This window comes from Calonectris borealis, chromosome 3 (genome assembly GCF_964195595.1).
Source record: "Calonectris borealis chromosome 3, bCalBor7.hap1.2, whole genome shotgun sequence".
NCBI classification, from domain to species: Eukaryota; Metazoa; Chordata; class Aves; order Procellariiformes; family Procellariidae; genus Calonectris; species Calonectris borealis.
The window spans coordinates 106,996,288-107,138,277 of NC_134314.1; the positions used below are offsets into that span (position 1 = coordinate 106,996,288).

At 43.9% G+C, this 141,990-nt stretch overlaps 5 protein-coding genes across 16 annotated transcripts; 4 read left to right on the forward strand and 1 right to left on the reverse strand.

The window, feature by feature from the left end:
• Positions 1–1,250: 1,250 nt before the first annotated feature.
• On the forward strand, positions 1,251–64,908 carry MARK1 (microtubule affinity regulating kinase 1). Of its 12 annotated transcripts, none has more exons than XM_075147146.1 (18): positions 1,251–1,417; positions 26,470–26,673; positions 27,373–27,426; positions 35,568–35,616; positions 36,757–36,822; positions 37,845–37,915; positions 38,921–38,977; positions 42,748–42,984; positions 43,074–43,193; positions 47,384–47,483; positions 48,093–48,205; positions 49,493–49,667; positions 50,808–51,001; positions 53,601–53,701; positions 56,661–56,822; positions 57,618–57,872; positions 60,656–60,700; positions 62,829–64,908. In XM_075147146.1, the coding sequence occupies exons 1-18, from the start codon at positions 1,367–1,369 to the stop codon at positions 63,181–63,183; spliced, it is 2,409 nt and encodes an 802-aa protein (XP_075003247.1). In that variant the 5' UTR covers positions 1,251–1,366; the 3' UTR covers positions 63,184–64,908. The 12 variants fall into 12 exon arrangements, 11 of the variants coding, with proteins under 11 accessions (XP_075003247.1, XP_075003248.1, XP_075003244.1 ...); XM_075147147.1 differs by having other exon boundaries at positions 1,253–1,417; positions 49,493–49,646; XR_012673159.1 differs by lacking the exon at positions 1,251–1,417 and adding an exon at positions 13,344–15,267 and having other exon boundaries at positions 58,420–60,700; positions 62,829–63,083.
• Positions 64,909–68,412: 3,504 nt separating this feature from the next.
• C3H1orf115 (chromosome 3 C1orf115 homolog) lies at positions 68,413–72,698 on the forward strand. The gene is made up of 2 exons (XM_075147134.1): positions 68,413–68,754; positions 71,174–72,698. Exons 1-2 carry the CDS (start codon positions 68,476–68,478, stop codon positions 71,291–71,293), a joined length of 399 nt encoding a protein of 132 aa, XP_075003235.1. The 5' UTR covers positions 68,413–68,475; the 3' UTR covers positions 71,294–72,698.
• Positions 72,699–80,803: 8,105 nt separating this feature from the next.
• On the reverse strand, positions 80,804–81,271 carry PFN3 (profilin 3). Its single transcript, XM_075148162.1, has one exon. The coding sequence runs from the start codon at positions 81,269–81,271 to the stop codon at positions 80,867–80,869; it is 405 nt and encodes a 134-aa protein (XP_075004263.1). The 3' UTR covers positions 80,804–80,866.
• An 831-nt stretch (positions 81,272–82,102) lies between these two features.
• LOC142080907 (mitochondrial amidoxime reducing component 2-like) lies at positions 82,103–92,670 on the forward strand. Its single transcript, XM_075147137.1, has 7 exons — positions 82,103–82,377; positions 82,631–82,804; positions 86,321–86,483; positions 88,162–88,302; positions 89,305–89,366; positions 89,455–89,526; positions 90,071–92,670. The coding sequence occupies exons 1-7, from the start codon at positions 82,103–82,105 to the stop codon at positions 90,195–90,197; spliced, it is 1,014 nt and encodes a 337-aa protein (XP_075003238.1). The 3' UTR covers positions 90,198–92,670.
• Positions 92,671–133,063: 40,393 nt separating this feature from the next.
• Positions 133,064–137,608, forward strand: HLX (H2.0 like homeobox). The gene is made up of 4 exons (XM_075147135.1): positions 133,064–134,080; positions 134,697–134,876; positions 135,384–135,568; positions 136,413–137,608. The coding sequence occupies exons 1-4, from the start codon at positions 133,501–133,503 to the stop codon at positions 136,761–136,763; spliced, it is 1,296 nt and encodes a 431-aa protein (XP_075003236.1). The 5' UTR covers positions 133,064–133,500; the 3' UTR covers positions 136,764–137,608.
• Positions 137,609–141,990: the final 4,382 nt, after the last annotated feature.

The following is a 141,990-nucleotide window of genomic DNA, read 5'->3' on the forward strand; positions in this document are numbered from 1 at the left end:
ACAGCCTCAGCTACAAAAATCTGTCAAAATATTGCAATGGAAATTCAGGCACACTGTTTTTTTATTTTTCGTGCAGGGGAGGTTATTTTTTAGTTTTTACAGATTATTTTTAGAATTTGGTGAAGGGTTTGGCTGGTCTTATAGCAAAAGCTGCTGTCATGTAAACACTAGTAACTTCTCAAAGACAAAAATGTGTGTATGGTTCTAATTTTAAGTACATGAGGTCATCGGTTAAGTGTTCGAGGACTGTGTGCCGGTCCGACGCGAGCAGATAGATGCGTCGCAGAGCCTTGTTGATCCGCTTTCAGCTTCAAGTGGGTAAAGGAGGCTGGCTGGCTCAGGCGCACAAATAAACGGCTTGATTTACACCGATGCTGACACAGGGTTTTACGAGCCTCCAGAAAGTCTGTGACTTGTGGACTCGCAGCTGTGCGAGCGGCGGGCAGGGCTGCCCCACCGCCCTCTCCAAGGCCGATTCCTGGGAATGGGCGAGTCCCTGTGGCAACCCACTCGCCAAGCCGCAGCGGGCCCGGCACCCCCGTGGGCTCCGTCCCGCGTCTCTCACGCAGGGGGCTGAGGGCTCCCCAGGCGGCTGACTCCCCGCTCCCCGGCAGGCTGAAGGAAGCGCCCGGTCCCGCCGGCGGGCTCTGACCTAGGGACACCGCGACGCCCCCTCCCCTCGGCCTCCCTCACGAAGCAGAGCACCCCGGCCCGCTTCACCTCGGGCCCGGGCCCAGCGCGCCCTCCCGGCGGACCCCACCTCGGCTGGGCCCGGCGCGGCGCCACCCGTGACGGCTACCGCGGCGGGAGGGACGGTGGCGCCGGCGGAGGCGGGCCAGCCGCCCGTCCGCCCGTCCGCGTTTGCCGCGCCCGCCCGCACCGCCCGGCGCTTCCTGCGGCGCGGGGCGGCGCAGCCTGGCCGGCGGGGCCGGGCCCAGCGCAGCGGGGCGGGGGCGGGGAGGAGGAGAGGAGGAGGGGAGGGGAGAGAGGAGAAGGGAGCGCGAGGCAGCGGCGGCAGGAGGAGGAGTCGGTGCCGCGGCCGGATGCTGCGAGGAGGCGCCGCGGCCGCCCTGCGCTGCCGGCCGCTCACCTGAGCGGGCAGGAGGGAGGAGGAGGAGCCGGCGGCCGAGCTGCGCGGAGCCCGGCGGCGGCGAGGCGGGCGGGAGCGCGGCGGGCGGAGGGTCGGCCGGGCGGGCGAGGCCATGGCGCCGGGCGCCTAGCGGGGCCGGCAGCGCGGCAGGAGGCCCGCGTCCCGCCGTGTGCGCCCGGCTGCCGGCGGGGGCAGCCGGCGGCCTCCGCCGCGGCCTAGGAGAGCGGGCGGCCTTCCCCTCAGCGCGCCGGGCGCGGCGCCGCCGCGGCCCACAAGATGTCCACTCGGACGCCGCTGCCCACCGTCAACGAGCGGGACACGGAGAACGTGAGTGCCGCGCCGGGCCTCCCTCCGCCGCTCCCCTTCCCCCGCCCCCTCCGCAGCCGCCTCTCCCCGCACCTGGCGGCGGCCCGGCCTGTCCTGCCGCCCAGGCCAGGTGCCCGAGGGGTGGGCGGGCCGCGGCCGTCCCTTCGCCCCGCGGGCCGGGCGCTCCCTCCCCAGCGCCGGGCCGGCACCGCCGCCTGCCCGCGCCTCAGGCTCCTCCATGCGGCGCTGCCGGGGCGGGTCCGGCGCGCTGGGCTCCACGTCGCCCCAGCCCGCCCGCGGCCCCGGGCCTCCCGCAGGGTCGGCGGGCGGCTGCCGCTTCGCACGGCGGCAGCCCCTTCCACGCGTTGCTGGGCCGGGCCGGGCCGGGCCGGGCTGCCCTTATATGTACTTGGCTGGAGCCGGCGGCTGTAGGCGCACACAGGCAGTTGGCTTCCGTCCTCCGCCGGGGAGAGGCCTCTAGCCCCCGCGGGCTGCAGGCCGGGCTGCCCTGCCTTCACGCGTCCCTCACACCGGGCATCCCTGTGCCCGGGTCGGGGCACCCACTCGTGGGCTTTCCAACTGCCTGGCACTCAGCCCCGTCTCGCCTTCTGGGATTCAGCCGTTCTTGCTCTTTGTTTGGTTTGCACCTCGAAGATGGTCCCTGGCATTGCTGTTGCTGTATTCCTTCCTCAGTTTTTGCTTTGTGTTGCGTCTGAGAGAGGCTGTCGTCGCGTCCGTGGTACCTCCCGAGTTGATTGTTTGTATCTTCCTTTGTGCTCTGTTTAAACATCTTTGCGCTCTTCTTCTGCTCCGCCCAGACTTGATGGAGTAGAAGCATCGGGTTGTTCTCCATTGTGGTGGTCTTCCTGCAGAAAATAACCGGTCTCGGTTACAGTAGAAGTGTACCTGAGAGATCTTAGAATCCTGGACCATGTCTGGTCCTGTCCGTCAGTGGTGATTATTTAAATAGGAGATAGTATGGGAGGTGTGAAATTTTCGTCTTAGGTGAGGGGACCGATATTAAAAGAGGTATGTTTGGAATGTGTGATAGATATTGTTAGTTGCCTTTGGCAAGGTGGCAGAAGGCGCAAGAGGGGAAAAGGAGTCATATGAAATTTAACACATGCAATTGCACCCAACTTCTAGTTGGGTGGAAAGTAGTCAGTAAGAAACGAACGAAGATGGCCTGGTGGGTTGAAATGGGTTGAAGAAGATGCTTGTTTGTATTGCATCAATCCATAGAGGTTCTGGCCAACAGTAGGAGCTCATAATATTTGTTCCTGTATGAGCCAAAGCAGCAGTGTCTGCTGAATAGGTTACTGAATTACATGAAATGAAAAGTGAATATGAGAAGAGGATTTGGAAGACAAAGGTAACAGAAATGAGATAATATAGTTAAAGAAGTGAAACCCTAGCTTGGCGTCTTATTATAATGAGCTTTTAGTATCAGTCGCTCAGTGGAAGTTTAATTGACATAGCAATATCAGTGTGGTTACTAGTTAAAGCTTAAAGCAAGTAGATGCATTTGGTCTGTCCTTCCTCTTCACGGACTGAAGAGTCTTGTATTAGTGTCAGAAAGCAAATCCTTGAAATGAAAATGAAAGCTTAGATTTAATTAAATGACAAAGTCAAGGTTTGAGTGATACATGTTACTTATGAGTCTCCATTTCAAATGTATATGGGAATGTAGATGAGAGACAGATGACAGGAAGAGATAAGAAATATTTATGCATGTATCCAGTAATATAGTACATAAGACTTGCAAAGTAATTTACACAAGCCAAATGGAAATATTCTCAAACGTCATCAACTTCTATAGAATGAAAACTTCAATTAAAGTGTTAGTAGTTCATTTAGAAGAGATTATGCTATTTTGAATGCTCTATTTTGACACCTAGAGATAGGTAAGGATTATTTTTTTATCATTATTATTTCAGAGAGTGCACTGGGTATCTAAAAAAAAAAAAAACAGATTTGTACAGGACATCAAAATACTCAAAATTGCACATTTGCTTCTGAAAATCTTGGTATAAGACTGTAACCTAATACTAATGAATATAATCCTCCAGTCAGATAAACAGTAAACAGCCGTGCAGTAGTAAGTTCCGAAATCTGCACAAAGTAATTCTAGTGCGGCCATTAGTATGGTATCTTCTGGGTTTTGGAGCAGAGATCTCAAGGGGGTAGTGGCTTCTGCCCATCAGGGATCCTCGGGAAGCTCTCTCTGGTACCCGTAGTCTCCCTTACATAGGACCTTTTGCTAAAGTGGCAAATGTGGGATGGAGGAGGAGGTGGTCCATTGCTGACTTCCCGAACAGCAGCATTCCTTGATTTAAAATGGGCTCTGTCAGGATGAGGTGAGAGTCTTAATTTACTTTTGATGTGCTTCCTCCTGCTAATAAACACTAATGGACTGGGCAAGTGTTTATGCTGATGGGTCTTGATGCACAAAGTTTAGTTAGTAAGCTCTGGGTAACTGAGGTGTAAGAAGTTGCAACTGAAGGGAGAAGTTGTTGGAAAAAGTGAGGAGTTAAAGAGCAGCATAAATATGACTGGTTTTGGTCTGGTAAATAAATCCACTTTGTAATGCATATTTCCAATTCCCAAGTACATATATTAGTGAAGCTCTCCCAAGTTCTGCAGCTAATGGTGATCTGCAGGAGAGCGCTCTTTTCTTCCGTCTCGTATGCGTGGCCATCTCAGTAATGTTGCTCCATTGTGTGACTCTCAAGGGACAGACTGTAGCTCTCTATCCCGGAGAGAGATGATTGATGGTTCTGAGTACAAACCTACGTACGCGTCCAGCTGTGCTTTGCACATGGCGTGAGGTCGTTGCATGAAATCATGGGGAGCTACCCTATCACTGCCACCTCCTATCTCTTGGCAGCTGCTTTCAGTGCTCTTTAAAGTAGAAAATAAATAAAATTTCAACGTATGCTTTTCTCAGAGAGTATGCAAGCATGTGTCATTTGAAAACAAATATAATAATAATTGGATATAGGACCTGTCATAAGAATATACGTTCCGTGAGGAATTATGGGAGTTCCTGGTGGGATGGGTGAAAAACGTGCATATTTCTATAATTCTTTGTGCCTTTTATCCCACAGCACCCTTTTGAAAATAGTCTAGAAGGGATAAGAACCTGCAGCAGATTACTTGATAAAGTCTTATCAGAAAGCTTGAGTGAAAGGCACAGGGACCGCCGACAACGGACAAACAACAGGTGGAGGGAAACAGAGGTTGTGAAACAGTCAGTATGTGTATAACTGATAGGTCTGCGTTATAGAAATTTACACCCTCTTTTTTTTTTTTTTTTTTTTCCTTTTTGCTATTCTTTAAGTCTCACAGTGCTATGTTTAACTTTTCTAGTATATGTCCATAAATATTTCTCATTGGAAATCTTACTTCTCTTTCATGAAAGCTGTTTAAGGAAACAAAATAGAAATATGGTTGTCAAACACTTATTCCTATTAAAGGGTTTATTGGGAAACTAATAGGTGAAGGCAGTACAGTAAAGATTATTTTCATGCCTATTACCGAATTTATTTTTTTCAAGTGAGGGGTAAGAGTAGTATTCAAAATAATAATTTTCCTGTGTTTTGATTTTGTGCATGTAGCTATTTGCAGCTTCCTCTTGATACATTTTAGGTAGGCTGTGGTAGGTAATGTTTCAGTGCATTCAAACACTTGCAGTTGGGGTTAGTTTGGGTGAACTGAGTTTCCCATCTTTGCTGAGGCTGGAAGAGGAGAGGGACAGGAATCAAAAGCTTTGAGCTAGAGTAGCTCTTTTGTTTTCATTGAGTTGGTATTAATTGAGGAAAGAGGGGCTTTTATGTTTTTCCCTTCACATTGTATTGCATTGTATCATGTCATTAAATTGGGGAATCGTTTCCCTGAATTCAGGCAAAAGAAAAGAAATACGTTGGTAATACATTCTGTTAAATGTTTTTGGGGAGCTCTGTATAAGAAAAGACTCACAGAGATTCAACAGTTGGCTGTATACTACTTGCTTTAGTAAAATTAATAAAAATGAGAATGCTGTAGTTTGCTTTTTCTGACATAAGGACCTCTTAGTCTGACATAAGAATACATGTATTTTTTTTCTATAGTAAGTGTAATTTAATCTTTTGAAGATATTACTATTATTTGTGAAGGTATTACTATTTATTTGTGTTGTGGTGTCACCAATCTAGCTCAGTTTTAAGGTATTATTTTGCTATGTACTTTTCAGACACATAAAAGTTAGTTAATTCTACTGCAGAGATCTTGCATGTTTATGGCGGAAGAAGGAACAAACAAGGCAGGAGTGCTGGATGATAACACTGGCCAGAGTCGAGGAGGAATGTGGGAATTGTGGTTTGTCTTACCTAGCCAGTGCCATATGAGAATGATTAAGAGATGTCACGGCAGAGGGAGTTTTAAGGAAGGATAATACAGTGACCTATGATCATGTGATTTGCTTCATTATCATACAAATAATTATAATTTTGACACCCGCACACTCATTTGCAGGCTAGCGAGGGAAGGGTGAAGTCTCGGATGGCAGCTAAAGTGGGTGTGGTTAAGGATGACTCTCTGATAGTAGAGGCAAGTAGGCAGCTGCATTTTAAAGAGGAAAAAAATGAACAGGGCAAGAGATAAGAGGATGGAATGGAGTGGTCAGGTTGGGGTAATAATAATTATACCATGTTTAATTTCTTTCTTTTTTTTTTTCTTCTGGATTTGCTTTTGCACAATAAGAACACATGGTTTTGATTTGGACAGAGGGGGCGTGGGAGAAAGTATCTGACAAGAATTCTTTCGTTCAGTGCCTTAAGCAGAAGAATGGCCTAGTTTCCAAGCCTTATGGGTTCAAGAGTACAGCTGTATCTTTCTTATCCACAGGAGATGGGCTTTAGCGAAGTGGAGAATGCCTGTGTTTTTTCCTTGTAAGATTATTTTCCTTGATCATAAACACACCATTAGGTCGTATGTTTGTTTGAATGGTAGGAACAGGGTATGTTCTCCTAATCTTATTTTGAAGGTTTGTGCTTTCTCTATGCAGACTTTTTGTTTGTTTGTTTTGGTTCAGGTCTTGAGCAAGCTCCTATGTTGTGGGGTGAAACACATGTTTGGCTAGAGCATTATGCACAGAGAGAGCAAGGTTCATTTTGTTATGAAGTATGTTACCCATTTTGAAGTTAACCTTCCATGTTAATCATAGAGAGTCATGGGACAGGTGATATAAATGTTTAGTTTCCTTTTCCTTCTGTAAAGAGAAGTATTTTGGAACAAACGAGTGAAAATGTAGCTTCACGCTTCAGTGTTTTTTGTAGGCATCGTAAAAGAGTACATGAAGTTCATGAAGAGTTAATGCAGTTTGATTGTACTACTTGTTTCATTTCATACTTCATAGGTAAATGTAAAGTTAGATTGTTTGTGGTTGGCGTTCTGAAAACTGTACTTACATGGTCAGTGGAGTTAAACGCTGAACTAGAACAAGGAGATTATGTTCCATGGAGCCTTGTTATAGCTGGAGTCTCTACCATCATATTTTTCTGATCACAAGGACTTGCTGTTTATATTAATACATCTTTTTTAATTTTGCACTTAAAATGTTTTAATCATCGGTAAAGGCAGGATTTTTTTTCCCCATGGCACCCAATTATATTTGGAAATTAATGTTTCTACTATACATGTGGTAAGTTTCTACCATCACAATTGCTGTTGTTTAGCAGAGGGAGCTCCTACTAACTTCTACTTGATATTAATAGTTTAAACACAGAAAAAGTAATAATTTCATTTTTCTTTTAAGTGCAGATACAGTGATTTCTGTAAAATTATGTTCTCGATTAGTGATTTGTATTTGCACTCACAGAGTTTTTTTTTCTTGTTCTCACAATTTAGCCTTAATATCTTACTGATGTTTGAGAGAGAACTTTAAACACTGTTTGCCAATAGTGCAGATTCATTGAGAAACTATCCTGTAAAAAGGAGAGATGGTTTACTAGTGGAGCTAGAAATCTATGGTGCAACTAATTGGCCTACTAACTACTTGAGAGTTTGAGCAAACTTTTCAAATGTTGTGATATCAGAGAGAAAGCATTTTATCGCTTCTGTTTAGATATTATCTTTTAGTAGCTTCAACCTTTTTTTTTTTTTTTTAAATTTACATTTGTGCTCTGTACTGCCCTCCAGGTTAAATATACTACTTGTAAGTTGCTGCAGACAGTGACATGTTTCAAACTTAGCTTATTTATGTTGTGGTCATGACATGATCTATTTTTGTTGTTGTTGGAAACACAATGCTTGCTTTTTATGGGTGTTGTTTTTTTTTTTAATCTTTCTGGAATTTCAGAATCACCAAAAAAATTTTTTTTATGACTTCACAGTTTTTTATGGGTTTTCATTCTCAAATGTTTACTCCCCTCTAGGTAGTGGTAAATTAAGAAGAAATGTTCTTCACAGTTGAATGTTTCCGAGAACAACTATGAAAGCAGGAAAGTTCCATTGAAACATTCACGTTGTTCAGTGTAATGAGTATAATGCAACTGAATCTGAGTTTTAATAATAAGCTCTTTCTCCACATCAACTACGAAGCCTGTTTAATTGTTAACATTTTTCTACTTTTTTCACATTCTAAATCAACATTTTTTGTATGTTCTCTCTGCTCAGTGCTAAACTGAGCTTTAAATTGGGCCAGTTGTATTTCATCTAAGAAAGAAAATTTCTCCTTTTTTTGTTTTTCTGTGAATAACTTAGTAAAGTATTAATATCAAAGGATTTCTGAGATCTTGAGGTCAGTTTAAGACTTCATAGCTGTGTGTGATGATGCAGCTTAGACAGTTTTGGTGAGCATCCTAGTGAATCTAAGGTTAAAAATTCCAAGAGGGTAAGATGGTCCTTGTTCTTAAGGCAGGTTTCCCTGTGCTTGTTTCATCTTATTTTTTCTAAGTAGTGACCGAACACGCTACAGCCATCATGGTAAAATAGTTTAAGACAGAAGCATTGGAAAGTACTCTCTGTGCTTATCATAATCCTGCTTCTTTTTGAACTGAGATGGCAGTTGAAAAAAAAGTTTCGTTGTTTGGTTTTTGGGTTTTGTTTTTTTCTTTCAGATGAGCATTTTGTCAGGGATTTCTTTATGTATGCTTTCAAAGAAAACACCAACTTATGCTGAAAGACATACGTTCACAGTTGTAGTAAGGCGGTTAAATTCAGCTGGGCTACAATTAACCTTTAAAGCAATGAACCGGACATGCTCATGGAGCAGTGCCACGGCTTAGGCTGTAATGATTGATCCATACAGTGGATTTATGTGAAACCCAAAAGTGCAGGTTTTCTGTGCATCTCTGTAGGATGGAGGATTGTTATGTTATTCTAAAATTCTCCATCTGACCAGGACAGCTGATCGACAGTCACATTACATCACTTAAATCATCGTGGAAAGCAGGCTCTCTTCTGCTGGAATGAATGCATTGTCTGTGTGTTTTCAAGTTCTCGTATTCTGTTGTTTGTTGTATGTGGATCCAGGAAAAAATGTTTTTCCTTCTTTTGTCTTGCCATTCCTATGCTTGTGGGACACCTTAGGTGTAGACTCTGGGTGTCACAATGAGAAGTGGTCTGCACTCCACTTACTTGCTTAGCGTTAATGTGGCTTACGATCAAGATGACTTTTGTGAAGACTCCTGCCGAGCTGTCCAAGATTTAAGTGCTCAATACCAATGACTCCTGGCCCTTTGTGTGCAAAAGTTTGCAACATTTTATAAAAATGTAAGACCTATTATAGAAACCTACATTCATAATAAATAATACAACATGTTTTGAAAAAAAAAAGATTATTTTTCTTCACACTTGCATTCTTCAAAAGACTGGTAATATATCAGAAAGAGGACTTTTGGTTACAATAAGCTTTAGCCAGTTTCATTGTTTCAATTTCTAAGCTGTGTACAAAATCTAAAGAAGCACTTGCAAAAAAAAAAAAAAAGAGCAGTAAAACATTCTTTAAATTGTTCAGTAATTTTGAATGCCCAGTAAGTATAATAATGTGATACGTGTGTTCATAGTCCTGGTGATTTCTTAGGTAAGGACTAATAAACACAGTTGAGTTACACTGAGGAGAGAATGAAACACGTTCATGACTTCAGATCAGTGTCTGCCTTGTTCACCATGACCCTAATGTTGTATTGGCAGCAAGTAGAATAATAATCCTGTTTTACGTTTAAACACGTGGCCTGTAGAATTCACAAAAGTAGCAAAATAAGAGATGTTAATCAGAGTAGAGATGATATCCAAACTTATGATATATTTTAATTGATTTGACATGAGGTGCTTTGTCCAGTTGTGTTGCACAGTTGTATTTTAAACATACACAGTTGTGATATGGATACCTTGAATAATAAGATAGAACTTTATTTCACCTCTGATGAAAGCACTTGTGTAGTACATTGACGTTCGCTTAGCTGAACATACAGAGTTACTGGATAGCCCATGGCAGTCTTTTGCAAGAGCAGATAATGATAATATTACTGGTGACAAAGTCTAATTGTTTTTGTATTATAAAGTAATAGTAGTACATGATAACTTTTAAAATCTCAAGCAGAGACAAAATTAGGCAAGGTTGTTAGGGAGAAATGATATCTTTCATTAGGCAGATGTGGTTGGAGAAAATAGATTAGATTTGGATAGATTAGGCTCTCGCAGGGCTTGCTGTAAGGGCTCCTGCCCAAGGCTAACCTCATGGTAAAACCTGTAGTGCCTCTGCTCTGCCGTGGTTCCGTAGGAGGACCCACGCCTTACTCATGATGCAGTAAAACACGCACCGTCTTGTAAGCGGAGACACAGCCTTAGTCACTGCGATAGAGTGCTATTTTCAGCTCTCTTAGAAGCTTTCCTCCCGGCTTCCTCCTTTCCCCACTGTTGGTTCTTATCTTTTCCATCTTAACCCAATACTTAGGAAGAAAGTAAAAGAAAAATAAAGTAAAACATCTTTTATTTGTCTCCAAGCAGACCCCTTTTTCAGAGGAGGAAAAGGCCATTTATTTGTAATCTTAATGTTAAAGGTTATTACATATTACATTATGTAATATTACATATTACATAATTACATCCATTTTTCTTGTTTAATCCCTCAAATATTTGACCAATTTCGTTTTAAACCTGGTGATAGTCTATAACCTGCTGTCACAGCAGCTTTATCCTTACATACTTCCCAATATCTATCTTTCTGAGATTCCGTTTACCCATGTTCATTAAGTTGCTGGCCATTTCATACCTGTAATTTCCTATTTTATCACATTCTTGCCCCTCCACCTTGTTTTCCCCCACATTTTGCTTACTAAGTGCTTTTGTGCTTGAGCTTGCGTACTTCTTGCCAACTTCCTTATGCTTCTTTCTCTTTCTGGGATCTTTTCCAGTTTTGCTCATTTAATGACATATGCAAAACCAATACAAAGCTTTACTAAAGCTATGTAATTGTAGCTCCTGTTTATCCTTCAAGTAATATCCTTTTGTATGAATCCCAAGGAGCATTTTACTATGGGAATAATCTGAATCGTAAAGCTAAAGGGTGTGAAGAAATGCTTTGCTGTGGGTGGGTTGGGGGCAGTTGTTTCTGTTTTGGGGGTTCTTCTTGAAATTATTAGCAAAAAGGATTGTTACAACTTTAAATACTCATTGGTTAGACTATATTTTCCTCACTCTGCATTTCCTTCCCTCCCCCCTAGTAAAGTTACTGTGCTTTCTTCTTCCAGATAACAGCAGAGAGTAACCAAAGCTTTATAATCATGTTAGAAAGGACATACAATTTTATAATGTCATTTGTAGAGGGGGATTTTCTTCGTAAACTCAGCAGGTACGTGAGGAATTTAATGTGCAAGAATTGCAGAGTTAGGGAAGCGAAGTGTAGGGCGTACTGCAGTACGTGTAGCAGCAGTGTAAATTACTTACTTGTGCTTAAACAGTAAATATCTGAAATTCCTTTTGAGTGCATGCTTGGCTTCAGTTGTGTATAAGTATCTTTCTAATTCTTAGATGTTTCTGTCATTACTTAAAATAAGCAGAGGCATAGCTCAAAAATTCGGAGAATCTCGTGCATTAAGAAGAGTCTGATTTTTGCCATGGAAATTACCTTAGCCTGTTAAATGCTATGTTGAGCTCTTACAGAGGATATGGTTGTTTTCCACAAATGGATTACATGTGTAATGTATTTACTCATATCTCTATTCCAGATAATATTATTGATTGAAAGTAATAGAATTCTTTAAAGCATTTGTGTTTTTATTTAGTAATTTTTTTCCAACAATAATCGGATTTTCTTCCCCCTGCAATTATTACAGTAAGGACTGTCTACCAGTGGTCAAAAAAAATCAGGAAAATGTCATTGCTTGGTGAAGGACTAGAATAGTATTTTCTCCTTAAGATCAGACTCCAGAAGGAATAACAATTGTGATCATTCAATACAATGAGATTATTATTAATAATATTAATATTAATTATACTGTCTGAATAGTCTTTATGAGGCATACCTACATATAATAGCTTTTCAAATTTGCTTTTCTTAATTTGATATTAAATGAACAAGGCTGGCTGCCTTTTAGAGTTCTTTCTTCCTGTGATGGACATAAGATGCACACGAACAAAGAAAATTTATGAAAGCACTTCACAATGAAACTCTTGCTCCATCTACTGCATAGTCTAGAGAAATCTTAGTTACAAAAAGTTGGTATGAGCAATGAGGGTCGATCTAATACAGATGCTGGAATTAGTCAATGGAAGACATAATTATTATTAGACAATATGTGCCTACAGCAGTGTTCATAGACAGGCTAAGGGAAATCTAATCCCTTAACCTGCGCAAAGCAAAGTAGACTGATAAAATAAAAACTGCCTTTAAAGGTCCTTTTTAAGAAAGCTATTGTTGTTTATCCAGTGATTGCAGAAGTACAGTGCTCATCAAAATCAAATTTGATGTTATCTAAATACTACAAGATAAAATATTTATTATTATTATTGTTGTTGTTGTTATTATTATTTTGTTTGTGTGAACTTTTGTAAAACTTTGTATTTTGGTTTTGTGTACAAGCTTTTTCACAGTACTCATTAAATCTATTTCCTAGTGGTGTGTAATATTCTGTTCAAGTAGAATTATTTTCAAAGTGAGTGGTGTCAAGCCTTCTGCAGTAGCATAGAAGAGACAAACTGGACTCCTGTATCCATCTGTTTGTTTTCATTCCCTTCACATAATAATTACTAACCTGAAGAAGCTGAATTAAATATAGCACTTGACTATTAAATTAAATGTATTTTGATGAAGTGAAATATTAATGGTATGTAAGCCATTTTCCTAATATTGTCTTGATTTAATTGAAGATATTTCTAAGAGTAGCTCAGTGGGTGACAAACAGAAAAAAGAAGGAAGCAAACTTCTGTCAAGTATATTGGCAGGTAGTACAGTTATCATATATTGGTGTTAAGTTTACCTCCAGATAATTTTTGAGAAAGGGTAGAAAGCTGTGCCTGATTTCAGGTCAGTTATTGGGTGGTAGGAAGATGGTAGAAAATGAATAGATTCTTTGTTAGCTGCTTGGTGAAACGCGAAAGATACTTAACGCAATAGCTCTCATCCCCTGGGATTGGAAGGATTCTAGTTAGTTTGGTAAATTAAGGAAGAAAATTACAGACAGAGTTCCCAGTGAGCCCGTAATAATTTTGGGATTGCAACATTGCGTAAGGGGTTATGTGGTCATGTCTCATACAGTGCGGTGGCTTTCCTCATCTCTTAAGAGGCAAGGAGCATCTTAGGACTATGGATGGGAGAGGGACCCTTGGCAGCCTGATGGTGGAAGAGAGAACATGACATTGCTGTCTGACCCATCCTAAAACTTGGAATAATTCAGTGATGTCCATTTGAAATCTGCGTAAGGATGACTCTCCTTTAAGGTTTTGAGGATGGATTCCCAGTTGCTGGTAGGGACATTGATAGTTCCTGTCACCTGCTGACATTGTCCTCGGGTTCCCATGACTTCTCTGCTTTCCTGACTTTCCCTTTCTTAAGACAGAATCAAATAAATTCCTGTTTTAATATGAGACAGCATCTGATTGGGTAAGCCACCTCAATTGGGGATTTCCAGACTGTGAGACATACTGCTCTAATATTATCCAAACTGTTTCGATGTCCAGCTCAGGACAGAACCAAGAGTTGCCACTGCTAATGGTGAGCTGGAGGCCACCATTGCTGCTACTGGTTATTTGCTGTACCTCACCATCTACGTAAAGAAGTCTGGAAATGCCCAACTTTGACAGCTTGCAGGCTGGGGTAGTGTCTAAAGACCATAGCTGGGGATCCGAGATTCCTCACCCACTGATTGTCAAGGACTGGAGAGAGAAAGTCATACTTCTTTTTTTTGTACTTTTTTCTTATTGTTGGATTGGCTGCTTGTTTTAATGTCTGTATTCATTTTGAATACATATTAGGTTTTGTTCAACCCTTTAATCGTAGATTCTTTGGCTTGTATTCTTAAGCTTTACCCATATATATATGTGTGTGTACATTATTTCTTCCACATTTTCTTATCTTTTTATTTTAATGGGCTGGGTAAATTCAGCACCCATTGTTGTTAATATTTTCTTTGCATCCTGTGATGTGTTTTTCTTTCACTTCCTTTGCTGACTTATATAACACGGACTATTTAATTTGCTATGTTCATTCTTTTTCTTGTGCTTGCCTTCTGCATCTCGGCTATACCCACACAGAATTTCTGTTTATGGTTTGAATTCGGTACGTTGACAGATACTTGCAGTATATATGTGATTGTCAGTATTCATTATATAGCGTATTACTGTATCTGCCTGTTTAAAGCATATAAATAATTTTTTTTTCTAGCTGTATTACATACTTTGCAAAATATTTGAGAAATATTGCTGCTGTTCACTTTTTTCTCCCCCCTTTTTTCAATTTAGCTTCTTAGTTGCATATATTTCTAAAGTGCTAAATTGTGGTAGTTTGTGATCATAAATAATTGAAGCCCAAAGGTTAAAATAAGTGGTTGCATGAGTTTAAAAACAAGGGGCTCTGAGAAGATTGTAGTTTGAGCTCTGTGTAGTGCGCACTCTTTGATCCTAAGATATGAGTTAGTCAAGGGGCATACAGTGTTTGGACAGCTTAAAGCATAAATCTGTGCAAGGTTGGGAATATATTTGCGAAGTTGAAATGTGGTGTAGCATTATCCATGTAAAGGTAAATAGTTACTACAGCCCAACTGAGAACACTTTATTTGATCTGTTAATTAACACTTACATGAAAAACAGGGCAGAGAGCGTTCAGCAGAAGACCGTCTTCATTTTGCTTTGTTTTTTTTTCTTCAAGTTCACGATGTCCCACTACACCTGCTGACTTGGATACATCGTCATAATCTTGCTCTGCATGTAAAACATGGTTTACGCTTTCAGAAGACCAACTAAGTTTAGTTGCAATTAAAGGAGCTGCAACTCCTACCATCAGATCAGACTCTGCTAGACTGTTCTTGGTAGACAAAACCGTTGTAACTGAATGCTGCTTGAGTGCAGGCTCATTGATAGAAGTGTCCTATGCCATCTAAGATGATTCCTCCTCTTAGGAAGGCGGCTGGTTTTCCTGTGCCAAAATATGCATTACTCCTCAGAAAGTTAACCTTTGTATCAATACTTATGAAAAAAAAATGTCTGCAGAATGCTGAATCTGATGAAATCCTGGCTTAAATATTAAAACTGCATCTCCTTGGCAGATGGGGTCCAGTAGGCACTCTGCGCTTCAGTCCTCTGAGGCAAGACTTGTTAATGATATCAGAAGGCCCTGCTGCAGAGAGATGGACCAGGAAATATTATCAAGCCTTGAAGCTGAAGAAACTAAGCTGGTATGCGTTAGTGCAAGAGGCCATAAAAGTGCTCTCTAGGTCAGGAAGGATTCCCTGCCCTTCCCCTGAAGGCTGCAGCTGCTGTGGAAGGGCATGAAATAGGCCCTATTAATCTGCTGTAGGTTCATGATATTTTCCTCTTCTAATTCTTAACATGAACTGGTTGCCCAACTACTTTTAGATACATTTGTGTTGTGTACTGTATTGTTTGAAGGGAAACATTAAGATGAGTCTCTATACTCTTTAAATTAGACTTTCAAGATCTCTAAAAGGTATGTCTCAAAAGAATATTGGGTAACTTTTTTTGAAACATAGCTTGATGTGATCCTGAAACATCAGAGTCCTACGCTACCCTACAATTTCTTTTCTAGGACATGTGTGCATCAATTAGTATGTATTGCTATCAGGTTGGATATTTTAATTGGTCATCTCATCACTTTTTAGAAGCGGGCTTTACTTCAGAAAGTTAGTAAGACCTTGAGGTAAAATAGTCTTCAAAATAAGATGGTGATCTGTCTTGACGGATTCGTCATTGGATCCACTGGATGAATCCAGCAATGGGGATGTAAAGACTTCAGAAATGCTGTCCAGCTTGCTGAAGGAGTAACTTAATTTTCTCTTTTATGTAGCAGAAGTGCTAAGGGTGCTTTGTCCATGCATGTCACTCCTAAAGGGTAGCTTCTTAAGCCCGCATTGTGTGCTCTTCTGTCTCACACAGCCAGTGCAGGTAAACAACGCAAATAAGCAAGTCTACTTATTTGTTTGTGGGGTTTTTTTTTGGGGGGGGGGGGTGCTGTCCACCAGTTCTTCTGGTTTTCTACCTTGTTGTGGAATAGGAATAAGTATCTCCTAGCTAAAGTTTCATTACTGGTGTCGATTTGCCTCTGGATTATCAAGAAAAGTAGTCTGATCAATTTTCTTTTCCATGTCGTTCCTGTCCTGACAGTGTGGTTCCACAAGAGCTTAACATGGAACTGCTGTGGTCCCGTTCTCCTTGGGCCTGTGCTGATGCTTGAGAAACTGTCTGGGGGTACACGTGCTCAGGGAGAGAGTTGCTAGGTTTTGTCTGGCTTGGCTCTCTGTGTTGGTTCTCCATCCCGCTGCACCAGTGGTAGGGCAGTTGTAAGTGGGTGCAGGCATGTAAGCAGTGTTGGGTCAGCTTCAGCAGTCATCATGACGCATGTGGAGTCTTGTTGTTTTAGGTATGCAGTGGGCAAGGAAAAAATTTCCATTTCGTAACCTTTGAGAGAAAGAATGAGTTGGGATTCAGAGCCTGGTCCCAATTAGCTGTGTGTATGTTTTCCTTCTGTAGAAGAAACCTCAGCTGGCCCAGAAGACTGGTGTTTTGATCTTGAGTATCAGAGACACTTGGCTATATCATCTGGTCACTCTTCTGTGAGTAAACCTTGCCTCTTGCTGTGATTCTCCTTGTCTGGAGAAGAGCCTCAGGTTTCCAGACTGTAGAAACAGTCCTTTCCCCTCAGTTTTGAAGTTCGATGTTAAAGCATTTTCCATTTCTTGTAGTCTGCAAACATTTCAGGAGCTCTATGTGCTTGACATGATCCTGAATGGTAAGCTGTTTCATGTCTCTCTTCTCCTGCCTTTCATAGAATCGTAGAATCATTTAGGTAGGAAAAGACTTTTAAGAACATCAAGTCCAACCGGTAACCTAGCACTGCCAAGTCCACCGCTAAACCATGTCCCTAAGCACCACATCTACACGTCTTTTAAATACCTCCAAGGATGGTGACTCCACCACTTCCCTGGGCAGCCTGTTCCAATGCTTGACAACTCTTTCAGTAAAGAAATTTTTCCCAATATCCAATCTAAACCTCCCTTGGCGCAACTTGAGGCCAATTCCTCTTATCCTACCACTTGTTACTTGGGAGAAGAGACCGACACCCACCTTGCTAAAACTGAACACAGTATTCAAGGTGCAGCCTCACCAGTGCCGAGTACAGGGGCACGATCACCTCCCTGCTCCCGCTGGCACACACTATTTCTGATACAGGCCAGGATGCCGTTGGCCTTCTTGGCCACCTGGGCACACTGCCGGCTCATGTTCAGCTGGCTGTCCATCAGCACCCCCAGGACCTTTTCCTCTGGGCAGCTTTCCAGCCACTCTTCCCCAAGCCTGTAGCATTGCATGGGGTTGTTGTGACCCAAGTGCAGGACCTGGCACTTAGCCTTGTTGGATCTCATACAGTTGGCTTCAGCCCATCGATCCAGCCTGTCCAGGTCCCTCTGCAGAGCCTTCCTACCCTCCAGCAGATCAACACTCCCGCCCAACTTGGTGTCGTCTGCAAACTGACTGAGGGTGCACTTGATCCCCTCATCCAGATCATTGATAAAGATATTGAACAGGACTGGCCCCAGTACTGAGCCCTGGGGAACACCGCTTGTGACCAGCCACCAACTGGACTGAACTCCATTCACCACAACTCTCTGGGCTCGGCCGTCCAACCAGTTTTTTACTCAGCGAAGAGTATGCCCGTCCAAGCCATGAGCAGCCAGTTTCTCCAGGAGAATGCTGTGGGAAACAGTGTCAAAGGCTTTACTAAAGTCTAGGTAGACAACATCCACAGCCTTTCCCTCATGCACTAAGCAGGTCACCTTGTCATAGAAGAAGATCAGGTTAGTCAAGCAGGACCTGCCTTTCATAAACCCATACTGACTAGGCCTGATCACATGGGTGTCCTGTATGTGCCGCGTGATGGTACTCAAGATGATCTGCTCCATAACCTTTCTTGGCACTGAGGTCAGACTGACAGGCCTGTAGTTTCCCAGATCCTCCTTCCGGCCCTTCTTGTAGATGGGTGTCACATTTGCTAACCTCCAGTCAACTGGGACCTTCCAGTTAGCCAGGACAGCTGATAAATGATTGAGAATGGCTTGGTGAGCACTTCTGCCAGCTCCCTCAGTACTCTTGGGTGGATCCCATCCGGCCCTCCCTCGGCTACATCCACCTCTAAGTGGTGTAGCAGGTTGCTAACCATTTCCCCTTGGATTATGGGGGCTTCATTCTGCTCCCCGTCCCTGTCTTCCAGCTCAGGGGGCTGGGTACCCCAAGAACAACTGGTCTTACCATTAAAGTCTGAGGCAAAGAAGGCCTTAAGTACCTCAGCCTTTTCCCCATCCTTTGTCAGTATGTTTCCCCTTGCATCCAATATAGGGTGGAGATTCTCCTTAGCCTTCCTTTTGTTGCTAATATATTTATAGAAACATTTTTTTACTTGTCTTTTACAGCAGTAGCCAGATTAAGTTCTAGTTGGGCTTTGGCCCTTCTAATTTTCTTCCTGCATAACCTCACGTCCTTCTGAGTGGCTTGCCCCTTCTTCCGAAGGTCATAAACTCTCCTTTTTTTCCGGAGTTCCAGCCAAAGCTTTCTGTTCAGCCAGGCCGGTCTTCTTCCCTGCCGACTTGTCTTTCAGCACATGGGGACAGCCTGCTCCTGCGCCTTTATGATCTCCTTTTTGAAGAATGTCCAGCCTTCCTGGACTCCTTTGCCCTTCAGGACTGCCTCCCAAGAGACTCTATCAATCAGTCTCCTAAACAAGACAAAGTCTGCCCTCCAGAAGTCCAAGGTAGCAATTCTGCTGACCCCCCTCCTTACTTCTCCAAGAATGAAAAACTCTATCATTTTGTGATCGCTATACCCAAAACGGCCTCCAGCCGTCACATCACCTACAAGTGCTTCTCTGTTCACAAACAACAGGTCCAGTGGGGCGCCTTCTCTGGTTGGCTCCCTCACCAGCTGTGTCAGGAAGTTCTCTACCACACTCCAGAAACCTCCTAGACTGTTTCCTCTCTGCTGTAGTGTATTTCCAGCAGACATCTGGTAGGTTGAAGTCCCCTACGAGAACAAAGGCTAGCGATTGTGAGACTTCTCCCAGCTGCTTATAGAATATTTCATCTGCTTCTTCATCCTGGTTGGGTGGTCTATAACAGACTCCCACCATGGTATCTGCCTTGTTGGCCTTACTCCTGATTCTTACCCATAAACACTCAACCCTATTGTCACCAACATTAAGCTCTAGACAATCAAAACACTTTCATCAGGCTGGTTGAAAAATGACCTGGCTGCATCATTTATAAGTGCAATAAAAACTCTTGCCAGTTTCCTTTGCCAGAAGTTTTGCTTTCTGGGTGTGTTCCCTCATCTTGTTTGGTTGGTTCAATTAACAATCAAAATTAGCATTTCGGTTTTTTGTTTTACTGAGGATTTTTGAGCAAACTGTGAGTGCCGTGGCATTCAGCAGCAGTGCCCCGTAGCTGCCTGCATCTCTGGGCGCTGGCAAGATGTCCTGGGTGAAATGGGAACGCTCGCTGGGAGCTCTGTGCTGGCAGGTTTGAGGATCTCATGAAATAAGATAAAAAAGACTGGTGAGGTTAAACTGGTCACCTCCCGAGGAAAGAGCAATGGCTGGCAAGAAATGTTCAAAGAACTCTCTTTGTGTGAAGGGCAGTGTTTAAATGGGGGCTGCAACAGGAATAGCCTTTCTCCTTCCTTCCCCCCCAAGTGCTTTTCTTTAAAAACACGGGTTCCTGTTAGGTTTCGTGGATGAGGGACGTTAACCATTTTATTTTGACAAGATAGGAAATGTTTTACTCTTTTGCTTGGTAGGGCTAACTGTAGCTTCTAGTACTATACTAAATGACAAAAAAAAAGAGTAAATGTAAGAGGGTGGGTTGTTTTTTTTCCTTTCCCCCTCCCCTCAGTTTCACCTGTGGTTTACTGCAGCAGCTTTTAGCTGGCCTGTTTCAATTTTCACTGGGGCTACAGGGAGGGTTCAGTTTTGTCGTAGCAATTAATGGAGATGATATGGGCCGACTGTCCTGAATTAGCCCTGGAAAATCTTGTTTGTGTGTTTGGGATGAGTCAGGAAGGAAAGTGCCAGGTTGAAATAACTGTGCCAATTCTGAGTGAAATGGAACAAAGGCAGGAAGGTCCTGTTCTTCTGCACCTGCACTCCTGGCCGGGCTGAGGGCTTCAGGCCCAGGGAGAGGAGGAAGCGTGTTAGCTGAGTTCGGGTTACAAGACCTGGCTTAATGCTATGAAGGTATTTGTTTTTCTGAAATGTTTTGGCTGACTTCTCGGGGAGGACTGGTGCTTTTTTTTTTTTTTTAAAATCCTTTAAATAAAAAGTATCTGTGATGCCATGTGATAATGAACTCCACCCTTCCATGTGACATTACTGTTGTGTTTTAAAAAAAAATAACTGGGAGCAAGCTTACTGTGACACGGACAGATTTATGACAGATTATTGTCACCATATGAAAATTACAAGTATTCTGAAGAACCTCGCGTATGAACTTGTGAAACCCATCGGTTAGCTGCGTATGGCGCTGGACTGGTAGATGGTGCACTGTTTTCTATGCTAGATGTCTTCAAGAACGGAGTTGTAAACATTGCATCCTGTGTAGTTTGTGATTAGGAAAACAATTCTGTCTCGAAGTTGGGAAACTGATTTCTGATATGACTCATAGCTATGCTGAGCACTTAACAAACAAACAAACAAACAAAAACCCAAACAAACCAAAAAACCTCACCAAAACTTCTAACAGCCTTAGATACCATACTAACAAGCACAGGATAAGATTTACTCAATGCTCAGCATAGGTTTACTTATCACCAGCATATCTGTATGCTTTTAGAAAGGAATCTTCACTGTGTAATAACATTAAGGGATTGTACTTCACCTTGCAATAGAAATGTTTTACTATTAGCTTTGAAGTTGTTTTTTTGAAATACAGAATATTACAATTGGGAAGAAAAGGAAAGAGATACAAAAAAAGAGCAAGGGGAAGTTATTTTGTTTAGTATCTCACTTGATACTATATATTGAATTCCATGCTTATAGTTTGGATTTAAAAAAAAAAGTTTTATATAAAATGCTTTTCAGAGTTACAGCATCAGTTAATGAAATGCTTCCATATGCTTGACTGAGGCCAGCTTTATTCAAAATCATTGCTTCTTATTGCTGATAGCTTCAAGTTCTTCCAAAAGGTCATGGCTGGAATTCCTACATATCATGTAAATCTGATATAAACAGAAAGATGCACATGCATGTGTTTGATTATTTCCTTTATGCACTTCGGGAAAGCCTGTGTGAGCAGGGTCAAGGTATGGGTACAAGTTAAAGACAAACTTTTCACAATAACTAAGTTTCTATCATGCATTCCCAATCTAGTATGCATTTAATTGCTGGTAAGAAATTATGAAAAGAATCATGTGTGCACACACAGACATTCAGTCTTTTTAATTGTTCCCTCCAAAGCACTTTCTTACATGTCTGAGAGGTATGAAAAATTAGGGTAGATAGTGCTGTATTAATGTCTTGATTGAGATCAAAGCTGCTTTAGTAATTATAGTATGATGTGACGGGTGCATGTGGCAAGAGTAAGCTGGGGTTTTGTGCAGATGTGAGGTTTACCTGTAAGAGGAGTGAATCCCCTTCTTCTGGCACTAACTGATGGGTCAGGTACTATCATCTCATGCAGAGTTGCACCACGCTTCATACCTGTAAACCTGGACCTCTGGGTATTCTTGATATGTGATGTAGAAGAAGCTGCTCTGAACATCTCTGTTGGTTTCTACATTGATGGTTACAAGATCTTTCAAAAAATTGGACTCTTCTAGTTTGGTTTGTTTGTTACTTCAGCAAAAGTTGCTTGAGGTGCTTTGCTAGCAGCTCCTAGGTCCTAAAGGAATAGCTACAGACAGCAAGCAGTTAAAACATGAAAGCAGCTGGACATCCAGGACATTACTTTTAATCTTTCTCCCCTTTCCTTCCCCTGTATTGTGAACCAAAGCTGTTGCAGATCGGAGCCGTTTAGAAGACAGTCTTCTAAACCCTTCAGACTCCCTCTGTCTGGGCTAGCTGTTTTGATTACCTTGCAAAATATGACAGCTGTTAAAATGCTCATGTGTATGGCACATGTTTGAAAATGTTTGGAATTACGAATTTAAAAATTGGCTGCAAGAAACTTAAGTTCAGAACAGGAGATAATATTGAGAGAGGAAATGTGATGATGTGCCTTTTCTAGAACCACATGTGCATGCTTTGCTTCCATGGGCTGACTGTACCAAGGAATTTGCCTTGCAGTAATTCAAGAAGGTGAAAATGCAGGACTAACACGTTTGCTTAATCAAGTGAGGTGTATTTGTAGGCAGATCAATGTGTGGAAGTTACCCTGTTACTCAGGTCTATAGAGGCCTTCAGTGTTGTTTGCTTGAGAAAGGCTGTGTGGTTTGGTGGCCGGAATAGTTTTGGGGACTTTTTAAGACTAAGCTGTAAGAGCAGTTAATACATGTGATGATGTAAGTCTAATTACAGTGTAGAAGCCGTGAGAATACTACCCCAGTGGCTAGCTAAGTGCCTAAAGGATGCAGAATAAGTGAAGTAGAGGAGCACACACTTTGTATCTACTTGGTGGGGTTAGTTCTTCTGCACTTTGTGAAAGATAATGTGTCTGGGCATCTTGCTTTTGCAAAGCTGCCTTGGGTAAACAAGGAAGACAATAGCTTTGAGTCTTGGGGAAGCAATGGGTCAGGTTAACTCTCTGATTAGTGATTTTAGTGCCATTGACTTTCTGTAACAATTCTAATGCAATGTGTCAGAAACAAACCTAGTGAGGAGTAATAAGTGTTAATTGAGCTTTCTTCAGTTGCAATCTAAAATTGAATGCTAGAATTACTTTTTGGAGATTTCTGAAAAGGTGGTGGGTTTTGTTTTGTATGGGTTTTTTCTTGGGGTTTTTTTTGTGCTCTTTTTTTTAAAAAAAACTTAACTAGTGTGCAAAACACCTAAATAGCTGCTCTAATATACTGTTTCAGCTCTAAACTTTTGTTACTGCTGCACCTTTTTTTTTCCTTAAACTGCATTTTATTTTAAGAAACATTAATTTTATGTGTTGATTTCTAGACATTTTATTTAACACTGGCATAAACTGAACATACAGGGAGTCATGTTTATGATGTAAGGTAGTGTTTCCCACTACATTGTGTGTGTGTGTGTGTGTATATATATATGTACACACATATGTATGTTAAGATAGATTATTAAGGTATCTAGAGAAATATCAGAATCTCTAATTAAAATCCTGTGTAGGAAATGCAGGTTGTTAGCTGGAATACTTTTTAGATGGCAGTGAACTTCAAGGAGAGTGTTGGTTTTTACAGCCCCCTTGTTTCCAGCACCCTGAAAAATTTCTCAGAATTTAGAGATTATTCTTCTGAAATGGTATTTTTAAATAGCCACATAGTAGCTGATGCATAATGAATGAACATATTGTAATGGACCAGAAACATTTTAAAACTACGTAGCCTGTCTTTCTAGACAGTGTGGATATTGCATGCTTCTGTGGCACTCAGCTATTGCATTATTTGGAAATAATCTCTGAGATACCGTTATTTGACCTAACTTGATTTTTTGTTTTTCAACATCTTAACCTTGTTATGTTTCAATTTCGTTGAATGCTGATTGCTAGATGTTGATGAGTTTCTAGTTTAAATTCCTCTGTACTTTCCAACAATAGCAAGCTGTTTATGTGCAAAAGAGAGGCCTACTGCAAGACTTGAGAAGAATAACGTGAATTTCATTCAGTACTGTTCAAATTCAGAAATTATATATACATACATAGATATATACGTGGCTCACAAACTAAGAAACCTGACCTTGTTTATGCATGTTTTCTGTCATCCTTGGGATGGGGAGAAGGGTTGACTTAGAAGATAACCTGTCTAAGGGGGAATAATTAGGAAATTATCCAGAGGGGCTTAGTTTTTCTGTCACAAAAAGACTAAAATCCAGAATCATCATGACCATGAACCTTGTTACTTTTTTTTTCCTCTTCAGATTTGGTTCTGCGTTGTATTGTCATTATGATTAAATAACTGGTTTCCCTGTTAAATCTGCATTAAAATGATCTATCCTGTGAAGCCATCTTGCGCTTTGCCTATGGCACTGGTTTTGCTTGCCTATCCAATTGCTTATCTAAAGGATCCCTTCAAGTACCTACTGGAAGTAGGCTAATCCTATGAAGCATATAAAATTGGCAATTGATATTAGGCTTGCTAATGCTTCTGGTAGGCATTGTATTTCAAGTAGTGAAGATCTAATTGTGTGCATAAACAGGCTCAAAGACTTCTAAAACTTGCTTGTATAGCATAGTGCTGTAGCTCTGGACGGGGTTCTAGGTACAGCTGTAATATTCATTATTAGCACCATACAAATACTGATCTTGCGGGGTGTTTTCTTAGGCGAGACTCTTATTTGGGCTCTGGTTTATCGTAGGACTAGTGTCTGATGTTGAAGGAATGTTTCAAAGCCTCTTTGCCTGGAGCTGTCCTTCTGATCCTCTCTTTCCAAGTCCACAGAAAATATTTTAATTATGTGCTTCTAAAGGATAAATACTATTGCTAGCGTGTTATTTCATGGTTGAATAAATTTGTCTGATATACAGAATCTAAACATGCCTGGCTTGCTTGGTTCTGCAGTAATTTGGAAAACAGTTTAGCAGTGGGGGTATAGTAGTATTTTGCAGAGAGACTCAATTAATGAAAAGACAAACAGAAAATTATATTTAGGACCATTCTCCCAGCCATAGTGAATAATTAATAATGCTGGAGGTGATATAAGCAGAGTTGTGCTACATTTGGGAAGAACATTCTCGTTGTGGTATACTCCCTGTTTTTTCCGGTTGTGTTGCAGCTGTTTGCTAGTTTTCCCAATTCTGCTGGTGCTTATGTCCCAAAATAACCCCGTTTGGCTCAGTGGGACTATCTGTAAGCCTGGGTGTTTACAGGAGCGAATTGACTTCAGTCTGTAATAAATGCACACTGAAGTTGGAAGCACTACTTGAAATTCTGTTTTGTATAAGAAAATAATTACTTGCATAAGGAGTGACAGGTGAGATCAGCATGGACCAGCGTTAGGCTGGGTATTGGGAGAAACAGTGAAACCTCCCACTGCCTTCTAACTCTGCTTTCAGTTTAAGGTCAAAGACCTAGAAACCTTTGGTCTGTAAAGGCTCAGTTGGTGCTCTGTACAGAGATACTGAGATACCCATGTTTTGTTTGAAGCAGGGAATAATGGGAAAATATTAAGGTGTCCTGAGTTTTGTTGGTACTTTACGCTTAGCAGGAACTGAGTGAGCTGGGAGTAAGCATGCCTTTCTGTTACAAAATCTAAAAACTGGTCTGAGAAGACACTGTTTCTACCCACGGTATTTGCCTGCCTTAAAATCTGTAACTTAAAAGGTTAGAGGCTAAATTTTACCTGTTAAACATTTGTACCCATCTGCCACTAATGTTAGAAAGCATTTGAAATACTGAAACACTTAACACCCCTTTGATATCTTCTGTTATTTTGGTTTCTCCTTGGAACATTTCCAAGCCCCATCTGTATCTTGCCCCTTATATACTTGGAAGTTAGAGTATAGAAGCACTGCAGATTTCAGTGACTAACATTTAATGTGGGATGATGTGTTGGCATGCATTAAAAATAACATCCTTTTAGTTCTCCAGACTTTTTGAGATTTAAAATATATTTATGAGATATCATGGAGTTTTCTTTTTAAGAATAGATTATTATTTTTAAATAAAGACGTAGATTGTTCGTTACTTGATTGAGAACTTTTGTGACTTACAAAAAGATGCAAACAGATTTGGGGAACAAAGGTTACTTGATAAAATATTTTTTCAATGTTATTTGAGATGAAGAAAGTTAAGAAAAAAAATAGTGAAACCTTGTTTCCAAATATGCCAAAATACAAATATTTTTGTGGTACAAAAAAATTTGTATTTTTAAAAGACTAAATTTGGTTATGATTAGATAAGTTTATTTGCAACATAACAATATAGTGTGTAGTTTGGCATAGTTTTATATTAAAAATAAAAAAGTCTGTAATGAGTTGTTGATTACTGCCTAGGTATCTCTAGTTTTACTTTTGGAGCTGGTAAAATCTTTTAATCTGCAGCTGGTAATCTTTGAATCTGCAGACTTTTTTCTTCAGACATGCATCAAACTCTGCCCCAAGACAGCATGTTCTGCTTAAGCTACCATCCAAAGTTATCAGTTATACTTGTATATAAGTAAATAAATGACTCCCCTCTACACCTTTTTATGCTTTTAGTCTGTTCTGCTGCAGCTGTCTAAAATCCAAGTAGCTAAATTCCCAACTATTTTATCTGCCTTCCAGCATACCTCTGTGGATGGATACACTGAACCACATGTCCAGCCTATCAAGTCAAGTAGCAGACAAAACATCCCCCGATGTAGAAACTCCATTACGTCTACCAATGAAGAGCATCCTCACATTGGAAATTATCGCTTACTGAAAACAATAGGAAAAGGAAATTTTGCCAAAGTGAAACTGGCAAGGCATGTGCTTACTGGAAGAGAGGTAAGCCTTCTTGGAAGAAAAAAAAAAAAAAAAAAAAAAGGCTGACGGTGTTTTGTATTCTCTTTAGCTATCTTTATAATAAATATTTCTGCTATTCTTTTACCTTTCTCTTCTGAATAGAAAAAGCACATTTTTTGTCAGGATAAAGGAAGATGCAAAGAGGCTGTTTCAGGATATAAGAAGAGTTATTGGAGATGCCTGAGTTTTCTCCCTCTAACCACTCACCCCTTTTTTCAGAATGTGATGAAGAGATCAAAAAGTTGCACATCAAGGGGTATTTTGGGTCTGGGAGGAGGTCATTCATCCTCAAGCATTTACAAACTGAAGAAAAATCTATTGATAGATAGATTTCATTGATATTGATAATCTGTTGATAGATAATTGATATTAAAATCTACTGATAGCTAGGTCTTGTGTTTGGAGGGCCTGGTTTTGCAGCGGACAGGATAACATTGTTCTGTCCAAACACTGACAGAAGTATAAAACTGATTCCTTGGTAGTACCATCTGGTGGCAAAGTTCTGAGCTCCTGCTGGTAGATCTTAATAGGTGAGAAATTTTGCTTGATGAAATGCATAAAAGCAGACATATATGCATGTCTTACAGGCACAGCTATGCTTTTGTTCACAGAGGTGCGATATATTTTTGTTCAAACATTTTTCTGAGTTTAATAATCCATAATTGTTTGTTTTTTCCCAAGGTTGCTGTGAAAATAATAGATAAAACCCAGCTAAATCCTACTAGTCTGCAAAAGGTAAGAACATACCGTAACATCTGAAATTCTATAAACAGTTGAACTGTGATCTTTTATTTACTTGACAAAAATGTTTGGTCCCTTTATCTTGCTAAACAAACATCTTTGTGTATGCATGACCTTGGGAGACAGTGGTATCATACTGTCTTTGCCGTAATGTGCATGTGCCATTTGTCTGAGGGCAGTTACTCTATGTGGTTCCTATCTAAGCATTGCTTCCTTGCTCTTCCTTCCTCCTCCAGCTTTACCCCTTGCTGACAATAAAATTTCTGTCTAATTAGGTACAAGAGTAGTTTGTCTGCCTACTAAATCAAGATGTAATTCTGTAAAGGATAGTATTTTTCTTGGGTTTTTCTTTAATATAGTAACTGTTTTTTGTGGACTTGTAACGAGTGCCAATTTTTATGGCACTAATGTTTTTTTACCTTTGTTTTTATGTTCTTTCAACTTTAATAAAATATTTGTTAAACTAAAAGGACCTTTGGCAATTAACTTTTTTGTGTATAGAATTGTCAAAATGACTGAACGTAATCAGAACATTCTTGTTTGTTTGTGCCTGTAGATAGAAATTCAGAAGTGCTCTATAACCCTGGGGTTTTTTGTTTGGTTTGGGTTTTTTTACTATTTAACTATGCATATGTTTGGTTTTGGCTGAAGCACAGAAATGTTGTATTGTCCTACATTATAAAAATTGTTGCCCATTATAAAAATTTGGGATATTTTTTGTTTACAAATACTAGACTGCTGCTGTCTTTAGCTGTAGAAGGAGAGAAAGAGGCTAGGGCTTATTGCTGTTCTTTTATCTCCGGCTGCCGTTACATTTATTTTATTGTGTAACTGGTTATGGGGAGTTAAAAACAACTTTGCTCCAATTTCTTTTTTCTTTGATTTCTTTTAATTCTTTGATTTATTTCCTTTAATTTCTCTTCTGTAGTATTTTTGTTTGATTCTTGATCAAAAAAAAAAATCATCATTTTGTTTGATTTTTGTTTGGGTTCTTCAGGATTTTTTTTTTTAATTCAACCTGCTGTGCAGAGTCCATGCAAAAGCTTTGCTATCCTTAAGTCCTAGATCCTATATTAAGCAAATTTCTTTGCTAATATTTGAGCTAGTAATGAGGCACCCACGGAGGCAGTACGTGACAGAGCATATTGGGGAAATCCTGTGCTGCTCACGTAGCTTGTTTCCTACCTAGCTTGGTTTTTACACTTGGAGAGCTAGGTGAGTTTGTCTCATTGTTGAGCAATGAGAGGGTAAAAAACGTTAAAACTTTCTGGAAAACTAAGCATGAGACACTTACTTCTGGGATAACTGCTTTAATGATAAATAAGTTGTATTTCGCACAAAAAATATTCAATAATTGGTTAAAAAATCATTCCAAGTATAAATTAAATTTTTATAGCCTACACAAGATGCTGTCACACTGCACAAATAGTACACAAAATATTCATATAATAGGACATTGCTGATGTTACTTGTTTTTTGAGTGAGAAACTGATAACAAGAGAAATAATTTTTAGAAACAGTTAAAAGCAGAAGTAAAGACTGCAGTTAGATTTAGTGATTTAACCACAATTCCATTCTTCTTCAATAACTTCTAGAAATATTTATCCCATGCATCTTCTGTTTGTACTGGAAAGTGTTATAATTTGTTGGTATAAAGTTTTCCTTCTAATGTCTTGATTGTAATTTTCAGAGAAAAAAAAAATCCTTGTTTTGAAGCTCTAAAAGTCTTCAGCTTCCTACAATTTTCTGGGAATTTTGAGTGAAACTGACTATTGATTCCCTGAAAGCTTTTAAGTAAGCTTAAGCACAGGTTTTGTACAGTCACTCAAGCAACTGTAGTTTTTTCAGAGTAAATAGGGGTGGGAGGGTAGTTCATCAGCATGCTTAGAATTATTTCTGTTAGTATTTTGGTATGTCATTTGTGTATTGTAAATAAAATTTTTTTTTTTAAATCCTGTTCTAGGAAATCTCCATGTTCCACAGTCATCTTTATTTTTCTTTCTGCACTGAACTCTTTTATATAAGAAGTTTGTGATTCTTTATGTATATAGAGTGTGACTGTAATGTGAATGTTTATAATTTTATCATCAGGGTTGTACTGTATGGTTGTACAGTAGGACTGTTAAGTAGTCAATTTTTCTTCAAGAGTTAATGCTGGGAAAGGGAAACAGTGATAGTAGTACTGTTTTAATAGGAACAGACACTTTTCTAATGAATGTTTGTAGAGAAATACTGTAGTAAGTTTCTGCAACAAAAATACCACTCCTGAGTTTGAACCCATCTAAATTAGTGTAGTTGAGAGGACAGTCTCTAGAACTTCAAAGCTGGTAGATTGTATGCAGATCAGCAAAACTTTTAGGCCTTCGATCATTTTTTGACACACATTATTAATCAAATAAGACAAATATGTAGTGATCTTTGGTCTTGTGAATGACCCTGTGCCTTTCCTTTTTGAGTCAGTGTAATATAAAGGATACCAAGTGCAAGTAGGTTTTGCTTTAGTATTTGTTACTGACCTAATTTAAGTAAAATGAATTGAGGCATCATAGCTTCTCATGCACTGTTCTGTTTTGTAAACAGAAGTATTTGAGCACATACTTCAGTTGCTGGAAGTGCCATACAAGCTGGGTCTGTAGTTAGTCACGGGTATGAAAGCAGAGAAAGCTTTTAGTTTGTTGTCACTCTCCAATATTATTTATGCCATATAGTATGGACTCTGTAGACATAGTTATTTTATATAACTTAAACCAGGAGAGACGACAGAAGTAGGCTGACCTTGTGAATTTTTAATTTTGCATCCTTGTGCAGGCAATGTGATAGTCTTAAGTTATACTTTTTGCTTCAGGACCTCTACTTCTTTAAACAGATAAACAATGTTGAATTAAGGGTGCTGCCTTATATTTTGTTTTCAAAATATGTGGTATGTGGTTCCCATCTTACTCAGTGAGCATTTGTTTAGAAGACAGTGTTCCCTCATAGCAAGTTATGTATTTAACTTAAAATAAATACTAACTCCTCCTCCGGGGAGGAGATTTACCCCAAAGTAGTGCTCCACAGAATGCACAGTTACAATGTAAAATGATGTACCCTAATACTTGAATACTGTTAATGCTTTTTTTTTTGTGAACTTACTATCTTGATAGTAACATATTGTAATAACTTAGCTTTTTCCACTGTCGTGATTGTTATTTGTTCCCAAATGTAAGTATTCTAGTATTTCATCATAACTAGAATTTATATCAAAATAGCTGTTCTATTTTCTGCATGTCTGCTACATTGAAAGCATCGTCTTGTACTTGCTTCACTAGGGATGTTTCCGAAATAGCATTCTGTTGCTCTTATGCAAACTGCTAGTGGAGCAGAAGGTGCTTTTTTTTCTTAATAGGTTTGATTAGCAAGTGGCATTTCAGATTTTCCCTTTTTAGGGGTCAACGGGCTTCTTTTTATTCTTTGAACATATCTAAAGCCTCAAACTTAGGTTCTTTCTGTTGTTACGAAAAGCAGAAGTAAAGACGTAGTGAAGATTTGGAACAATTTCATTATGTTACCTATTGAAAGCTAAGCTTTTTTGCAACATCCCTTCTCAGTAATGATTTAGAAACTAGAGAAGCATTTCAAGAAAAGGTCTTGGTTAACTGAAGATTTTTAGTTTGTTTGTAGTGACTTAAAATAATAAATCTTAAACATAGATGCCAACCTGACAGCAAGTAGAAGTGTTAGCAATGGTGTAACAGGTGATCTTTGTACTTTCTGCAGTCTGTACCCTGAAAAATGAAACTGGAAAAGCAGGAATCAAATTTTCAAGCCTTGTGCCTTTTCCATAGGTACAAGTTCTATGAATTGAGTATGGTGCTGGCTGTCCTCTACTATAAGTGAAGCTATTGAGGCTACAACCTGTTTGCAACAAGCAGATGCTTGTTCAAGAGCTTTTTTGAATGGTAGCACTTTATTAAGAATGAAGAGCACTCCTATAAATGTGTGGTGGGGTGGGGGGAGAGAAATCAGGGAGCACTTACACCTTCTGAGAGAGCAGTACACTGCTGCTCAAGGAAGTAGAGGTGTGCGTGAATTCTGAAAGCACTATTTTTTTATCAGTAGAATAGATCAGTATATAATCCTGCAGCTCACCTTGTCGCGAAAGGCGAACTAGTCTCTCTGTTCTGTCTCTAGATTTCTATAAAAATAACAAACTTGGCTTTGTAGAAAATAACTGTGGTCTTGTTGCTGTAATACATCTCTTCCTTTGCATATAGAGGTATCCTGGGTGTTATTGAGGGGTGTAGTGGCTATTGTTTAGATATCTCTAGTTGTAAATACATAGGTATTGACATAAGTAGTGTTAATGACCAGCATACTTCTGCAAGGGGAAAGGCGGGGGAGGAGATTTATCCCAAAGTAGTGCTCCACAGAATGCAGAGTTACAATGTAAAATAATGTACCCTAATACTTGAATACTGTTAACGCTTTTTTTTATTCAAGTGTTACCCAGTGTTTAGAGATTTTTCTAGCTTGTTTCTCTCTTGTGAGAGAAAATTGGAGGAGTGAATGTTGGTATTTTCTTAATTTGTATAAACATGCATTTATACTGGACCAAATAAAATCCTGACTCTACACCAGGACTCCAGAGAACAGTTCATTTTGCCCAATTTCCATCCCACTCCCACTCTGCTGTTTTGAACGTCTATATTGAAATAAGTTTCCCTGCTTTTTCTCCCCACTCTGCATTTGAGAGACCTGTATAAATCCTCTTGGACCGTACGGGCCAGGAACTACGCAAGTTGTAGTGTGGCTGTGTTTGTGGCCTCTACACAGTGCTGTTACATTATTTCAGTTCTTTCAGCCTTTCAAACAATTTCTTTTTTCCCAGCCTTCCTGGGTTTGAAGGTAATCTGTCACGCCAAGCAGCTTTAGCAAAGCTGCTTGACTTAGTTACGTAGCAGTATTATGGAATACATAAGTTACATCTGCCTAATTTGCAAGATGCCCATACCTGAGTTACTTCAGAAAAAGGTCTGAAAATGTCGGTTTCCAGGTAAACAACTGCTGGAAACTTGTCAGAAGCTGATAACAACTGCAAAACACGAACTCTCAGAGGAACGTGTATCTCCCCATGAAGAAGGCAACCTTGTGTGCTGTAGTTTCAGTAGTGGGCAGGCAGCTGGGAGAGGAGTTTTGTAGGGAGTACAATCACTTAGGGTTTTTCAATCTATTCTCAGGGCAAGCCATTTAGTCAGCAGGTACCTGCAGGTAGATTCCAGGATTTCAACTATTCTTTCAGTTCTTACTCTGCTGATTTCTCTCTTTCCCTGCTCTCATGCATTTGTAGGGAGGCTGACACCATCCTGTCTGTAAAATAAAATAGCCAGTTTCCATTCAGCTTATGCTTGGCAGGATTTGTGTGGATGAGCATCACCTAAGATAACTTTGGCTGCTTCAGCCTTGTCCAGTTCTTGCTCTAAGCATGCAAACGCATTTCAACCAACATTAAAAGTGCCTTTGAGTCAAAATCCCCAAACAAACAAGAACACCACCTCAGAGCTACTAACCAGCAAGAAAATACCCAGATTCACCTTGTGACTTTGAGTTCATTTAGAATTTGCCTTAGAATAGCTGCTTTCTTTCAAAACGTTGAGACTAACTACTTCCTCCTGAGATACTCATGGTGACTACCAGGACTGTGTACCTGCTTTTGTATGAGAACATATGCTTCAGTTTTCAAAAAATGTCTATTCAACAGGATATATAATACAAGATGTTGTAAAAAAATTTACTGGCATTTGTATGGAATAAACCTAAGCCCATACTTTGGGTCTTGGTGATTTACTTTCTCAGAACCAGAGCAAGAAATTGTTTCTTACATATAACGAAGTACCTGCATCAGGCTAGAGGTCAGTAATGTTCTGTCTTGAGGAAATTAGACTTTTATGCCCATTTCTTGATAGGCTTTTTCCTTTATGGGAGAAAAAAATTACATATTATGTGGAACAAAATTTCATGTCACTGTGAAATCCATTTAAATCTTAAACCAATTAGTAAACTTCTAAATCCTGTGAGAATATTGAATAGAATAATGCGCTCTTTTTTTTTTTTGCAATTACTATGTGCTTCACATTACATGTAAAATTGTGTTTCTTAATGATCTTTTTTCTATATTTGAAATTATTTTATTTATAGAAGTCTAGTATTTTAATGCTGCTTATGAAGATATGCATTTATTGCTGTAACTTTTATACCAGTATTAATACTGTTAAGTTACGAAATATCTGTCCAATCTTCTGGCAGGAGTTGCCATTTTCCACATACCTGCTCAGAAGCTCTTTTGAAGCTGTACCATCTGTTGGCTTAGATTTGTTAGCTTCTGAGTAATTGATACTGATTTAGCTGAGAAACTTTTTCTTGTGCAACAAATTCAAATACTTAGAAAAACAAAAAATGCGCAAAGAACAGCCTGGTATGATGTTGTTTTCATGGGAATAACTGGATTTATGAGGAAAAAAGGATATTTGCTAAAGTTAATTCTAGTGCATAGTGTTACATACTCGTGTTATATTTTCAACACAAGCAAACTGCATCATACTGTTCATGTTTTCTCAGATAAATGCTTTTATAGTCTTTGCTTCCTTCTGAAATTGTTTTAATGGCAATTATAAGGCAAGTGGATAGTAACTAGCTTGAAATACGTAAATAGAACTGCGATAATATTACTTGATCAAAAGCTGAATTTCAAAAAGATGTTGCTTTATAGTCTTAACTTGTAGAATAAATGCAGAATTTTAGAAATGTTATTACTAAGTTGCACAAATGGAGTAAAAATAATCAGTGGTGTCTAAGCAAAAGAATTTTAATTTCTCTTAACTTACAGCCTCAGCCATCACAAAATAGAAATTAAAGTGGTACTCTTTGAGGAGGTGTTTGGTCTCTGGCTTGCATCGTTGTACCCTTTCGCAAATGTAGCCTCTGAATAAATGGGACTAATTTTGAAAATGGAGGGAGGGATGTCCTCTGAGACATCAAACAAGCAAAACAGCAACAACGCACTTCTGCATTGAGCCAAGTTTCTCTATGAGAAGGACTGTAGTGCTAAGATGTTTCCAAAATGGCTAAGCATTACGCTGAAGCCAGTGAGCTTTTCTTCCTTCATTTCAGCATCCTACTTCAGTCCCAATATGGGACTAAAGAGCATGCAGCACAGTAAATAGATTTGACAATGGGGGTATGCTGTCCACTTGAAGTAAAACAGTGCAAATGTATCAGTATTGACAGCTTCAAGTATAGAGTAGCAGAACTATGTAGTCATTTTGGATTCCTTTCGTTTGCCTTCTTCCCTTTGAGCCCCTAGGTTAGTCTTGCTTCGCCTCTTATTTAATCAATAAACCCATGAATGCTAGAAATTTAAGACTGAAGACCTCTTGTTTCTGGTTTTAAAAAAAATAAAAAAGTAAAACCATCATTGTCTTAAGTGTATATGCTTAGGGCTATAAGTTTGTCCAGTTGTTTTTAATTATGTGACTCAGGATCATAAACCAGATTTTCATCAATCATAAACCTTCAGGCCTTGCTGGGGGTAGAGGGGACATCGCTGTTTGTGACCTAGTGTAAGATTTGGTAGTTGTGAGAAAAGCGAACTCGCCCACTTCACCTCTGTGGAGCAGCAGGACTGGGGGACGTCAGGATTCCTGGTATCTAATTCCATTTTAACATTTGTGTGTTCAACTTTTTTGTAATACTACACCTTGTATTTGCACCCACAGTTATATATGTATTCAGGGTAGTTAGCTGAACTTGCCAGTCACCAAAGAAATCGGAGCAGAGATAAAAAAAACTTGTGTGAATAATCTGTTGGTTTTGGTCAATGTGAAACTCCAGAAAGGGCTATAAAACTTAACCCGTGTCTGTTTGTATAAAGCTTGAAAATTAGTCTGATTTTGATATGTAGTTAGTAATGGTTATTGTTATATAATGTATAGATGTAGATTACATTTTCTGGCATTCACTGCACTATATTTATCTGTATTTTATGCTAACGCTATTTTCTGTGGCTTATGCTGCTCCTTTTTGCCATCTAAGATTGCATATCTTGAATAACTTTACCCTAATAAGCACACTTTAAGAAAGTTGTCTTGCTTCCTTGACAGTTGTTTCGAGAAGTACGAATAATGAAGATATTGAATCATCCCAATATTGGTAGGAGCCCTGCATTTCTGCAAACTTTTTTTTTTATTATACTGTTTACATTTTACTCTCTTTGGCTTTATTTGAACGTACTTTACAGCTATGCTTTTGTTTGTTAAACTTTTTTAAAATAAGACAGTGAGCATTCAATAAATGCTTCATTGTCTCACCTCCTTTATTGACTCTGCATGAAACAAGAATTTTGCTCTGAGGAGATAAACTGCTCAGTCCAGGAAAGCCTTAACACAAAGTAGGAGATGCTGAGCGCTCCGGTCTGTTGAGGGCCCCAACTCCCCTCTGTCCATTGAAATTACTCTTGAGGCCAAAAAGCATGAGTTTCTTAGGTGAAGGTAGCAAAACTCTGTTAGTTCAGTCCAGGAAAGACTCCCGCCGACTGATATTTCCAGAAAATTAGAATTACAAAGTATGTAATTTTCCCTTTCTGCTTTAGTTCTTTCACCTACCCCACAGCTTCAGGGCCCTACTTTGTGATGACAATTCTTCTGGCTGAGGAGGGCTGGACAGTCTTGTTCCAGAGACAGTTAATGGTCCTGAATCGGCCAGAGGGCTTGTTGCATACAAGGTATGGACGAGGCGTACAAGTTATTACATGCTAGGCACTCCCTTCTCATCCCTTGAATTGTTTGTTGCTTTTCCAGCATTCTTAGCTTCTGCTGTTTTCTGTTTTCTTGGGGGTGGCGGTGGGGGTGTGTTTGCTTTAAATGAGTGGTTACTATTACAAGCTGAGGAAAGTCTTCCAGACTTAACGTTTCTGGTGTCCACTCGGTTTTTAGTTGGTCAGAATCTCAGATTTCTAACTGGGAGCAGTTTGCTAGCAAAACAGGGAAGGTTTGTATGATCTTAAAGATGTTGGTGTCAAATTAAACACTAATTTCAGCATGAACTCGTTTGTACAGTGTGCATAAACTTTGAGAAAATTGTGAATTAATATGCTTTATTATCAAACATGATTTAGAAATTAATTTTGCTTTTTTTGCCTTAAAAGAATGCTAACCTAAAGGATATAAAGCTTTCGTATGGTTTAGTGTTATCATTGGCCATAAATTATACTTACTTCATGAGTATAATTTTTTGTTTGTGCTGTGCTCTTGCTCCCTGCTACAATCTCTCTCTCATTCGTTTTTCTTGCAGTAAAATTATTTGAAGTTATTGAAACTGAAAAGACATTGTATTTGGTAATGGAATATGCCAGTGGGGGTAAGTGGATTCTTAATTCTGCTTTAAGGATAAACTGAAATACGGAAAGCCATGCCGGTTGCATGCCTAGGAACTATTTAAGGATTTTATGTTTAATGGGTTATTCCAGTCTGGCCTTCACAACAGTCCTAGCAGACCTCCCAGGGCAGACTTTATTGCTTGAATCACATTCTGTAAAGTAACCTTTGTTTTGTAACCTGGTTTGTGCTTAAGGGTAGTTACCGTTCTGAGGTTTCTGCTGGAAAATCGGGAGAGAATGTGGTGCTGATTCTGGCAAAAACTTGACTCGGTATTTATCTGCTATATTTAGGCAAGCACTGGTGCCTCATTTTATCTTGAAAATGTGTGCCAAAGCACTTGGAGAAGCAGGTCCAGGGGCTGGGAATAAGGATCACAGGAAAGGGACCAGCAGGATTATAAAGAGCGTGAGGGATAGTGCCTGCTCGAGAAGCTGTTTAGCATTTGAATGGGAAATGTTTGAATGTGAGAAGGGAATCCAGCACAGGGCTAGTGACCAGCTAAGAACGGCTGCTCATCAGACAGTGCAAAGTTGAGGATCTGAAAGGCATTTGAGCTGCTTCATTAGAAAGAGAACAAGAAGGAAAAAACAGAAGTAATACAGATACTGTTAAGTGAAGCTGCTATAGAGGTATGTGGAACAAATCTGGTACATAAGAAGTTGCTGTTTCCCAGTGCATCTCATATGCAATGTTGAATGTTTTTCATTATTAAAGTCAATTTTTTTTTGTTTCACAGTGTTTTTTAAGTAAATTTACTTTAAAAATTGAAGAAACTTTAGTATGAAGGGTTCCCTTTTTATATTTGTTTACTATTACATGTCTGAAAAATGAAGTCCAATGCAAACAGTAAAAAGGAAGTTTTCCTGGCTGCTTCTATTTTTTTCCCTTCAAGAAGCAGGACGGGGGGGAGGGGGTGTGTTTTCAAGCATGATTTGATTGTGCATGGCAGTCAAAAATAAAACCTGGGCAATACGACTGATGTTTTGTCCTTGTCATGGTCAGGAGAAGTGTTTGACTACCTAGTTGCACATGGAAGGATGAAAGAGAAAGAGGCTCGTGCAAAATTCAGGCAGGTATGAAATTAAGATTCACTCTTTCTTTTGTTTCTATTTATGGTGTTTTTAGAAAGACATGAGTGTGAGCGTACTTCTTTTACTTCAAAAAAAAATTCATTATTGTGATAATGTTTATTAAAGCTGGAGTGGAAAAAATCCCTAAAGAGAAAAATATCTGCTTCCTACGTACTATCTAAAAATAGTAAGACTGTTTTACATTCTTTTTTAGTGGATGTTCCTAAGAGCCACGTTTTTTTATTGTGACTCACTTGAGGTTTTAATCCTTTTCTGAATATTTTAGAATTGAACGGATGTTCTATCTGGAGATGTTGATATGATGACATGTATTGCTGTGTCATGTCACATTGTTTTGTATGAAGGGTATTCTGTAACAGGTTTTTATATTCTTATTAGAGACTTTCTCATCTTAATCTTTTTCTTACCCTGTTTTTAGTGATTATTTTGTGAAAAACTTTAACTGGATAAATAAACAAAATTTGGTATTTTTCAGAATTAAGGTATATAATTAACATGTAAAGCAACTGCTTTTAACTTGCTGTTTCAGACTTTTTTTTTGTTGTACCTATGTAAAAGATGTATATGAAAATGTTGAATTAACTGTTCTGTGAAGGATGAATTGCAGAGATACGCTGCAAATATTTCAGAAGATAAAATCTGAGATGGTACATCCAGCTATTGGGTTGGGGGGTGGAATAATTTCCTTTTATAGTTCTTGCTATTGGGTGATCTGCATTTAAAATAGATATTTCTCCTATTACCTTGAGGAGTATGTATTAAACTTTTTTTTTTTAAATAAGAAAATGAGCGGCTTTTAGGGACGTGGGACGTTTTAGTATTTGAGCTTTAATGAAACTTACATGAATATTTTCTAAAATGAAAGCTTTATTTATTAATTTCTTATGTTCTACTGAATCATATCAGGAGCCAAAATTACTAAATTACATACAAAAACTTATGCTGAGACTGAAATAAAATACTTCACTGATCATCTTGGTGTTTCAGATTGTATCTGCTGTGCAGTACTGTCATCAGAAATGCATAGTTCATCGTGATCTTAAGGTAGGCTGTTACTTATTTTTCATTTTGCTGGCTGACAGAATAGACTTAATTTCATTCTATATACTTGTCCTTGACACTGTCTCTGAATGCCTCAAACATGTGAATGAAGGAACTATCACTTGTATTTTATTCTGAATTTTCTGAAGCAGAAAAATATGTAGCTTGCCTGTTGGAACAGGGGAGAGACAAGAATAGAACATGTGTTACTTTCATTCCAGTTTTGGCTTTAAGAAAAAGACATGCTCTCCAAAGAATTATACCTGCTGGCATGCAGATACCTACACACTGAAGCTGCAGAAGTTCAATGATACCAGTCAGCACTACTTAATTAAAATATTTTCAGTTAAAATATATTGCAAGGTATATAAAACGGTCTTTTCTTAGTGATTCCTAAGAAATATGTTAGTTTTTAATCCATTTGAACTTCTGGTTTATGCTCTAGTGTTTGATTCAGGCAGAAAAATAAATCAAAAGTGAACAGAAATTAGTTGAACTTCCTTTTTTTGATACTTTCTAGTAATCTATCTGTATAAACATACCAGACCATGTTGAAGAGTTCAGCAATTGCAGGTACAACCTAAGCCTTCAGTCTGAAGTTGTCTTTGTACCAATTTAGATATCATAGGACTTGGACACAAGATCTTCACTTGCTTAAAAGTTGGCTTGTGCTCTTGCTTTGATGTCTTTGTTTACAAAGAAAACACTGGCGTAGGTTCTTTTACTAATGTATCTAAATGCTTGTGAAAAGCTGAGGTTGAATAATACCTGAGGTTTTTTTTTTCATCTTTTGTCTTAGCTTTCTTATAATACACTGCAGCATGCTCTCAACCTCTTTCTTACAAATCTGTTCCCTAATACCTGTCGATCTGCCAGCTCCTGGGTGTGCATATAGAGCTGGATAATACATCCTTTTCTGCTGAGTCCTCCCTGCCCCAGGACCTTTGTCATCTGATGATGGAGGTGCCTGGCCAGCACTCTGAAGTCAGAATGCAAGGAAGGCAAGGGCTGGATCTCATTGAAAACTTGATTAAAAAAAAATCCTCCCCATCTTGCGTGGTGGTTTGGAGCCCGTGAATGTTTTGTCAAGCTCCCTGGAGCTTACTGCAGCCACTGTTGTTGAGCTTTCCAGAAGGCTGCCTTAGGGACCTATTGGCTTGACTGGACAAGCCGCTTTCACTAGTTGTCTCAGCCCTATACTTGGCTGGGAGTAGGGAGCCAGCCATCTCCTCATGCTTCTCTGGCACTGGCTTGCTCAGCCCCGCTATGTTATAGAGTCTTACTGCATTAACCCCTGCAGTTATTTAGCATCCTGCATCTCGCTCCTTCTCCCAGAGCCCATTACAGCCTCCACCCCTCCTTCATTTCTTAGTTCCATAGCACGCACACAGCTCACTGCATTGCTCACAGGACTATCCAAAACTGCTTTGCAGCGTTTGTGCAGGATCCCTTTTACCATCTGTCACAAATACTCTACTGCTGATCTCCTTCCTATTTGCAAGACAAGCAGGCAGGCTACAAAATAATTTCTTTGTTTGCTTTTCTCTCTCCATGTTCTCTTGGATGAAGTTATGCTAGACTCATTTGAAAAGTTCAGTGTTAGGTGTGATTGAGAGCCAGCCAGCCTAGCCAATGAAAACTAGGTCTAAATGTATGGCTTTGAGGAGGTGTTCTCACTTCGTCTCTCCTTTCCAAACGTTATGTGTCATCTCTGTCTCACTGAAAACTCTTCTTATGGAGCTGCAGAGAAGGAAGAAGCGACTTTAAAGTTGCGTCTGCATTCACATCTGCTTCTGTTGACTTTCTCCATGGTATCAGCACACTGACCAATTGACATTGTTAGCACTGCAAGGCGGAGGTCTAGCACCACTTTGGAGATTTTTGATAAGCCTTTGTGGCTTTAACAGAAAGGGTAAACTCCATCAAATGTAAGTTACTTCAGACTAAACTAGGAAGACGTGTAAGAAAATGTGCAAGTTTGTCCAGGCTATTCTGGCAGAAGAGGAGGGAGTGCAGGACCTGTGGGTACTTAAACTGTCTCCTTTTAATTTTCTGTGATTATAAACAGCTTGCGTAGAAAGGGCTATAACCAATTCCAACTTTGCTCATCCTGTGATGCTCAAAACTGATCTTACCTTTTCAGTGACTGTCAATATTTTTTGCTCTGAACATACAACCAACAAGAACATAGTCTTTCTATTTGGCATATTAAAAAGGGTTTTTTTGGTGGTTTTGTTTGAAGTAGGGAACCTAAAAGCATGGGGTACTTGGTTAGCAGAGTACTGTTGAACTAGGAGGACTATTGTAATCACAGAGCAGCTGCACTGACAGTGATGTTTTCACCGCAAGGAAAATGAAGTCTTTGTGCAGTAATGTAGAAGGCTGTCAGATCTGGAAAATATCTCTGCAAGTCTGTCTGCAGGCACATCAGCTGGAACCAGCTGAGGCTACAGGTCATGAATTGGGAAAATAAAATATTTTCCAGGATAGCTAGTTTGTAAAAATGGGCTGTATTTTGCTCCTGATAAAGGCTAAATTCTGTTGCGCAGCTATTGGCTTGATATACTGGTAGTTAATTATCTCCTGTTCTGTTTGTTGAGTGCAAGTGAAATTATTAAAAATAAAACAAAACCAACAAACAAACCCAAACAAAATCATGTTTACCCTTTTAATCAAAGCAACTAACAAATTGATTGCTGCTTCTCTGATCCTAAACTAAGACTTTTTTATTTTCTGGGCTCAATTCTGAGCACAGCATCCGATGAGAGATGTCTGTGTTTGCTAGAAAACTGATGTTTCGCAATTAGGTGAATCCTCTGTTCAGATTAATATCTGTCCTCCTATTGAAAAAGGATTCCTGCACTACTCAGTGCTGCTCCTGTGTTGCTGATATGCAGATCAGGAGCCAGGATCTGTTAGAGGAGTAAACATTGCCCAGTTCTGCTGCACTCCTTGCACAGCATCCTTGCATTTTGAGAAATGCACTTTATTTTTTTCCAGTAATGTATTAGTATTTCTCGAACCTCGCTCTTTTCATCTTCTGCCCTACCTGTGATACTAAGATACTGTTTACGGACTCTCCAGAATACTAGCATCCATGTATATGTGATGCATTGCATTCACATGATGATTGCTGCACAGGCGCTAATATTCTTAGATGTTTAATACATGCATTTTTTCATATACAATGCAGTACTTGAGTGTTAAACACCTTGGTGTTGTTATTGCTAAAGCAAACACTAAGAATAAAGGGGAGAGAATTTTTTAGTACAGAATGCTAAGATACAGCACGTAGCTTGAAGTCTTTCGTCTTGTAAGCAGAAGAGATCTTCTTTTAAAGTCTTAAATCCCTTCTAACATTTACCCCACCAAAATGGTACATGATGTCTGGGATTAGATTTACTCTCCTTGGCATCAGAAGTTGGCATGAACCGCTCAAAAGCTGAAACTGCTATTCTGAGATGTCTAGATACTTCATTCTAAAGTTGAACTAAGTTATTTCTTCCAGAAAAGAAAATCTTAATAGTTGATTCAGTAGCTGAAGTCTGTTTAGCTGCTTTTAACAGTTACATTTTCCTGAATAAACAGGACTTTTTGTCCTGTTTTTGTCCTGAAAAAGTTGATTTTCAATCTTTCTAATGTATTCAGGGGGATTAGTTTCTTTTGTTCTGCAAGAAACAGATGGTGAACCGTTTTAGAAAAAGAAACATTTTTGCATTTATTGATAAATGATACACACAAATTGTCCTTTTCCTCTTTTATTTTTCTCTTAGGCAGAAAACCTTCTACTTGATGCAGACATGAACATTAAAATTGCAGACTTTGGTTTTAGTAACGAATTTACAGTCGGTAACAAACTGGACACGTTTTGTGGAAGCCCGCCTTATGCTGCTCCTGAGCTTTTCCAAGGAAAGAAATACGATGGTCCTGAAGTGGATGTGTGGAGCCTTGGGGTGATTTTGTACACACTAGTCAGCGGATCATTGCCATTCGATGGTCAGAATCTAAAGGTACAGTTACAATATGAAAGCTTGGCTTTTACTCTCTTTAAATCTTCTATGTCATTAGTAGGTTCACCTTTTAAAACTTTATTTTAAAGGAACTGAGGGAGCGAGTACTGAGGGGGAAATACCGCATTCCGTTCTATATGTCCACAGACTGTGAAAATCTACTTAAGAAGCTACTAGTACTCAATCCAATAAAACGAGGCAGCTTGGAAGTAAGTAATTTCATTTTGGGGAAAAAAGGGGTTTCAGATTAAGAACGAATAAAATACAATAATTGCTTAAGACTTCTTTATTTTTCACGATAGGTACTTTCTTCCTGTTTTAAGGGCCCAAAAGTCCTGTCAAAATTAAAAAAAAAAAAAAAAAAAGAGGAAATGTCCCAGAAACAGTGCAGCTTGAAAATAAAGTGTTAATGAATGAAAAGCTAACCTTAATTGTAGCTGACTAAAGACTATCATTTAAGAGCATTTGAAACTGCAAACTGCTCCTCCTTATTTTGGTCAGATAATGGAGCTAGTTCAAAATGTGTGGAAAGCAGGACAAGGTTGTAAATATCTTCTGCTTGGAGTTTTTCAGAAAAACAAAAACAGCAGCAGGCAGTACCATAAGCATTTTTGACTTAACTTACCATTTCCAGCATGACTTCTTAAAAAGGATAGATACAAGAACAACAACTGTGATAGAAAACTACGTGGGGTTTTTGTTTGTTTTAGTGCCATAATACAGATAAACACTAAGAACTCTTTGAATGATAAGCTAATAATTGCTAGTTATTTCTGTTCAGTCCTTTCTTTTCCCCCTTCTGGTAGCTTTGTTTCTGAATAGCTGGAAGATTAACATATATAATAATATTTGCTGTGTCCCTCATCTAAAATCTGTTTTGAGGATTTATACTGAGTTATGTTGCGGGTTTTTTGGTTTTTTTAGTAGTAAATTAGGTTTTCTCTTCATGGGATGCAGATATATCTGTGCATAATTTGTAAGGTGTCTAAAAGGTTCAGTGTTTTTAAGGGGCTTGTTTTTTCAAGTTTGCTGTAGTGGCATGTACTTGCTGGATAACTCTGGAGCTGATATTTGACAAATATTTTGTGTAGAGTTCACTCTAAATGCTGCTCTGTTCTATTTTGTGAATTCTTTAACAAAGAGAGGCACTTTAAAATAACATTTACTTACCATAGAGATGAAAGTAGAATGGTTTTAAAATAGTATTTGCATGAGTTAATCACCAGTGACCTTTGTTTCATCTTTCTATGCATACTTATGCAGCAGTGTTCCAGAAAATAAATCCTATTTAAGCAGCTTTTTATTTGTAGTGGCATGACTTATGCTTCCTGGCATGGATGCTACCTGTGCAAGGAAGCATACATTTACTGAGCTCTGTCTGCATGCAATTTATGTCAAGCTGATGCTGGTTTGTGACTTGTTATAAATAGTTTTAACTTGAATAAAATCTGTGCTGAATAGAATAGTGAATGGTGGCTTCTACTTTGCTGATATTCATTAATTATGTTTTATTTATTACTGTCTAGAGGGCATAGTGATAAGAGCGTAGTCACTCGAAGATGGTGAAGGATCACCTTTTTCCTGTGTTGTGTTAAGTTTTAGGAAAATAAATTTTTCCTTTTATTGACCTTTCCTCTGGATTTTCAGCAGTTTCGCTTCAGATCTAATTCTAGATCTCTTCAGATCTAATTTCACTTTCATTCTAGTGTTATCCAGTTCTTCTAAAATTCCTTCCTGTCCCTGGAGAGAAGTGTTGGATAGCAGCCTCGCTGGAACAGCGTAGTTGTCAGAGTGTATGGAAGAGAGCGAGTAAATGTTACGTCTTTTGGGGGGGGTCTTGAGCCAGTACCAAAATACTGATAACAGGCATTGATCACTATGCTAATCTGAGGGAGAGAGACATCAAAAACTTTTTTAAAAGGAATGTTCCTGAAATCACATTTGTTGAATTAGAAAGCTATGGTACGTGGTTTGGAAAGAAATTACTATTTCTTCTGTTTGAGCACTTCTAAAAATACATATTTAGAACTAAAGTATATATTTACTGGAAGTTTCTAAAAGTGGAAAAACAGTGTCATCTTAGGTGGGGAGGATTTTTGTTTGTGCTTTGTCTTAATTATTTGCTCAGTCCCAGCCATACACCCGCTCAGTTCCCATGCACGTTTTTCCCAGACCATCCGATAGGATGTTTGTCAGTGACATTAGTAGCATCAAAGCTGAGACTGACACAGGATCAGCACGGTATGGGTTAGGCTTAGTGCCCTTCCTCTGGTAAGGACCAGGCAAATTTTATTAAAATGGTTTGTCTAGCCTTTTTCATGGTTGCAGCAGAGAGAAAACATTTTACAAGCAAAAGAATGTTGTTGTAAAACAGTAAATCTTCGCAGGAAGAGATGGGAAAAATGCATTGTCAGAAAATATGTGGATCTCTCCTATCAGGATTTCAAAAAATTCCTCCTCTCCCCCCCAGTCTTTAATTCTTTGCAAAGCAGCACTATGTGAAATTCCCACAGAGCAGATTTATGCTTACAGAGAGTAATAAAGCAAAGAATTTTGAGACAGACAGGTCTTGAGCCAGGCCAGATTTTTACTAGATAGTTTTCCTGAAAATTGAGGGAAACCTCGTCAATAATATCTAGTTGGTTGAAATTTGGGTTGATCTTTAAGAAATACAGTTTGGGTCAGTCCTTTAAGTACCCTGACCAAGGCTGCTGCTCTTTAATCAGCTGACTGGAAGCCCAGCTGAACTTATACAGATGTAATGTCGATCCTGGAATTGGGTCATTTGTGTCACTTCAAAATGCGTGATTGTAAGAGCCTGTTTTAAGAGTTGTACAATAACGCAGTACACCTATGAGATCATGTATTTAAAAGACAGAAGCTAGCAGGAGTTTAGATATTTAACAGATGGAAACCTAGAGCAGATTACATTGAACTATAGATCCACCTACTGAAGAGACATGAAAAACTGTAAGTGGGAATTGTTGGGTTTGCCTATTAATTAAAGAAGGATCAAAAAGGGAGGTAGGATTTGAGCAGTGTAATTCCTGTCATCCAAACACCTCATCGTGCTTAAACTTTATATTTAATTAACAATATCTTTAAAAAAATGTAATTACAGATACTGCTTAGTACCCTTTGGGGAGTCTATCGTGTTACTGCAAGGCTACAAATATATAACCAAAATCTATTGTCAAATAGACTTGTGCTCTGTGTGCGAGAAATGCAATACAGCAATACATGTTCACAATCCCTTCCTTTTTATTTCCTCCAAAAGCCAAAAAAATCAATTCTGTGGCAGAACTTTGAACAAATCTTTAAGTCTTATTGTCAGCAAAATGTTAACTGGCCCAAGTACAAAGTTCTGTATTGTTCTTGTAAGGATACAGCTATTTAGGTCTGTAATTTGGCAGCAGCACTACATACAAAGAATTTGGTTATATCAGTGGAAAATTGAGTCTTTTGCTCTTTGTGAGAAATAACTTAATTCGGTGTTTGCGACGCATATTTGGAGCCTGTGGGAAACTTGGCTTGCTGGCACTTGTTTCATTTTTCTGTCAATCTAGGGAGCAATATTAGCATCTGTCCCTAAAGAGGCATGTGTGCCTGTTGCTGTAGGAGGGAAAATGTTTTTAGCTGTTCTAAAAAGATGAATATGTCCTTAAGGAGAAATTGTGGTGGTGGTTAGGGATTCCAGCTGATAAATCTTGCAGGCATATAAAAGATCCAGGCCACAGCAGAAGGAAATTTTCCAAAGAATGCAGGAGAAATTTTTTACAGTAAATATCTGCATGGCATAGAGAGAGTTAAGAGGCATTTCTCCCTCCAGCCGAACTGTGAACATATTTAGGTCGAGTACAGTGAGAAGATCCATAGGAAAAAATGACCAGTTGGCATCACGATCTTGAAACGAATGATTGTAGGAAGCATCGGCATGCTCCTGAAATATTCCTTAGTTTCTAAACACTTCCTTTGTTATTATTTGAAGGAGTTATTTATTGCGATAGAGTTGGTATTGTAGTAACATCCAGGGATCTTAAACTAAGATTAGGGCGTGAGTGTCAGGCACTCAGCAAGACGAGATTAAGAGATGGTGGAAGTGAAGGGAACAAAAGGAAAGATTTTTGTGTGTTGGAAGTGCAGGTTTTTTCTTTCAGTAGCTTTTCTAGTATTTCGTGGAGAGGGTGGTTTCTATTGTAAAGGCTAAATAGTAGGGGGGAATGAACTAAAGGAAACAAAAGGATGTGAAAGACAAAAGAAGAAACTGTAAGATGTGAGGGGGAAAGAGCAGCATTCAGATTATTATGAATTTTAAGTTGGCTTTCTCCAGACCAGCTAGCACAAATTTAATCGGGTATGGTAAATGGCATATTGACCTAAAGCTCATTTCTTTTCTTAGCAAATTATGAAGGATCGGTGGATGAATGTTGGCCATGAAGAAGAAGAACTAAAGCCGTATACTGAGCCTGAACCAGATTTTAATGACACCAAGAGAATAGGTAAGACTTTTACAAGGATGTTGCATCTCATGACCTAGGCAATTTTATCTTGTAAGTCAAATTAAACTCTTTTATCAAATTTGAGATGCAATCTCATTGTACAAGTAAAATGTTTTCTTTTTATTTAAGTGAGAAATTTAATTAAATGCCCTCCTTATAACTACTGTTGTGACTTCGCTAAGCTGACATGAATCTACAAGCACAGCAAAAGACAAATAAGATTACAGAATTCAACAGGCAGAAGGAAACAGATTTTGTTATGAGGGCAACAATTTTTTATCTGCTGTGGTTGGAGAAAAATACTGTGTTGGCCTTGTAGCTATTCATAGTTTCTGTTTGCCAGTGTTTTATTTGTTTGTTGAATAACATTTAATGCTGAATAATGTTGAACTATGTTGAATAACATAGTTGAGAGTTTTCAAGAAGAAAACAATAACGAAAGAGGGGAGTTGTAGCCTTTTTGATTTTGCACAGCAAGGATGATGCTGGGTGAGTTGAATCCTAGTTACCTGTTAAATTATAAAGGTTTTTTCTATTTTCATTGTTCTCAAGTTGTTAGTAAACCCAAGTACTTATTCTGCTAATGTATCTAACTCTTTTTACTTTTAGACATTATGGTCACAATGGGCTTTTCAAGAGAAGAAATCCATGAATCTTTAGTAAACCAAAAGTACGATGAAGTCATGGCTACTTACCTGCTTCTAGGTAGAAAACCACCTGAAGTAAGTGTTACCTAATTTGCATCTTCTATTTTGGCCTTTATACCTGGCTGGGTTGAATATTCTGGTGGTCGATGTTTTTATGAACTATTTTGTAACATCTTTTAAAAAAAAATTGTAGTTGATAACTTATTAATGTCTTTCCCTTTTCATATCTTCTTGGATATCTTGTTAGTGCCCATATGAAGAAATAGGTTGAATATAGTATCTTCACATTTGCTTGTAAATATATTGAATTGCTTTTTAAAAAAGCTAGCTGTTAATCTGAAGTGGCATGACTTTTAAGTGCTGAGTCGTCTTCCTGTTATGTGTGTTTACAGTTAAAATCTGAAATATTTAATTTGACTAGAGCAATTATTCTTCTACCTACTAAGATGTGACATCCTTTATTTCTCAGAAATGTACTCATCCTTTCTCACTTGTATACTGTATTATAGTATATTTTATTATTTAATGAATAATTGCATTGTAGTCATTAATAAATTTGTAATAGAAAATCTTTTGACTGTTTTGGAACTAGAGGGATCTCTAGATCTTTTGGGGCCACAGGGATTTTCAAGAAATAAGGCCGAGACCAAGGCTTTTTTTTTTTTGAAGGAATTTTTTTTCCTGCTGCTTCATTGGCCTTCCCTCATTTCTAAGATAGCGTAGATCTGATACGTGCATCCTGGAGTGCATTTTCCCACAACATCTCTGAACCAGAATTCCCTTGTGATGGCAGAGCATGGAGGGAATCTGTCTAAAATGATTTTGACTCAAACTGCTTGGAAGAGGATACTTGTCTTTTCCACTGCTCTTACTTACAACTTATGCTTCTTAGATATCAACGAACCAGTGGCTGAGTTACATTCCATATATGTGTTGAAGGCCATAAAGCATCCTTGAATCAGTAGTACTTGCTTTTTTAGCTCTTCTGACTCAATCCAATGCATTTTTAAATTGTTCTGAAGCTATAAATGCTGTTTAAGCTTTTTTTTTTTTTAAAAAAAAAAAAGGCAGGGGGAGCCATTCTTTGGCTTAGGTTTTAAAATAGCACAGTTTTTGTTACTGTCAAGATTCTTCTAATTTTATTTTGAGTGTCCATTAACTTCTTAGCTTTAGCTGTGTGTTTTTAAAGCACATTAAACACAGATGAAGTGATAAAATTAATCTTGAAGAAAATTAAACTCCGGATACAATTTTAAATTTAAAAAAAAATGCCTTTGATGGGAACTCTTCACTTTATTGTGCCATAAAAGTACCGGTGATGTTGATTTTTATTTATGCTTTGAAAAACTGTTTTTCTTGTAGTTTGAAGGAGGCGAGTCCTTGTCCAGCAGCAACTTGGGTCAAAGGTCTCGTCCTAGCAGCGACCTCAACAACAGTTCTGTGCAGTCTCCTGCTCACCTGAAGGTCCAGCGGAGTATATCAACTAATCAGAAACAACGGCGGTTCAGTGATCATGGTGGGGATGACATTCCAACAAGTAAAGTAACATACACAATTTAAGTCTGAATGTGCAGTGTTTTGTGAACCTGGCAGGTCCACCACTCTGTGCATTTGTTGTGTATCTCATCGTGCTCCGCTGTGATGCTTTTATTTGTATGAACACTTCTATGGTAAATCTGGGTCAATGTAATTTACAGATTTAATTTTTTGGACTTGTTACTGGGTTGACTCACTGAATAAGAGCTTGAGGATGTTTCCTGTTTAGGAAGTAATGGCAAAATATTGGTCTGGATTAACTGAAAGGCTGCAAACCATTAGGTTTATCAGTACATTTGGAGTTGGGGCCAAATGGTTTGTTTCCAAGAGACAATAATTTTACCAAGTATTCAGGAAACATTTTCAGGTCAAAGTGGTTACATCAAATGGGGTGCATATTTAAAACATTAAATGAAAGATGATTTTTTTTTTTCTTCCCCTTAGAGAGAACTATCAAATTACTAGAAATATTTCTAAAATGTTTGGCCTTTTTCTCTGCCTAATTTACGTTGTTCTTTCTAATTTTCTTCCCAATACTATTTTCCCTCTGTGTTAGAGTAGTGTTGTTTTTTCAAAAAAAAGAAACCAATATTGTGAAGATCATCAGCTGATGTAGTTTTATTTCAAGTGAATGTAAAATTCTGCTGATGGAGGATTTGCCCCAAAGCATTTTAAAGAATGATGAGAGGGAAAGAACTGTAATTTTTCCAAGTATAAACTGCTTTTAAACAAAGTAGTTCTAGGGTTTTCAGGGGAAAAGGATCTTTCATACTGTTTAGAGGAAAAGATATGTGGCAAAAAGTACTAAAAATAATAATTTGAAAAGTATCCTCTAATTCCTTTTTTCATAATATTGCACAAATTATATGGGTTTAAAATGAGAATTAAAATACTCTTCTAGGCTTTACATATTGATATAAAATGGGAACTAATTCTGAACTGCAAATTGGTAATGACGAGAGAGTGGGTAAAAATGTAGGCTGTCAAAGCTCAATTTAATAGGTTGGTGTATGTGCTGAGTTTGCAGTCATAGTTGTTCAAGTGCTTTTTTTGGACTCGGGGAATTATATTTAGACTATTTCGGCCAAGAAAAATGCAGTGATTATTTTTAGGTATTATTAATATTGTTTTTATTTGGCAGTTGGTCCCTCAATTCCTCCTGCTGTGTCATACACAAAAAGGGCTCAGGCAAATAGTGTGGAAAGCGAACAGAAGGAAGACTGGGACAAAGATGTCTCACGCAAACTTAGCAGCACTGCAGTGGGATCCAAGGGAGAGATGGCTGCAAGTCCACTTGTGGGTCCAGAAAGAAAGAAATCAACTACTGTTCCCAGTGTGAGTGTGTGCGCTTTTTGCTTGTTATATTTATTTTTCCCTATTTAAACAAAATCTGCAGCATAAGGTTACTATAGACATAATGGTTACTGAATAAGCCAGTAAGTCTATTTCTGGTAACTTTTACTGGCAGACAGAAATAGGCTACAGTGGATGTCTTTTAAAATAAACCTTTCCCTTCTCCCCACAACTTTACTTTTTCTAACACTAACGTAACAGTAAGCACAAGAATGTCTGCATTTGGGCAAACTGAAGATCTGTCAAGACAAATAGTGGATATTTAGGGAAAGAACGTAAGAACAGAGCCAATATGGAGTGCTCTTTTTCTGGTTTCTAATGCTTGTATATCTACAAGGAAGTCAAGGGACTTCCTGAATTGGAGATTTCATCTGAATGATCCTATATGATATCCCTCATGAACTTTTTTGTCTGTGAATTTGTCTGTTTAGCTTTCTGAAACCACTTTATTTTGGACTTCAGAAATGGGGTGAGGTGAGGGGGAACAACCCACTTGTTCCATGGTGTGTGTGCCTTTTGATGTTATGAGTTACAACCTGGTTCTTGTTTTAAGAAATTATTAATTTGCTAGTTCTTCTGTTATGATACCATTCGTAGTTTTGTAAACCACTATCATATTACTGCTTCAGACATCTTTATTCCAAATAGGAGGGTCTGTCTCTCCTAATGTAAAAGCATCTACTTTGCCTTGTGGAAGTTCATGTGCAGTGGTATCGGTGTTTAGGATACACAATGAAAAAATACTGTATAGCGTTTAAACAGCTACTTAGGAGCAAGAGTTCATGTCGGGGGCGGGGGGGAAGAAACACGCATGAATCATAATTTAAGGTTCAAGTATACTTTTTTCTATTTAAGAGACATGCTGTATTAAATACAAAAATTCTGGCCATCTTTTAGTACAGTAGACACGCAGCAGGAATTCTCATTGTCTTTTGGGATTCTATGTGCTGGCTCCCATCTTGGATATTCTGGGAAGATGATATGCAATTCTGCTAGAATTCTCTTTAAACAAAATAAATGCTGAAGTTCATTTAACTCTTAATGTTCTGCAGCCTGTGTCTGCAATACATCCGCAAATGCTTTAAACATTTTTTTCAAATTTTAAATAGAGTTTTTTTCCCCCCACAAAGAGGGGGGAATCTTCTGAGATTAGATTTCATATCTGAGCTTTCCCAAAACTATAGTGCCCCAAAGCTGATTACAGTCATGTATGGTACAAGCTGATATGTCAAAAGCATTTCTCTGCTTTGTGAGAACTAATTAAAAGGAGTATCTTTGCTATGAAGAATGAGAAATTGATTTACTTGCCAATGGCAACTTCAGTATTTGTACATTTTTAGCTCTGTTACTATTTTGGGGACTTTGTGAAAGGCTTTGTGATGGACACGACTAAGGAACAGTGGTGTCTGACACTGCAACAGTAGTTAAGGTTGAGCAGCTTACACAGAAAAAAGTGAATTTGTTTTTTAAAACTCAAACATTTAGAATGAACAAAGCTAATTTAATGTGCATAATATTTTAAAATACTTTTGTGTAACTTTGATGGTAGCATGATATTAGGGAAGGCAGGATTTCTTAAAAACATATTTATCACCTTCAGTCATATTGGTCTAACTTACAAGAGTTTAATTTCAAAAACAGTTACTGCAGGTGTTAATCTTCCTTACAAATTGGCTTTAAAACAGCTTATTCAGTAGTCTCTGCAGGGTGATACTAATGCCGAAAAGCTGTAGATGAGGGAGACCTAAACACACAGTAAATCTTGCAGAGTTCATGATGTCCTACAGTACCTGAGTTTAGTGTGTTTGAAATCTTTTGCCAGCACGTATCAGTATGTAATTTTAGCACTCTGCAAACCTCTCCCATCCCAAATTCAATATGTACTGTATTAAAAACTGAGAATTGTATGTCATGTACTGAAAGTAAGTCTTCAGCAGCTAATCTGTGCATGGCAAGGGGAGCAGGAGAATGTTTGTAGGTATTTATGAAGTGTGTGCAAACTGAAATTAGTAACAGAAAGAAAGTCCCATCAGTATTCGTTGCTACAAGACCTATTTGCCATGTTATCTACATCATAGCTTCTGGGTTGACTGACACAGATTGATAATCTTTTCATTTTTCTCTTGAAAACTCTTTTGACAGGGGGCAACAAACTGTAAGGCTGGAGCTCTACTTGGCAACTTAATGTGCACAGGGAAGCCTTTCAACCAGCCAGATAGATGTGTTCTCTGGGATTCGGGTTTGTTCCTTTGATCCCAGAGACAAATAATTCAGTAACACAGTATGTGGGAATTGGATAATAATACTTAGTAAAGCAAGTGTCAGCAAAACTAAATTTCTCTGTTTTCTTTTAGCTGTACTCTCAATGGTACAGTAATGAGGTGGTGAATGAGCTATTGGAAAAAAATAGCTGATATAAATGATCTGTCAACAGATTAACCTAGTTCATTTGAAGGCATTAAGAATATACATAAATGGCTGAAACTGTTTTTTATTTGCTTCCAATGCTTACATTTTTGTACAACATAATATATAGTAGAAGAAAGTATTTAATTTAATTTTAGTCTTAATTTTCTTCTAGAATAATGTATTTTCTGGTAGTGGAATGACAAGGAGGAACACTTACGTTTGTGAACGTTCTTCAGATCGCTATTCTGCAATACAGAATGGGAAGGACAACAGGTATTCTTCAACTTCTCTTGCTTATTAATTTGGGTACAAAACTGAGGCATGGAAGAAGTAGGTTATGCAATTAATCAATACCATTATGAAGCATGGTATGAAATACATAAAGTCTGACTGTATGTTTTCATCTTGTCTTCCACTGCAGTTTCTATGTTTGTGATGAAATGTATAACTAAATGTGTATATCTGCCCTTGCCTCTTTTTATGCAATCACATTTATTACCAAGGGTTGTCTTCTAACACAGGGTAAAGCAACTATGCTCACAACTAAGTAGGCAATTCTGCTGTGGAGAACTTCAGATGGATCGCCCTAACGCTGTAGACTGATCTTTTTCATCGCTCAAAAAGTTGAAATTGTTAAGACTTGTCGATCCTTTTCAATATCATTTTTTGGCCTAAATAATATTTTAGTAATGATGGTAACCAATTTATGGTTATGCGGGATGATAATTACACTCAGTTTAGTATGTTTTGTTAAATACTATTGTATTTAACACTGCCACAATTACTTTTTAAAAAATATGTTCTTTGTTCATCCTTGGTGTTAGTTAACCCCTGTACCTGAGTGTAAAATAAAACATTGGCTTTAATGGAGAGTAATAAAAACTGGAGATCCTACTCTGATTTTTTTTTTTTAAGCTATTTAAATAAAACAGTTAAGGTAAAATGAACCAAAAAATCCCTAGCATGAAATAACGTAATCTAGTAATGAAGCATTTAATTTTGGAAATAAGAAAAGTATAGGGCTGTTGATCTATATTAAAATGATTAAAATGTCATTACAATGAACACATAAAGTACAGCTTTTTAAATTGCTTTAAGGAGGTATGTTAAAAAGCACAAAACTAATTTTCAATATTCATTTCAAATTATTAGATGGGTGTTTTCGAAAGTGTCCTTCCAAATTTTTTCATAGTGTTTAAAATATTTTAACAAGTTTTGTAACAATCCTTTTTTAAAAAGAAAGAAGATAACACACGTTGTCTAGATTTAGGGTTAAAATATATACTAACATAGATTTTTCTGATCTCGCAAAGATTGATAAGGTTTTTCTTTCAATAGATTTAATACCAAAACCACTATAATGAGAAGGGATTTTATTTTGAAGTTTTTCATTTTACAGTTTTTTTTCTGTAGTATTGAAAAGACAGCTGACTCTTAATCCCTGTTCCTTTCATCAGTGCAATGAATGTGCTCAGTTCTTTGAGCATGTTCTGAAAAATGAAGGACGAGAATTTTCTTTTTGAGTTGCATTCTTGCCTTTCCTAACATACATTGTGTTGCAGTTCAGTTTGGATTTGGTGTAACTGAACATCTTGTGTCAGTGGATTATTCATCCAAAATCTTTACCTCTTTGCTACAGATACTATTTAGCTTTGGGACTGTTGTTGCTGATACATTATTAATGCAATTTCGTTTATGCTTGTAGAGGCACAGCTGTAGTCATTTGACTTCTGTTTTAAAAATTAGTAACACAGTAGTTTTGCCGCTACTTTCATCCCTTCCTTGCCACTTAGGCAAAGCAGAAATAAAAGTACCGGTGGAAGGAACTGTATCTTGAAAGGGTTGGCTCAGCCTAGCAGTGGCTGGGATGGAGAGCCTGGTACAGAAGGTGAATATTTTTGCTTGAAGCAGAGCGGACCATTTTGTTCCCCTTGGCAAGCAGCTGCAGGTGCTGCTCAGGAAAGAGCCTTCCCTCGCCTGGCGGGGAGCACTGCCTTCTTCCTGGGGTCGTGGGCAGACTTTTACATCATGTGCCTGTCCAAGAAGTAGTCTCCTGAGTGAGCTTTTACAGCTTTTCAAAATTTTATTTCACTTTCAATACTTATTTGAAGGCAGGTTGAGGGGTTTTGGTTATCGTGTGCCTGTATGGATTTCATCTTTTGGAAGACATCCAGCATGGCAGCCCCAAGTACTGATAACCAAAGGATTTTTCAAATTGCAGTGCTGTCACTGTCAGAGGCGTTTTATGGCATACTGACATTCTCAAAGGTATTGAAAATGTCTTTCAGAAATTAATACAATTTTATGTGGCTGAAGAAGTGTAGTAGCCATGTAATAAGGTACAAGTAATTCCATATACATAATGTTCCAAGGTGTTACCATGATAGAAAACAAAGTGATTAGAAATGTGGACAGGAGGCTACCTATGGTTGGTTTGTCTTTCATTGTTCCTTAGTGATATAACGCCTCTAACTATTTAATGGCTGAAGACATTTGGAAGAACTTAATCAGAGTGGAAGGGAATTTTTTTCCTCTCCTGAGAATATTTTGACCACTTACCAAAAGTTCAAAATTAGCAACTTTTTGGTAAATAAGGGGAAAAAATAATTCAGAATTGCTTTTGTGGCTGTTGAGTGGTTGCTGCCTGTTGACCTTCTCTTCCATAGATCGGGGCTTTCTGATGGAGCTACCTTTCCCTTAAAACACTATGGAAAAGTCCAGAGGAGAAGTACAACTTGGTCCTTTAAAAACACAGCCACTTCTAAGTGATAATGTGACAGCAGTTTCAAGTGTTTCAAGTTTTAGGTGTTTGAGTTTTAACGGAAAATAAGGGTATTCACTTCACAAAAAGGGAGTCTATTTAATCAATCTAAGTCTTCTGCGAATTTCTTTTTCAGTAGTTTTTACTATTTCCATGTGCTCTTTGTAGTCTTGCTCCATTACTTTGAATAAAGCGTGTGTAAGCTTTAATCTTGTGAGGAATGAAAAGGCCTGATTTAACATATATGGTGATTTGATTTATGGATGAACATAATTTTCTCAGAATTCTGTATTCTTTACCTTATCTGACTAAGGCAGCCTGGTCACTCAGTCTTCTGGTTATTTAAACAGCACTTGCTATGTTATAAAAGAAAAAAATAGTTATTTTCCCTGTCTTCTATGGGGTTTTACACTAACTTTTCTCTTCCCTTTTCATTTGTCCGTCCCTCCTGCCTTGCTGCCATGGTAAAAGCCTAACAGAAATGTCTGCAAGTAGCACATCCTCTGCAGGCTCTACAGTTGCTTCTGCTGTATCAACACGGCCTCGACATCAAAAGTCCATGTCTGCCTCTGGACATCCTATAAAAGTTACACTGCCAACCATCAAAGATGGCACTGAAGCTTACCGACCAAGGTAACAAATTGATTATTATTTCTTCAACGCTGTGCACTTTAAAAAAGTTGCTGTTCAGTTCATGATATGCTTCAATATGTTTGTAATCTATTCAAAATTGTCAAGTTGCATTCTGTTTCGAAACAGTAGCTTACTCAAGTAGTGTCGGTATTACAGATGATTTAAACCTGATTTTGTTCATTACACATGTTTGCATACAGTTAAAGAAGTTCCTTGACTGCCTCCCTCTGGAAGCTTCTGGAAAACTTAAGTAGTTAAAAATTTAACTAATTTCGACAGGACCGTACAGCACAGACTGAAATGTTAACCTCTTGGTTTTGTAGATTGCTAGGCTCATTTCTGTCTAAAAGCACCATAGTATAGTTGCTCTTACTATTAACTGCCCAAATAGCTTTATATATTTAATATTTGTGCCAGATGATTACTACTTAAGAAATATCTGTTAAGTTTTTTGGAGTGCTTGTGTGTTAAAGGTTTTGATGAACATATTTTTCCAGAAGAGTGCTGGGAACACTTTCAGATCTTACTACAGACTTTTCTACCTTTTTCCTTTGTCCTATTAACTGTGTATCCTTTTTTTAACTGCTCTTAATACTTGAGATAGTTTGATTTTACGATGAAAATATCTCTTGATTATTTCTAAGTATGAATTATAAAAGCAAGTCAGTAGCAGATTCAGGTTTAAAAAAAAAAAGAATCAAGAGCAGGGGTTTTCTCCTATATTTGAGAAATGGTTGTCATGTAGGAGGGTTTCTAGCATAGTCTTTCTCTTTATTTATGCTTCTGTTTTCCCAGCAGTGCAACTCAAAGAGTGCCTGCTGCTTCCCCGTCTGCTCATAGTATTAGCACTACCACTCCAGACCGAACCCGCTTTCCTCGGGGGAGTTCAAGTCGAAGCACTTTCCATGGTGAGCAGCTAAGGGAGCGGCGTAATGCCACTTACAATGGACCGCCCGCCTCACCATCACATGAAACCGGTGCTTTTGCACATGCTAGAAGAGGGACATCAACTGGTATAATAAGCAAGATAACTTCCAAGTTTGTTCGCAGGTTAGTACCTCGATTTTTAAGAGAAAAAAAAAAAAGCCCAGCCTGTAACTAGGGCCATAATTGTGAAGTCACTGACAATTTCCAGTTTAAGTCTGAAGTAAATGTACATTCAGTTAGAATGCTGCTTGTTTTTTGTGTGTTCTTCCAGAACCGGCCTTGTTTTCTTCTCTGTATATTGTAACCATTATGTTTGACCAACTATTCTGCTTCTTTATCTTAAAGGAGCAAGAGAATGCTACTCAAAAGGTTTTTTTGCTCATGCTTTACAGCTAAAATACAAAGATGCTACAATTAAGTTAAAATCAAATTAACTTAAATACTGAAAGCAGTGACTTGAAAATGAGTCATTAGTTAATGTTAACAATAGTTTACTTTTTTAACTGCGTGCAGTTTGTTGCAAGGGCTATATTTACAACGATTTTATTGCTGTGCTTAGAGGGAATAACAAATTATTTCAGGGAATTCTAAAATCTGTGAATAAATGAGAAGCTTAGAAGTGGGCGGAAGTCTGGATGTCTGGGAATACTAATATTTCAGTATCATGCAGCTTCTCATGTCATGTTACCAGCTTCTTCAAACGTAAGTTCAGGATTCTGAAAGAAGAAAACCCACACATCCTGGACCTGCGTTCGTTCCTGTGATGATGCTAACAGTAATAATACTGTGAGGACAGGTGCTGGGAAAGATTTGCAAATACATTGTTTAATATCAAGTGACTGTTGACTTAGCAGTCACAATAGCTTTCCCAAAACGGGACTTAATTTTCAGCTTGCCTTTTTCTAACAGTGATTTACCTATAATTCTTAAGCCTACTTATGGATGTTTCCCTACTGCATTATTGTCAGTTTTACAGCAGAATTATATCTTAGAAACCTCTATTTTCTTTGCGGAATCATGCTGTTATGTACTGAGTTCTATCATTTGTGTGTTAAAAAAAAAAAAAAAGGATAAATTCAAAGCTAGGTTGAGCTAGTTGTTGCAAATTTGTAAGTACAATACCATGAATTGCATAAGGTGATATTACATGGGAAAAGAAGAGAGAAAGCTAGAAATGCAGTGGTGTTCCTCATAAAATTGATTTAACCTGGTGAGCTGATAGTGTGTCAGTATGTGTCTAAGTAATACCTCCTATGATGAACTAAAAAAAAAAAAAAAAATGTGTGAATGATTTTCTTTTTTCAGAAACCTGAAGATACAGGACTATGATCCTCCATTATTGGTATCACCAGCACTTACAGAGTTGGGGGGAAAGAGTTTGTTCTCTGGTTTTAAAAATAAAAAAAAAAGTTACAGGGAAGTTAGTCAACTGTGTTGTCAGTGTAGATTTCCAAATGGGAAAAAAGGTATTTTCTGTTAAGTAATTAAGCAATTTCAAGAGCAGAGGCTGGTTTTTTTGCATTATAGCTCATTGTTACTTGCAAGGCATGGTATCTTGAATTTTTTTGAAGAGTCAGATCGAAGAATTATTTTCATTATGTTAAACTACAATATTAAAATAATATTGTAAACTATGTGTTTAGAATTAACATTGTAAATTGATGTCTTAAAATTATCTTTACTATAGAGCATTTTTATACAATTTCCTATTATGTTTTATATAGCTAAAAATACATTTTCCTATACTGAAGGCCTTGTAGGGTTTTTGTTTGTTTTGTTGCTGGTGGTTGTGTGGGGGTTTTGTTTTTAACTTTGGGTTGTTTGAGACTTTTAGTGGCTGGGATTATATGAGTGGAGGTTTGGGGGAGGGTTGGTGTTCTTTTAGTTGAATCACATAACTGCATGCCTTTTAACTTCTGTACTGTTCAGGAAATAATGGCTTAAAGCATACTTTGATTAGAAGGTGTCATGAAAGACTTTTTTTACTATCTTTTGGCAAAGGTAAATGCCTTTTCTGGTAAGTATATAAAATAAATGCATAATGAGAATGCTTAATGAATAGGGTATTGAAGTATTTTGTATCAATGGTTTATGTCAAATGATACTTCAGTGATGTTAGTTACTAAAGTATTTGTATTTTGAAGGTATTAAATTAGTTAGCTAATTGAAATTAGGTGCTAAAATGTTTGTACAGCAGCACTAGGAACGTACCTAGGTGGCTTATACAATCTATGGATGTTTTTCAAGTTGCTTCAGACTAAAAAGGCATAATACAAAAAACAGTTCCTTGGTAAAGTACAGCTCTAATTCAACAAGATAAAAAAAGATATATTTAACCTCAAGCTCACCGGTAATCTTACCGAAGTCAATGTAACAGCTGATTTGCTTAAAGTTAAGCAGATGTTGAAGTAACCTTTCTGAACTGGGCTCCAAACATTTTGTCTCGCAAACTCTTAGGCACGTCTTATTTTTAATTACTTGAGTGTGCTTAAGCATGAGCATGTACCTAAGTGCTTTAAGGACTGAGGTCTAAAGGCCTGGCACGGAAGGGTGCAGAGTGAAGCCCCCCTGGACCACCTTGATCGACTACTCCTCTGTGCTTGCTGGAATTACATGTGGCCATTGCTCTGTCTGCAGTAGGTTGAGAACAACATGTTAATTTTACCAACAGTTTATAAAAAACATTAAACAATTACATGTCAGAGCTGAAAGAAGTTAAGGTATCATAAAGGGAAATTAAAATTACAGCTGTGAAAAAAATACTACTAAACAGTATTAGGCTTGACATTACTGATTTATTTTTATTTTTTTGTTCAGTAGCTATTTAACATTGTTCTAGATGTAGGTTTTCTTAACTTTTATTTTTCACCTTTATCATTGAATCTCAACCTTAACTTTGTTTTGAGGGATCCAAGTGAAGGCGAAGCCAGTGGCAGAACTGACACCTCAAGGTGAGGAGCCACTATTAATACTTCGCTCCTAGGTCTTTCGCATCAAGGTTTAAGTGATTTCTTAAAGATTTTTAATCAGGATGTAAAACAGAATAGTGCTTAAGTAATCTGCATTTTTAAAATGTTTTTTATTTGCGGGGGAGGGGGTTTTGGTGAGGTCCTTTATCACTCATTTTTGCTTTCTTGCGAAGTATTTAATATAAATCTTTATTTAAGCATATTCCTTTGAATAATAATGCCCCCTGTAGGAGTTTATTTAGGCACCAATCATTTAGGCTCTTAAAATCATGTTTTGGCTTATAAATATTTAATGGTGTTTACTTTTGGTTTCAGTGGAAAATGTAGTATACTTCGTGTGTGTCTGTGTGTATATATGTATATATTAAATTTTTACTATAGTTACATACTGTGTTGGTTACTAAAGCTGCTGTTGGCCAGAAGTAAACACCTTATAGTCCCTGAGAAATGAATGTCACTTTTCGCTGAGAAATAACATAAGTGACATTCGGACAAAAAGGGTGGTGACTGTTAAATACTGAATTTGTATGGCAACCGCTGTACACAAATCTTTAGATGCTTTGTTAGTAATAAAGCATTCCTTCATATGCTCATTTTCCAGTTTATCTGCTCTTTTGCCATGTTTCAGCATTTGGTTCTGCATTTTTGGTGTGCTTAGCACAGTGCATAACTTTTTATTTTTATGCTTTCTAATGAACAGGCATTGTAGTTTGCATTCTAAACTGGTCGCGTACAGAAAGTATCGGCTTAGTTTTCAAAACAGAAAGCCTTTATTTTAAAAAAAAAAGCAGCACATTCTTAACAGGATACATTGTTTAATACACAATGCATTTTATCTATTAGCCCTTTTCGATTCAAAGTCTATTAGCTGTCGAATTCTTGACGTGGAAAGGGAAAAGAGATTAATCAAACGTTCAAATGAAATGAAGTGTGAAGTTGCTTTCAGTTCTTGCTTTCATTCTCTAGCTTCTTCTACTTTTTGTCATCCTACAGTGTCTGTTTTGGGCTAAAAGTCGTTTGAGATCTTATCCCTGCCATGCTCTATCCCTTAATATCGATGTGGTTCTCTGGGGATCACACTGAAAGTTAAATTAAAAATGCTTGTTTTGACTCCTCTCTGAAAAGTGACAGTTTATAGACTATCAAAATGAGAACAGCACCTTTCCCCAGTGATGGATGGGGAGGCATCAGGCATCTCAAGTACCTGGGACAAGAACAGAAATAGTTGGCTGTGGAATACTTTAAAATAATTAGTGCTGTTTCTCAAAATGCTTTCTACACTGGAATAAGTAATCTATTCGGTAGGGAAGCGTCAGAGTAAGAACATTCATTGGAAACTACTTGAAATTTTGTTCAAGTCATTTTATCAACTGAAATACTTTGTATTTACATGTCACTGTTTCTTCTGTGAAAAAGCTGCTGGCTGTGTACTCAACTGGTTGACAAACAAGCTGTTTACGACCAAATTACAGCACAAAATTCTGCTTCATCAGTTAAAATAAAGCACGTTATTATAAGGTCTTTTTACACAGAGAGAGGTCAAAAATACACAATAAATGCAAAAGGGGGGAAAGGCGGTAAAGAGGGGAGGGAATTAACTGAAGGCTTGTGAATCGGAGGGTGGGGTTTCTTCCTCTGCTGCTTTTACAGTATGATTTATGCTTCAGGATTATGTCCCTCAACTTCAGTTTTGTTGGTGTATGGCATGCTCCAAATCATGAAATCAGCAGAACTTCAGTCATGCTTTTACATAGATTCCACTTTCTTTGGAGAAGTATGGAGTAACGTGTGTTTGCTGCAGTTACCATTGCACATGTTGTCATCAGAATGTTTTAGAGCAGGGGTTTCCAAACTTGCTTTCCTTTGTGCCACCGCTGGCAGCTGCAGCAGTGCTGGTAGCAGCTCCCAGTGCTGTGCCGAAGCGCGCATGAGGGTAGGAGATGGTGCGCAACTGTTCAACAGTATCCATCTAACTCTTTGAATTAGCTTGCGTGTGACTGGTGGTATATCAGTTGCAGTTTGGAAACTCCTGTTCTAGAACTGTATTTCTCTTCTATCTCTTGGCTATACTGCTTTTATTTTTGACTGTTCTGTGTGTCACTTCTTCCAGGAGTGCTTCTGGGGAGCCAAAAGACAGAGAGAAGGAGGATAGCAAAGATTCGAAGCCACGCTCCTTGCGGTTCACGTGGAGTATGAAGACCACTAGTTCTATGGACCCGAACGATATGATGAGAGAGATTCGTAAAGTGTTAGACGCTAATAACTGTGATTACGAACAAAAAGAGAGGTTTTTGCTCTTCTGTGTTCACGGCGATGCACGACAAGATAGCCTTGTTCAGTGGGAGATGGAAGTCTGCAAACTGCCACGATTGTCACTCAATGGAGTTCGTTTCAAGAGAATATCTGGGACTTCTATCGCATTTAAGAACATTGCATCCAAGATAGCAAACGAGCTTAAGCTGTAAAGAGAACCTAAATTTTTTTGGGATCAGGGAAGATTCATACATGATCTACACTTTGAATGTACTGGTTACGCCTAATGTGATTGGCCTGTGAAACTCCCCATGTAGAAATTGCCCTTATTGCAATAAGGTTATACATAGTTATTCAGAATTGTAAAGTTAAATCCAGTATGACCTATATTAAATAACTGTAGCTAAAGAAGTTATGTTCACATGTACAGGTAAGTATATAGAGCATTCTGTTCATTTTATGTTCATAGAGTTGTATAATAAAAAGATGACTGCTTAAATTCAGATCTTGTATAGTTGTCTAGATTTCTGCACAGAAATGTATGTTTGATGCTTTCAGTTGGAAAAGTTCTTCCCTATCATTTACATTTTTGGTGGTTTTTATAAGTCTTACCTCTATCATGCGTTTTTTAAAAAACTTGTGTCCTGAGTCAAATGCACAAAAATAGTTTTCACAACTGTAGCATGACCATTTTTAATTATTTAAAGGTTGTTCATGATTTGAACCAAGAGTCGGTGAATAATCGGCTTTTGTTCTACACGAGACTGTTCCTACTTATCTTTGGCTCTTATCCTTGTTATCGGACAGTGTTTAGTTGGGGAAAAAAAAAATACATGTTTACAGTGTTGGCACTTACAGTTTAAAAACTTTGTTCTGCCTTGGGCCAGCTCAGAGCTGTGGGGGAACAGAAACCAGGCGTACGTGATGTTCTGTCTGCAAATTACAGTGCTTACTCCCATGGCCCATTAATAAATGTAGCACCAAAATGGAGAACCATAATTATTTCATTTGAATATCATGGTGTAAAATATCACTTGTTTGCTGCCTTCAGAATACTATAAATTCCATTTTATGGAAATACATTAATATTGGGACTGTTTAATAGCACAAGATAATCTGAAGTGTTGACCAATTGTATAAGTTAATAATACCACCTCAGGAATTAGCTTGGCTTTTGGAACATGTGCCCCCAAAGAGTACATGCAATTCCACATAATATTTTACAGCTAAACATACATTGTTTATAATGATAAATTGTTGATTTATGCTTTCGTGGTTGTACAGTTTGTTCCCATGTAACCTGTTTGTGTTTAATATTTTACCAGATTTCTTGTATTTATTCCACATCATTATGCCTGTAATGTGCAGCTTTGTAATTAGGCACTTGCCTACGGAAAAGAAAAAAAAAACTACACATTTTTTTCCTTCATAATTAATGATTATAAACTATGTAAAACCACTAGTACTGGTACATTTTAATACTTGTTATTTTGTACTGAATTAACCATAGAGGTTGGTTGTGCAATGTTATTTAATGTCGTAATTACTGTAATATCAACATATGGGCCCCATCTGCACACTCTTGTGAAGAATAGAAAGTTCATTAAGAAATTGTCACTTTAAAAAATAAAAACTAAAAAAAAAGCTGTGGTAAACTCTGTAACCCTAAGTTAGAAGGCTGTAAGTGTAGTAAATGTGCCATTCTCTAATGGCTTCTTGACCGAGGTGGACTTTACATACTGTACTGTGATGTAGCTTTCCTATGTAACAGTTATGTTCGGAAATGGACGTGTATTGTTGCCTTAGAAAAAGGGTGGTGTTTGGAAAGAAAGAACTGTAGCCCCTTTTCTTTTTTTATCTGATGTTCATTGAAACAAAATCTGATGCAAGTCATCTTGATTCACTGGTGCACTCTATTAAAACTTACTTGAACAGTTCTCATACTAAAATACTTGTTGTTTGCCCTTTATAAAAGCACAATAATTACTGCAGATAACAAAGTAGTCTAAAGGTGTACAGACTTCAGCATTGTGTGAATGCAGGATTAGCGTTGCATTGCTTCTGTGGTCCTGCTCTGTCCAGAAAGTATCAGTGGTGTAGCACTTCTTAGAAATAGGGTGTCCAGGAGCTTTCCAGAAATTCACCAAAAATCAGCCTCGGGAGGGGTTTGTGTGTCTGCTCAATTTACCCATAAATGTCCATGAATGTTCAATTATCCTTGAAAATACACCTCTGGAACGTAAGCGTGATGTTAGTCCAAGATCATGTATGAACTTAGTCATGAAACAAAACCCTTTGCTTTTTTGGAAGGTTCAGTGGAAAAAATATAGGTCATGCTGTGAGACGGTAGATTAAGTACTTAAGCTAGCTTCCCGCTTAACAGGCCCTGTTTTTACATGGCTAACTTTGCCCTAGATTGTTCCTGGTTTTCAGCGCTTCATGTAACCAGAGATGTATTAGTGTTCCACAAAATACAGACAGCATTTCAGGAGGACAGAGGTTATAAATTTTTAGTTCCGCTGTCCCATGAAACACGGCACCCCAAAGTGCCAATTTAATGTTTCTATATATGGACAGTTTGCACATGGTATTATTTCCAGTATCTGCCAGCAGTGTGAAATTGCCCCCATTCCCAAACCCTGCTGACCTCCTTCCTTCTTTTGCCGTGTTGGAAGATGAGCTGTGAACCACCTTACGCTCTCCATAGCAAATACACCAAGTGCTTCAGTGAGGGCACGATCTGGGTGCGAAAGGAGTAGCTGCACCCAAACGCGTCATTTGTCTTTCCAAATCCCCTGTTCCTGGCAGGAATAAGATGGGAAGATCTCAGAAGAGACTTTTTCAGAACTGCTGGTTTTATTGGCAAGCAGAGCATGCTTAGTATGGAAATCAGTAGGACGTTGCATACTGAATCCTCAATGCCTGTTTTTGAGTCCCTCAGCCGCTGCCTTGTCATGTACCTGTTAGGTGCAAGCGACTCCTTGGGTAAGAGTGGGATAAGAACATTTGGATCCGAAACGCAGCTTGACTTTCACGTGGGAGGGGATCAGCGTGGCATTTTATCAGCGCAGCTTTAACTTGAGAACTCTGAAAGACAGTTAAATGCCACGTCATGTTCCGCAGCTCCAGGCAGGGACAGGGATGTCTCGGATCTTCAGAGGGCTTACGTATTCGATTGTAATTTCTTGGCAGCATTGCTAGGGGCTGTTTCGGGTGGGTGGAGGGTGAACAGTTAGACTATGGCATGGTTCTGCTGTTTTGGGTTGGGGTTGGTTTTTTGCTTTATTTCTTTAAGATATACAGACACTTCCAAAATAAGTAGATCCGTTTTCAGGCAGTCCAATTTAAAACATTAAAATGTTTATAGGTCAATGAAAGGACTATAAATGTTCACTCCTGCTTCTGTGGATGAAAAATAATGCTTGAGAACCAAGTGGCATCATTAATGCCATATCGTTATGATGATGCTAAAATTCCATGAGCTGTTAGGCATGAGGCTTTTGATACCCAGTGTCATATGCCTAAGAGGCACCTTGGACCTCTTAATCTCGGAACGTGTTGTGGTTCCCCTGCCACCAGGCAAATGGAGACAGTGAATCTCAGTTGAGATTCTGAGGTTTTCATAGTTGAACTCTGGAAAATGAAACAAACTCGTGAAGTACAAACCCAGTCTGTGGGGAAAGGCCTGCCCCTCTTAAGACAACAGATTATCTTCCAGTATCCTTGCACTTCTCCTTTAGGGGCAAAGTATCCGTTCAGTAACGGATCTATAAATAGAAAACCTAGACACAAACACTTTCCAAAGCCCCAGAAAAATATTTAATGCATTTTTTTTTCCTTTAAAATTTTTCAAGGTAGCTTGAGGTTAACAAGACCAAAGATCCCATTCAACAGCTGCTTACAGATAATTGATAATTTATTTCTTGATGCTGCTACTTCTTCAGATCAAGCAATTACTTCATTCCTCAAACTACCTTAAGAAAGTAGCACATTAAACTCTACAGCAATGTATCAGAGCATGCAAAATTTAACTCCTAAACCTTGCTGCTTCAGGCTCCCTACCATGTGATTATTGTTAAAATAGAAACTGGAGCTGTGGTGCTGCTCTGCAGTGTTTAGGACATACCTACACCTCCAGGATGTGGCAAGTTCAGGACCCGGCTCCAGGAGGTGGGGGAGAGAACTGGGGGGCTCAGAAACGGTCCCTGCAGGCGCTGCCGCAGCCGAGGCCCGGAGGAAGAGAGCAGCGCCAAGGGCCACGCATGGTCTGCGGTAGGTCTCCATGTAGGACTGGTACACGGAGCGTGAAAACACCTCAACCTTCTGGAGATTTAAATTAAAAACCTGACAATGGTAGCAGGAGTGGTGACACCTTTGATATAAAATAGGGGAAGGGATAGAGCACTTTTGCCGTAGTGACAGACCTGAGACTTAGCTCACGTCTTCCACCTGCCAGAGGACATGGCCAAGCTGACCATTACACAGCTTTCTGGCTGGAGCTGTGGCGGTGGTGAAACACCTTCCCTGGGGCAGGGAACTATGCTAGGTGCAGGATTTACCTGCTGAACGTTAAGGGCGCATCTCGGGGAGACACAGGTTCAAGGCTTTGTTCCTCGGTAAGAAAAATCCTCAGTAAAGGATTAGTCTGACCCCTTACTGCATCTGTTTGTCCGAAGTATTTGTGTATGTATCAAATGTTGAGAAACATACCAACTGGTTTAGTAAATTATATCAATCCTCCCTATACAATTTTGCTTTTCTTGATCTACTCCAGCTACACGAACGCCGCTTAGGCAGCACAACCATTGACCCGCAGCCCACCCAGCTGCGAAGGCGTGCGGCTGTCAGCCTCCCCCTGCCTCTGGGCGAGAGAAAACCACTGAGAAACTCTGCCTTTAAGTGAAGGCTTTGGTACTTTCCCTTTGGCCGGGGGTAGCAGAACGGAGCCCTGTACGCCGGAGATGCTGTTCTCCCGACGTTATAGGTGGGAACACCTGTAATAGAGGGACCACTAGGGAGTTTGGCTTTTTTTGGACGGTAAAAACCCGCTGCTGGCGCGGAGCGGTGCGTGCGATGCCGGGGAAGGAGCCATTTCAGTGTCTCGCTGGGGGTCACGGCGAGGAGGCCGAGACAGCCCGGGGGCTGCGTCCTGCTGTCCCACCGCCAGCGACAGGGCGGGCTTCCCCAATCCTCAGCCGACGGGGGGGCGAGTCCCGGGCTTCCCGCAGCAACTCCCCGCCTCCCTAGCAAGGCGCGACACGGTTTTCCACACCGCAGCCGCGGCGGGGCCGGGTCCGCGGCCCCGCCAGCCCTCACCCAGCTGCCCCGAGCCGGTTTCCGCCGGCACGGCCCCGCACGGCGGCGGGGGCCGGGGCCGGGGCGCCTCTTCCCGCAGCCGTCCCGCCCCGGGGAGGGGGTAGCGGCCGCCTCCGGCCACACCTGTGGCGCAGCAGGGGAGGGAGCGCCCGGAGGTCCGCGCAGACGGGTCGGCGCCCGGCGGCACCATGACGGTGGGTGCGCGGCTGGGCGCCAAGGCGAGGGGCAGGTTCTCCCGCCGCGGGCCCGGCGACGACCAGGTCTCCATCCTGCCCGGCGAGGAGGAGGAGGAGGCGGCGGCGGCGGGGGGCAGCGCGGGGGCCCCGCGGCCGGCGGCGCTGGAGGAGGAGGGCGCTGCCTCCAGGAAGGTGCACTTCGCCCTCCTGCCCGACTCCTACGAGCCGCTGCGCCCGCCGCGGGCCGGCGGCAAGCGGCCCTACGGGAAGCGGCTGAAGAAGTACGGCAAGGTGAGGGCAGAGCGCTCCGGGACCGCCCGGGGCAGCCGGAGCGGGGCGGGCGGCGGGGCTCTGCGGGCAGCGGGGCTCGGCACCGACTTTTGCGAGGGGCTCTCGGAAGTCCCCCGTGTCCTTCAGGCATTTTAGGCGCCAGCGCTCAGCCGTGAGGCGGGGGCCAGCCCGCCGGCTTGCTCTTGCTCTTGCCCTTGCCAGGGAGGAGCCGGTCCTGCTGGGGAAGGCGCGACACCGACCCTCGCCTGCATCAAAGAGTAGAAAATCTGCCGTTTCGGAGTGAAAATGACACTAAGCTGATCCATGTGACGGGTGCTTTGCCTTTCTTCGTTCTGCCTTCCCCTCGGCGTCATTGTTTTGACACCGTTTCTTAAAACTTCCAGTTAATTGGCCTGCTTTTTTTTTTCCTTCTACTTAAGTGACCCGGAGAAAGGGTAATAGAATACCTCCGCATGCTCATATGCCAGTTTACCTTCTAAGTTACGTCCCTTGAAAATCACTGGTATGAGTTAAAGAAAAAACGCAACATGTTCTTCATTGTGTAACTACTATTTTGGCTCAAAATTGTTCTTTTGCTTTCCTGTGAGGAAAGTCACAAGTTCTGCAGCCTGGTGATTATTTTTTTTCCCCTGCAGGGCGGGTGCCTTTAATTACAAAAGTGCTGTTTGGAAGAATTCGATTATTTTTCTGTTGTTCATGTAACTTAAATACAGCTTAGGTATGTCTGGTGTATTTGTAGCAAAAGATAGTTTCTGTGTTAGCAGGAAAAACCTATCCGGAATCTTTTCCTAGTGGAGAGGTTACAAATGTCAGTACAAGACCTGACTTTCTACTGCATTCTTTAAAAAAAAAGATGATTTTGTTAAAGATATGCTTGCTATGTCTGACATCCAGAAAATGCCAGTTAGCTTGGAAAAGTTACTTAATTTTGAAATTCACAGAATTTACAGATGACAGCATAGTCATGAGCTGCCTCACAAATACTGCTGTTTGATAAAGAGATGAATAGAATATTTCATTCTTTCACGATGGATTTGATACTTCCAGTTTCTAACACTGTGATTTCCAAGTCACAGTAAACACATGTAGTATGAAGCAGTCTCAAGTCCGAAGAGCTTCCAGTGTGGGCTTGATTTATACAGAGCTGTTTTGTGAGCATGGTTATGTCGCAGCAGCTCATAAATTTCCTGATGTGCTATTGCTCTATGTGCTGTTAGTGTAAAGGTGCTTATAATAGCGTTTAGAGCACAGGGTAGTCCTTGAACGCTGCATATTCCCTTTTGTATTGGTCAGGCAATATCCCCACGGGGAAGGTTTGCCAGTTGAGCTTTGGCAGTAAAGACCAGTGAAAGCGTTGGTGAGGCCCGGGTAGGTAAGTTGTATATGGTGCAGGAAGGAGGAAATAAGTGCGACATAGTAGGAGAGAGGCAGATGTGGGAAGGAGAGGCTTGCGTCTCTTTCTCTGTCCCCAGACTCTACCCCTGGGCTTGAGCTGCCTTTTTATTTTGCCATCTTAACTCCCTTCAAGTAAGTTTCCATAGGAGGAAATGCAGCAAAATTCAGCTGCGCAGTAGCATCATGACAGTTGAAGGTTTTCATGTGCCAGTACCACTGTAATCCAGCTTTAAGAAATCCTAGAAATATAATAGATATTGACTGGATTTCACCGATTTCATTATATTTTAAGATATATCCTCTGTTTCAGTGTTCTCCGTATTACAAGAGATTATTTTTATCTAGTCCCACACAACCATAAAGTGCTACTAACAGTTAATTTTGATATTCCTCCCAAACTGACCACACTGTATTAATTCCCCAGTCATGACCAGCCATATGAGCAAAACTATCGAGTGAAATTAAAATTAGATTAAGGTTTTCAGTTTAAATAATCTGTAGCAAGTTATCTCTAATGCAGTACACCGCTGAGTTCTTAAATGTGTGCAGACGTGAAAGTGGGTCAAAACATTCTTATTTTGACCAAAAAAAATCTTGTTTTGACACAAAGCAATGAAATTTCCGTAAAAGTATTCTCAGTGATTTACTGCCTTCTTGTTTAGCACCAGTTTTAACAGCTTACGTACTTTTAAGAGTTACTAACATACTTAGAACATGTGTATGTGGGAAACACGTACCTCTACAAACTAGGTGTGAATTTAAACTAATTTTATTCTTGAATAGAAGCCCGGGTAAAAGCCTGGCTTCCTGTGGAGGCTGCATCCGTTCGGTTTAACTATACTCTGTGGGTGCTACTTCTATATAAAAATAGAGGTAAAATGTTGTTCCATGCTCAAGCCCTCATTAGCTGTGGGAGACGTTCATTTTCTGGGTCGGTGACATTGGCTGTCGGAACGATTTTACGTGAAGGTATTTTCTATCACCTCTCCTTGTTTTTATCCCCTTCTCCCGTCTCTCTCCGCAGAACGTCGGCAAAGCTCTGCAGAAGGGATGCCGCTACTTGGTGGTGGGCCTGCAAGGATTAGCGGCGGCCTATTCCGCTCCCTTTGGGGTGGCAGCTCAGGTGGCATCCTTCGTCCGCTAGCGCGGCTCTGCGCGCCCCACCGGAGAGGACGCGAGGCCATTGCTGCTTCCTTAGGATTAAATCTGAGACCCGCATCTGAGAAAGCTCTTGGACAACCAGTCCCAGCCCCGCCCCCCTCGGCCAGCCCCTTCCCCTGGACTGAGTGCTCTTCTCCGCAAAAACTTTCATCGCTTTATAAAATCAGATCGGGTTGAAGAAATGCAAGGATGAGGAAATAACCTTCGACTAATTGAGCTGAAGTTTGTTCTCAGACGTGAGTTGGTTTTCTAAAGCTTTGGGCTATGTGTGGAAGGGAGCCAAGGACGGATGGAAAAGCAAGTAGCTGAGGGAGAGAGAAATGAAGGGAAGTAGAGGACGGGGGGGGCAGCTGGGGAGGTGGAGATCGGAGTCTGGCTAGTGAGAGGAATTGTCAAAGCAGTGGAGGAAACAGATAACGAGGGATCAGGAAAAGGTAGTCTTTGGTTTTCTGATGTCCTTTTTTTTTTTTTTCCCCTGAGAGAGTTAAGATTATGAGTATACTTAAAAATATACTCAGATGTAAATGGACTGTGGTCTGAGACATGGTGAGCTTTGCTGCATTACTGTTGTTCATCTCAAACAGTGGAAATCATGGGCCTTTAAATCTTAAGACTGGTGTAAAAATCCAGAAACAAAATGAGGTGTATTTGTCTTCTGATTTTGGGGCATTAAAGGTTCACTGTGATTAGTATTTTAAACTTTTCCTCTGCCGCTGTGAAACCTGCATATACTTCTCTTCCTGAGAACAGAGTTTATATCTGACATACCCGATTCTGGAAGCTGGGGCTGTAAGAACACTCAGGTCTGTGGTGTTCACCGGAAAAGACCATGGATTATCAGCTGCATCTGAAAAAAACTACATACAGCATTTGGTATAAGAACGTACAACCATTTTATATAAAAATGGGGCCAAATAACCTGCCAGCTCCATCTTCATTTCCGTAGGTGAAAGTTGTAGCTAGAGAATGTCAACATCAGACGGCTCAGCTCAGTGGTGCGGATGGAGCAGCTGCCGTGTCACACCTCCAGGGATCTTGTATTGATGACACAGGAACAAGGGGGTTTACAGGCCTTCAAAATTCTGTGGGGTTTGGGTTGGTTTTTTTTTTTTCCTATCAGTCTTTTGTGGTAGCAGTAAATGATTTCCCTGCTAGCACTTTCTATATATTATAGATCTTTCTAGTTTTGATAGTGTTTTTGTAATCAAGGAGTTGACTTATCTGGAAAAAAATGCTGTTCATTTGCTTTCTTTGCCTTTTTTGAATGAAGGGGTTTGCATGCCTTAGCAAACCACACTGTGTTTCTTTTAAATGTAGCAAATGAAACAAAGGTGGATTTTTTAAATGCCCTTTTCTAACTGGACTGTAAATAAAAGTAATGTGATCCATGTCTTGTGTTTACCTACACACATAAGTAAGCGCACAAAGCAGGCGTTTCTCAGCGGTGGCCCAAGCAACGAGGGGAAGCTGCCATGTAAACTTCCCCGTGGTGTTCTGCCCGTGGCCTCACCGCTCTTCTAGAAGGATGTGGTTGTAGCCCAGACTCCATGGAAATGCTCAGGAAGGGCAAGGTGTGGAGATGAGGTTGTAGAGGATCTAAGGCTGCATGAGTTGGGGTAGGAATAGCCACAAAGGGATTTTGCTTATTGTTTTCATGGCTTTAGTTGTTTCTCTTGAGCTTCCTTGTGGGGGCATCCTGTCCCTCTGATCTGCCCCACCAGCATGCCAGAGGGTATTGATAGCTGCTGTGTCTTCTGCAGTAGGAACATGGCTGTCCTAACACCCACGTGCCATGCCAGCCTGCATGATTTGGGATTAACTTTGAATTTTGTAACACCACTCTGTGTTTTATAGCATGAGTCATTAACGCTTTCTTTAAATGACTAAAGCAATGCAGGGGGAATTTGTGTCTCTTTTTTCTATGTGAAATGAGCGTCCATCTATTTGTCCATGTGTCCTCTGAATAGAAAGGCTGCTCCCTCATTGCAACACCCAGGGTCCAACCCATTCAGTGCAGGGACTTTCCACAAAGGTAAACATGAACTTTAGCTCATGAACCGCTCAGCACAATGGTTACCGCTCACTTTTGCCTGCTGACCTATGGTCTCTGCTCGCCTAGTGCAACTTTCAGGGAGTAACCCCATTGCCATCCATACAGAACCCAAACGATATGTAAACGGTGTTTCTGTGTGAGCCTGAGAAAAGAAAAGCTTGATGCATATTGGCGAGTCAGCTTCTGCTGAACAGTGTTTCTAAAATAGACCAAAAACAGAGAAGGAAAGAGAAAGAAAAAGTAAGCAAGTAGCCTGTGCTGTCGCTATAAACCAGCTGGTGATTCACGCCAGCCTATTTTCCTTCCTTAGGATGAACTGATGGTTCTCACTGAGCTGCCGCTTCGTGCTGCTTGTCAGTACTCCTTGAGCAGTAGTTCACTCCTCAGCTGGTGGAGAGAATTTGTGAGGCCGAGCCTTGGCCTGAGGGTTTGCTACTCTCTCCACCAACCCAGCTGACACAGCAGCGTCTAGAAAATCTGAATCTGGGGGGTGAGGTTCATTTTTCAGCGGGGTGGATGGCCGAGGGCCGCAGTTCCTGTCAATCGTGGCAGCATCCCTGCTGTGCCAGGTCTGTGATGCAAACAGGTGGGACAGGGCAGATCCTACTACAGCGCGTTGCTAAATGCTGTCATGGTGACATGGGCGACAGAAAGAAATATTCCCCGACTCGGCATCGGGTGGCGGGTCATCCTGCTCAGCCGACAAGAAATGGCAACCTCCCTCTGAAGCAGTGCCGTTGTGCTGGAAGTCTGCAAGTGACTCGGAGGAGAGCGAGAGGTGGGTGATGGTGAGGGAGGCTGGGCTCTCCGGGGCAGCCCTGAGGGTGTGCCACGCCAGGAGGGCAGTCCGGGATTAACTCTCGGCTTCTGCACGGGCTTTATGTGCGCTTGGCGAGGCTGGCCTTGGAGGAGCCGCCCCAGCAGGGACAGCTTTCAACCCACGGGCGCAGGCAGGCTCTCGTATAAAATGGGCTTGTCTGCAGCCTATCTCCTGGTTCCTTTGAGGAGCAAAACAGACATTTGACCCTCTCATAGACAAAGGTGGGATGTGGTGGATATTACAGTACAGCGGGTATGTGTGCAAGATTTGATTTGACGTTTGAGCTGGACGAAATGTGTTCCTCCTTTCAGGCACTTGCCTGACACCTCTACCCATTGCTTCACCTCGCAGGTTTTTGTTTTCAGTGGTGTGCTACTGTGCTATCTGGTTCCCTTCAGACTTCTACCCGCCTTTCACCATGTTTTATAATAAACGGCAGGATAAATAAGTTCATGAATACATGCAAGAGTGGCAAGAAGTAGTCAGCTCGTCCAAGCTTCTCTCAGGAATGAATTCCACTAACCTGAGAGCCTGGCAAGTCACTTTTAAATTAAATCCCTGGCTATTCCTAGTGCCTGCTCAATGAGTCACGGAACAGAATAAAGCTTATTTCTGCTGTTTTTGCCAGAGCATTTAATTACTACTATGGCTTACCCTAGGCTCTGAGGAAGTGGCAGAGGACTCACAGCTATTGTCCTTTGTCCTGCAACATTAGCAGCAAGGAAGCGCTCTTGCACAGCTTGCTTTTGAAGTTCTGTAGCTGAGGAGAGCCGTACCACACCACGTCACTTCGGTGCTTCCAGGGCTTTGCCAGTCCCAGGCCAAGGTTCGCTTCAGGGATGAACGGCTTTTCTGTCCTCTGCCTGTCTGTAAGACTGGCCAGGGGGCAGGTTCTGTGTTGGGTTGCTGTAAAACCAGTTGTGTCTTTTTCTGTATCCGGAGTCTCTTGTTAGCTAGGCACTGGCTGCTTCTGAGACAAAACTGGTCCTAAAATGTGTACGAAGTTGCTGAAGTTACTTGTACAGAGTGTGCTGTGGAAATCATTTTTCTTCAAGGAGCAGTAGAGAGCCTAAGGAGCTTGTAGATTAATGGAGATAATTAAAAGAAAGTAAAGGAATAAGATTCTCCCCTTCTTTCTCCTTGTAGGAAGTAGTATCAGGCTGCCAGGCCTGTTTTGGGGTGAAGTCTAGCCTGAGCTCAGAGAGGGTGGTGCCCCTTCCTGCATCCTGCGTCGCCTACGAGGAGAGGCTCAGGGCTCTGGGCTTGTTCAGCTGGAGGAGGGAAGACTCAGGAGGGACCTGACAGCAGCTTTTCAATACCTAAGAAGGCATTGCCAACAAGGTGGAGTCAGGCTACTGAGGTCCACAGCCAGAAAGCAAGGGGCAATGGTCATAAATTGAAATGGAGTTTCCAGCCGGATATAAGGGGGAAAAATCACTAATATGATAATTAAGCATGAGAAAGGGTTTCCTCAGGAGGCTGAGAAGTCTCTGTGCCTGGAGGCTTTCAAGGCATGACTGGACAAAGTGCAGAGCAACCCGGTACGAATTCAGTGTTGACCCTGCTGTGAGCAGGAGGCTGGAGGAGGGACCTCCTGGGGTCCTTCCAGCCTGGGTGACTCGCTGAGGCTATAAGTGGGATCCTGCCGTAATAAGCAGAAAGCTTATATTTACCAACTGTATGGAGACGTAAAAGACAGATACACTCACCCTTGCTAAAAGCACAGATGCTAAGAATAAAGCTTTGCTTCCGATAACAAGGAGCGACCTGTGAAGGTGGCAGTGCAAACTGCCTGAGGAACAGTTTGGCCTCCGGCGAAGTTTCCGCTGCGTTGCACGATGCCGGCCGAAAGGCAATTGTCCTTTAGTGCCACCTCCTGGGAAAAAAACAGATTTCCAGCCTTGTCAGCCTGCCTCCTTGTTCGGTCTCATCTCCTGCAGGGATTTCCTGCCCTCCCCTAGGCTGGCCAGGGGAGGTTTGTCCAGACCCATCTTCAGGATGTTGGGTCCCAGCAGTGTAACATGTGTCTCCGCACGCCAATGTTTTCTACCCAGATGAATCCTGAGCCTCCTATTTGCAAGTGTCTCAAATGTAAAACCATAGGAACATTGTTCTTGGGGTTTTTTTTCCTTCAGCACCTAAAAATGCATTACACTTTGCCCTGAGGTTCTTGCCGTGCCGTAAAAACATTCATTAAGGATGCTTCACTGGAGGAAAGGTGACGAGCCACGGCCACTTCTTGTTTCTGAATCTCATCCTCCGCTGGAGAGATCACAATGGCTTAAGACAGAACATGTAATTTCAAATGCAGGAGGAACGGAGGTCGGCAGAGTGGAATGAGCCCCCCCAGGAGCTGCCTGGGACTCTGTACTTGCCTCCTGATGCTTTCTGTATTCCCCTATTTCTGCTGCCCATAAAGCAATCCATGCTCCTTCCTTTTCTGGGGCACTAAACTAGCATCAGATTGCTTTTTCAGCTGTGCCTGAATTAGGGTGGTGACTTTCCTGTCCTTGGTGAATCCCATCCTCCCCCGTGATGGCTGCTAAACCATAGCTGCGGAAGTGTGTTAGTCCTTGTGCTGCAGAATAAATGCACTGTTCCCCAGTAAAGCCTCTCCTTCGGTCCTTACCTGCTGTCCCAGATGACATGCAGCCCCACCCTGGCTATTCAAATTCCTAAAGCTGCCTGACTGATATTATACTCACCTGGAGAATTGCAATTATGGAACATGGGGAGAACTTGTAACATCATTAACCTGCATTAGTTATACTGGGACAAGCATTTGCCTGGAACAACCATTTCTGTATTGTCCTGGTGAATTTAGAGAGACTCAAGTTTAGCATTTGACTGGAGGAAAAAGACAATTTTCAGTTAATCTTCCTATATGACTGGACAGTGAATGAAGTAAGTAGCCTAGCAACCTGCCTAGCTTTTATGTATTTATGATTCTCCGTGTAGGAAAAGCCTCACAAAAAAGATCCCTTTATCTCATTGCTCTGAGACCATTAAAAGGCATCTGTCATTAATGACTCTATTTTTAATTCTATCATTGTAAATTATTCGCCTGAGATTTTTCCCTACATGAATTTCAGTGAGCTCACTTCTAGTGCATGACTCACTGAACTCTGATTTCCTTGAAGATTATAAGAGGAAACAGCAATGTTTTTATCCTCCCCTCCTCTCTATGAAGGAATCTTTTGAATTTATTGTTTGTTCTAACTTTGGAAGAAGGATTTTTTTTTTTTTGTGTGTGTGTGTAATATAATTTTTATCATATCTTGCTGAAATCAGCATAGGAGGACTGCATAGTCGGCAGTGTCATCCCCTCATCCCTGCCTTTTGCTGAATTACCAAAGACTCACTGGAAAAATAATTGGCACGTTCCTGGTGTGGGCATTTAACCCTTATTCTTTTGCTGAGACAAGTCCAGCCTATATTTAGCTCTATCCAAACACCCTGTCACCTAATGTAGGCCAGCGTTTTACTGTCTTTGTCACTGGGATTATTTTTTTTTGTAATGTCCATCCAGATCTCTCCCTTGGTGCAGCATTTTATGCTTTTCCAAACTACAGCACTGTGCACATACCTGAAGATCTACAAGATTCCAAGTCACTTGTCATTTTTTTAGTGGAAACAAGTAAAATTCTTTAAATCTTTCCTCGTCATTCACCTTTCTTAGACCTCTGATTGAGCCGTTGCTACAAGAGAGTAGGTCCCTGGAAGAATTAACTCCAATTGCCCACTGCATCTGAAGGCAGATACATCATTACTTTTTCCATAAAATTTGTTCCACCTGAAAATTTGTCATGTGGATGCTTCTGACACTATGACACTATGCTTTTTCAAGATATGCCAGCATCGCCCGCTTCCATGACTGAGAGAGCCTGGCCCCAGCTTGCTGTGGGATTGACACTGCAAATCCTCCATCTGATCAGACACGTTTTAAGCAGCCTGAGGCAAGGACCTGGTGCGGAGAATTTCAGCACAACTGTCCTGAAGTTTGATGAAGTTACAAGCAATTGAAAACACGGTGATTTCCTTTTAAGTGCAGGTTTACCATGCCTGCTCTGGCTACGGCAAATACAATTCTGTCACACAAGGGGCTGTGTTTGGATTGTAACAAAAGCAGGACCGACGTTTTGTCTGAATGGTTCTATTCACATTGCTTTATAGCAGAAGGAGTTGGTGGCTCCTAGGTAAGCACAGGTGTGCCTGGGATGGAGGATGAAACAAACCTACTGGTCAAGCTATTTACTGGAGGGTTTTTGAGGTGTCTGGTGTATGGGTGAAGGTGGCTTTTCTCAAGGGTGGCAGTCTTAGACCTGAAACATTAAGCCACAACCACACTCTCTGCAGCCATTTCTAATTTTATGTTCCTTGTATCACAGCAGGAGAGGAAAGATTATGCAGATGCTGCCGCCTTCTCTTATTCCTCTTTAAGCTCCTTCATGCCATAGTCTTCAAGAAGAGTCAGGGCTGAATGTAACAGCTGCTTTTCAAGGCTGGTCTGAACAAAATCTTCTTAGGCTCCAGGCTGGTAGATTTAGGGAGTGAAAGTTTAAGGTCCTTCTTGGATCTAAAATAATTTTGTCTCTAAATTAATATGCAATCACTAGCAAAGGCTAGTTATTTCTGAATTTAGTTAACAAATCCTTCGAACCGAAAGATACTGGTTTTGTACACCATTGTGCTGCCCATAATGCATAACTAGGGAGGAGCTGTAGCTGTTCACAACACCTATGCTATGTAGGTCTATAGTTCTCCAAATTCTCATGCTGGTAAAGTGTATATATACACTCCAGACCTGTCTTTTCTGGCACCCTGAAGAAGGGAGCAAGCAGTAAGACATCCAAAATTATTTTCTCTTACTCCAAATCCTGTCATTTTGATGCTTCTTAGACTGAAGTTCGGAGAGCGAAAGCTTTCTGCATTTTTTGATTTGCACAGTGGAGAATACTACCAGTGCTCAAGAAATCACAGAAGATAGTTACTCATTTTTGCCTTAAGCTTGTGAAAATAAGCAGCAATGTTCATTAGGAATGCCTTTTCTTTTTGAAAAACTTGTGGCCAGCATAAATATTAACTTTTTTTTTCATTTATTTATTTAATTTGATGCATTGCTTTTACTGTTAGATTTGAAAACCAGTTTGTGGTTTTGTGGTTTTTTCCCTTTAGTACTTACATTAATTTGTTTTGATTCATGCTTGTAAGCAGTGCTGATCAAACAGTGCTTACTAATTAGACAGTCATTGCAGTTTTGTTGAACGTTTGCTAATACATTAGAGGTCTGGTTCCCCTTATAGCGTTTTTCTGCTCCTGTGGGTGTGGTTGCAGATTAAAGATCTCTCTGTGCATTCAATTAAATTACAAAATACTGACTCCATGTTAAATGAGAAGATTAACTGAGAGCGTGCAAGTGCTCTCAGTCTGCTCAGCAGGACTGGCTCTCCTCTTGTGTCTGTGGCAGCATCATAAAAGCCCTCACAAGTAATTATTTTTGACTCAGTGGGTCAACGATTTGAAGGTGGTGGGGGAGGTCTGGTCAACCAGACCAAGCAGTTTAGCACCAATGATTAACCTGGCGCAACTGGGAGGTCCCCGGGGTATGGAAGACAGGGTGTCTTACCGTGGGTGAGTGGTCACAGCCCACCTGTGCTGCGGCAGGACGGCATGCGGTGGATTCCTCCCACAGCTGCCAGGAGCAATGGAGCAAGGAAAGCCTGCATGGGAGGAGATCGGCCCCGACGGAGATACCCCTCCAGTCTTCCCTGCATCGGTCCCGTCTCAGGTGCACCAGTTCTGCCTCATTTCAGACTGGCCATTTAGGGTTACAAGTGGGGGCGGAAAGGAAGGGCTGTACTGGTCAATGAAGGAGAAAATCTGCAGCGCTCGGCACAACTCTGTGTCCTCCCAGGTGTCCTGGGGGGCTCACAGCGACTCCCGTCAGACAGCGTGACTGAGAAGGATGGAAAGGAAGCAACCTTCAGAAGATCCCCATGCCACAGACGCAAGACAGGTAACTTATCTCATAAAAAACCCGATTTGCTCAGTAAAGTAGCGTAAGAAGGGGTTTCAAGTGATGTGGAAGGTGAGCAGGTGGCAGATTGTCTCTGCACGTGCCTCCCACACAGTCCAACAGCAGCACAAGGCTCTGCTGATCAATAGTTAATCTCCAGATTGAACTGGGCTTGTTCTAGGGGCAAATTCAAAATAAACAATAAGTTCTGCTTATCCTTAGTGTCGCGGCCTACTTGTAGGAGGAAGGTCTCAAAACCCATGAATGGTATTAGGACACGATTTACATGGCAAAGTGGTGAACAAGAGGGCAAAGGGATTGCCCTCCCTCCTGCCCTTTCCCAAAGCTAATGTAATCAGAGACCTTCACCCCAAAATCTGTCAGTAAAATGAGAATAACAGGGAGCAACTACCCAAGATGGCCGGGAGACCACTCAAAGTAATACCGAGCATCCTGATGAGGAACGTAGATGTTACTCCCTTCTGCACCACAGCTGGTCAGGTAGAATGTTAGTGTCCCAGCACTGTGGCCTGCCCAGCACTGCCCCACCTGAAAGAAGCAGGCAAAGACGTGCAACAAAATCAGGTTTATTTCCCTTCTCTGCTACAGCAACGACCGTGCCCCTCTGCTCAGGCAGAAGATGTCTGTCTCTCTGGCACTATTTGCTTCATGCTTTCATGCCCACAATCATATCATGGACCTTTTGATTGAGGGTTCCTCCATGGACTCTCTTCTTGCCCATGAGGAAGATCAGGGCTTTGGGAGTCTTGCCAATACAGATGGATCTGCTGTCACTGCCTTTGCTTCTGATATCCATCACGTTGACTTCATCCACCAGCAGGTTGTCACGAATCACACTGCACTTTTTGCCAGCTATGGTGATTCCCGTTAGCAGGAACGTTTTTCGATCCTGGCCCGTGATCAAGGCCACTTCTTGAGGCGAGATGGCTGCAAGGAGCCCTCCTGGCTTGGCTGCCCATAGGCACTTATTGTCAGAGAGGCCCACGATAGCCACATCTTCAACATTCCTGTCCGCCAGGATGCTGTTGATGTAGTACTTCCAGTAATACATCGTGGCCGGGCTGTCCAAATCTCTCAGAAATGCCCAACACTGAGCTTCCCCGTCTTCCGCCTGCTGGGACTTTGGTCTCTGCACACTGATCCAAAAAATTTCAATTTGTGAGTTCGACCTTCAGATCCCTGCAAGCCTGAACAGGGGAGCTGGGGGAAATCAACAGCCAAGGCTCGCTCTTTGCCTGTGAAGAGAGACCCGTGACGATAGCGGTGTTTGCCACTCCAGCCTGTTCTATGATGTCATATTTGCCTCGCAGCCGGGTGTCCCACAAAGTGACTTCCCTGCGACCCTGCCGACAAGAGGGAAGCTCTCGGAGGGGGGTCTCTCGAGTTTGGTACTGGGCAGCTGGCGCAGGCAGACGCCCCAAGGCGGCCAAACGGCACGGGACCCCCCACCTCAACCTCAGGCGCCGCCATTTGCTGCCACCCACACCAGCTCTTTGCCTCCAGCCACCTGTTTCCCCCTTCTTCTCTGAGTCGACCCAAACGTCTGAATTTCATGTACTCGTGTATTTCTGCAGAGCTCATGCTTTTCCTGCAACACTGCTTTTAGTAAATGCCCAGATATTAAAAGACACACATTTGCTGCCTGTATTTTGTCAAGCTGGACGCTGACAGCGTGCACTCAATCCATTATTTCCCACGCTGTGATCGCACTCTCACTTCCACCCAAGGTCTTGGCCCCGCGCAGGCCTCGGCGGGGGCCCGCAGCGAGGCCCCTGACACGCCGGGCGCGGCGGGGCCGGAGGGGGGCGGCCGCCGGCCTGCAGCCCGCCCCCGGCCCCGGCCCTTTCAGGCGCCGCGCCGCCGCCGCCGCGGCCCAGTCGCCATGAGCGGGGCGCGGGGCGCGCTGGGCCTGTCGCTGCGGTCGGCGCGGCCGGTCTGGCTGTGGGGGGCGGCGGCGCTGCTGGCGCTGGGCGCCCTGCTGGGGGCCTGGCGGTGGGCCGGCGGGCGGAGGCGGGCGGCGGGACGCCGCCGCCGCTTGCAGCGAGTGGGGACGGTGTTGAGCCTCTTCGTGTACCCGGTGAAGTCGTGCCGGGGGGTGGCGGTGCGGCGGGCGCAGGTGACGCCGATGGGGCTGCGGAGCGGGGAGCTGCGGGACAGGTACGGCGGGGGCGGGCTGGGGAGCGGGGCGAGGCGCGGTGCTCCTGCCCGGCCCGAGCCGGGGGCAGGCCCTGCTGCCAGGCCTCCGTTCTGGCTCCAGCGTTGTTAGATGTTTTTCTTCAACGCCTTTGAAGAGGCACCTGTTGGGCTGGTGCTGCCGTGCCCGGCACGCCGCAGGGCTGCGGGAATACCTGGTACCCGGCGTCGGCCTTTAACGTTGTTGAACGCGTTTCTGTACCCCGTGGCACTACAGGTTTTGGCTTGTGACCAAGGAAGATGGGCACATGGTTACAGCTCGCCAGGAGCCGCGGCTGGTCCTCATTTCTGTCAACTGTGAAAATGGGCACTTGACCTTGGATGCCCCAGAAATGAAGCAGCTGTGCTTGCCTATAAAGCTTCCCAGGAAAAACCCTGTGCAGAACTGCAGGTACTGAAGAAGGAGGGTTTTCCCTCCCTTCTGTCTAGATACCGTCTCTCACTTACATGCTTTGCTTTTCAAGACTCTGTTTTCTTATATTGGAGGGTGAAAGTTGGGTTTCTCTGCTTCTTTTCTGTGGGGGTCTGTCTCCCCATCTGCATAATGGAGAGAGACTTCAGACCAGGGTCTGTAGTGACAGGACAAGGAGCAATGGTTTTAAACTAAAAGAGGGTAGGTTTAGATTAGACATACAGAAGAAATTTTTTACGATGAGGGTGGTGAGATGCTGGAATGGGGTACCCAGAGAAGTTGTGGATGCCCCATCACTGGAAGTGTTCAAGGCCAGGTTGGACAGGGCTTTGAACAACCTGATATAGTGAAAGGAGTCTCTGCTCATGGCAGGGGGGTTGGACTAGATGATCTTTGAAGGTCCCTTCCAACCCAAACCATTCTGTGATTCTGTGAAATTCTTTGCCGTGTGTTATACAGGAGGCCAGGATTGATTGTCATAACAAAAGGTCTAGTTTTAATTGGCTAAACACTGGTGAAAACAAATCTCGGGAAAAGATGACACAATGTTCAAAAAACATACATTATACATCTGCCAAATGAACTGTGATCTTCAGTCTTCATAGACTGTCATGTTTACTCATTTGTGTTTACTTCCAGTGTTTTCATTTTTGCTTGAGTGAGCAATTGCATCTCAGAGCCTTGGTCAGGCATATTGTATTTCTTGCTCACCACTAGTATATGCATCAACATTTTTGGACACACAGTCGCCATTTGGAATTGGTGAGATGTTGGAGTTTAAATTCCCTCACCCCTGTCTGTAGGCATTTAACTGAGGTGCCTAAATTAAAAACTTGGTTGTCTGACGCTCACTCTGTGGTCACAGGGGAAAGACGGGCATCCCCGGAGAGCAAGTCATTCCCTGTAGGTGCTACCTCAAAGGGGTTTCAGGTGAACAGGTTACAAACATAGTCATTTAGCTGCTTGCCTAGAGTTTTGTTGTATGAATGCAGGCCTAGTTATTTTATCCATGTATCGAAATCCATGCTGGAAAATTGCCAGGGAGAAGCAGAAAACCTTTTCTCTGCTAAAATGTCAATTAATACGTAAGACTATTTAGTAACTCTAAATGGTGTTAGCCCCTACGGAAATACTGATACGTGTTTTTGCTTTGGATAGCAGAGAAGGTTAATGTACCAGCTGCTATAATTAAAACTAAAAGAGTGCTGGAAAGGAACTGCATTTGCTAGCTTTTAGCACAAATCTGTTGCTGTGGAAACCCTTGATCAGCATAGCTCAGTATCTCTGTTTATACAAGGCAGGTGCAAGTTAAAAATTATAGCATTTCTCATGGAACAATAGGACAGTCTTTTAAAAATCTGTCTATAATGTGTATATGTTAGCCAATGACACATACACTACAAAACCATGCAGTTTTCAAGATGTTATTTTTCTAAAATTTAGAAAAATATTTAAATAGACTAAATACTTTTCAGTAATGAAAAATTATCTTGGATTTTCCAATCTTAGATCTCAGTGATTTGTTCTTCTCTTGATTTTTTTCTTTTTTTTGCCTTAATAAACTATTGCACTCTCTGGCTTTAAAACTGCTAGAATTTGGGAAAGCAAATAAGCAAAAGTTAGATGCATGTAAATGGACTTTAAAAATTACCCAAGCTGCCTGCTGTTGTAGGTAGTGTCATAGGATGTGAAATTAGCAATACCCATAGTTAAACGTTGCCTTGTACTTCTCAGGAAGAATCCTGAGGTTTTATGTGGCTCTGCTGTGCTTAAACAATTTGCCATTTGTCAGCACAGGGCTGATTCTTTCTGATCCATTCAGCCATTCATAAGAATGAGGTTTGGGAATAGTACTGTATTCGGCCAAATGAAGATTTGGCTTTTGCTCCAAGATTCTTCCCTTCTCACTTGTGCGTGGGAGTAGCTGTCGTGCTGCACGGTACGCTCTGCCAGCAAGGCCCTCTGCACAGACTTCTATTTATTGTGCCACTGGGCGAGCACGATGCCTTCAGATTAGTGCTGGCTTGTGCCCGGTAGTTTGGAGCTAAGGCCATGCAATAGTGCGTCTGGCTGCAAAAGGCTGTGCAGATGCTAATCTTTAAAACTGGTAAATCCAGTTGCAGATTTTACTTGGATATTTAAAAATTCTGTGTTTTGGGGAGCCAAATGTAGGACTGAAGCCATTGTGTAGGCACAGTTTCTATTTGTGCAAATAATACGCTAGAGGGTTTTTACAGCCCTCTGGTTAAGAAGCCTCTGTGTTCTTCATTTGTGCCCTTTGTCTGTGTGTGTTGTGATACTTAAAATGCATGATATATTCCTGTGGATCTCTATAGCACCGAGCGCTTAGGATAGATCTGCTTCATGGGTGGAAAACAGTAGTGTTGGAAGCTGTAAGGCCCTCACCTCTGTTATGCCAGCCAGAAGGCACACAGGGACTGAGAGAATGGAGGGAAAGAGAAAGGCAGTTGAATGCTGTATGGAGCAATGGTATTTAGTTCCAACCTGTGCCACAGAGTTGATAGAAGGATCCCAGCAAACAGAGCAGGAATATTGCTGACAGCACCCTGATGATTCATCTCTCCCCCAGATGGGTAAAGGAGGGTCCTAGGAGCTGGGCTCAGGCTAGATGAACTGCCTGGGCATCTCTATGCTTTAAGCTGTCCCAGGTATGATTGCAGAGGTAGAGGAAACTGCAGTGCATTTGGGTCAAAATCGCTACTTTGAAGACAGTGGTAAAACTATTCATGACTGGTGTTGAAGTTTATTGGAAGATTGAGTTGAGGTTTACTTTTTCTTGCCAGGAAAGTGTTCCTTGTGTAAACTTGTTTGTATTCTGCTGCCAGTGGCTTTTTATGCCCCATGGACTTTGCTTCCTTTATAAATTTTTAACCTCTCTTAGCATATAGAATAGCTCAGTATCTTAAGTTTGAGCTCGAGAGTTTCACTCAGCTCTGGCTAAACCTTTACAGCACTAAAATCTGAAGGAAAGCTTCCGTAGCAATCAGGGACATTTACAATTAATAACATTTGTAAATGTCAATTACAGTGACTAACCACATCCTTTCAAACTAAGGTCCATTTTCTGAAATTAATTACCTTTCAGTTGATTTCTGGGCAAATCTTTTGGTGTTGCAGTCACATGCAAATGCAAGAGTAGACCCTTTTTTTTCTTGAAAGTATGGCAAACAGCTAGGTTTGTTACTGGTCATTGATGTGACAGTTAGCTCTGGGCTATTTCATGGCTCATTCTTTCACCAGTTGCTATCATCCACATTACTTAGCTTCCAAAACAAGGTGACCGTAAGGGGATTGCGCACTGGGAATGATCCGTATGCCAAATTCAGAAACCAACTTCCACCTCATTGTAATTCAGGCGGTTTGTTTACTGTATCTTGCTACTACTTTAAAACAAGTTATTTGCCTTTGAATAATAAGCATGCTTGAGCCTTCGGCTTTCCAGGTAACTTGCTGATGTGTCTTGTGATCCTTCAGGGTGTTCGGACTGGATATCCAAGGCAGGGACTGTGGAGATGAAGTGGCTCAGTGGATCACCACTTTCCTGAATTCAGAGCCCTATCGACTGGTGCACTTTGAGCCCTCCATGGTGCCAAGAAAGCCAAAGGACATAATAAACCTTTTCCGAACCACAGATGAGGTAAATGAATGTTCTTTTTCTCAGAAATACTTTTTTTAACCGTTTCCCACCCACCCAAACCTGCCCATTCCATCATTGGTGATTGAGCCCAGTTTAGCAAGGTGTGTAGTCATGTACTTAAACCACATGAATATTCTCCTTTTCTATAATGAGACAACTTGCTTAAATTTTACTTTAAATCTGTTCTAAGCTATTGACCATTCACAGTTAAAGAGTCCGATACTGATATTTGAAGACGAACTATGACATTGCAGAATAGCGTACCTTTTGTGCCTCAGTGAATAGAAGAAAGTTACGTTTTTAAAGATGTTTTGATGGTGTAATCTGTGTTGCATAGAAAACCTCCCTTCCCTATCCCTTGTTAGGTCTAGGAGTGTACTGGTATGAGTTGTGTTACCTCGTACTTTGTTTAAAGGAACGATGCTTAACCCAGGGCTCTATAGTTGTGGGCCTAGGAATTAAAATCCAAAGAAGGTTACAGAGGTTTCATTTCTCTTGCTTTCTGTGGGAAGAGGCTTGAAGGTGTGATATTAGAGAAAGTTAATGCAGGTAGGGAAAGGAGATGCTGTGCTCAGACATCCTCATCTCATTGGAGCCACTAATGCCCTTCTTTTTGTCTGAACAACTCTCTCACGTGAAGATGGTTTGAACTGTACCTGATGAGTGTAAGCTTTTTAAGCAAATGAAGTTGTGAGTATCTTGCCTTAATGATGTGATGATATTATCTATAGGGCATCAGTGTTTTGCTTGTTGTTGCACAAAGAGAAGAAGGTATATTCAATTACGGACTTTTATAGATATGCATTTATTATGTAAGAGCACCGAGACCAATACAGAAGACTAGGTTTCAGCAAAAGGGATGTCACATTAGGGGGGGTGACATTCAGGAATCCTAGCATGAAAAGACTGCAGAATTGTTTGTATAGTTATTTCAACACTCATCTTCTTGTGGTTGTAAAGGCATGTAAAGGAGGGGAGAAAGGATAGTATAAGAGAAAGACAGGAGGAGGGCTATACACTAAATTTCTTGCCAAAATTTCTCTTTTTTTTTTTTTTTTTCCCCCCTGTGGAACTAGCATATCTAGGAGTTTTCTTTTAATAGTGTTCATTGGCCTTGTTTGTGAAAATGGCAGCCCTCCCACTTCCAAGCAGACAGACTGATGAATGGACAGTTGCATTTTAGAATTGCTATTCTGTATGTCAAACTCCCTCTGGTGTTGTGATAAGATAGATTCGTTATATAGAAAAATCCAGTTGGTTGATTATAGTCCACCAGATAAGTTCAGGAGGTCCATAAACATCTTAAGTACTTTTCAGAACTTAACATGTTTTACTGATATACTTAGTTCCATCTGTAACACCTAGAATAAATATCTGGGACATGCATATACAGTATTATTTTGTAAGAAGTTGTGGTAGCTTATATAATTTTGGTTTAATTCTATAAATAGAAGTTTAATTTTACAATTTGAGCAAATGAAACTTGCCATGGTTACTGAAATAGGGAAGGGCATGTTATTTTACTTGTTAACCTACTTCCAGGAAAACTAAAACCTGAATGCAGCAGCCTAACAGTCAGGCTAATATGAGGCCACTGGTTCCAACATATCTGTCCTTTTGCCATTCAGTAACTTTGCTCCCGTACTCTTACGGGATTTGTTTGTGTTTGTTTGTATAGGTTGCCTATCCTGACTGTAGCCCAGTCTTGATCCTCTCAGAAGCTTCACTGGAAGATCTAAATGCCAGGCTGGAGAAGAAAGTTAAGATACAGAACTTCAGGCCAAATATTCTTGTGACAGATTGCAGTGCTTTTGAGGAGGTAAAATAACTTCTTTTTGAAGGCTTGGTTGTGTTTCTTTGTAACTCAGTTTCCTTGTGTGATGGTACCTACAAGGATGAGGAAAGCTGCTGTTACGTGATTTTTACAACTGGATTCCAGAGAGATGCAGCTTCTGCTCACATCAGTGCATGTGAAAAACATTGAGGGAGGAGACAGGTCTGTGAATGCTTATTTAGCTTAGCAAAGGCTAAAATAAGTGTATTTAAATGACAGGCTTGCTACTGAAAGATCATCTTTAAGTATAAAGTGGGGAAAGCTATGCATCCTGTAATTGATCAATTAATGATACAAATGAACAATTTGTAAATTGACAGTGTGATGTTTTATAGCTTTTGACACAAGAGTAAAACTGACCCTTGCAATACTGCATTCTATCACTGCATCTCTGACGATATTCTGGTAGCTCAAAAAACACTGTCTAGGAAGGTATCTGGTGATGAAGTGAACTTGTGATGGTGGCTTTTAAGTGTTTCTATGTCATGTTGCCATTTTTCCAAAGAATTTGCTTTGGGTAGATCTGATAATTTCCCAAATCTAAGAAGTTCCTAAAATGGAAATGGGTTTTTGTCTTCCAAGAAGGATTGCAATAGGAAGCTTGTGTAGACGAGAAGTGAGAAGTTACTTCCACTAAAAATTTCCTTTTTGCAAAAATGGTGACTTACCAGAGGTCACAGATCAGCTTATCACACATACATTAATAAGCTTGCTTTAGGTTCAGACAAGTGCATGCTGCAGAACGGGATTTATTATTCGTGTATCTTTCTTTCCAGATATAATTACTAGTGGGTCCTGAATTGGATGAATGCAGTGACCGTAGGGTTTTAAAATAGTACCATAATATAACTGTACTTGTTTTGAAGGTGCAAGTAAAGGTGATCACCTGGAACGGTAGTGCTTCTTCTAGAAATGACTGTGCCACTCCTGGAAGAATGGTTGCACATGGATATGTCTAATCTGTGCATAACATTTACCTTCCCTCAGGACACCTGGGAGGAGATTCTTATTGGCGATGTGGAGTTGAAAGGGACAGTGTGTTGTGCCAGGTAAACGTTTGAGACCATTATTTTATATAGATGTATAGAGATTTATGATAAGAAGCTGTTATTGATTTGGTGCTGTCTGTCATTGCAGGTGTATTTTAACAACTGTTAACCCAGACACTGGGGTCCTGGACAGGAAGGAGCCCCTGGAAACATTGAAAAGGTTGTAAAAATACCAGTGCTTCTTAGGCTGTGGGAGTGGATTTAGGCTAGATCCCAACAGATGTTAGACTAGTGTTTTAAAAGTGGTTTGAAATATGTGTGGGACATAATAATGTAGTATAAAGGTCTGTGTATATTGGCTTCCATTCTACTGTCTGCAATTCTATATGGCAAGAAAATTCAGGAAGTTCTCTCTTCTTTCTTGAAAACTTTACATTCCCTGTCCCTTTCATCTCTGCTAGGGTGAATGCTTGGGGTAACAGGTATTTAAGGTATTTAAAGGTCTAACTTTGCAACTTTGGCATTTCTTTTTATAAAGTCTTTTGTATGTGTATTATACATGGATGTGTGAACACAGTCAAGCTTTTTTTTTTCCTCCATTTGAACTGCTTGATTTCTCTTAATGATAGTATTTATTTAGTTTTTAGTCAAGTATGGTGACCAAAACAGGGCATCGCTATTCGTATGTCCTCTCTCTCATCACTGATATTTTGATGTTTAGAATTTGCTACCACTGATTCTAAAGAAGTGCGCTCTCTCTGCAGTTACCGCTTATGTGATCCGTCTGAGCGACACATACACAAATCCAGCCCTCTCTTTGGAAGATACTTTGCCGTTGACAAAACTGGAACAATTCAAGTTGGAGACCCTGTGTACAAGATGGTCCAGTAATGGGAGAGACTTTAATCAGAAGATGCCTTTTCACTTTGATATTGTTTTCCCATGAACACAGTCACCAGCATAACTTTTTCTTATTCCTTGCAATATTTTTTTGTGCTATGTTCCTTTGTAAGGTGCAGGGGGGTCTTTGAGGCTATGAAGTGCCAGTCACTTCAGATCATGTCATCTACTAGCATGCCCGTAGCAACCACGTCTGTAGTTTTTCTGGAGGCTGTGATAGAAGAAACTCTAATCCAAGACAGACCTCACAGCACTACAGTGAGTATCCCACCTCCTAAAATTTTATGTTAAGTTCGATACCGGAATCCAAAATTATGTATAAGGGCTTTGCATCATGTAGTAGATACATTCAGTGCTTATAAAGAACCACAAAAACACTCGTGCCAAGTGTAAAGTAAGTACGTTGGTCATGGAGCTGCCTTTACAGGTAAACAGGGGGTGCAGATGGCAAGGCTCTCTCTTAGATTCCACCCTTCTTTGGTCCTAAGCATCTTGCCTTATCTATGTCTGGAGGTACTTTCTTGCAATGTTTCTTATCCTGCAATCGTTTCCTGAATATTGCTACTGTCTTTCGAGATTGGAGCAATATCGGAAGGAGAAGGGTTGTGAGCTGACTAAATGCTGCTCTAATCTGGAGGTGGGAACACTGGCTAACAGTGTGTAAGACTGAGGGGTTTGTTTAGTTTATGACCTCTGCTTGATAGGGTTTGAACCATCAATTTCTTTCTCCAGTGAAGCACACCATAACAGCTAGGCTGTGGAGTAGTGATGCATTTGCTCACGTATCGTACAACTTCCAGTTTGACTAAAAGAATTAGGTGTTTGCTGGATCAGAGACTTCATGCACATTGGAGGGGAAGAAAAGCTGTTGGGAGTGGTCTGATTCTGAGCCTGCCCAGTTCAAGCTGATGTCCAGGCCAATATTGTAGGGCTCTGTGTTCATGCATAGTTCCTGTCTGGCTCAGTGAATCTCTTACTATAGAAAGCTAGGCTGCTAAGCAGATGTGGGGGAAGCGACAGTTTTCGACTGAGCATGTCAACATCCTTACCAGTTACATTTAGATCTCTGGTTGCTCCCCATCCCTGCCCCTATTCTAACCAAAATGTCAGCCATTTGTAGGAAGCTGATAATTATATTTTCTGCTATATTTTATACTGCGTAAAACAGATAGGGGAGGAAACTAGTTGGATGATGGCAGTAGTATCTTTTCTTTAAATGTTACATGATTTTTTTTTTAAAAAAAAAAGTGGACTCCAAGACAAAAGCCAGCCATCTTTCAAATGCTTGTCTGCCTGTTGCTGTGTTGTGCATTACTAGATCTAGAAAGAGTGTTGAACTAGCCAAAAAGAGGAATCTAATTAAAGTGTAAGAAAGGACAAATATGACCCAATTTGGTGTTTAGATTCTTTGTTTTCTGTTGTGAGTATGAAACTGGAATTTTGCTGCATGTTCACAACTCAGACCTGTAAAATGAAGAGCCATTGTGCCTTTGAGCAAATTCAGACAGATGTAAGTGGCAAGCCTGAAACAGGCATATGGGGAAGGTAGTTTTCTATTATTTGGAGTTGCTTCAAATATCCTTTCGTTAGCAGAGTGCTCTGTAAGTATTAAGTTTTCCTGTGACACACAAGTGCCCAGTTTGGACTGCACATTGCATATTTGTGTATTGTTAACGCCTGATGCAGCAACTAGTGGGAGGAAGTGAGAGAAAAAGCATCTTTTGAAAAGGAAAATAATCCTGGGGTTCACTTTTAAAAAGCATATGTTGAAGATCCTTAATATTACAAGCTGAAACCTTGTGGAATTCCTAATGGTGTTATTAAGCAAAGACAGCCTGCTGGCCTGCCAAAGCAATTAGTTAAGTGTGTGTCTCTTCATTAAGTCAGAGAAGTGGAAGGAAAGAGAGCTGAATTTTTGCCTCTAGCCAAACATTTTTTCACTGTTGTTTTAGCACCACATTAGGATTTATGTAACACAAATTGTGTGGTATAGATCACGTTGCTTCTCGTTAGGCTGTCGTCGATTGGGCTAATTTGGAAATGCGGCTATCTTTCCAATGAGAAACTGCATCTGCATTCCTGTTAAGAAAATGCCATAGATCTAAACCCCTGATACATCCCTGTAAAAGCCCCTTAGAAGGATTTGGCTAAAATCCTAAAACAAGTATGTGTCTGAGTACAACACACTTCACAAATGACACTTAAATCAATTATGTGATGAAAGAGGGCCATTCCGGGAAGTGGCGAGCGTATCTTATGAACATTACTATATAAGTATCTTCATATAAATGTTGAACTGCTGTAACTGTAGGAATTGTATTTGATTTTGCTAAAGCAATTTAGGAAATTGACTGAAAACATGTCAATCATAAAACACTATTTTTTAAATTGTGTATGTAAAAATGTTAATTGCTTTTTTAACTCTAGAGGAAGAAAACAAAAGTATAAACTGCTATTGAATCCAGACTCTTGTAAGGTGTAAAATTTGTGAATCTTCTTTTTACTTTGTTTTCTGTTTCGGCATTTAACTTCTGCTGATGTTTCCAGGATCTCATACATAATTAACAGTGATGATTTTTTTTTTTTTTTTTTTTTTAATCTTACCTCTAAGTTCAGGAAAATGTGCAGTTAACCAGAGGAAGCTGTATGCATAAGAGAGCAGAACCATCAGATGTAAGTGGTCTTCAGACTCAGTTTTACAGCCCTTATGATCTAGATGATGAAAAAGATGTTTACAGACTGTCTTCTTTTTTCCGCAGACGTATGAAAATAGTGAAAAATGGGTTTGAAAGTAGGAAAGTTTAGTACACTCAAGTCAACGCAAGGTCATGTTTCCTATTTCAGGTCTCTAAGTATAAAGCCAAAACTTGTTTTACAGCAGTTACTGCACCAACATAATTCTTGCAGAAGATTGTGTGAGAGAAGGACAGTCCTTGCAGGCAGAAATTTCCTGGTTGCTTAAGATTTGAGGTGGGTCCATCTTCAGCCAAGACTGCCTTCCCAATAAGAAGAGAAAGATCCATGCTTTTGCATCTTAAGGAGAAGAAAGCCTTCCAGAGGCATTGCTCCACTTCTCCGTAAGAAGAAAAGAGATTCCTGGCCTTTGCCACTCCAAATGGCAAAGGTTTCAAAAAGGGCTGCCACAGGGTGTTCATTTCTGGTCTATCCTAACACCTTAGATTGCCTTATTTTCATTTTGAGATCCATAACAAATTCCTTGTACTGGGCAGCTGCAGGGTTGACTACACCTGCAAAGTCTTTGTTTCTTTTGGACAGAGGGTTCTCAAAAAATAACGCAGGCATCAAAACCACATGTGCATCAGTCTTTTCTTCAGCTGGAAGAGAGGCAGTATTCATACCTCATAAAGGTTCTTATTTTTACATAGTCAACATAGCCATTGTGTTAATGTTAACAATCTCTGCTTAGAATGTCACTGTTACTAGTAATTATTTTTGCGTTTTACCCAGAGACACTGGTGAAGTCAGTAAGGGTTTCGGACACTGGGCCTCTTCTGAAACAAATATTCTTACTCAATGTGACAATATTTGGATTCTGGAGCCAGAATCTTCACTTGTATTGACTTTCCTGGTGTGGGATAAGGGTTGTCACCTATAGATGCACTTCTAATTTTCTTCACTTTTATTTATTGGTGTTCATTTTCAAGTACCTTGAAACAGTGCCATGCCTGCCAGCTAGCTGGGCTGTTCTCTGGGCGGTGTGTGGAAGACACTCACAGTGCAGAGGGGATTGCTGGATGCTGCTGTGTGACTGCATCGTGTTGCGTGGGAGCACACGGTACTGATCAGTGCTGGTGAAGCAGGGGTTAGTACTTCTTGGCTCCTCAGCTGGTAAATGCATGTTTGGGATTGTTATAACCGGTCAGGCCTAGAAATAAAGCTTGGACTGAACTTGTGGTGAAGGTGGATATAATAAGGCTGCAACTGGGACTGGCATGAAGCAAAGGGAGCTGAGGAGGTGCCCATCCACAGCGAAGGGAAGGATGGTGTCAGCATGGCAAGTGGCAGTTTGCTTGGAGGAGTCAGGCAAACCAGGGAGCAGGAATGGTTGGAAAGGGAAAGGAGGTGAGCAAGGCTCGGGTGTAGAGGGTGTGTGTCAGGGCTGGAGCTGCAAGAGATGGGGCTGTGAATCAAGGCAGGGATGGTTGCACATTCTTAAGGCATTTCTGTGCAGACAGATTGAGAATGAGCCTTAGTTGTGGGGTCGGGTCAGCTTCCAATATTCCTCACAGCCACTTGTAGCCTGGCCTGAGGAATGCCACAGTCCCCAATAGGCAACAGCTCGTCACGTTGACTTAAGGAAATCGAAACACAAGTAATTGTAGCCTGAGCTAAACAACAGATAGAGAATATCTTCTACCCATGCAGACCAGAGACACAAAGAAGCTCTGGTATGTCATTGTGAAGAGTTTGGGTGGGAACTGCTGTCATTTTTCTGACCGTAAGGCTAAAGCACCTCCCCTTTGTTCTAGGACCATTATGCACTGGGCACCTAGCTGACTGTAATCTCGCTTTCCTCCAGGGCCAGCATTGGAGAGCAGAATTATATCTCCTCTAGTGCACAAAATTGCTCTGACAGCTTATCACAGCTGACTGTTCTCACTCTCTTTAGGGGCTAGATAATAAGCACACTGAAACAATGACCATGCTTCATTGGTGTGCTGTCATAGCCTCTTCACTGTTGAAATCCAAAAAATAGCTGCATTCATTGTTAATTGAGGTTTGTTTTCCAGAGGTTATGAAGGAGGATGATTCTTCAGTTGTAGCAGGCATGATTATATGCACTGACTCATGGACAGTTATTTTCGACAGACTAGCCTATATCACCTTGGCATAAGTAAAAGGTGATGGCTAAATCTCTTCTCTTCATTTTATCAAGATTTCACTCATAGAAGTGTAGGACTGAAGGAAACCAGCTGGGTCACAGAGTGTAGTCTTCTCTAACTGCAGAAAACAAAGCAATAGACATTAAATTCAGACTTGGAGAACACCTGCCTCATCTCTCCCCACATACCATGGGCCACAGGACACTTCCTGTTATGCTATGAAAACTTTAGATTTTTAGTAAAAGATCAAAAGCCACAGTGATAGCTGAAGGAAGATCACAGGAGAGATTAAGAGTACCAACAATGTCCTAGATCCTTTCAAAGGTAAAGACTGAGCTTCCTCAAAACAGAAATCTTCCACTGTGTTTACAGTTGTGTGGTTTGGTGGTCAATATTAACTCGCCATTCCTTGGGTTCATGTAAGGTGTATGAAGGAATATCAACTTCTTTCCAATTAGCTCAAGTGGCAGGTGACATGACCTTTTATTTCACCCAGCTCTCCTTTATTCCTTTATTTCTGTCTAATAGAGCTGAAGCTGTCTGATTATAGTTTACTGCCTCCCAGGCTGTGTAGCCTTTAGCAGAACTAACTCTCCTCCAGCTCATGTTCATGTGTTCAGAAATGTGAGTCACAAACACCCCAGTTGGGGGTGTGAAGCTTGCTATGTAATTAATCCTGGAAGGGCACCAGGCAGCCAAATAGGTCCATCAATCTAAACTTAGTTGTAAAAAGTCTGGAAAAATACCTGATCCTTTTAGACTTCTGTGAAAAGTATCTGCTTAGCCCTGGAAGTGGTTGTAGGCTGGGTTTACTTGAAATGCAAGGGCATATAACTTGAATCCTTCAACAACCAATTCGCAGAAGTAAAGGCTCTTGGGCACTGTGTCTGGTGGAGTAGGAAGGTCTGTGCTGAACCTCACTTCTGTGCAACCCCATGTGTAACTGGTCTCTAACTGGGCAAACTGTACCATTTTGTGTGACCGAAACACCTACGTAAGCAGTCAGCTAGGGTCTCATTGCATGACTCTTCATCTGCCTCATAGGCTGGCAGTTGTTGGCTGTGCCCTCTGGGAGGACCTGTTCTGGGAGCAGCTGTGCTCCAGGAAGCCACTGTGACTTATCAGGCCCTTGGAGGATGCTGAGAGCAGATACAACTTGAGCAGCTTGCTAAGACTTCTGTGGCACTGCTGAGAACCTGGCTCAACTTCTTTTCTGGACTCAGCTTGGCCTTGCGGAGTCTATCTTTGGAAGTGGTGGTGGCAGTGCTGGAGTCAGTGTTGTGCATCCGTGAAGGGGTAAGCAGCGTATGTACTTATTTTAAGACTGACAACAAGAGCAAAGTCCATCTGATTTCTTTAATTTGAACGTGCAGCTGGACCCGAGGGAAAGTAGGCAGTGCAGAGTAGAAGGCGGCTGCTAGAGTAAATAAAAAATTAGCATGCTTTTCCCCCTCTTTATTCTGTTGCACTTACCAACTGTAGAGAAACCACAAACGTGGACAGTATGGTTAAATATTCTCCTTGCATGGGGAGCAGAAGGGGTTAGCTCCTGCACCCAGAGAGGTTAGAGGTAGCAGTGTGTCTGAAGCACTGTGCTTCCAATATATGCCTGCAACTCTGGTGCTGCTGGAAATACTCTGGAGCCTTGGTGCCCACGGCCCTGGCTGAGAGCTTCTAAGTCCCAAACGCACAGGAGCTGCGGGCAGGGTGTGTACGAGGCAGGTCCTGGCTGGGACTTCTTTGGACGCTTTGAGTATGGCAGGTTTCCTCCAGAGGGGCAGGAGGAAAAATTCCTCCAGAGGGGCAGGAGGGACTTCGAACTAAAAAGGGGCAGCCTGGTACACTCCTCTTCCCATGCTATCTCATTTCCACACAAGGCCTTAGTTACTTAGTTTGACTACCTAATTCAATGCCATTAAAGCTTTTTTAGCATTTGCTTTTCAAGGCAAGAGAAAATTGGCGCTTCTTTCTTTGCACAGGTATGCTAAAATATGGTTTCATTTAACTTAAAAAACCAACCAAACAAAAAACCCAACCAAAACCAAACCCTAAAACCAAAAAACCCTGGGGTGTTTTTTTTGTTTGTTACAAAAAAGATTCCTAACACCTCAACTCCAAGCAGTAGAAAAGCCGTATTGCTAATCAACAAGTGGAGTCTTTTACGTAATATGTGTAATCATTATGGAGCCATCTACCAGCATCTCTTTATTAAAAATGCATTTTCCTAAAAAGCCCTGTCAAGTTTAGCATCCTTACAAGAGCCTTGGAACACCAACGCTTGTCTTGCAATCCTCTGACCTTTCTGCAACCCAAAAATAGCTGTTACTACCCCACTAAACTTTCTACATACATAAATACATTTGATGCCAACTACATTTGAAGAAAATAGACTATATTTAAAGCTGTTAGTTAGCATCACAGATAGTTCCTGCCCTCCCTGGTCCCCCTGGGATTGTTTGCCCTTTTTAAATGGGGTAGGTTTGGATAAAGTATGTGTCCCTGGCATGACCATTCTGAAGGGGCCTCCCACAGATGCTATTTAATATATCCTCCATTAATTCAAGTAGGAGAGGATAGTGTATTTTATCTGTTCATCTAAATGGAGCTGTCAAAGTGGATTTGGAGCTGGACTTGAAGACACCAAGATATGTAAATTTAAAAGAGGGGGAAGCATGCCTACAGGTGAGTCTGAATACAACTACACTTATACGAAGCTTATTCTTAAAGAAAAATAAAATTTGATTGTGCAGTATTTGTAATAGACTTCAGATAATGCTTCTGGTTTTGTTTAGGGATTATTTGTGGAGTGTTAATGTTTAGTCTGCATAGTCTCCCAAAAATTACAAAGTCCTGAAATTCTCCACAAAAATTGTACAACACAAACGTGGTTTTGAAAAAGCAATTTAATTCCTCCTGTCCTTTCTCACTTTCTTTAGGGGGTAATGCAATATGGTCATTGCATTTCCTTCACTCTGAAACCCTTACTGTAGTCAGCTGTTTATAGAGAGTGTGTTTTTGTATATGTATGTATGCATGCATATTTATCGGTGAATGTATAAGAAATCAACCTTTGTTTCAAAATGTAGTGGTTTGCATTTATAGTCAAATACTTTGTTTTGTCAGGCTCCCCTGCCCCCAATGTCTGAAGGCATCTCAAGTTGGCAAGATAATCAGCTCTGACCACTTTATTTCCATTCCTGATTGCTTACTTTTTCCCATGAGAAAATCCTTTTGAATTACATATTTAACTTGTGTAAGGGAATGGAAGCTCCATTCCTGCAAAATGTGAAGGTTCCCTGGCTTGCTATTCTTGTTTTGTGCTCACCACAACCTATTATAGATGTATGCATGGATTTTTTTGTTTTCTTCCCTGGCAAGTTTCCACTGAAAAATGGAGGCATCACTTTTGGTGCATCCTCTGGACCAAAAAGCTCCTGGCATCAGGGAAGTAAAGTAACATGGTACATAGTGTCCCAGCCCTGGATGAAGTTGTGATAATTAACTTTTGAACCTTTAAAACTTGTCTTTTTTTTTTCTCCTTTATTTTTCTTGGCTTGTTTTTCTTTCTCCTTTCTTTCTCCATCTATAGTGACTGGAGAATGACCTGGTGTAGGGGACCCTAAAGGAAGCTTTCTCTAAAAATGTCCAGCCTCAGTGCTCCCTGCTGCACTTTAAGTTCCTCTCTATTATACAGATGGTGCATCCCTTAATGTATTTGAGTACTCGGTCACCTTTTCTGCAGGTTGAACATCTTCCCTAGAACTACAGTGGCTTTTAGTCCAGTTGCTCGCGTGGCCTTTCGGGGTGTAATGCTGCCGGATGGGAAGTGGGCAATGGGATAGCATTGGGATTCTCTGCTCACCTTAGTGTGAAAGGAGAGGGAGAAGAAGAACTATCATAATTCATTAGAATGGTAAACAGTTTGGGATTTCTGTTTGCCAAGACCCAGGGGATAATGTGTTTCTATTCCATAAGAGCAAGTTCTGTGAGAACGCAGGACCCTCGCCGTTGTTCCCGGGCTTCCACATTTTACCCCAGCATGCTCAGCAGTTTCCTAGAGAGACCAGTGCTTGGTCATAAATGCAGCCCCATCCTGAAAACACCAACCTCCAGCGCATGGTGGGATGCACCTGGCTGCATCGCAGGTATGTGGACTTTATAAGATGTCTGTAAGGCTGGGGTGAGCCGGGGTTTCTGCCAACTGTACCAGCAGTGTCTGCGAGGGAACTGTGCAGGGAGGTGGGCGACTGACCCTGCAGCCTCACCCTGTGCTGCAGAGCCGGACGGCAGCTCCAACGTGTGCGCATCTATGCAGCCTTATAAAATAATCTGCTGTGTGCTGGATGGCATCAGTGGCATCCCCTAAGGTATCCAGTGGCATTGGAAACCAGCCTTGTGTGTGTGTTAGTGACCGACTGCAGCGTGTAGTCTGTTTTAGCCTTTGCTATGACGGGAGGTACTCTCTGCTGAAGGCTGTCTTCTGGCCTTCTCTGGAGAATTGCTTATCTTGGTTTTGCAACTTCAGTAAATCTTCCACTAACTGTCTTTACTAAGTGATCTTTTAAGTGCACTGTGCTGGGACACATGGGGTTTTCCAGTGCGATACGCTTCCCTACGTGTGCCTGTACTGTCACAGAAGCTTTTGATTAATGTATCATCTGGCTTTCCCATAGATGCCTGCCAAATATCTACCTCTTGAAGATGACATACTGAGAAAGAAAGATGCAAAATCAATTTGGGATATAGGACGTCCCAGGCTTATTGGGTTAGAGTGAATGTATTTATGTCTAATCCCATTGGTGTCAAGAGTTCTGCTTCTCTGCTTTGAATCTTCACCCCATACTGAAATTTAAGTCTTGGCAATCAGCAGTGCCAAGAAATAAATAACTGACCAAGATTCTCTTTTCAAACCTGTCCCAAGTGAAGTTTTGTGCCATCATTATTTTTGTTTCTATTGCATCTGTGACATTCAGTGGCATGGCTGAGCAGCAGCCTGTGCTTTAGGGAGCCTTCCATCAATTGCATGGGACAAGCCCAAGCCAGGCAGGAACACAAGGGTGACAATAAACACATGAAGGTTTCACACAGATCAGCTTCTTGAAAACGCTGTGCATGCTATCAGTCTCTGAGAAGGAATAACTACGTTAGGCAAAATCTTGCAAACTGCTTCTCTGCTTTAAGATGCCCTCGCAGATTCTGCAACAGGGACTAAACAAGTGGGAAAACGATCACCTAGAAAGGAAATCTCTGGGAGCCGCTTTTGAGGCAGGCATAAGTGACATCACAGAAATGATGCTTCATTCAACAAAGCAGTTCTTTCAGGGAATCTTTTCTAAAGTCAGGGCAGGATTTATCTGTAATAACCTACGATTGCCAAATTGACATGTGAGTAGCTAAAATAACCAAGAAGCCATCTGTGAGCACGTGGGCATGTAATGACTGGGCAGCGCACCCTGAATGAGGGTGCTGTGATAATGCTGTGCACTGGGGTGTGCAGTACTGGAGAGGAGGGGTGAAGGGGCTCCTGTTTTCCAGAACAGCTTCCTGGAAATGGTGTGCCTTGTCATATGCCTTCCTTTTGGCCAGAAATTCGGTATTTTTAACATCATTCTTTTAACGTCCTTTTGATGGATCAGAACAAATGACAAAAAGCGCTCTTCATGTGTTACAAAAAAGCAGGTGCACTTCCACTACATTTTGGAGGAGCACTGAGGAAATCCCTTCTCCGAGCACTGGGGTGCTGCGGCTCAGCCTTGGGCATCAGCCTGCTTCGCATTGCTGCCCAGCAGTGCTGCGCCGGCTGCATGCGATGGAGGTGGCACCGGCGGGTGGTGAGGGGCACTGAGAGTCTCCAGTCTCTCGTGGCTCGGTGGTAACAAGCTTGTGAAAATGTTGTTGAGTGTTGTTTCTGCAGCCAGCTGGCGCAGCAGGAAACCACTTCTGAACTATAGCCAGGAGTCACGTGTAAAATACTCCGGTGACCACCCCGCGAAGGGCTTGCAGCACCTCGGGCGTGTTAATTCAGCACCTGGCAGGCTTCGGGCTTCTAACAAACCCCAAGGGGAATGGGTAATCGTCCTCTATTTCTCGAGAGGAGGAGAGTGAAACACGAGAGGTGAAAGGCTCTGATAATGACAGTCGGCTCCTGCCAGCATTTCGGAGTTGGAAAGCGGTGGCTCCTGGAGGGCTGCCAGGCGTTTCTCAGAGACAGGCAGGAGCCTGTGTGTGCCGTGCAGGGCGTGCGCAGTGAGCTCGCAGCATCCAGGAGCCTCCGGCGTGCCGGCAGGCAGACCCCACATAACCTGGGTCTGGAAGCCCCATGATGGTGTGTGCCAAGGAACTCGAAGGCAGCAGTGGGTGAAGGCTGGCACCCAGGGTTTTGCTAGGTTGAATCCGGAATGGAGGTAACACATGAATCCTGCTGAGGACTATCTCTGCTTGGTGCTCGGCTGTGCTGTGAGGAGCTTGGGTTGGTGCTAGAGGGAGTATTTTTGTCTTGTGTTTGGCTTTGTGGGGTAGAGGCAGTGGAGGCAAAATTGCATTTCGTTCCTTCGAGAAGGAGGGCAAAAGGCTCATCCAGGATTTAATGCTGCCTGCGGGAACAGGAACAGGAATGGCGAGTCATCCTATCTTCCTAACTTTACTGCAGCCCAAGCAGTCTGCCCTCATAGACAGGATTTAAGCAAACCCGTATGTACGGCAGCCCTCAGTTTGTGGGTAGCTGAATGGCAGAGCTCGTCCAGGTTAGGCATCGGGAAAACCTTTCTGAGTGGCAAAGAGGGGGAGAAGCTGGACTGAATTGTGCAGGCATCGGGAGAGGCTTTGCTATTGGAGATCTTTAAGGACAAGTTGGACAAACCTAATAATAACACAGTAGCCGATCCTGCCTTAGGGCAGGGATTAAATCGGATGATTTATCACAGTCCTTTCCACCCCCTTGTTCTGTTTTTTTGCATTGCTACTTTAGTCTGTAAATTCTTTCTATATGTGCAAGTGCAGCACCTATGGTAGTGATGTCCCCTGCCAAGGGTGCTGGCAGCATAGACATGTTATGACCTCACTCTTCCCTGCTTATAAAAACGTGTTAGCTTGTGCTGATGCACTCTCCCAAACAGAAGTGGTCTTTGGGGGATGCAAGTAAAATATATGCATAGGTATAGCACAGTGGGCAGGGCTTGTAAAGGTGTTTAAAACATTATAGCCTATCAGTTCAGCCACTTACATTATAGATCTGGCATTTTAAATCATTAAAAACAAATGCTAATTCCTGCCTGTGCTGGAATAAATAACTTCGGATAGAAAACTCTGTACAAAGAACAGACAGACTAAAAGTGATTTAGATTGTTATTGAAATCCCCTTTCACCCTCTGTGAAAAAGAAAACAAACAAAAAAACAACCTAGGGCATATATAATCTGTGGATACAATGAAAAGCTGAATTAGCCTCGGATATCTAGAGAGCACAACACACCTATGTGGTTTCACTTCAGTTTTTGTTTATACTTGTCAAAACTCACAGCACAATATGGTACATTTTCACCCTCAATTTCCACTGGAAATTGCTTTTAGAGTGACTCATTCCTTATTTGTGTTCTTTTTGTGGTTCCTGACATGTTCCACATTTCAGTAGCTCTTCATTTAAATACACACAGCCTTAATCACTGGCATTTTTAGTTATCATCTTTGAACTGTTGAAGTTAAGGGTCTGTAAGCCCTAAGAAGCCATACATCCAGCATCTCCAAGAGTAAGACCTGAAACTGAAAAACCATTTCACCTGAATAAGGTGGGTGAGTAGGATTTGACTTGAGATCTCAGTGTGCGACAGATGATCTTTGCCTTTCTCCTTTCTTCAAGGCATTTTTGTTGAACAATACTGCAGGGATTTGTGCTGCTGCTTCTTCAGAGCTCTGTTTTTTTGTGTGAGCTGTAAACTTTCCACACAGGAGCATCCCTGGTTTTGTTACCATGTTATTTGTATACAAAAATGCAGCACTGGAAACATAGTACTTTTGCTGCGAGACCTGTTCCAGCTGAAGTCCAAGAAGTCCCCATGTGGTCTGCTGCCAGGTACCTGCTCACCAGGATGTCTGCGTGGATAAATGAGAACTGTGTCTGTAAGGGCCTTCGTGCAAATAAACTGAACTCTGCCTATTTTCAACCATCTTACAAAACTCATAAACTTCTCCCAGATAAAAGAATTCAGCATGAATTCTCCAGCCTGTCTTAGGACTGTGCATGAACTTTAAGCTCCCATGAATATAACAAAGTGTAGGTTTCCAGGAAAGGGAATCATTAATTTGAGGGACTGATGTCCTTTGCAGCATCCTGGAGGACAGATCCAACTGAGGATCCTTCACTCTTGCCTGGAGAGGCTTTGCATTTGGCAACACTGGGTCCTAAATCTGCGCTAGTCTACAGTTGTCAGCAAACTATTCTCCTACCCCTATCCTTTTCCAGATGTTCAAGAAGTAAAGCTGCATTTTACTCTTGTTGTCAGCTGTTTGACAGTGCTGCTGCTTTTTAAATAAATACAAAAGTTAAGATCTTAAATCACTGATAAAGGATAAATACACTTTAAAACCACGTCGGCAGTGTGCTCAGGTGGCCAAGAAGGCCAACGGCATCCTGGCCTGTATTAGGAATAGTGTGGCCAGCAGAGGCAGGGAGGTGATCGTGCCCCTGTACTCGGCACTGGTGAGGCCGCACCTCGAATCCTGTGTTCAGTTTTGGGCCCCTCACTACAAGAAGGACATGGAGGTGCTGGAGCATGTCCAGAGAAGGGCAACGAAGCTGGTGAAGGGCCTGGAGCACAAGTCTTATGAGGAGCGGCTGAGGGAACTGGGGTGGTTTAGCCTGGAGAAGAGGAGGCTGAGGGGGGACCTCATCGCGCTCTACAACTACCTGGAAGGAGGTTGTAGCGAGGTGGGTGTTAGTCTCTTCTGCCAAGTAACAAAGTCATAGGACGAGAGGAAATGGCCTCAAGTTGCACCAACGGAGGTTTAGATTGGACATTAGGAGAAATTTCTTTACTGAAAGAGTGGTCAGGCCTTGGAACAGGCTGCCCAGGGAAGTGCTTGAGTCACCATCCCTGGAGGTATTTAAAAGACGTGTAGATGAGGCCCTTAGGGACATGGTTTAGTGGACATGGTGTGTTGGGTTGACGGTTGGACACGATGATCTTAGAGGTCTTTTCCAACCTGTATGATTCTATGATTCTATGAATAGAGTCGCTGTTGCTCACCTGTCAGGGCTCTGTTGCTATCCAATCTGGAGCTGGGATCACCTGTGGCTGAATGTTTCAGGGAGCTTTGCTTTGCTGCCCTTACTGTTTGTTTTGGTGTTACTGGAAATGCAGCTCTTTCAGCTGGGATCTTGGGAGAGATCTCCCTCTCCATGTGCTGCTTGTGGTTTGTCCGCAAGCACGCCGCTGATTGTTTTACTGTGGAATTGCCTGCCCTGTGTATCAGTGGAAGTTTTGCCGTTGTTTTCAATACAAAGAGGATCAGGCCTTTACTGGTTTAAGATTTTATGTGCTTTCCTTATTTTACAGCATTTTAATTCACTTGTTGAACGCTAAGAAAAATGTATAATCAAACTGGTGAAAGAGGCCACCCGTATTAGGCAACCTGTAGCCTTACAAATTCTCCCAAATACACCTCTCTGCTCCCTGCAAATCCAGGAAGCACCCAGCTCTTTTGGTACCAACTGAGGGGTTTCTGGTGATGAGCTGGGAGAGAAAGCAGAGCTTTGCATATCCACAAACAGGCACTGCAAATACATTACACTGCAATATATTTTGCCCTTTTTTGTCGCTGGGGGAAGAAAAGTCTTAGAACTGTACTTTAGAAACAGTGTTTCTACTTTTCTGATGGTGAGTTTGATTTTTACCGGTACTTGAGGCACAACTTAAATAATCCTCCTCTGAATCATCTCAACAAAGTGGTTTCACTTCCAGCGAGGGACTTTCTCAAAGCGTTGGCTGCTTGGAGATGCATTTCAGTGTGGAGAGGCCTTCCTGAAACCTTCCCACCTAGCTGCAGGGTCCAGCAGAGGAGTCTGGTGTTAGCTGGGCCAAACCACGCTCAAGAGATGCCTCTGTCTTTCTCCTAACTACGAAGAAAGCCAAGACAGTCTGGTACCTGGAGTTGGGTGGGAGGAATCCAGGCTCCCACTTACAAACTGAGCAAGGGAATACACTTTCTCTTTCAGCTATCTGACAATATTTTTTTCTGAATCCACGTTTCTGAAATAACTACCATATTCCCTTTTGATTTGGATTTTGCATCACATAGACCTCTGGAAAAATATTATCCCTATACAGATCTCATGACTTGCCAAACTTTATTTATTCTTTCCTGTCACGTCACCAGGTGATACACTGATGTTCAATCTTCGGATTGTCTTTACAGCATGAGCTTACTCCTTCTAGTAGCACAACTGAAATGAATATAAAGTATGTTTTAGATTATATGTTTTATCTGATCAGCAGAGTAATGAGGCAGAAGGAATATGACAAGGAAGACAGTTCTGCTTTACTGTACTTTATCCAGCTGACCAATGTGACTAGAACACAGTTGGGTTAGATGAGAGGGATGGGATGGTTTTGCTTTCTTTTCTATGCCATTATAGCTTGGACAATGTCCTGAAAAAATCAAGCGGAAGGAATGCTGTAAAATGGCTGTGGCGAGTCATTTCGTCATGAGCATCGCTCTCTGTATTGCAGTAGTATTTATTCATTTGCTTTCCTCGCCACCTGTCTGGTGGCGAGGAATCTGTCCGTGTGGTTTTACTTCATCTTTGCTCACCGGTGCTCTTGTGGTTGTTCCTTGCCCTTGCTCTCTTTCCTAATAACACCCAGGAGTTACCGTAGCTGGTAATGAGTAATTCTTGCTCACGCTCCCGTTGACTTCAACAAGACCTCGTTTCCATATGCTTTTCCTAAAGGGGCAGATACTCTGGCAAGTGCTAAGGTGCCGGAGAGCAAGTGCCACAGCGCTGGGCTCTGCTGCCCTCTTCGCAGTGCGGAGCCGATCCTCGGGCAGGGCCTGGCGAGCTGGGGCTTGCTGCGCCTCTGTGCAGGCTCTGAAGGGAGATGCGCCCTCCAACAGCCTGCCCATCGCTGCCTGTTTGTAAGACCCCGAAGCAAAAAACGCAGCTCTATCTGTGAGCGCAACCACGTGCAGGAGAAAGGAGGGAAAAGGCAGCGTGATTTAGCAACAGGATATTTAAACAAGAAATGCTATGTCAGCGTTTGAAATCTAGTGATTCTGCTACAGGACCAGCTTTTATCAAAAAAGGGGCTGGAAACTGTTCTGAGAAAGAAATTCAAAATTAGGCTTCACGCGGAGGCCACAGACTTAGGATCTCCCAAAGTCAGAACCACAACACAGTGTGGTAGGAGGTGTGGGTGTCAGTGTCAGTTTCCAGAAATCAAGAATATGTTGGGGCAGCAATTGTCTACCGCTGTATCGCTGATGTGCCGCATATAGTCAGCCCTTTCTTGAACTGGGCTGCTTGAAAAGAGAGTGGTCGGAGTACCAGGGAGGTTTAATCATCTGGGACAAAAGTGGGTATGGGAAGGTGAAGTAAATCAAAAGATGATTTCATTTACATTACCCCCAGTCAGCCTTCCTAGGAAAAGAAAGTGAAGGCAGCAATTTAACCTTCATGCTAGTGTAGTTACATTAGTGTAGCATTATTGGGTTCCATTAACTTATTAGAATTATATTAGAAATAATATTGTCCAGTCATTATTACCATTGAAAATGAATTAATATGTGGGATCAATTTTCCACCTAACTGCCTAAATGGTATACTATCTGTTGCAGATGGGACCTGAGTTACAGGTATTCAAAAGGTGGAGACTCTTTTGAGGATATGTGACCTTGGGAGGGTTCAACGTTTTGTGAGTGGTAGCTCTCACTTTTTACTCATGACTGCGTCACTCTTTGATCTGAATAAGCAGCTCAGACCTTGTGTAAATGAACAGTGTTTCCAATAAATGTGTGTATTTACAGTGCATTTCATGTATAAGAGCTCAAATCAACTGAAATGCTAAAAAGTTTGTTTAAATTGGATTTTTTTTAAAAAAAGGAGTCTAGATATACATGACTTCATGTTACGGGTTTTCATTTTGATCAGCTCCTGGTCTTTATGTTGCATGTGTTTTGTACACCTCCATCCCTAAATTCATGTATGCAGCCACAAAAAAAATCCCAAAACAAACCGCAATTCTCAGGTGACAGTCACACACTTGAAAGAAGAGGGCATTGCTTTTAGAGGTATGTCTATCAAAAGCAACATAGACTGGGTTCCTTCTACACAGACTTTTGTATTAGAGGTTAAGTATCTTGAGAAGTAACTCATGGTAATAGAGATAAATGCATTGGAAGGGTGGTGATGCACGTCTTATCCATCTATTTTCTGGCTGTAGCTGCATAATGGGAATCGGGATTTCCCTGTTCTCCTGAATTTCCTCTTTGGAGTGGCTAATGCAGAAGAGCTGATACTCTCGTTCGCTTTTTGTTTTGTTAATGGTTATTTCTTCATTTGTCTGTAAGTGAAAGTAGACAGGTGGGATTTTACCTATAGGCGGTCTATAGCTTACAGGACTGGCATAATCATTTAGAGGAGAGAAGTGGAGCGAAATGGATGAGACTTTTGTTTAGAGAGGGATTCTGTTCCTAGCTCTGCCTAAAGTGACCCTGCGCAGCCTTTCTGAGCCTCCTGTATTTTACCTCTGACATGGGTGGATTGATACTCGCTTTCCTCATAAAGTACAAAGATGGAGCTTAGTAATAAACTATCTGAAGTTTCAGTGTTGTTAGGTGTAATCAGGGGAAGAAGTAAAAGTAGGACTCCTGGGTCCCCTCCAAGCCTTTCCCTGGCTAGCGAGGCACTCCAGCAATCCCAGCTGTTTTTCCAGTAAGTGCTAGGGTTTGCTGGTTTTATTCAGTTGTTTTTATAAACGATGGAGGAGGGAGAGAGGGTTCAAGAACCATGGGTAGGTAAAGCCTCTTTAGAAGTGCTAAAAAAGCACACGAAAAAGCTCGCTTTTTCTTTTTTCAGCGAGTGGATTTCACAGCGGTGCCACACCACCTCCCAAATCCTGTTGGACTCTCTTCTTGCCGGAATCTGAATTCTTACTACAAACCCTAGACGTATAACGAGCTTTTTAAAGGTATGCTGTTAAAACTGTAGTTTTTACTGCCCTTATTTCTGTAAGTAGATGCAGGTCAATGTAAAGGGTGAAATGTTTCCTGAAGTATGCACACATTTTTTTGCATTCAGTCTGAAAAAGAAAACAAAGTTAAACTGAGGCTGATTGAGCAGGGTAAATATCAAAAGGTGAAGGTAGGATTTTTCATTTGCTAGCAATTTTGAAAAACCAAAATCTCCAACTCCGTAATCACTTCTTTTTGGTATCACAGATGGCATCTTGAGAATCTAGCCTGAACACAATGGGAATGTCAGCATGAAAGATTTTACTATTTCAGGGTTTTCTCAGTTTTGTTTCATCTGGAAATATTAATGGCATTCAGATGTAATTCTGTGGAGTCCCATATATAAACGTTTTTCTGCTCTCTGCATTTATCCTAAGCTTTAGTGTTCCTCATCAGCTTTATCATGTAGAGGAAACTGTTAAAAAAAAAAAATTAGCTCCACTCAGATCTGCTCTTTTTATGTGCTTGCTTTCCACTTGATTGCACTGTGTTTATGTCCAGATTTTCTCAGTTCCTTTTGTATGGCAGTTTTCCCTGATTTGGATGGGTCTTTCAAACCAAAAAAGGCAAAAAGAGCATAGATTAAAGAGAGTTGAAGGTGTGATATTTAAACCTCTTTAAATCTTACTCATTTGTGGTTGAAAAAGATTTCGGTGTAACAACTTTGTTAGGGTCTGGAGTAAACAATCACTACAAAATGAGAAAAATGTAATTTAATCAGTTAGAGCAAACTAATTATGGGTACTAATGTGGCCAAAATGTGTATACGTATCCTCAATACACCATGTACAGGAAAGCTTACTTGGGATTTCATGTACTGGATTTTGAGCAAGAGCTAGATTTTGGTTGCTTGAACGTCTTTTTCCCTGCCCCGATCTCCCATCTTATCATCACCCCAGCCCTGGGTCTTTGGTATTTTGACACCTGTTGGGTCTCAGGTTGAACCCAGATAATTAGTCCATATGTTGTTGTTTATTTCAATAAAAATACCAGATTACTTACAGAGAAATTAAGCAATCTTTTCAGCCTCTGAGCACAGCCTCATGGGACAGCCAAGGACAGCTGTAAAGTTCTTCTTTTTGAGAAGTTCTGGTTAATGTCAGCTGAGAAAGCTCTCAGTAAACAAATGAATAATTGATTGCTCAGCTTTCACATAGCTACTGCGTTTCTGGGCTCACATGACTCATTTGTGAACCATTCCTGTCGTCCTAATGCCATAACATTGGAGAAATGATGATTGTTTCTTGGAGGATTCTTCTGTGGCCATAGTTGCCAAGACCAAAGCTGTAATGGTTTGTTATTATGACCTTTGTTATTCCATTAGGCTCAATAGCTTAAAAAAAAATGATGTGTGCATACTTTAGGAAAGTTTTTACCCTTTACATTGACCTGACATCATAGTTTATACTACAAAATGTATTAATGACAAAGTAGTATTTTCATGTCAGGAGGACAAATTTTAACAACTATAATCTGCCCTTAGTCATCATAAATACAAATGTATTGGTAAACCAGACCTTGTTAATGCAGCCAAGACAAATGCTAGACCATATTTCAAATCAATTGAAGCACTAGTCTATACACTCCGCGATTTTTTGTGTGGCTTCAGATACATTATTGTCAAACTGCTCTTAACATGCATTTTCCAGTGGATATTGTAGAACAGTAATGACCATCAGATGCAATCTAGGTCATTTTTCTCGATTACTTGAAGATGTGTAAATGTCTTTGAGGATATGGAAGGGCATAGGGAGCATTCAATTAATATTGTTTTGATGGTTTTTTAATACTTGAAAAATCAACAGTAAAAAACTTGTGAGCATGGCAGTACTTGCAAATTGCCTTGTACAGTAAACAGTTTAATTTGCAATAAATTCTGTGCGTTATCGTTAACTGAAATACACCCTATTCAGTACCGCCTGCTCACTGCAGTGGTGATATAAAGTAGGCTCGCTATTTTCAATTGCTCTAGCATTTCAAAGCTGATACGCTGTCCACAAGTGCTCCTTTCTGGTTCTGCTTCCACAAATTCATTAACTATATGCAAAAGGCGGATTTGCTTTCTTCCTTGGCTTACACCCTTCCTTGGGCAGACAGGTCTCTCAGGGGGCAGAACGGGACCCTGCAAGAAGCTATGAAACAGAAAGGCTACCTGCTTGCTTCCAGCTCCCGTTCGTGTTTTCTAGCTAGCGTTTGAAGAGCTCCTGTCATGTGGATAGACCTGCTCTGAGAGGTCCTGAGGAAATGTGTGAGAAACTCTTGGTCTCTGTTTTTTCCAGTGCCTTTCTGGAGGAAAACTGCCTGTCACTGTACCTCCCTCTGACACCCGTGTGCTACCTACACAATTGAGTCTCTCCTCGCGGAGACTTTGCTGTAAGGAATTCATGCAGAGAAAGGAAATAATGAACTCTCAAAACTCTTTCATAGATTTGCAAGGAAGCAGAATTGAGGCAAATCTGGGTATTTGTGCATGGGGTTGGGGTAAAGGGCAGTTTTTTCGCTCTGCTTGCAGAAGATGTTGAGCTCACCAAAGAGACGTTTACAGGAGAAATGCACCAGAAGGTCTCACTTCTGTTAACAATGGTACTGAAGAAATGTTTCTGTCACTTAGAACGACACTGCAGCAAGGCAGTGAGAATACTTGTCCTATCCAGAATGTAAGCTGAGGAACAGGTATTTACTGCTACAAAAAGTGAGGAGTAATTCTTAATGTCAGGGAGCAAGAAGAAACTTAGCTCAGCATTTCTCTGCAGGGAGAAAACCTGCAGTGCATATTGTTATCCCGTGCAAATGGATAAGAGCATATTTAGAGGCTCATGTTTCTGGCTTTAGACCTAAATCCTTGTGGAAAACAGTATGTGTCTTAGGAATCCTGGATGCAAAATTATCATGCTTCTGCTTGGTGCTGTTTAACTGCTGAATTAATCAAGTACAATTGCTTAAGGCCCTGGAGGGAAGGATGTAATAAATCTTGGGAGTATTTGTTCTGGTTTGTGGCTGGGAGAAGCTGCGTAGCATTAAATCAGATGTTATAAACATTTGCAATGGCACATTTTCCTTACTCGGGGCATTGTGGCATGAGTCTTGAGAAACTAAAGAGGGTATGTCCTAAGGGCTGGATGCATTTCTTCTTCTTTTTTATAATTGACGGCATTGTTTTGCGAGGGGTGGGATTGGGCCGGGTTGCTCAGCGAGCCGCACGCTGTACGTCCCGCGGCGCCGGGTAGAGGGCAGTCGGATACAGCGGACGGCGCAGGGAGCCCTGCTCCGGGCTGAGCCCGCTGCCTGCTTCCCCGGCCTGCCTGCCCTGCGCTGGGGGTAGACGGTGCCCCCCCATCACCAAGTCAGCTTTCACTTAATTGGAGAGACAGAGAGATTGATTCATTGTACCTGGACTCTGATATGTCTCTGGTGTTGGACAAATTGCCGATGGTAGGTGGAGCTTCTCCTTCGCGGTGGGAGCAGAACTGCAGAGACATGCAACAACCAGTTGCAAAATTGTCCTCCTTTAAACTTGTATCTTCCCGAGTTTAAAATGGAGCTGCCTTGAGTTGTTTTCCTCGCTGCAGCGGGGGACAGTCCCAGAGCGCTGCACCAAGCAGAATGTGTGCTGTTCTCATGCACGACACATCCTGCCCTCTGGCACCTCGGTCGCTGGAAGCAGAGCAAGGAGGCAGATCCTCTTTCCCCAGAAAAGACACGTGCCTGCCATTCCAGCAAAGGGAGCTTTGTCTCCACTTTAGGGGACAATGTCTTGATAGAGTTGTGGGGTTTTTTTTCCTCCTCGTTTATAAGTACCTGAACAGGCTGGTTGCACCATGCTTGCTCACGGCATGCTTTGCTCTGAGCCCTTCACGACTGCTTAGGACGTTTGGAAAGTGGAAATGTCATCAGCCTGCATGAGGGGCCAAGGCTGGACCCCTCTTGTTCCAGGGAGGGAAGGGTGGGCTGAAATGTTGGGGTGAGCCCTGAAGGGCCAGCCCTGCTCCTTCTGCTGCAGCCAGGGACGGGCGAGGAGCTGCTGCTTCTGCCCCCTGCGCCCCAGCCTCCCTCCCTCCCCACCGGTCCCTTACTGACGTGCTGGGTGAGGCAAGCAGAAGGGCTGTGATTATTGTGTTGTCCTGGTAGTCCATGACCCTAGACCTGGTGCCAAGAGCTGGTGGTGGTTGGTGCTCCAAGGTCAACACCAGAACTGCGAAGGCCTGGGCTGTTCCTCAGGGAATACAGAGCCCCTGAGGTACAAGGTCTTCTTCTTGCTCAGATATTTGAGAGCCTCTGGATGACGAGAGGATGCAGCTGCTTGAATTGCTGGAAAGGGTCACTTGTGAGATAGCTTCAAAAGCTGCATTGCAGAATTTGAGCTTTTATTGTTCCACTTGTTTAAAGGAAGGCAGAAGAGGAAAGGCGACCAGGCCTTTGTGGTGGGGAAGAACACCACATATATACTGGTGATCCCGGTATAAATTAGTCTGTTGTCATGTGTCCTAGTCTGCAGCCAGCCTGAAACAAGAAGCAAGCAGCCCTGTTTACCTCGAGGCTACTTAAAAAAAAATGTCCATGCTGTCCCTTGGCTTATTGCTGAAAGGTGTAGCTGTTACTTCAGGTGTTCCGGTATTTCATGGCCACGTTGTTGACCATGAGGTGGATGGTGGGCTGGGCGACCAGAGACAAGTGTCTGCTGCTGAGACTGAGCAGGTACCATTCATCTGTCCCCTTGGACTGTAAAAGCCAGCAGGGACCAGTGGGATCGCCTTGCTTGAGCCAGTCCCAAGCCTGGTCCCAGTGCTTCTCCATGTGCTGGGCCATCTCACCCAGCTTCTGCCCAAGACCTTCCCAGTAGGAGCTGCATGATCACTGGGCAGCGTATCAACAGAGAAATGGGCTATGCTTTAAAAATGCAGCTGAAAACATAAATGATGCAGGACGGAGCTGCATCTGAGGAGGGGACCGAGGGCTCTCCTGCTTCACATCTTGCAGTGGCTGCAGCATAAAGCACATCCCCAGAGCCACGCTGGGTAGGAGCCACCTGCCACAGCAGCCTTGCAAACACCCTGGCCAGCCAGCTGCTTCCCGGCAACTCCTGCTTCCAGGAGTTGGAAATCTCACTAGAAAAGCGCTCCCAGCTGAGGGGCTTTTACTCATCAGAGTGATATTTTTGTCGTGTTCGGTGAGAGCGTGGCTTGCAGGCATCTGGATGTGCTTGGGCAGTGGGGGGACCCTTCCCCCCTCGGACGGTGGCGAGGGCGGCTGGGCAGGAGCTGAAATGCCTCAGGGTTTGCCTATTGCAGCCTCAAATCCAAACAAATAAATTCCCAGCTCTGGTGTTGGCAGTGCTGGGGATGCTGCCGGTGCCCATGGGCGCAGCCTCGGCCGGTGCCTCCATCTCTCTGCTCCCTGGCGCCTGCCCTCCCTGTGCCAGCGCATCTGGGCTGCCCGGGCCACACGTGTGCATCTCATGCGTGGTGCCTCCGACCTGACAGCTCAGCGCCGCACCGGTTTTGTTTGCAGCAGCTGTAGAGAGCAGCAAGGCCACACCGTGAAGTATAATCATTTTTTTATTAGAACAATTTCCTGGGGAGCTTTTTCTTTTCGCCCTTTTTTTTTTCTCTTTTTCCTTCTGTAACATTGCTTTAGGTTTTAAGAGGGGAAGGAAAATAATAAATAGTCTAGAGAAAATAGATTGGCGGGACCGTGTCGTATAACACTGGAACAAAGGGGCATTCAATGAAATTAAAAGGTGGCAAATTCAAAACAGATCAGAGGAAGTATTTTTATACGACGTGTGTCCAGGCTGAGGAGCTCCCTGCCGCAGGAGACAGCGAAGGCCAGCAATGCGGCGGGTTTTGAAAAGGGCTGACGTTTGGATGGGCAGTGTGAATGCTGAGACTTACCGAAGTCAAGAGAGGGCGCGTTGTATTAATTGGGTAGAAATACTCAGCTTTCAGGCAAAAGATGACCTCTGATTATCGCAGGGTAGGATCTGAAGTGGGACGGGTTACTTCAGCACTTGGTGGGACTCCAGGAGCAGATCTGAACATCCCCGGCACAAGCCAGTGATGCGGAGAGGGTCGTGCAGGGAGCCTGCGGCAGCACCACAATATGAGCGCAGGTCCCCTGAGTGCCAGCCACGGGGCCACCCTTCCTCTCGCAGCCAGGCTCTGGCTTTCAGAGGTGCTCTTCATGTGAACAAGGTGAGCAGGGCTTGGCCACAGGCACTCTGGACTTGCCTCTGGTGAGAAATCGTAATTGCGAGTGTCAAGAAACTTGGGTTTTATTCCTCTGCTTCAATGTTGTTATAAAAATAAATCTCTTTGGAGATATTCATAAAAGTTAATGGAAGTCTTGAATAGAGCTTTTTTTTTCTCCTACCAACCTAATAAAATGTATTGCTTTTTCTCCCAAGTATTTTTATATTAGCAGGCGGTGGCTGCTGCTGGAGGAGAACCGTTCTAGTGCTATAAAATGACTCCAGATGGAGACCCTCTCGCCGGCCGCTGACTTCAGGCCCAAGCAAAGCTGAAACGTAATGCTTGTCCTGATGGTCACCATCCTCGGCCAGGAAATAGGGGAATGTGTTTGGCTCGAGGAACAGCAGCGTTCTCCCCTTACGACGTCTGATTTATTGTATGTCTGTTAAAACAATAGTTTTGGAATAATTTTTAGATTTGCTTTAAGAAAATGAAGATGAATGAAATGGGACTGGTGCTCTGGGCTTGACAGGCATAGCACAGAAATTGGTCCCCACAGACTTGGTGCTAAAAGTCGCACTGAGCGTCTGGATCCAGTGCTCTCCTGGCAGATCATTTTTCCATCTGCTTGGGAAAGTCACCGCCGCTCTCTCCCAACAGCTGACGCGGGGATGCAGCCAAAGCTTCCTCCTGGCAGGCTGAGCCGGCAAGGGCTGTGGGTGCCCACCACCACCGGGACCAAATGCTGTCAAAAAAAAGAAAAATACAACACTTGAGTGGTGCCCACTGTGCAGGGAAGGAAAAGGAGCCTTTTTCCTGCGTGCAGAGGTACATCATTGCCGTGGCGGCAGCGAGGCAAGAGGCTGAGCAAGCCCAGGGCGAGCTCAGCCCTGCTCAGGATATCTCCACAGAGCATCTGGTGTCCAACCGTGCTGCTGCAGCACCAGGAGGGCATCCAGGCTGGAAAGACGATACCACCGCCAGGATACGCAGCAGCAGTAATGGAATAAGGATTTTCTGTGCCTTAGCACTGAAATGCTTCAGGGTTTACCTATCATGGTCTCAAATCCAAACAAAGAAAATCTTGGCTCTGGTGAGGTGGTGAACAGATGCTGCCTCTTGTTCCTTCTGCTCTGGAGAAGGCAAAGGAAGTTATCTATTAGCTGATCCAAGCTAAGGCGTATAGCACAAAGGATCTTTGCATCATCCCCCATGTTTACTCTCGCAGAAAACCCACCCTTTCTTATCTAGCAGATAATTTGTGCACGTTGTGTGTTTTCTTTGGAAATGACTTGCGTTACACTAAATTTCGGTTCTCACTTTTTCTGTAGTCTGCCAGGTTTTCTGTGCTTTTCTAAGTGACCCTCATTTAAACAGCTTGTCCTGGCTGCCGTGCTATTGTTCTGCACACATGTGCTATTGCTGCCGGACTGTTTGTCTTTTGATTACATGTGGCTTGAAGATTAAGCCTCAATGAGCCGGCACCATTAGGTTCGCATGAGTTTTCCTCTCCTGCAGCAGCGCAGCCTGGCAGGTGACTTTGGCATTGTTGTGCCGCGTGGGGCTACGTACGCACGTAGGAAGTTCACAGGGGAGATTTGCTAAGCTTTCCTTTCCTGGCGAGTGATCTGTAAACACGCTCTCAAAGCCAAGCATTTGATTTTTCTGTTGTCCTCATGGCAACACGCTGAGGATCAGCTGTGCACCACCGTTTTTTCTCCCTTCAGAAAAATCGGCAATTTCAAGGAGGTGAATTGTAATCCATTGTTGGATACCAGTTCTGTCAGGTTTCCTTCTCCGCCAAAAACACTTGACAGGAAAGTAATTACAGGAGCAGATGTGGCTTGTGACGTAAATGTTACTTCTGGCCTTTCTTTTTTTTTTTTTCCTTTTTTCTTTTTTTTAAGTAGTCCAGCGGGGTGATTCCAAAGCAGCAGTCGACTGTTACATGAGACACATGGACCTATGGTGGCCATTTCAAGCTTTTCCTTGACTCAGTCAGGTCCAGGGACAATTTGCAATACCTTACAAGTCACTTTTTCAAATGAAATTAGCAAGTAAGACAAATTTTCGGAGCAGCTTCAATATGTGCATCCTGCGTAACTGCCTGCATGAAACCCACCACTTTATCACTGACTTACTGATGTCTCTGTCCTGAGCAAGATATTGAAGTGCTGCTTGTAATTCTTTTGGAGTAATAAATCAGTAAGTATTTTGCATCTCACATTTCTCTTGAAGACGAGTTAATGCCATAGTCTAAAGTCTGGAAATAGAGCTCGATTAAACCATTTAGGTCTTTTAAACCACCTCATTTTCAGGATGTCATGTAATTTCTGCTGAATCAGATGCAGCTGTAACAGAGTACGTGTGTTTGTAACCTTTCTAGATGCTCACTTGTCCAAGCGTTTTGTAAGGATAAGCTCAGTGAGCTGTCACGTTTGATGTCCTTCTGTGCCCGTGTCAAGGCCAGCAGTCCGGCCGACTGCTGGCCCCTTGGCACAGCCCCTTCCCCGAGCGGTCTGGTGTCAGTGGGTCACCCCAGGGCCGTGAACTCTCCCCCCAGGCAGCTGCAGCCCGAGAGCTCGTGTCTTCCTGCACCATCAGCTGGATGTGTCCCTGAGCTTCCCCGGTGCCAGCGCAGCAGTGCCTCAGTGCTGTCCTCGAGCTACGCGCCAGCCTCGGCGGCTCAGAGAGCGGTAGCCACAGCTGCTGGAGCCCCGGGAGTCGGGCCCTGAGGATGCTCATCTCTTTATGCACAAGACTTCGATTCTTCCCAAACTCACCTGGCAACGCCTGCCCAAAGCTCACGTGTCAGCTGGAAAATGGACGCACAGGCTATTGCCGACTGGCGGACCATCAGCCGGTGGCAGGGCCAGGAGTGACGGGTACACATCTCACGTGGGGGCTCGTATCGGTGCCTGTCCCGGCGGGGAGAGAGCACGCCTGCTGCTCGCCGTGCCGCTGCCCAGCGCCGCGGGGTCCCTCTCCCTGCCCACAGCCCCCGAGCGCTGCAGCCATGTAGACACTAGAAATCGTAGTGGACGTTATGCCCTCTCGCAAAGTAGGGCGCTCCGAAGTTTAATTTATTGCGTGCCCTTCACTGGCAAAGGTTTTGCTTTCATGTCCTGGAGGGGTGGCTGAGGAAAGGAGGTTGGCAACTGCAGCTGGCAGGAGTGGCCACCAGCGCGCTGCAGCTCCGAGTGGCACCTGTTTATACGAGGGCTGACTTCGTCTCACATTAAGTTATTCATACGCTCTTATTTCTGGCCAGAAAAACATTCTTCCAAAATGTGCCCTGCCTCATTAACAGTCCCCACCCAGGGACCTCCTTTCAACTTCACCAAGCTTCCCAGCACCTCGCCACAGGGACCGGTCGGGGACACAATAGCTCCGGCGTGTTTATTTCATTTCACTTTTCCTCTCCGCTTGGCCGGCGGCCAGCAGAGATGTTCTTTGCAAAGATAATAGTTTCAACTTAATCATTCACCTCTTATGTGTCTAAAAGGAGTTAAGGAGACTGGAAGTTTCCAAGAAAAATAAATGAACAGAACTCGTTTGAGGGGGCCTCTTTAAGGCTGTTTTATTGATTTAAAAAAAAAAAAAAGGGAAGCAGCAAGCTGTTCCTGCACATCGCCCATGCCCTATTTATTTTTTAAATGTGTGTTTAAATTTGGAGGGGCGGTCATGAATAGAAGGATTATGAAGTGCTTCTCATTTTGAGGGGATTTGCAGCGTGTTTGGAGAGATGGGTCCAAAGAGAAATACTAGTCCTGTTCATTTTGGGGGTTGTAGAGCTGGAGCTGGACCTTAGGGGACTCCTTCCTATGCCTGCATGTGGATGACAAGCAAAACCTCAGCCATCTATTTATTTATCTATTTATTAAGGGACTGTGATTCTGCCTGGTTCCTTTTTGGGTTCATTTTGTCACACCCTGAGGGCCTGATGTTTCAGAAAGTTTGAGGACCCAGTCCCTTAATGATGGATCCCATTGCGTTGTCTCTAGTTAAGCAGCCGCTATCACCAATTTCTTTTAGAAATGAGGCCTCCATTTAAGCCACAGAAACAACATCTTCCTTCCACCTGGCCCAGCTGAGAGAAAATGATTAAACCCCGTATCTTTCTCACTCACATATCCTGCTCATAGAGCTGTTGAGAAAATGTATGTCCTTGGGAACTGTTGATAAAAATGAAAGGTTTCTCTTTCAACAGCATTTAACATGGACACCTTCCAGTTTTATTGAAAATCTGAACAATAGGATGTTTTCAGTGAAGGCATTTTTGGTGAAGAAGCAAGAGAAATCCCTGCTCACTTGTAGCTGGGGGTGGATTAAGACACCAGCAGTAAGCCTGAACCTGAGGAATGAGCTCCTAAATCATATGACTTCAGGGGAATCCGGACTTTCATTTAACACTCAAACCAAAAGCAACGTTATGGTTGAGCCTAAATCATAGGACCGTGCCCTGGGAATAAATGAATGCTGGCTGGAAGGACCCGGGGGGCTGCCCTGGGCTCGGGGCAGGGAGCCTGGCAGTGGGGGCTGCTTTTCTCCCCACTCAGGTTTCCCGGCTCTCTGGAGCGAGGTCGGGGGTGGCTTCTCCAGAGCATCTCCAAGAGGAGAGATTGCTCCTGCCGTTACTGTCATTTCAGTCAGAGACGGGAGAGGCAGAGCCTGCTGCTGCAGAGCCATGGCAAGAGAGCAGCATGCAATCCACAGCGGGGATCGACTGTAATCCAGTCAAGCCGGTAACACGGGCAGATCCCTCCTCCCCTGCTGTGTCTCTCTGTGTCTTTCCTTACCTTCAAAGAAGCTCCTTTCTGGAAAAGAGTGAAATACCTGAATCCATTCCTCCCCTTTCATTGCCCCAGCTCCATCCTCCGAGCAAAGTGTCTGTGCCGTGCCCTGGGCTCTCCGGTGCGGTGCTGCCCTTTGCCCACGCACGCGTATGTATATGTGAACATTTGTGTACTTAGCACCCTCTCCCCGCAGGTATGGAGGGTCTCTGTCTGATCCCACCTTTGGAAAGCGGGCTTTCTTGTGGGTACAGATTGGAGGACTCACTTAAATCTTCATAAAATAGTGGAAAAAGGAATAAAGTCGTAACTGTCATCACCTATTCAGAAAAATTCCTGCAGTGCAGACACCCATTTTCCAGCCTTTGATGACTAGGGGAAAAACTATCTTGCCAGGTGGAGTGTGATTTCTAGTTCTTCTCTTCGGCAAATGAAGGGCTGAATTTAGCAACTTTGGAGTGAGCTGGAAGCGAACCTTCCCTCCTTCTTCCCCTCTTCTCTCTCCCCCTGGGCAAGCAGCACCCTCCTCGTTAGAGAACACATCTTCACAGACGTGTTAATTTTCGTAAGGCCATGATGAGGCTCTGGGCTGGGAGTTTGTTTCCCTTCCCCCTCGCCGAGTGCTCCAGTAACCACACGTTACCCAAGCCGAGCACTTTCTGCATGACTCAGATATTTTTTTTTAAGAACTAGAATCCAATGGACGTTTTCCTCACTGATACCACTGGGACTAGAAGGTCTTTTTTTTCCCACCAACCTTAAAAACATGCTGATACACTGCAATTTTTTTTTCCTTTTCAATATTTTGTTGTTATTATTATTAAAACAGCACCAAGTCCCACAGCACCAAAGGATGGAAGCTCTCCTGCTCTTTTCTCCCTTCCTCAACAGCTAAGAAAAAAAAAAAAAAAGGGTAATTATCCATAAAAGAAAACAGTAAAGGACACTTGGACCAGCCCTGATGGCTGGGCTGAACTGGGAGTGCTGGTGGCGCAGGATGTGGCCATGGCACAGGTCCCCATCGCCTGCAGCTGAACCACCCCCACCCTGGGGTGCAAATGCAAGGAGGAGGAGCAGCCAAGGATTAGTGTCCCATCATCACCGCCATCCTGAGCATGGGTTGCGCTGGACACAACCTGCACTTTTCTTAGACCTAAAGCATCCGACCAAGGCTGGGCGTGCGTCGGCCGATGCCAGGTGAAGAGTGGAAATTGCCTTAGTGAAGGCAAAGGTAGCCACATGAGTCCCTCTGTAAGCCAGGGCCTTGGCCTCAAATACAAACAAAAGTGCCGAGGGGACGATCAAGTTGAACAGCAAGGCAGTGAGCTCCCAGCCGGAGGTGTCCGAAGCCAAGGAGAGGGTTTCTGCAAGGACTGCAGCCAGCTTCGGCGGCAACATAAGGCAGCACGTACAACCTGCGTGACCTCCCGTGCTGGAAACGTATCTCTGCAGTGGGTGTCCGGCCGGGTGCACGCTCGTGCCTGCTCGGCAGCGGGGATGGCCCAGCCCTGAGCTTCCCCTGAAACCACAAGCGACACGTGAAGCCAATGTGTGTTTTCTCGTGTGAATCCCAACGAGTTCAAACGAACAGGTTTGGGGCCGCAGTTCCCATCTGACGTTGACTGCTCGACGTGATTATTCAACCCTGAATTCCTTCAATTGACAGCTGCGCTATTTCCAGTCTCTTAGTCAGCATATATCACTCCGCTTCCCAGTCTGATGAGACCTGGATTTTCCCACACTCCCCCTTAAATGGAAACACATTGTTCATCTTCATTTTATTTATTTATTTGGTACAAAAAAACAAGATACTGCTATAACTTTGAAGTGCTGGCTCTACAATGGTTGGTTCCTTTTCGGAGCAATGGGTTTTCCTAAAAGCCACTCTCAGCAAGATCCTTATCAAACTTTCCTTAGCGGGAGACAATGAACATTTCACAGCATGAAGAGGAAAAAAATAAAAAGGTCGGTGAGAAGACAAATGCTGTATGTGAAGAGATAGCCAGGGTGCAGATGAGCTCCCTCAGCCGTATAAACACAGATTATTTTCTGTCTAACCTACAGTTTCTGAACGTTTCACTCATTGAGTCAGCTCCAGAGTTTATTGAGGGGTGAAAACGAGGACCTGAGCATCATCTGGACACTTCCTTCTGGGACCCATAAACCTCACCCTGATGTGGCACTTAGGGGTGGCAATTAGGATGGGATCTGGGGGGACACATGTGCCTCTGCAAGCTGCCAGGGGTGACTTTCCACGACAGGTTGCACTCAAACCAGTTTATTTCCTCCTGGGCTGCAAAACCAGTGGGTGACCTGCATGGTGGCACAGCACTTTCCCACGGCTTGAGGCAGTGGGGAGAGAAAGGGACCGAGGAAACACCCCGGGGGAGCCCAGCTGCCAAACCTCACAGTGAAGGGGCACCATCTTCTCCCACAGCCTGCCCAAAACCTCTCCCATGTCGGGCGGCTGCCAAAGGATGCTCTGAGCAGAGTCAGCCCGGGGTCAGCTTCAGACCTGACCTCTCCTAAAAATGCCAGTGCCACTGGATAGCTGAGGAGATGAGCAAGCACGGTAAGGGGTCGTCCCCACCCAGGACCTGCCAAATTTGAACCAAACTCCCCAGCTCAGCACCATGAGGGGGCAGGCGCTGGGGGTGGCCCATGCTCTGGGACGAGGTAGGGGCTCAGGTGTTGGTTTTGCTGGGGGCGATCACTGCTTTGCTCTGGCTGAGTCGGAGCAGCTCCGTGCAGGCGGGTGGCAGCTTTGTGTGGAGGAAACGTGTCGGCTGGCGTCTGACGAGATTTTTTTTCTTTTAGCCTAATTGTATTTTTAATTATTTGGCAGATGGTTTCGAGCCAAGACTATGCAATCAGTCAATGTTTGTTGGTTAAAATAGAAGTAAACACTAGGTTAATATAAACAAAGGAGCGCTCTGGTTTATTGCCCAGGGATAACACCGGCATTGTTGCGTGGATCCTCGTCTGAAGGCTTTGAAGATCACTTGCTCTATTTATTTTTCTAACGATGGATAACTTTGTTCTATTTGCTCAGCTTCTTATGGGCTTGAATTAGACAAGGGGTAAAGTGCGGTAAAGGTGGGTCTGGCTCCAAAGGAGCCTGGAGGGAAAATGTGTTTTTGGATTCTGATCTCATCCAAAGAATGTCCTGCATTTCAATACCCTTAGATAGCTTACACGTTGGAAATGCCAAGGAACCGGAAACTTTCGCTCCAAAGTCAACTATGCTTTCATTAATTATTTTAAGACGGCATTCACAGAGCAAAACAGTATAATACGGAGCAGAAAGAGACCCGTGGGGAATTCGGGGCTGAGCAAGAGTTCAGCCCACCATCCCCTCTCTCAGGCTGGCTGTTTGGGATAAGTGTGCCGAGATGCAGGCGAGGTGTTTGGGCAAAGTGATGATGAGGAGCATGACGAAGGGGAGAAAGCAGAGCTTGCCCTCTAAACGATAACAGTGACAGCAGGGTCCAGCCACCGCCGGGGGAAGGCAGGTGGCGGGATGGGCAGGGCTGCGTGCCCAGGGCCATGGAGGGGCTGAGCCCAGCTCAGAAGACCCCCAGCACCCATGAAGGCAAAGTCTGGGGAGCATGTGTCCTCCTAATTTCTTCAGGTTGTAAAGACGTGTTCTTGACCCCATTTTACAGATGGGAAAACTGAGCCACAGAACATGAAGATGCACATTTTACTGACGAATGTGGGGCTTGACTTTCTCCTTTGGACGTGACCTGATATCATCCTTCACCTTGTTTTCCTGTCATGAAGTCGCCACCTGTGCCTGTAATCTGCTTCTACAAGTCCTGTAGATCATTACAAATAGTATTAGATTTATCACTTCTGTATGTAACGCGCCAATCCTGACAGCACGTTTTGAAAGCACAACAGCAACAAGAAGCATATGTTCTGAGAGTCAAGTTAGTGGGATTTTTTTTTTACTGCCAAGGACAATAATTTTTTTTCCTTTTTTTTTTTTTTTTTCAAAATAAACATCACGCTGGAATGTGCTGCAGCAAATGGCTTGGGCTCTATTATATTTCATGCAGCTTTCTAAACAATTTTCAACCCTGCTGGCCCAGTGTCAAACAGAAGGCAACCAACAATAGCAAAATCCCATTAAAGCTGAGAAGGTTCCTTCCTGAGGTGAACACGGCCAGAAATAGTAATCTTGGCTCTCTTTTCAATTTGGCATTGGGGACTAATAATGCCTGTTCTCCTAATGGAAATTATCTAATTTCATCCAAGTGCAGCTCCAGAGAGAGCTGGGCTGACGCACAAACAGTCAATATAACAACATTCTTCTTGAAGAGCTGAACAATGGGGCTTTGGTGGGACCGTGATTAACAACGTCAAACTAAGAACAAACAGAAGGTGTAAAAATAGGCATCTGAGGAGTTGACACAACGGACTATTTTTCATCTGTAAGGCCAGAGGAGAATAGCTTGTTAAATTGTATGCTTGGAGCACTTCATCAGATGTTGTGTGGAAGGACAAAAAAAAAAAGAAATCCCATTTCCCATCTGGATCTGAATGTACTAAGGAACTGCACATGCCTTATTTATATAAATCACGCTAGGAGTGTAATTCCCATTAGCATTAAAGAACCATTTTTCAATGAAATACTCTTGCACCAGGAACACCTAACGGGAAATAATGATGTTTGCTTCATTTGAAGAGAATAGTAAAATACAGTGTGGAGACGGAGGAGGTAGAGAGCCTTTTCTTCTCTCCAACGCTATGGGTTTTTGTAAGATATCCCCTTCCCAGCCCAGCAGGGCCGTATCCAGCCGCAGTGCGGAGGCGCCCAGAGGTGGTCGGGAATGGGGATGGGGGCGAAGGGGTGCTCCAGAAAATTGGAGCATGGCTACGGCCCAGGGGCAAAGCACTGCTGCCCTGTTTCCCACAGGTCCCCACGGCCGCCCGGGCTGGGCGAGGGAAGGGGTCCAGCCTCCCTCCACCGCCCCTGCTTCCTCCCCAGCGCAGCCTCACATTTGGAGAGCGCTGGGATGGCTTCGAGCCACCTCCACCCCCTTACCCGCACGGTCCAACCTCACCCTGGAACTCCTCGTTGTCGACCTAAAAACGGCACTCCCCAAAAACAAATCGCAGCCTCGGCCATTATTTATCATGTCTCGAAAAAAAGCATCACTCCCTACATTTCCCTTTAACACTGAAGCCACAGCTGGACTCACAGTGTGCCCGGTACGTTAAAAAGCAGAAGCATTAGAGGTAGGTGAAACCGCCGCATAGCTCATCAGCTCGGGTGCCTCGCCTGCTTTCCCTGGGGCTCTGCCTTTGGTATTTGCCCTGTAAGGAGCCACGTGTGCCCGGGGTGAACGCTCACCCCCGTGTTAGTGCGGGCACACGCTGGCTCCCGAACTTCAGCATCACCTTGGTTTGACGCTGAGGAATTTACTCTCCTTCCCCACCTTAAGCGCTGCAGCTCCGTTCTAACCCTTAATGAAAGGAAGGTCTAGCCTTGAAACGTTAGACAAAATTTCCACTTCTGGTTAAGCAGGTATGTTTTTTTTTAATTTTTACGAAATCTCGAGTAGTCGTTCACTCGCTGTTATTTTTAGAGCGTGAGAGGGGAGCTCTGTGTTTTCATAAAATCCCTAGATGTGCGCCGGGGCGATGGGATTTTGCCTGGGACGCGACACAGTTAACTTGCCTCCGTGTTGTGGCTGATGGCATCCAGGAATGACCCCACTCCCCTCACTCACCCCGCAGGTCACCCCCTGCTCAAGGTCTGCCAAAATTGTGTCGTTTTCTTGTTCTCCTTCCTCTTAACAACAATAAAACTGATGAAACCTATGGAAATTGCTAGTAATGAGAGAAAAGTGCACCAGAGGTAATACAACACCGCATTGCCCTCCGCCTCAGCTTTCACACCCGGTTAGTCCCCAACTCTCCCAGAAACCAGCACCTTTCTCCGTGTGAAAGTCCTGGCCCTCCCACTGCACCCCAGCCCTGCTTCCCACAGCCCAGCCCCCGGCTCAGCCCCCTCCCTGCATCAGCCGATCCCGTTTTTGCTGTCCTTTTTGCCCCTCGGTCCTTTCAAACCAGGTAGGATCCCTCTCGCAGGTCTCATAACACCCGAGGCAGGCTCCTGGCAAGGAATATTTCTTACTTCCAGGATTTCTTGAGCAGCAGCATCCTATAGAAAAGAAAGCAGCATGGCACGATGGCGAGTCCGTGGCGCCTGCCTGCGGGCGATGCTGCCGCCTGGGTCTGCTGGAGACCTGGGCAATGTCCAGTATCTGACGGGTGCCCAAAGCATCCATGGGGGTCCTAGGGAGGAAATCCGGGAAAGCTTCAGAGCGCAGAAGGGAAAAGCGTTGTGGCTGAGCTCACCCCCAGCGGTTCCAGTGGCAATGCACCAAGACTGAATGTGACCCAGGAGGGTTGTTTTTATTGAGGATTTTATTGTTAGCTTGCGCTAGAGGGTGCTACTCTGTTAGTGTTTGAGAAGGATTGCAGTAATGAGACCGTCTTCGATGTCTTTATTCCTTGCAAAGCTAGGCTGAGACTTGAAACGTGTTGAGATTCGTATTACCATTCAGCGTGGCCTCAAAATGAAACGGATTGCTTACCTGGGAAAAAGAGAATGTCTTGGTTTGGAAAAGAATTTATACGTCTGGGGGGCAAGGGTAAACATTTGGGTTAGAGACGGTGACAAATGAAAGGAAAAACTGGTCAGCCTTGCCTTTTTTCTCTGCATTTCACAATTCCGGGATGAATGGATGCCTCAAGGAGCTAACTGAGAAATTAGAAGGAAAAAAATAAGAACAGTGAACGCAGGCATGGGAGATAATGAACCTTTGGAATTCACTGCTGCAGGACAGATAATCAAAATCTCATGATAAAGTTCTCTAGAAGAAATAAAAGCAAAATACATTTTATGACCGCTACAGTCTTTTGGCTAAGATAAAGGTAACCAGATCCCAGGCATCGAGGTATAAAATGATGTGTTAGAGGTATCAGTAGGAAATGACTTCCCCTGTGTGCTGCGTTGCTCCGCTGACTGCACCTCCTCTGTTTTTGTTTCCATTTGCCGAAGGCGCGGAGGAAGGGCTATTGCTGTAGGCAGCATCCCAGACCCGCAGCTGGGAAGGGGATATCTTACGCCGTGCTGCTCAGCTCCGAAAGCATCTCCCCACCCTCCCAGGTGGTTTGCAGGGAGGGGACCTGAGTCTTCCAAGACCTGGTGGAGCCTGGCATGGAGAAGCCCATGGAGCTGAGAAATGATGACTGGACTTTATCTAGGGCAGATTCGGTTCCAGGGAAGGAAGCGGGTCCGCAGGGTTCTATGTACATGCTACATAATCTGGCATGCTTGTTTATTGGACTGTAAAACTTCCCTGACTTGCACTTCCATTTGGTATTCAACGGGAAGCATCTACCTTGGGCAAAAAAGGATTAAAATGGGATTTCTTTTAATGGCTGTGATGGCATTATTCTGCTGGGATTTTATATATGCTAATAACAAGGAAAGAGCTGGTTTTAAAGCTGGACTGATGTGTGCCTACTGCGTTTAAGTCCACTTAGAGCATGAAAGGAGGGTTGGAAGAAAAACAATAACTGTTCTCAAATCCAGATGAGTTTTACAGAGTAATTTTGTTCTAGAAACTTGACTTCCTTCAGGGGTTGATTTTGCCTTTTATGCGACTGCATTCTAATAGCTTTATTTCCAGCTTCCCCACATTTTTGACCACTGCTGGCAAGGAGGAGGAAACTGTTTCTTACTAAAACTTTTATTAGGCAGTTATTAGTATTTCCTTCTTCGGTATTGAACGGCTTTTTTGCGCAGTGACTTTAATGTACTGCTGCTGGAGGGGCGGAGGGGCAGAGGGCCTAATGCATCCGCTTGGTTTTGTACAAATAGATGGGGGTGCTCTGACCAAACCATAGGGGTGATGACCTGCTATGGGAATAAAAAATCCCCCGTTGAGTTTCCATCCGTACTTGCACCTAAATACGTTACTTGCAGTGAGACATTCTGAGCCTGCCATCAACAGCAGCAGTTTGCCTCGGTTAAGGAGCTGCCCCTTTGGGTCTCAGCTGAAAATGGGTGTAATTACACTCTCCTGTCAGATTTAGGAAATACCCATGAATGATCCTCGTGCGCTGAAAGTTGAATCACCTTCATTTTATGCAATGATGCTTGTTTTCAGTCATGGAATCATAAAATCATAGAATGGTTTCGCTGCGCACGGTGTAAACTAAATCTGGCGTGTGCATGCAAATGCTGCTCTCGCACATTAGAGCGAAAGGTCAGCACTTCTGCGCATCATGTCACCTTTAATCAGCTACCGGGGCTTTAACTGCAGACCAGCTCTCTGCAGACCTCTCTGTTGGTGTGGCCTGGAAAATCACAGCTAGCCCGTGATAACTCCCTCTGCAAGCAGATTACGGTCCGACCGCGGTGTGAAGGTGGAGTAACCTATGAAATCCGTGATGCCGACGGAAATGAAAGCAAACTCAGGGTCATTCCATGCGAGAAAGACCCATTTTAGATTGCAGGAAGCAGCTCCAAGAGGCAGCACTTAAATTAAGAAGTGACCTGGTGAGAGGTTAGAGCAGACTAGAAGAGGGTCGCAGCGGTCCTGCCATCCCCCCTCCCCAAATGCGTTTCCCTCAGCTCCCTCACCCTGGCTAGCCACACGATAAAGAAGTTAGTCTGGGGAACTATGACAGAAAAAAACCCTTTTCTTACTGGCAGAGTTAATTTTCTACAGCTTGACATCCCTAGGATTGGGAACAGTCAGGCAGGGATGGAGCGAGTATGGGAGACTGGCACTTCAATTTCGAGCAGCTTAAATGATTACGGCGTTGCAGGCTCACAGTGCCCTGCTCTCGGCACAGCATCAGATGCCTAAAAATGGGCTTCAGGAAAGCCATCACAGTGGGCAGGACCTGTCTGCTCTAACCCGTAGGAAACCCCGAGGAAGGGACCGTCCTGACCCTGCTGCTCCTCAGAACGCAGCCTCCTTTCCCGGCCCTGCAGAGAGGCGCTTTTTCCAACTGCTATTTATTACCCTGACCCTTCTTTAAGATTTATGTATCTGCAGCTTTTCATGCAAAAAAAGAAGGGGGGGGAAGGAAGGAAAGGTCACCCCTTTCTGTGTAAACACGGCTCTGGAAAGATGCAGTGCCCTCCCACATCCCAGATCTCTCAGCCAGGCACTCATGGGCAGAGGGGAATCAGTGTTTTCAGGTCCCCCCTCTGTCTGAAGGGACTTAAGGGACTCCACAGCATTTGGGAGAACGCAAAAATTCTCTCTGCTTGAAACCCATCCACTTCACATGATCTAATGTATTTCATCAGACCAGTGGTTGAAAGCAAGACAGAGAGAGAGAATGCAGACGTGCAAGTGTGAGAACAAGTCGCCAGCTCGGTGGCTGGGGTGTTGTCCCTAGAGCTGGGAGCCTTGGGTTTTCATCCGCTCTAACATACGGACCTACTCAGTGGCATCTATTCTGCTATAACATATGGACAATTCTCAAGACGGCTCACATGCGGAAAACCCTATGGAGTTTCCAAACAACTACAGTAGAGGCATTTCAGAGGGATTTTGCTTCAGAGTAATTTTAGTATGCCCTGTGGACTCAATTCCCGTCAAGGATTCCTGCTTGTGCACCCCGAGACTCTCTGTGATGGAAAGCTGCAAAAGTGATCAGGATCAGGTGATTCCCCCCAAAAGTACACTCTGACCCAAACTCAAACTCTAGTGCAAATGCACCCGCAGGAGACTTGAAATCCTGTCCTACCGCATGGAAACCCAGATCCTGCCTGTTTTCAGGCACCTTCCACTTAGGCTCAGCAATTGACGTAACGTTAGTCGTTACTTACTGACACAGGTATTCAACTAAATAACACATAAAACAATAGAAAGGAACTGTCAAGGAGTTGACCAGCTTAGTCACTTAATTCACTTGTGGTTCTGGGCAGTTCCTGCCTGCAGTGCCTGCGCTTCTCTTGAGCATTTCAGATAACAAACTGGTGATCAGCTGAGGGAAGCCCAACCAGCCTTGTGGCGCAGGCCTGTGGCCTGCCTCCAGCTGCCGGTCCCCGGGCGAGGGGGGGGATAGGCCTGCGGTCAGATTTGGCGGCCCCGCTGCGGCCCTCCCGGCTTCACGGAGCGGTGCTGGGGGAGCACCGGCAACAGCCGGCAGAAAACCCCCGGCAATCTGCAAAACGCTCCCGCCCACCCTGCAACCACGAGCTTTTGGGGGGTCGGGGGTGTGTGTAGAATTGGTTTTTGCGCTTGGCTCCCAAAATTTGCTTGCTCCCTGCTCGCACGGGCCCGGGGGCGGGGGAATTTGGAGGGGAGAGGCACGTCCCGGGGGTGCCTCGCGTGGGGGTCCGCGCCCGGCGCCGGCCCGCGCGGCAGGTGGCGACAGAGGACGGGCTTCGGGGCCGGGGGGGCGGGCGGGTGCTCGGCGCTGCGCAGCGCGGGCGGCGGGCGGGGCGGGACCCCGCGGGCGGGGCGGCAGCGGTGCCGGTAACGCCACCCGAGCAAACCGTCTGCCTGGAGGATTTGCAACGAGGTTTAATCAGTTATTTTTAAAAGTACTCCTAGGGAGAAAGAGTAGGATTTAAAAAATATTTTTCTTTATTTTTATGCATTACATATATATGTTTCTATATACAGATATAGGTATGAACAGAACGACATGTGTAAGTCTAAAAGCCAACGGGCAAAGCTCCCAGCGGCCGGTGGCGCTAGCCATGAGCGGAGGAGGAGGGCCGGGAGCCCGCTCCGGCAGCATCCCGGGCAGGCTCGGAGGGGCGCACCCGGCTCGCCCCCCCCCCGGGAAGAGCGCAGCTGGGCCGCCGAGCGCCGCTTGCAGTGCGGGGGGCGGCGCGGCGGATGAACAGCCCGCGTTGGGGCCGGGCACCGCTCGGGGCTTGCTGCCGGCCGGGCTGCTGGGAGAGGCGGCCGGGGGGCTCTGGCTGCAAGCACCCCGGCAGGGTCCGTCGGCTCGACCTGCCGCCCGCGCCTCGACGCGGGGACGGGGAGCTCGAAGGCGCAGGGATAGCCGAAAGAGCGGCCCGTCCTCCCCGTGAGGCGCGGACAGGCAGGGCCCGGCCCTTTCCGGGATGCTCCCGGCCCAGAGCCCGCGAGTGGGGACCGGGAGCTGCAGCGCCTCGGGGTTAGCCCTTCTATTTTCCCCTCGTAAGAACTCGAATAATTTTTTTTTCCACCTCCTTTGTCGGCCTCGTGAGGGAAAAAAAAAAAAGTCCTTCGAGACTCCATTCCTCAAAAAAAAAAAAAAAGGAAAAAAAAAAAAGCATCGCTCCTGCTTGCACAGTTCATTCGCCTCCTTCTCGAGTCCCTCGGAAAGCAAGATTAAAGGGGAAAGTCGCAGCTGTATATTTATGTTTTCATTGCTAGAAGGGAATTGATTTCCTTGCATTTATTTTTGTAGTTGCAATACACAAGGGCGGATTTGCGTCACCAAAGCAACTTGCTGGTCGAGATAAAGTTGCACAAATATTGAAAAGGGAAGTGCTCGCGCTCATTATGAAGTTTTTCTCCGGAAGAAATAAGGATTTCTGCTGTATCCTAAAATACTAAAGCCGCTTCTATTTTGGGACAAATCTCGCAGGCACATCCGCTCATTTAGTCCGAGTTGGAACCTCTCAAAAAACAGGAGATGACCTGGACTGCAGCGAGCCCCGGGTTTCCTGCAGCCTTCTCCCTCCTTGCGCGGGGAGGAGGGGCTGCCGCCTCCCCCGGCCAGCGCGGCCGCGCAGCCCTGCCCCTCCCCGGCCGCCGGGGAGGAAGGTGCGCGGGCAGGGAGGCCTGCGGCGGCCTTTGGGGAGAGGGGACAGCCCCGTCCCCCGGGAGAGGGAGCGGCCTGGGGCGGGGAGGCGGGGCAGGTGCTCTTGGTTTCTCCCGCGGAGGATGCGCGGGGGCGCAGCGCTGCCGAGCCGGGCTCGGAGCGGGCGGGCCCCAGTAAGGCACCTGCCCCCGCGGCTGGGGCTCCCCAGCTCCCTCGCCCGCCCGAGGCCCAGCCCGGAGGTCAAGTGCTTTAGTGCGATGCATTTAGTGCTTCCTTTCGGGTTATTTTTGTCCCCGCGGGATGACAGCGCGGAAGGAGCGCTTCTCTGCGCGGCGGCCCGCGGGAGCAGCGGGCTCCCGGGCACCGGCAGCGCCGAGGGGAGCGGAGCCGCCGCCGCGCCCCGGGTCGGCGCTGCCCGGGGCCCCGGCAAACGGGCTCTTCTCTCCGGTGCTGCTCATCGCCGGGCGCTGCGCGGCAGCGAGGCGAGCGGAGCTTTGAAATAAGCTCCTAAAAAAAAAAACCAAAAAACACCGTGGTGGTTTTTCCGCCCCCCCCCCCCCCCCGACTGCCTGGCGAGCAGCCGCGGGGTGGTACAAGAAGTCTATCCGTATCAATGGCAATAACAGTAATAATTGTAGGAAGCGGTTTGCAGCCGGGATGCAGCGGGTAGAGCAGACTTCGTTGCCCTTCCCTCAGGCGGGCTGATGGCGGGGCTCTGCCCGGTGGTGGAAACGCAAGTGAAACTGGAGTCGTTTGATCCGATTTGAGAGCAACGGGCGCATCTGCGCGGGGGGAATGAAAGAGGGGGTGATGCAAGGAAAAGGGGCTTTCCGCTGTCGAAGCAGGAAAAGTTCAAGCCTAATCAACCCTTTCTTTCGCTGGCTTCGGTTTTCGGACACATCTTGGCAAGCCAGCCCGTCTTTATTTTTCGATTTCTTCTCGTTAATAAAAACCAAGCCGAAGCAAAGCGGTGCCTGGCTTTTTCTGGGGAACCAGCCTCACCTTCACCCCCGCGCAGGGTTATGCCCAAGGTTATGCATTCACTCTCGCTCGCAGGTGGTTTCAATATTCACACAGAAGCTACGTCGTCATACCTGGCGAAAGGAAAATAGTTTGCCTTTCTGGCGGTTCCCCGAAAATACTTCAGAATTTGGGAAGCTATTTGAAAAAAAAAAAAAATTTTTTTTTGAAACACAACCAAAGCAAACCTGCAATCGTCCGACCCGAGAGCCTGCTCAAAACGGTAGCGACTAGTGTATGAAAACTAAAATTAAAGAAATGCCTTTTTTCAGAGTCAGGTCGGGGCAAATGTGGATGTTAGAGGGGAGGAAAAACGCGCAAAAGACGCTTTGATAAATTTGACCCTAAATTAACGCAGCGAATGTAGCTTATGATTGTATTTTTTTTTAAAAAAAAAGGGTAATTCTGTTGTAAAAGGTTTGCAAAATTACAAACTAGTCTTTAGGGTGAAATCGGTGTGGAAGCAGACGCAGCCACCCGGCTGGAGAACACGGTAAAAATCTATAAAATTACATTGTCGACAAGATACTATTAATTAATTAATCGCTGCTAATGCAGGATCCAACCTGTCCTGGGCCCAGAACAACTCGGAGCTCACATAAATACATATGTTGCGTGCATGAGCACAGACTCATTTTCTTCCAGACTATCCCAGGCTCATTTATCCGGGAAGGAAACACATTTCCTTGGGAATGGTTTCCAAGAGGACGGACCTGACTCCGATGGCGAAGAATTTTCCTGCGCGTTTCTTTCAAAAGTTTGGAAATCGCGGCGGCAAGCGCAGCGCCTTTGCGCTGATTTGGGGAGGGGGGTTGTGTGTGTCAAAGTCAAGGGCGGAATTTAAGGAGGTGAGGGGTGGGTGGGTGGGAGTGGGAGTGTGGGGGGGGTACCTTGCGGGGCAAACCGGGCCGGGTCGCGGGTACGGGCCACCGCGCCGCCAGCGCGCAACTGCGCGCTGGGGGCGCGGTGGCCCGTACCCGCGACCCGGCCCTGCGTGGGCGTGTCGGCGGGCGGTGCTGGCCGGCCCTGCGGATCGCGGATTGGGCGTGGGGAGGGAGCGAGGGCTGCCCCGGAGCCGGGAGTGTCGCTGCCAGAGAAAGTTTTGGGGAGGGGTGGATATTTTTTTTTCCCCCAGTACGAGGAAAGGGGGTTTGGTTTGGGTTTGTTTTGTTTGCGCCGCTCCGCTCCTCGCCCGCTCGCTCTTTCCGTCTCGCCGCGGGTTTTGGGGACTTTTTCCTTTTTCTTTTTTCTTTTTTTTTTTTTTTTGGTGGTTGGTTTTCCCCCCCTTGCCCCTCCGGAGAGTGCTCGGCCAGCCGCTTCTCGCCTCGCCATCCCTCCCCATGCGCCCGGGTCAGCGGGCAGCTCCGCGGCGCGCACCCGGGAGCTGAGCTGCCGAGCGGCGCGTCCCCTCCCCGGGCAGGATGTACACGGCCGGGCTGGCTCCTTTCTACGCCTCCAACTTCAGCTTGTGGTCAGCGGCGTATTGCTCGGCCTCGGGGCCGGCAGCCGGCGGCTGCTTCCCGCTGGACGCTGCGGCGGCGAAGAAGCCGTCCTTCTGCATCGCCGACATCCTCCACGCCGGCGGCGAGGCGGCGGGAGGACCCGCCGACAGCCTGCCCGGAGGTCCCGGCACCGGGATGCCGGCGGCGTTGGGAACCGTCCACCACGGCGGTCCCTTCCACGCCACCGCCTCACCGCTCCGACCCACGCCCGTCGTGGCCCCCGACGCCCCCGCCGCCGCCTTCCCGCCGCGCCTCTCGCCGCTCTCCGCCGCCTACCACTCCCACCACCACCGCCCTCCGCAGCACCGGTCCCCCGCGGCGGCGGCGGCGGCGGGGGCGGCGGGGGGCGGCGGAGGCGCCCCGGCCCCCGCCCGGCTGCCGGGCGGCCACACGCACGGCTCGGCGCCGGCGCCCGCCAGCAAGGACCTGAAATTCGGCATCGACCGCATTTTGTCGGCGGAGTTTGACCCCAAAGTCAAGGAAGGCAACACGCTGAGAGGTAGAGAAATCGGCTTGTCCGCTTTCCACGCTAGCGCGCTTGGTGCTCTTTTATTTATTTCATGATTACTTTTGGCATCTGTAGATACCCGCGGTTTGAAAACTTTTCGATCTAGCCGAGAAAAGAGTTATTAAAAAAAAGCGTTATACATCCGAGTTCCTAAGAGCGCTCCCTAAAATAGCCCCCCCCCGGCCCCGCGCAAGGGCAGCAGCCCGCGGCACGGGGCTTGCGCCGCTGGGAAAAATAGCGATAGCGTAAAAATAGCGAACGAAACGGTCTCTGCTTCCCAAAGCGGGCCCAGGATTTTGACTCAGAGGGCACAGCCCGTTTTAAAGGCTTTCGCTGCAATCCATCTCCCCTCGCGGCGCGTAAACATCCTGGCCAAGGGAGTAAATAAATATACCGGAGAATGTCTGATTGCCGGGGCTCGGCCGCCTCTCCCGAGGAGAGCCCCTGGGGCGAGGAGGCGGCTGCCCGGTCCCCGTCCCCCCTCCCAGCCTCTCCTGCCGGGGTCCCGCTCCGCCCGGCCCCGGCCCCGGCCCCGTCGCTCGGAGCGTGCCGGGGTGTCGGTTTCGACCGCGGTATAACAGAGCTCTCCTTGTTCCTGTGCTCACAGATCTGACCTCCTTATTAACTACCAGCCGCCAAACTGGGGTTCATCTCCCCAACTTGCAGCCTTCCGCCGGCCAGTTCTTCGCGTCTCTAGACCCCATTAACGAGGCCTCTGCTATTCTGGGTCCCTTAAACACAAACCCAAGGAGCTCAGTGCAGCACCAGTTTCAAGACACTTTTCCAGGTACATCTCGTCCCTCGTCGACCCTCCCGTGGCGCAGGGCCCTCCGTCCCGTCCCGGAGCAGCCCCCCCCGGCCCAGGCGCTCTCCTCCCGGAGGGACTTGCCAGGCGCTTTTGAAAGGCCAGGGCGTATGTTTTCTAGCGAGGCTCAGATTTTGGGCGAAAGCCGGGCTGCGTGGGGGGAAGGAAGAGCCGGCTAGGGCCTGACCCAGAGAACCATCCCATCTAGCACAAAAATAATACCTGGGCCGAGAGAGGAGGGGCGGGGAGGGGGGAGAGGAAGAAATTCGGGTGCAAAACCGCTCCATCCTTGCCCGAGAACGCACACGCTGACAGGACTCGTACCCAGCCGGCAGGCAGGGCCACGCCGGCCCGGGCCTTCCCCGCACATCGCAGTCCAGCTGTTATTTTGATCGATTTAAGGCTCCTTTTCGGGCATCGATATCAATAACGCCGTCTCCCTCTCTCTCCCCCCGCTTTCCTTCTGCTGCCCCCCCCACCCCCCGCCAGGTCCGTACGCAGTTTTAACCAAGGACACGCTGCCCCAGACGTACAAGAGGAAACGCTCATGGTCCAGAGCTGTTTTTTCCAACCTGCAGAGGAAAGGTTTAGAAAAACGGTTCGAAATCCAGAAATATGTCACCAAACCGGACAGAAAGCAACTGGCGGCGATGCTGGGGCTGACAGATGCTCAAGTAAGAACGGCTTCGGTTTTATTTCAAATCTTACTTCCAGTTTAGAGGCATACCGGGGAGGGGGGGGAGGGAAGGCAAAGCGTTTTTCCTTCCTTAAACTTTGGCGGGGCTGGCTGCGGAGCGGGACCTCGCCCCGAGTATCTCCTGCGCGCAGGTTCCGCGGCGTTTCGCGGCCCGGCGCGGAGCTTTCGCCTTTGTTTTGGCCACCGCGGAGCAGGCCGAGCGGAGAGGCGAGCGGGGCCGGGGCAGATCACCAACGTGCGCTTTATAGAAGTGCAACTCGCTGCAGGAGGCAGTTTAGGTCAAAGGAAGTAGAAGCGAACACACTGTTTTTAATGTCCCCCCCTTTTTTTTTTTCTTTTCTTTTTTTTTTTTTTCCTAAATCTCTCCCCGCGTTGTGAAATCCTTAGTTCTGGGGAAGTGAAAACTCTTCTTCAAACGGAATCATTAAATGCCACTCTGTAATGATTCCACTATTGAGGGCCCGCAGCGCACAGAATTGTATAACGCTGTGGTTTCTTGAGCAAGATTTGGTTTCCTGGAAGAAGAAGTAGAAAGAGAGAGAAAAAAAACACGGGGAGGGGGGAGTTTTGTATTTAAACACGCGAACTAGAAGGAGAAGGAAAAGTAAAATAAAGCCACCTTAGTCGCATAAGGGAGGGCAGAGGGGGGTGATTTACAAGCCTTTAGAGATCTCACTAGGAAGGTGAGGACGGCACCTCCTTTGCTCCCCTTGCTGCCTGTTCCCGGTACAAGGCGTTGGGGCCAGGCGCTGCGCGGTGCGGTGCGCGGTGCGGTGCGCGGTGGGGGCCGTGCCGCCCGTCTGAGGGCGGCGCGGCCGCAGGTGAAGGTGTGGTTCCAGAACCGGCGGATGAAGTGGCGGCACTCCAAGGAGGCTCAGGCCCAGAAGGACAAGGAGCCGCCGCCGGAGCCGGAGCCAGAGCCGGCGGCCCAGCGAGCCGGCGGGCCGCCCGCCGCCGCCGGGGAGCCCGAGCGCAGCCCCAGCCGCTCCGAGGGCGACAGCGATAGCAGCGACGCCGACTCCCTCGACATGGCCCCCAGCGACACGGAACGGACTGAGGGCGCCGAGCGGAGCCTGCCCGCCGCCGGGCTCGGCAAGTCCTCCGGCAGCACCGGCCTCCCCTCCCCGCCGCCGCCCGCCGCCTCCAGCCCCGAACCGCGGAGCGGCCTATAGACGGGGCGGGCCCGCCGCACCCGCGCCCGGGACCTGCGCCCTAATTTATCTCCCTTCTTCCGCCCCGGGAGCGCGGCAAGGCCGGCACGGCACCGGCCTGCTCCCGCCCGCGGCCAGCGTCCGGCCCGGCCCGGGGCGAGGGGCCGAGGACGCGGGCGGAGCGGGGAGCCGCGGCCCCGGGACGGCTGTACGTGAGGCGGCCGCCTCTCTCTCCGCGCTGCTCGCAGGAGAGCAGGATTTCTCTTCCCCCCCCCCCCCCTTTTTTTTAAATTTTATTTTATTCTCCGTCTCCCGCCCCTTGTCCTCTCCAGGAAAATCCGAGCGAGGGACTCCGAGAACGCGCTCCGAAATCCCTCCCTCCCCTCCTCCCCCAAACAATTTACAATGTGAAGTATTTTGCCAACGTCCTCATCGGTTGCAACGTGTTGCTTCGAATAATCCGGCCAAGAAATACTGCACTGACAAAATATATAAATATATATATATATCTCCTGTAAATAAAATGTTTACTATGGTTTGTAACCACGTCAGTCTGTTGACCAGGGGAGAGGGCTCGCGTGGCTGCCCCAGCTTCCTTCGCCCCGCTCAAAGGCAGCCGCTGTCTCTCCTCGCCCTGAAAGCCTCCCGAGGCGGCCTTCTCCTTTCTTGGTGTTTTTTTTTTTTTTTTCCCCCTTTCCCCCTTCTTTTTCTAATGGAGGCGATAAGAAGGACCGGATTTGATTACGCAAAATTGTGCCTCGGTGAGAAAGTTGCGCATTGCATTTGTAGATCCACATGTGCGTACATAGATATACCTTGCGAGCTGGCTTTTGGTTTGTGATGCAAGGCGGGACTGGACTGTTTGACTCCCCGCGACTCTCAGGGGCGCTGCCAAGAGCCGGAGGGGCCGTTTTGGGGTGAGGGGAAGTGAGGGGGTGCGGGTTTGCTTTGCTTTGCTTTGGTGTCGCTGCGATTTGCCCTGTACCTCTCCGCAAGCCCCCCGCGGCGGGGTGGGGAGGTAGTGCTCCGTGACGTCACAGCGTGGCTGTGCGGCCCGGGGGGCGCGCTGTGATGTCACGCAGGCGCTATGCGGAGGCCGAGCGCAGGATCGGGCCGCGGCGGCGGGCGGGAGCGCGGAGCCCCATGGGGCTGCGCCGGGGGGGCGGGGGGGGGCACGGCGGCCTCTCCCCTTCCCTCGGCGGGTGCTGCGGGGCTGGATGCCCTCCCCGGGAGGGAGCGCCCGGAGCGCCCGGGGCGTGCGGCCGGGCGGCTCCGCCGGGGCTCCCTTGGGGTCCAGGCCGAGATCCGCCGCCTCCGCTCGGGTTCTTCGTCGGCTTCGCTCCTTGGAAAAAAAATAAAGCGCCGCGATGCTCGCTGCCTCGCTCCTCCCGGGGCACGGGGGAGGACGGGGGGCCGCTTCTCAGTCAGCCTGCGTCCCCCTCCTTCCTTCCCAAGCAGCATCGATTACAGGGAAAGCCGCAGCGGTGAGGAGCCCCTCTCCTCGCCCGCTGGGAAGTGTGTTTTCTGCCTCAGGGCTTTCTGCGAGGCCCTAATCGGAGCATTTGTGTTTTCAAATACACGCGGGGTCGGGGGAGACCTGATCCTGCCCGGGGAGGTTAAGGCGAGGGCAGGCGAAGCGAAGCCGCTCCCCACCCCATGCTGGGCCGGTGGGCGCTGAGCGTGTGACACCGTTAGAAAGAAAGGGGAGATGGAGAAATAAGGCGAAGGACCGAAAAATTCCCGGTGTCCTCCGGCGATGTGGAGGCGGGCGAGCGCCCGGCCCTCGCCTGCTGCCTTCCTGCGGGCTCAGGCGAGAAATCCTTCGGGGCCGGGGGGGGATTTGCCGGGGAGGACACGCTCTTCGGGGTCACCCCTGCTGGCAGGGAGACTCCGGCAGGAGCAAACACCTGAGGAAGGAGAAGGAAATGCCGACAGCATCCCCCGACACAAGCCCTGGGGGAAAAGGAGCTAGGGCGAAAAGGGGACGGGTGAAGTGGCAAATAAGGTGTAACCCAGCGGGCAGAGGCTCTGCCGGAGTCACGATGGGCAGGGGGATGCCCAGGGGCACCGTCGCCGTCCGAGCCCTGCCGGGACAGAGAAGCGGGCGGCATCGGGGGAAGGAGCTGGAAGGGGCTTGTAAATTGGTTCTGCCTTTAAGACATTGTCAGGGAGGAAAGGGGGGGTGTCACGGCTTTTCGGGGCGCGGAGCGGGCCATGCGGTTCGCTTCCAGCCAGAGGCTGTTCCAAGGGCCGCTGCTGCGCCCATCAGCGCGTGATTTGCTGCCAGGGGTTGTAACTTCCCCTAAGAGCAAGAGAAGCCGTGGGACAGATGTCCAGCGAAACATGACTGTTTCTGCTCCGGTAAACCACCGCGGTGCGGCTCACGGACACGCAGGAATTTGTTTGCCTCTTGGTTTTGTTTCCTAAAGAATAACCCGGGCGGGAAAGGGGGTTTGAGGTGGATCTAGTCACATGAGAAAGGAAAAGCGCGTCGGGACAGAGTTTCTCTTCCCTTGGGTTAGAGGAATCTGCGCCTCCTCCAAGCGCAGGGCTGGCTGCGCAGGGGCAGGCAACCCCCCCCCTCCCCCCCCGCATCCCCAAATAACGGGAGAGCAATGCCCGCCTGGACCCCGGGTCGGGGAGAGAGCAAGGGCAGCGCCTTTATGGCACCTTTTTAAGATAACGCGGCAAAAGGGGGAAAAAAAACACTGATGGGAATCAGACTACGGAGAAAGATGCTCGGATCCAAATGAAAGAGCTGGGATAAAATTCCTTCGCCCTTCGCCTGATTTTGCCCTCCTCCACCTCCGCCGCCAGGCTTGGTGCTCCGCGCCCCGCTGCCCCGGGGAAGCTCCGCGCACCCCGGGCTGCTGCTCTGGCCAAGCGGCCGAGGCAGGAGGGTATTTTTTTCCTCTCTGCCAGCGATAGGGAAAAAAATAATCTCTCTCCCCCGTTGCTCCCGTTGTGCACGTCCTCGGGCAGGTAGAGCAAACCCACGAAAACGAGTTTGGGGAAAGATGCGCGGATGGAGGGATTTGTGCCCGTCTCGACAGGGAAGGGAGTTTGCCCGGTCCTGCGAGTCTGCGGTTACTGCTAAATTTCTGCGGGAAAATGTCGGGACAGTGTCGTGACTGCAGGCAGCTCGATTGCCGTTCGTCGGCGAAATCGACCTGTGCGTAGCGCAATGCAATACCCCCCTAGAACAGGTCCAGAAATAGCCTGGGGGTGCCCCTTTTTTCTTTGCTTTATTATCGCCTGATAACACGAAAGGCTTTTGATGCTGGTTATTTCTGAAGGCGAAACGCCCGAGCCCACGGTTCCCCCGCCGATCCGGTTCCTCGACGGTCTTTAAACTGGGGGTGGCAGCTTTTCAGGAGGTCTCTTTACCCCCTCTAAATCCGTTGCGACTCTTTCCAGACCTGTGCCAGCCGATCCCAAATCCCTGGGGCTGCACCCACCCGCCCAACGGCAACGGGTCTGTGTCGGCGCGGGTCCCTCCGCCCGGCGGGGGCCGGGGTCCCCTCGAGGGGACCGGGAGGGGCTTCCCCGGCACCGCCCGCTGCACGGCGCTGCCCCCGGTCGCCGCGGCCCCGGCCAGGCCAGGCTCTCCGGCACACGCCCGCTCCACCTTCCCCTCCCGGGTGCTGGGCAGAGATTTTTCGGGCTTATTTCAGACGAGAGGTTGTACAGGAGACCAAGAAACGGGAGCGATACACACGGCCGCACGCAGAGCAGAGGTTTCCCTGCCTCCTCCCTGCGTGGCATGTGTGGGAAATCGGATTAATAACGAAGCGGGAGGCCTCTCCATGCCGCTCCGACATCCCAGCCCCGTCTGCGAACATCCACACCCGCAGAGATGCGCAGCCGGGCTGGTCAGAGCCAGCTCCTGCCGAGCTCCTTCTCGGGGAGCAGCTTACCAATAACCCCCACCTTCCCCCGGGCGCTGCATTAAGAAGTCCAACGAGATCCTTTTCTTCTCGCCTGATTTCTTACCAAAAACCTCCCATCTCCAAAGAGTCTCGAGTCAGCCTCGGAAATAACAGCCACGTTAGAACAAAAAAAATAACAGTAATAAAACAAAACAGACGCAATATTTTAAGCAAGCGATTTAGGGTGCAAAAAGGGCCGGACGAGGAGCCCGCGTTGGGGTCCGCCGCTGCCCTGCCCGACGGGGGGTCCGCCGCGGCCCCGCTGGGTCGGCGCTGCCCCCCTGGCAGAGCCCCGCGGGCGCGGGGCCGGCGGCAGCGAAACCTGAGTTCTCCTCCCTCGTTAGCTGAGCGAGACCGGCCCCGCTCCTTAGGAAAATATTTTTATTTTATTTTAATGTTGGGCTTAAGCTGATGTCTTAAAAAATAATTGTTTTCAGACCCCTGTTCGCTCGGCATCGCCGTTTCACACTCAGAGGCACACACAGCGTTCCCTGCAGTTCATGCCTCGGGACTGCCTGGCGTCGGCAAGACAAACTGCAATCTCCGAAATGTCAACTTTTGCCACAATCTCGACTAAAAAAACCACCCCCTTCTTATTACTGTTGAGCGCTCATCAGAAATAATGGCTGTTTACACAAAACCTTTATTCACTTTCTTAAATAAACACCAGTGAATTCAAATAAAGCAAACCCTCAGCTATAATTCAAGTACAACGTTTGCTGTGTGTATTCTCGGCTGCGGACCTGGAGAGACTCCTCGGAGAGAAATATGAAGTCTCCTTTCATAGTCCACCTCCATTAGTTAAATATTCTAGCTCACCTCGGCCGAGCTTATCCTAACCCAGCTTTACTTTTTTCCTCTTTTTTATGTTTTCCCCTAGCTGTAGCGGAAATATTTCCTCCCTTCTCCCCTGTCCCCTTTTACAGAGGTGAGGTCTGGATGCTTTTCTTTTTAAACCAATTTTGCAGAAGCTCCTTCCTTCCTCTTCCACAGCCCCGGCTCGGGGGCGTGCTCCGGGGCCGGGCCGCGGCGGGGGCTGCCGCGTTCCGCGGAAAGGCGCTGCCGCCGCCCCGGGACCTTCCGCAGCCGGCACGGCCGAGGATGCTCGTAGCTTGGCGGGTTGAGGGTGCTCAGATGAAGGGGCGGGAGGGTTGGTGGTGAGTCCTACGAGACGATGCCGGGGTCTCCTTTATTTGAAAGAGCCGGCTAGAAATGGAATTTGCGCAAACCCATGAGCTCAGCAGGTAGCGGGGTCCGCTGGGTAGCTGAGCGGGGAGCGGTGGCCCCGCCCGGCCATCGCCCCACGCGGGAAGGGAGCC

Bases quoted from the DNA above. Each gene is read 5' to 3' on its own strand.
- MARK1 (XM_075147139.1), top strand. From the start codon at position 15,139: ATGGGGTCCAGTAGGCACTCTGCGCTTCAGTCCTCTGAGGCAAGACTT. The intron at 15,268-26,469 runs GTATGCGTTAGT...TCTGCCTTCCAG, and splicing joins AAGCTGAAGAAACTAAGCTG to CATACCTCTGTGGATGGATA. The intron at 26,674-27,372 runs GTAAGCCTTCTT...TTTTTTCCCAAG, and splicing joins ATGTGCTTACTGGAAGAGAG to GTTGCTGTGAAAATAATAGA.
- C3H1orf115 (XM_075147134.1), top strand. From the start codon at position 68,476: ATGACGGTGGGTGCGCGGCTGGGCGCCAAGGCGAGGGGCAGGTTCTCC. The intron at 68,755-71,173 runs GTGAGGGCAGAG...CTCTCTCCGCAG, and splicing joins GGCTGAAGAAGTACGGCAAG to AACGTCGGCAAAGCTCTGCA.
- PFN3 (XM_075148162.1), bottom strand. From the start codon at position 81,271: ATGTATTACTGGAAGTACTACATCAACAGCATCCTGGCGGACAGGAAT.
- LOC142080907 (XM_075147137.1), top strand. From the start codon at position 82,103: ATGAGCGGGGCGCGGGGCGCGCTGGGCCTGTCGCTGCGGTCGGCGCGG. The intron at 82,378-82,630 runs GTACGGCGGGGG...GTGGCACTACAG, and splicing joins AGCGGGGAGCTGCGGGACAG to GTTTTGGCTTGTGACCAAGG. The intron at 89,527-90,070 runs GTTGTAAAAATA...CTCTCTCTGCAG, and splicing joins CCCCTGGAAACATTGAAAAG to TTACCGCTTATGTGATCCGT.
- HLX (XM_075147135.1), top strand. From the start codon at position 133,501: ATGTACACGGCCGGGCTGGCTCCTTTCTACGCCTCCAACTTCAGCTTG. The intron at 134,877-135,383 runs GTACATCTCGTC...ACCCCCCGCCAG, and splicing joins GTTTCAAGACACTTTTCCAG to GTCCGTACGCAGTTTTAACC. The intron at 135,569-136,412 runs GTAAGAACGGCT...GCGCGGCCGCAG, and splicing joins TGGGGCTGACAGATGCTCAA to GTGAAGGTGTGGTTCCAGAA.